General features: G+C 32.8%; 7 protein-coding genes across 8 annotated transcripts; all 7 read right to left on the bottom strand.

The window, feature by feature from the left end:
- Nucleotides 1–867: 867 nt before the first annotated feature.
- On the bottom strand, nucleotides 868–53160 carry LOC123703715 (probable ATP-dependent RNA helicase DHX35). Its single transcript, XM_045651807.1, has 16 exons — nucleotides 53000–53160; nucleotides 52394–52659; nucleotides 30777–30941; nucleotides 25547–25627; nucleotides 23784–23843; nucleotides 23277–23436; nucleotides 22070–22167; nucleotides 19769–20015; nucleotides 19038–19179; nucleotides 12388–12507; nucleotides 11556–11719; nucleotides 6947–7074; nucleotides 6438–6584; nucleotides 5295–5385; nucleotides 4504–4654; nucleotides 868–999 (listed from the first exon to the last, which is right to left on the bottom strand). Exons 1-16 carry the CDS (start codon nucleotides 53031–53033, stop codon nucleotides 885–887), a joined length of 2169 nt encoding a protein of 722 aa, XP_045507763.1. The 5' UTR covers nucleotides 53034–53160; the 3' UTR covers nucleotides 868–884.
- LOC123703716 (ceramide phosphoethanolamine synthase) lies at nucleotides 46547–48803 on the bottom strand. The gene has a single exon (XM_045651808.1). The coding sequence runs from the start codon at nucleotides 48180–48182 to the stop codon at nucleotides 47067–47069; it is 1116 nt and encodes a 371-aa protein (XP_045507764.1). The 5' UTR covers nucleotides 48183–48803; the 3' UTR covers nucleotides 46547–47066.
- Nucleotides 53161–55086: 1926 nt separating the features above from the next.
- LOC123703874 lies at nucleotides 55087–58202 on the bottom strand. Its single transcript, XM_045652057.1, has 3 exons — nucleotides 58079–58202; nucleotides 57354–57410; nucleotides 55087–57288 (listed from the first exon to the last, which is right to left on the bottom strand). Exons 1-3 carry the CDS (start codon nucleotides 58136–58138, stop codon nucleotides 55153–55155), a joined length of 2253 nt encoding a protein of 750 aa, XP_045508013.1. The 5' UTR covers nucleotides 58139–58202; the 3' UTR covers nucleotides 55087–55152.
- A 547-nt stretch (nucleotides 58203–58749) lies between these two features.
- Nucleotides 58750–61948, bottom strand: LOC123703845. Its single transcript, XM_045652006.1, has 3 exons — nucleotides 61821–61948; nucleotides 60363–61235; nucleotides 58750–60244 (listed from the first exon to the last, which is right to left on the bottom strand). The coding sequence occupies exons 1-3, from the start codon at nucleotides 61878–61880 to the stop codon at nucleotides 58796–58798; spliced, it is 2382 nt and encodes a 793-aa protein (XP_045507962.1). The 5' UTR covers nucleotides 61881–61948; the 3' UTR covers nucleotides 58750–58795.
- A 4289-nt stretch (nucleotides 61949–66237) lies between these two features.
- On the bottom strand, nucleotides 66238–69582 carry LOC123703752 (lactoylglutathione lyase). Its single transcript, XM_045651867.1, has 5 exons — nucleotides 69443–69582; nucleotides 69236–69308; nucleotides 68349–68572; nucleotides 67151–67261; nucleotides 66238–66824 (listed from the first exon to the last, which is right to left on the bottom strand). The coding sequence occupies exons 1-5, from the start codon at nucleotides 69550–69552 to the stop codon at nucleotides 66698–66700; spliced, it is 645 nt and encodes a 214-aa protein (XP_045507823.1). The 5' UTR covers nucleotides 69553–69582; the 3' UTR covers nucleotides 66238–66697.
- A 985-nt stretch (nucleotides 69583–70567) lies between these two features.
- Nucleotides 70568–71917, bottom strand: LOC123703801. Of its 2 annotated transcripts, XM_045651960.1 has the most exons (3): nucleotides 71648–71917; nucleotides 70796–70975; nucleotides 70568–70729 (listed from the first exon to the last, which is right to left on the bottom strand). In XM_045651960.1, exons 1-3 carry the CDS (start codon nucleotides 71838–71840, stop codon nucleotides 70641–70643), a joined length of 462 nt encoding a protein of 153 aa, XP_045507916.1. In that variant the 5' UTR covers nucleotides 71841–71917; the 3' UTR covers nucleotides 70568–70640. The 2 variants fall into 2 exon arrangements, with proteins under 2 accessions (XP_045507916.1, XP_045507915.1); XM_045651959.1 differs by having other exon boundaries at nucleotides 70568–70975.
- Nucleotides 71918–76798: 4881 nt separating this feature from the next.
- On the bottom strand, nucleotides 76799–93511 carry LOC123703758 (GATA zinc finger domain-containing protein 14-like). The gene is made up of 5 exons (XM_045651875.1): nucleotides 93257–93511; nucleotides 87264–87401; nucleotides 82385–82559; nucleotides 79619–79678; nucleotides 76799–77822 (listed from the first exon to the last, which is right to left on the bottom strand). Exons 1-5 carry the CDS (start codon nucleotides 93268–93270, stop codon nucleotides 76944–76946), a joined length of 1266 nt encoding a protein of 421 aa, XP_045507831.1. The 5' UTR covers nucleotides 93271–93511; the 3' UTR covers nucleotides 76799–76943.
- Between the last annotated feature and the right edge of the window lie 28385 nt (nucleotides 93512–121896).

The following is a 121896-nucleotide window of genomic DNA, read 5'->3' as shown; positions in this document are numbered from 1 at the left end:
AATTGTGTCTATCCTTATTTTAAAAACACAAATTCAATAATTGGTAAGAATGCGTAAAATTATAACGTAATTCAAAACTATAAACGTAAGGCTCAGTGGATATTCCTGGAACTGATTAAGAGGTCTAAGGTTCGATTCCAACGAGCTAATGATGATATTATTAGAATACATTTTAAAAAATTATGTTTAACGACAGTTATCTTTTGTCCAAAGTTCTGTAAATTCATATAGATGGCGTGATGGATCGTATGATTATGTAAAAATAATAAATTTTGATAAGAAGGTAAAAGGTACTTAGGTACCTAATTATAACAGTGACAAAAAATAGTTCAAGAAAATGTATAATTTTGTTAGGAAAATGTATGAATTTTCTAGTGCTTTCATGATAATGGGAAAATAATACAATGAATAAATCGGGTTTAAAATCCTGTCAGGAGAAAATATGTAATATGTGTTATGATGGTGACGTCGAATGTATATTTTTTGCATAATTTTAGTACAAAAACTAGTTGATTCATATTTATAATATCTGTTATCTATATTTTCATGGTAAAGGTACTTTGACCTGTATTCATAAAGTGAATTCTCATCTTATAATATAAAAATGAATCGCAAATTGTGTTGGTAAGCGCATAACTCGAGAACGGCTGAACCGATTTCAATAATTCTTTTTTTATTATATTCCTTGAAGTTCGAGGATGGTTCTTATGTAGAGAAAATGTTAATATGTACCACGGGCGAAGCCGGGGCGGACCGCTAGTTAACTAATACAATAATGTCTGACTATAAACCTAATTTATTACATACTACAGCCAATTTTGTAGTTATCAATATTTACATTAAAAGGAAATAAATAAAAACCCATTATATATTGAAATAATTTATTAAACTTCAGTATAATAATGCGGAGCAATTTCTAACAGCCATTCTTTTTGTATCACCATCAAATCTCTCATGTTAATTTTATCTCCAACACTTTGTACACTCGCGAACACCACCCTGAAAAAATATAGATTTTAAATACTTTTTAATGAATTAATTCGTTACTAGCTGCGCTCCGCGGTTTCACCCGCATTGCTCCGCTCCTGTTGGTCTTAGCGTGATAAAGCCTCGACAAATGAGCTATCTAACACCGAAATATTTCTTTAAATCGGACCAGTAGTTCCCGAGATTAGCGCGTTCAAACAAACAAACTCTTCAGCTTTATAATATTAGTATTATATTATATTATAAAATAAGGGATATTTCATTTGTAAATGAACTGATGCTGCAGCTCGATTATATATTATATAGATTATTACAATTTCGTTTTACTTTTAACCTTATTAATCTTCTGTATAATAAAAATGAATCGCCAAATGTGTGCTAAGCGCAAAACTTGAGAACGGCTGAACCGATTTCGATAATTTTTTTTTTATAATATTCCTTGAAGTACGAGAATGGTTTTTCTGCGCTAATATGTAAATTATTAAATTCATATTTTCTTTGTATTCAATATCTTAACTTTTATATTTTTTTTTTCGTTTGCGTAACGGATCTTAGTTGCCCATTAATGTGATCAAAAATTCAATAAAGGTTAACTAAAGTGAAACTTTTATTACATCGTCTCAAACTTTTTGGTCTGTGTAGCGCATGTCGCGTGACACACGATACGTACGATACTTATCGTACAAATACGATATTTTTTAGTTAAATGTCTATAGTGTGAAAAAAAGTTTCACTTTTGAGGTGCACTCACACACATCAGTCACCGTCACGGCACGTCACCGGACCAAAAAATATGTATCAATAGTTTTAGTATGACTCTGTTCCCACACGACAGTCGCCGGCACGAAATCTATCAGTGACGTCACCGGTCAGGCACGTCAAATAATCTTTCCATACATGCATTATACTTTTATATTTGGGCGGATGGCCATATTCATCAGAATCACCCATATCTTCAGTAAATTATAATGTTGGTGGAAACAAATGAATCATGAAAGTCACATACAATAGTTATTTAATCGCACAAATCTATGCGCTAGTAATTAGGGAATCACTTAATCAATCGCTTTTAATTAGTTTTGAAATAACAATGCACAAGATTACTCGGAACCAAGAAGCTTATATCTAATACACTGGAGATTGCACTATGACCATTGACTTGTCACAAGAAAATATAACCTTGAATGACGTCAGTGTTGTTTTTTGTCTCTTTCTGTGGGTGACCACACTGGTTTGTATATTCAGGATTTTTCGAAATAGAAAAAACTAAAAATCATGGTCTTTAAATAATAACGACATATATTTTAACAGTATTAATTATATTATAATATTACTGGCCATACTTTATAGGTACATACAATTTTAATTGGTATAGAATGATAGTTTTAAATAACTCTTGGCTACAAAGCCTGGATATGAACCGATATATAGCATTAACATCCCTTGTAAATAGAGGAAAGTTGTGTTTTGCATCAGATGCTGTTTACCAAATTGTAAGCTACTCAGATCTTCTTATTAAACGCGTTGCTTCGACGGGTCAATTTCAAGCCAAAATCATCAAAGAAAAACTGTTTATAATAAACGCCTTGCACAAATTTCAAATTTTTCAAAAGGTATTTTTTTCTGGGTCATAATCCTCAGTAATTTTACCCTTGATGGGCACATATATTTCTTTTTATTTTACTTTTTGGAAAGCTGAAATACCTAAAACAAAAAATATGAGGTAAGTTAAAAAAGTATAAATTTCAGTGTAAAAACGAACAATCTTATGTGAGTGCAATACCGATGTCGAGTGTTGTTTCATTACTAGTAAAAATCTTGAAAATGGTGTTCTAAATCTATACTAATATTATAAAGCTGAAGAGTTTGTTTGTTTGTTTGTTTGAACGCGCTAATCTCGGGAACTACTGGTCCGATTTGAAAAATTCTTTCGGTGTTAGATAGCCCATTTATCGAGGAAGGTTATATATCATCACGCTACGGCCAATAGGAGTGGAACTACAGGGGTGAAACCGCGTGGAGCAGCTAGTTTCATCATAATATTGTTATTACAATATATTCTCTTCACTATCCATAAAAACTCGTCATCATGGTTACCTTACTTGTTAATTTTGTTTATTGAAACCTTGTTGAAAAATGATAAAGTATTAGGAAAATAACAAATTTAACATGACTGCTTTCTAAAATGATGCAAAATTTTACAATTTTTGCCATTGAAATGATTCTAAACAGGTAAATGCAGGAGTATTGAGGAATATTGTAAATAACGTAAATATACACTTGCCTGTGAAATTCTATGCCAGAATTTGGTGTCCAAACACTTCTGCAATTTTTCACAATGCAATACATTATTTATATTCGGAAAATATTTATTAAATACGCAACAATATTAACTTAAATATTCGAAGCGACGCAATTTTTTTGACACTTATGCCATATTGTCAAAGTGAGAGTTGCTACAATTTTATTATAGTAACTACCCATAATCAGGGAGTATCGCTTTTTAATAATTGGTCCAGATACTTATTTTATTTAGCATAAATAATAATTGTCTCATCCAACAATGCTTCTGAATGACGTTGTTGGCAATTTATCAACAAACTCATCTACAAAAACTAACCTTTTGCACAGAATATTACGGCATACATAGTTAGCCTTGGAAAAACTTCGTATTAACAGTGGCAATACCAAGTTAGGTGTGAAAGTGATAAAACACAACAATTTTCTTGTTACACGTCAAATGTTCATACCGAAATCTCCAGTGTATAAGATATAAGCTTCTTGCTCGGAACAATAGCGATTCGTCACAAACGTGGTGCCCTAGACGATCTTTGTTTGTAACCAAGCAACGTCTGCCGCCGACCATCGACGCGACGCTTCGCCAGATCGACAGTTGTCAAATCTCGTTCCGATGTAATTCTCATCAGCCAGTAATACTTCTACCAGCCAGTAATACACCTACATATATTTTATATATATGTATAAGTTAGATATAAGTTACATATTATGTAATATTGACATGATTTTAAAAGAGCAACTATGGAGTTTCTTGCCGATTCTTCTCCATAGATACTGCTTTCCGAATCGGTGGTAAATGTTAAAAATATTTATGTAATGACGATTCGAAAGTGCTATTAAATAGTAGTCTAATTGAATAAATGAATGTTTGAGTTTGAGTTTGAGTTTTATCCCCACTCACCCGGTGCCGTCACGTCTCAGTTCAGTCAGCGTCGTGCTACCGATGAAACGTGGCATTTTATCCGTCAGGGCAGTATCTGTTCTCTAGCGTGACACATGTCTAATCACTGACTAACCTGATGTATGTGTTCAATGATTCAGTCAAACCGGCGACGTGACTGACGGACAAAATGACAGTGACTGGTGTGACGTACACAAACCGTCACCGATCAGTCATCGGTGACTTGACGGTGACTGATGTGTGTGAGTGCACCTTTACCGTGATTTCATAAAACCACACAACATTTTTCTTATTTTATTTATAAACACCAAACTCACCACGTAGGTTGTTGTACTCTATATAAACAGCTATTTTCACTTATATACAGTTTGGCTCCAAAGATACTCTTATATTCTCCCGTTGAAGTTAGACAAGCCGCTTGCGGGAACAAACCGGTTAAAACACATTTCATTATTCGTATGCATTTTCCTGGAAAAAATAACAAAAAATGTATGAAAAAAAAGAAAATCTGTATACATAATACATATTTATAAAAATGAAACCGATTTCGGATTGTCGCGGCATCACGTGTGAACGGCTGAATCGATTTCGATAATTCTTTTTTATTATATTCCTTGAAGTACGAGGAGTGTTCTTATGTAAAGGAAACGTAAAGATGTACCACGGGCGAAGCCGGGACGGACCGCTAGTTTTATATAACAACTAGCTTTCCGCCCGCGGCTTCGCCCGCGTTTTCATAGAAAACCCCGCATAGTTCCCTTTCCCGTGGGATTTCCGGGATAAAACCTATTCTATCTCTCAAGTTGGATCAAACTGCACATGGTGTGTGAATTTTATTATAATCGGTTAAGTGGTTTAGGAGTCCATTGAGGACAAACATTGTGACACGAGATTTATATATATTAAGATTAAAAATAGATCTAGCTAGGAAGTTATGATAATATTGAAGAGCAAATACATTAATAAAAAAACGCAATAAGAATCGACTGAAACTATACGATAAAATGTAGGAAAAAAACGTGTAAAACATTTTATAAGACATACACTATTTGTTTTAATAAAAATATTTAGATTAAGATCATTATTAAATAAACAAATAAATATTTACCTGAACCTAAGTCCGGCCCTTCGAAAACTTTATTCTCAATATTAAATTTGCCTTTTACTAGTTTTTCTAAACTACTCCGTATTTCATATGCCTGTAAAAATAAATTATTGAATATAATAATATTTATTTGGATATCTAATATTTTTACTTAATATAATTTTATACTTAATATTAAATAAAGCTGAAGAGTTTGTTTGTTTGAACGCGCTAATCTCAGGAACTACTGGTCCGACTTGAAAAATTCTTTCGGTGTTAGATAGCCCATTTATCGAGGAAGGCTATAGGCTATATATCATCACGCTAAGACCAACAGGAGTGGGGCCACGCGGGTGAAACCGCGGAGCACAGCTAGTCATTCATCATTGTCATTGATAGATAACACTAGCTTGCCCCGTGCCCGCAGCTTCGCCCGAATTTCAAATGAATTTTAAATGAAAAACCCGCATAGTTCCCGTTCCCGTGGGATTTCCGGGATAAAACCTATGTGTTAATCCAAGTTACCCTCTATATGTGTGCTAAATTTCATTGTAATCGGTTTAGTAGTATTTGCGTGGAAACAAAGAAACACATACGCATCCATCCATCCTCACAAACTTTCGCATTTATAATATACTAGCTTACCGCCCGCGGCTTCGCCCGCTTTGTCTAAAACCTAATAAATTATATACTAAAACCTTCCTCTTGAATCACTCTATCTATTAAAAAAACCGCATTAAAATCCGTTGCGTAGTTTGAAAGATTTAAGCATACAAAGGGACATAGGGACAGAGAAAGCGACTTTGTTTTATACTATGTAGTGAAGTAGGACAAATCTATACATATAATAAATCTGTAGAAGGGTCAATTCTGTACATTGAAAATATTGAAAAAATAAATACCAGGGGGTGTTACTGGATCGATACCAAACCCAAATATGTGATTAAAAAAATTTTGTCTGTCTGTCTGTCTGTCTGTCTGTCTGTATGTTCAGGCATCACGTGAAAACTAACGGTTCGATTTCGATGAAACTTAGTTTAATTATACCTTATTATCCTGGGCATAAAATAGGTTACTTTTTATCCCGGAAAAATGCGTAGAAAAAAATAAATCTTAATTTTTCCGCGCGGACGGAGTCGCGGGCGGAAGCTAGTTGCAAATATATACCTTTTCCATAACTCTGTAATTAATATACATCCTTTGACACCAGTCTTTGCACGCTTTTTTCGACATTTTCTCGTCGCTGTATGAATTCTTCACTTTATTGTAGGAATCGAATATATTTAAATACATTATTATATCGCCTTCTGCTACCTGAAAAATAATTTAAAATAAATAACATTAAAATGATAAATTTTGTTTATTATTTTAAATATTTACATTTTTTTTTAATAAATTAAAATGAATGATTACTACTTTATTCAGAGCCATATAGATAATAATACAATAAAAAATATCTTAGCGATTGTGTTAATTTGTTAGTTTAAATTATTTAAAAAAAATAATCTTATTTAGTCATGAAAATTGCATTCAAATCGGTGCATACGTTTATGAGGTATGCAACAATAAACACGCAGTAGCGTTACAAATAGTCTATAGCTATATAGTCCATAACAATTTTCTTGATATTATTGTACAATGGCTGAACCGAAATCGATGCGATTTCCAAAACTTACCTCGAAATTATTCCTCCTGGACATTTTAGCGGCGGCACACGCTTTGCCGGTGTACTGTTTTATGAAAACACTGTCCATTTGTAGCATAGACACTATTGATAGAATTTCATCGACACACCCGTATTCGCCTGCAAATTGAAATTATAAATAAATTAAAATAAGAATAATACTATAATCATGTCTATATTTAAAGTTAAAGCCAAAATGGCTAAGCAGATTTTGATAAATTTTATCACAGAAACAGATTATGGACATAGGATTTTAAATACAGTTACATTAATAGGGAAAAGAATAAAAGTTTTATAATTTACAACTGCGAATATATTTATACCATCACGTGCAAATATCTCACCAAAAAAACCGACACACGCTTGACCTGTACTTTAAGAACTCTTTTCGCGACAACATAATATTATAGAAAAATAATGTTCGTTATAAATATAAATTTATAAAGAATAGAAAAAATTCGATCACGAGGCGGGACTCGAACCCGCATCCTTCGCGCCATTCCGGGGCGGATGCCTAACCAACTCAGCCACTCGTGATTTGAATGCCATAAAAACCAATAATATAAAGTGAAAAAACTAAAACCCAACTACGACAATAACCGGCGCTGAAAAAGTATAAAACAAGATTTCAGAATACTGAACTGAACAAAGTTGCTAATGTAGTTGCAAGTAAATGGACACAGTTATAGACTCTACCAAGATGCCTTCGTTGTAAATTGACAATAATGTCATACAATACTATTCTGAAGTATGCAATATTCCACTATGTAAAGATAAATTTTCATGTTTGGAAAGGCGTAGTCACACGTTACATAATATACCTTTCTACCGTAGCACTTCAACAACGTGTGACTACGCCTTTCCAAACATGAAAATTTATCTCTACATAGTGGAATATTGCATACTTCAGAATAGTATTGTATGACATTATTGTCAATTTACAACGAAGGCATCTTGGTAGAGTCTACTGTGTCCATTTACTTGCAACTACATTAGCAACTTTGTTCAGTTCAGTATTCTGAAATCTTGTTTTATACTTTTTCAGCGCCGGTTATTGTCGTAGTTGGGTTTTAGTTTTTTCAAATTCAAATTCAAATTATATTTATTTGCAAAAATGTAGTTACAAATTATAGATGTTTTCATTACAATATTATGTGGCTAATACATTCTACCCATTTATTGGGTGTGCAAATATTAAAAAAGAAAGTTGATTAGTTTAATTATTTAAATGTACACACAATTCAATTTTCACAATTATTTTTCCTAAATCCAAACTGTTCTTTACATAAGATCTTGTTTCTATCAATATAATTTCTAATTCTTTCTAAGATTACTTTTTCAAATATTTTAGATATCACTGGTATTAACGCTATCGGTCTGTAATTTTTAATATCTTTTGGATCGTCTTTTTTAAATAATGGTTTTATCACTGATGTTTTTAGCGCGTGTGGAAAAGTTCCCTGTTCCATCGATAAATTTACAAGAAAAGACAACGGTTCGCAAATATGGTTACTGCAGGATTTTAATATTTTTGTACTTATTCCATCTGTTCCTACTGAATTAGTGTTATTAAGTGATTTTATTATTTTACAAATTTCGATACTGTTTGTAGGTGTTAAGAAAATAGTATTGCAACTTTCTGTAGTCAAAGTCTTTTTTATGGCATTTACATCAAAATTAAATTTCGTTTGATTTGTGATGTCAATAAAAAAATTATTAAACTGTTCGTAAATTTCATTCATTGAGTTGTATATTTTATTATTAACTACAATCTCTTCAATTTCTGTAATATTAGTTTCGTCATTAATATTATTAGATATCATTTGCCATAAAGCTTTGTTCTTATTTTTTGCCAATTTAATAAATTTTTCACTTTGAATTTGTTTTGACTTAAGAATGCACCTTTTTAGTATATTTTTATATTTCACATAATGATTCCAACTATGAGTATACATTTTTTTAATATATATATTTTTAAGATAAAGTTGTCGCTTTCTTATACAACATTTCTTCAATCCTTTTGTTATCCAGTTAAGATTAGATTTTCCTGTACTTCTCTTTATCTTAATAATAGGAAAACAGAGATCATAAAACAGTTTGAATAACTCATAAAAAGCATTAAAGCATTCATTTAAATTATTAAATTCATGTGTTTCGGAGAAGCTTAATGATGACATACATTCACAAAATTTACGAATATTCTCATTACAGTAGTCTCTTTTTGTCTCAAACCAGGATACGTTTGTTTTGCGCTTTGTCATACTAACTTTTAATATCTGTGCCGTTTCATGGTCTGACAAACCGAGGTGTAGTACTTCTGTGTTCACATTTCTTTTTATATTTGTTGCTATTTGGTCTATGCATGCATTTTTCCTAGTAGGTGTTTTTATTAAGCATTCAATATTAAAGTTCTGTAGTAAAGTAATGAGTTCATCTGAAAACTTAGTCTTTTTAAGAATATCAATATTCCAATCTCCACATAGTATTATTTTTTTATTTTTAAATCCAATCCTTTGTAATATATCCTGAAGATTTCCTATAAAAATATTTATGTTTTGACTAGGGATTCTATATATACAAATTATCACTGTATTTAAGTGCTTTAATTCTATACCACAACATTCAAATAATAAATTGCAACCATAATCCCTTATGAAGTCTAGATTGGTGCATGGAATGTCATGCTTAACCAAAATACATGTTCCACCTCTTCTTTGTTTACGAGAAAATGATGATATTAATTTATATCCTGGTAATTTAAGTAACTGTTCATTTCCTTTTTTAATAAACGTTTCACATAAACATATTACGTCAATGTTGTGTGATTTATCTAGTTGTGATATTGCCAAATATAGTTCTTCTGACTTATTAATAGCTCCGGCTATAATTATTTTGATGTAAAATTGTCAAAATTTGTGTTTTAGATACGAAAAAATTTTGAATTTGATGGAGTATTTTTATTTTTCAATATTAAATTACTATTTGGTATGTCCTCATTTAACTGGTTCGGTTTTAGAGTATGTAAAACATTTTTTGACCTCTTAAAATAATAGGGAATAGTTCCTTTTTTTACTGGATAGGAATTGTTTTGATTATTTTGGAATGTATTGCATTTTTTTGCAGAAGCAAGCCTTTTTTTAATATTTTTGGGATTTAAAAATGTATTTGCATATTCTAAGCTGTCAATTTCCATATTTAATTTATTTGTTAAATTTTCAATATAATTAAGTCTGGAATTATAAAATGTATAATCTTCATCAATATCAATATATGTACAATTTGTATGTCCTCTTAAAAAAAGTTTCATTTTTGTATTAAGAAATTTCTCATTCAAGTAACGGTTATATTTTACATTTAATATAAATATTTTATTATTTTTTAATTTTCCCAATAATTTTAGTAAATTTGAAATTAGAATATATGGATTTTTGTCATTGGAACCTAAGCCCAATATTAATATATCTTCATTATTTACAGATTGTATCAAACTTTCACAGCTGTTTAAAATTTCACTTGAAGAAGCATGCGGTTTTGTCAAGCCAAATATTTCATAACAGTCGTTCCACTTATTTTTCCGTTTTTCCAGCATACTTATAGACAAATTTCTAACGCGTTCATCACCCATAATTATAATTTTACGTTTTATTACCTTTGTGCTGACATCTGTTATGGTTTGTTGACAATTGGTAATTTTATTTTTGTCGGTACCGTCACATTCCTTATTTAATATTAGTGGCTTAGTTATGTTATAGTTTAAAGTATTTTTATCCAAACCCATATCAGTAGTAAAGCTATGAGAATTGTGTTTTTGTTGTAAGTTAATTAATGTTTTTTGCTTGATTTTAGGAGGAGGAGGAGGAGGAGGTTTTCACTTTATATTATTTGTACTATTTTGGTGTTAAAGTGTATTTGGGGGCATAATATTAACAAAAGTTAAACTGATGAACTAATAAAGAAGCTATGGACGAAAAGATGTGAATTATATGCAATCAGCCCATGAATACAGGTAAAGTCACGAGAAAATGCTAGTGATATATATATATATTCAAAATGTACAAGGAAAGCGCTTTCAAATGATACTAAACACGGGATATTTATCTTAACTTTATTTTTTTTCTTTGTATGTTTTGTCCGATAGAGGACGCCACATTAGATTTTGTGAAACCCCATATAGCCTATAACCAGCGGACAATTAAGACGCTTCTAATGATATGTCATTTGTCTAATTCTGATAAGTAGTTTAGACGTTACGAGGGAACAGATGAACATACATACATACATACATAGCCTGTCAAAATCATAACCCTCCTTTTGCTTTGCCGTAGTCGGGTAAAAAATATAAATTCATAATGTTCGTTGTTTGTCACGTTGTTCGGCACACGTGTGGATGGCCTATTACATTAGAATGATATAAAACAAACGCCGTGTGTCACTCGGGGAGTGGGGCGGTTGCGCTATTGCATGCTATGCCTTCAAGCCACACCTCCGCCCCAAGGAGTGGGGAGCGTGAGGTTTTTTCGTTACGGAATTTCTCGATTCGGTCCCCGCGCTCAAGGCCCGCGATAGAAGCTATGCAATAGCTTCAAAAAAGACAAACATACCGCTCTCGCACAGCATTTTCCCGTACATCGGTTTGAGCGGCAACTCCGCCATTTTGTTTCCTTCTTGCGTCAAATTGCCAGTTTTATCGATTGCTTTCAACGCGTATAATTGTTCTAAAGCGGATAATAGACTTTTTGCCGGCGGTGGTGTGGGGAATGTGAACCTGTAACAATATATTATAATCTAAACTATATATATAAAACTCAAAGGTGACTGTTATAGTGATCTATCAACGCACAGCCCAAACCACTGGACGTATCGGGCTGAAATTTGGCATGCAGGTAGATGTCATAACGTAGGCGTCCCCTAAGAAAGGATTTCCCGAAATTCTTGCGGGAACGGGGAAAAACGGGGATGCACGTACAAAGTCGTGGGCGGAAGCTAGTTATATTATAAAGCTGAAGAGTTTGTTTGTTTGTACGCGCTAATCTCAGGAACTCTGTCCGATTTGACAAATTCTTTCGTTGTTAGATAGCCCATTTATCGAGGAAGGCTATAAACTAAGTATGCACACAAAATTTCATGAGAATCGGTCAAGCCGTTTCGTATGAGTTTCACTACACGAGAATTGTATACATTAGATTTTATTGTCTTTTAGATCCATACTAGCTGCGCCCCGCGGTTTTACCCGCTCGTATTGGTCTTAGCGTGAAGATATAATAGCCTTCCTCGATAAATGGACTATCTAACAGTGAAACAATTTTTCAAATCGGACCAGTAGTTCCCGAGATTAGCGCGTCCAAACAAACTCACTGTTCAGCTTTATAATATAAGTATAGATCTGTAATCTGTATTGATTATTCCAATTAATTAATCATAATTATTAATTACCTTAATAAATTATGTATTCCCAAAGCTTTCAACTGCAAAAGCACAGAACTCAAGTCGCTCCTACAAATCTCTGGCGGAACACTTTGAGGTAATTTCTCGAATTCCTCTTCCGTGTATAATCTGTAATTAAATATATTAAAATACTAGGTTTCCACCCACGGCTTCGCCCGCGCAGTCAAAGAAAAACCCGTATAGTTCCCGTTCCCGTGGGATTTCCGAGATTGCGTCATTTTCCCGGGATAAAAAGTAGCATCCTTTCTCGGGTATCAAAATATCTCCATACCAAATTTAATGAAAATTGGTTCAGTAGTTTAGGTGTGATTGAGTAACACACAGACAGACAGAGTGAGTTACTTTCGCATATGTAGTTGTAATTGAAAAAAAATAAGCAAATGTACAGTTCTAAGTTCTAACAAAACGAAATAACATGTTATTCTATGCCGTCGTTACAAGGTTTTAGGTTACATTGTTGAATTTTGTTGAACTGTTAAATGTTGCCTTTTATATGATGACTCTACTATAAAATTAAATTGTAATATTGACATGATTTTAAAAGGGCAACTATGTAGTTTCTTGATGCTTCTTCTCAATATAATACATATGTATACTGCTTTCCGAATCGGTAGTAAATATGTTAAAAAATGGTATGACGATTCACGATTCAAAAGTGCTTTTATGAGAAGTCTAATTGAATAAATGTTTGACTTTGAGTTTGATGATGATGAATGATGATGAATGATGATGATGAATGGTGATGAATGATGATGAATGATGATGAATGATGATGATGAATGATGATGAATGATGACGATGAATGATGGTGAATGATGATGATGAATGATGATGGTGAAAGATGATGATGACTGATGATGAATGATGATGACTGACGATGAATGATGATGAATGATGATGATGAATGATGATGATGAATGATGATGATGGATGATTATTATGAATGATGATGACTGATGATGACGAATGATGATGGTGAATGATGATGAATGATGATGATGAATGATGATGATGAATGATGATGGAATGATGAATGATGGTGATGACTGATGATTTTAAATGGTGATGATTGATGGTGAATGATGATGAATGATGAGATGATGATGACTGATGATGACTGATGATGATGGATAATGATGGTGAATGGTGATGGTGAATGATGATGAATGATGATGACTGATGATGAATGATGATGATGAATGATGATGGTGACTGATGATGAATGACAATTGACAATGATGAATGATGATCATCCATCAATCAATCAATCATCAATCATCATTCATCACTCATCAATCATCATTCATCATCATTCATCATCATCATCATTCATCATCATTCATCATCATTATCATTCATCATCATTCATCATCATCATCATCAGTCATCACCATTCAGCATCATTCATCATCATTCATCATCATCATTCATCATCATCATTCATCATCATCATTCATCATCATCATCAGTCATCATCATCATTCATCATCATCATCAGTCATCACCATTCATCACCATTCATCATCATCTTTCACCATCATCATTCATCATCATTTCTCACCATCACCATCATTCATCATCATCATTCATCATCATCATACACCATCACTATTCACCATCATCATCCATCACTATTCACCATCATCATCCATCACCATTCATCATCATCATTCACCATCATCATCATTCATCATCATCATCATTCATCATCATCATTCATCATCATTCATCATCAGTCATCATCATTCATCATCATTCACCATCATAATTCACCATCATCATTTATCATCATCATCACTCATCATAATCATTCATCATCACTCATCATAATCATTCATCATCATCATTCATCACCATCATTCATCATTCCATCATCATTCATCATCATCATCATCATTCATCATCATTCATCATTCATCATCATCATTCATCATCAATCATCATCAATCATCATCATACATCATCATCATACACCATCACTATTCACCATCATCATCCATCACTATTCACCATCATCATCCATCATCATTCATCAACATCATTCATCATCATTCATCATCATTCATCATCATCATCATCATCATTCACCATCAATCATCATTCATCATCATCACCATTCATCATCATCATTCATCATCATTCATCATCATCATCATACACCATCACTATTCACCATCATCATCCATCACTATTCACCATCATTCATCATTCCATCATCATTCATCATCATTCATCATTCATCATCATCATTCATCATCATTCACCATCAATCATCATTCATCATCATCACCATTCATCATCATCATTCATCATCATTCATCATCATCATACACCATCACTATTCACCATCATCATCCATCACTATTCACCATCATTCATCATTCCATCATCATTCATCATCATTCATCATTCATCATCATCATTCATCATCATCCATCACTATTCACCATCATCATCCATCATCATTCATCAACATCATTCATCATCATTCATCATCATCATCATCATTCACCATCAATCATCATTCATCATCATCACCATTCATCATCATCATTCATCATCATCATCATACACCATCACTATTCACCATCATCATCCATCACCATTCATCATCATCATTCACCATCATCATCATTCATCATCATCATCATTCATCATCATCATTCATCATCATTCATCATTCATCATCAGTCATCATCATTCATCATCATTCACCATCATCATTTATCATCATCATCACTCATCATAATCATTCATCATCATTCATCACCATCATTCACCATCATTCATCATTCATCATCATCATTCATCATCATTCATCATCAATCATCATCATACATCATCATCATACACCATCACTATTCACCATCATCATCCATCACTATTCACCATCATCATCCATCATCATTCATCAACATCATTCATCATCATTCATCATCATCATCATTCATCATCATCATTCATCATCAGTCATCATCATTCATCATCATTCACCATCATAATTCACCATCATCATTCATCATCATCACTCATCATAATCATTCATCATCACTCATCATAATCATTCATCATCATCATTCATCACCATCATTCATCATTCCATCATCATTCATCATCATCATCATCATTCATCATCATCAGTCATCACCATCATCATCATTCATCATCATCATCATCATTCATCATCATTCATCATCAGTCATCATCATTCATCATCATTCACCATCATAATTCACCATCATCATTCATCATCATCATCCATCATCATTCATCATCATCATCATCCATCATCATTCATCATCATCATCATTCATCATCATTCATCATCACCATCATTCATCATCAGTTATTCATCATCATTCATCATCACTCATCATCATCATTCATCATCATTCATCATCATCACCATTCATCATCACTCATCATAATCATTCATCATCATCATTCATCATCATCACCATTCATCATCATCATTCATCATCATCATCATCATACATCATCATCATACACCATCACTATTCACCATCATCATCCATCACTATTCACCATCATCATCCATCATCATTCATCATCATCATCATCATCATTCATCATCATCATCACTCATCATAATCATTCATCATCACTCATCATAATCATTCATCATCATCATCATCATTCATCATCATTCATCATTCATCATTCATCATCATTCATCATTCATCATTCATCATCATTCATCATCAATCATCATCATACATCATCATCATACACCATCACTATTCACCATCATCATCCATCACTATTCACCATCATCATCCATCATCATTCATCAACATCATTCATCATCATTCATCATCATTCATCATCATTTCTCACCATCATCATTTCTCACCATCATCATCATTCATCATCACCATTCATCATCATCATTATTCATCATCATCATCATTCATCATCATCATTCATCATCATTCATCATCACCATCATTCATCATCAGTTATTCATCATCATTCATCATCACTCATCATCATCATTCATCATCATTTCTCACCATCATCATCATTCATCATCACCATTCATCATCATTCATCATCACCATCATTCATCATCATTTCTCACCATCATCATCATTCATCATCATCATTCATCATCACCATTCATCATCATCATTCACCATCATCATCATTCATCATCAGTCATCATCAGTCATCATCATTCACCATTCATCATCATCATTCATCATCATCATTCATCATCATCATTCATCATCATCATTCATCATCATCATTCATCATCATTCATCATTCATCATCAGTCATCATCATTCATCATCATTCACCATCATAATTCACCATCATCAGTCATCATCATCTCATCATTCATCATCATTCACCATCAGTCATCATCATCATTCACCATCAATCATCATCATCATCATCAATCATCATTCATCACTCATCAATCATCATTCATCATCATTCATCATCATCATCATTCATCAGTCATCATCATCGCATCATTCATCATCATTCATCATCTTCATTCGCCATCAATCATCACCATTTATAATCATCAGTCATCACCTTCATTCATCATTCCATCATCATTCATCACCATCATTCATCATCATCATCATTCATCATCATCATTCATCATCATCATTCATCATCAGTCATCATCATCTCATCATTCATCATCATTCACCATCAACCATCACCATTTATAATCATCAGTCATCATCAGTCATCATCATTCATCATCATCATCATCATCATTCATCATCACTCATCATCATTCATCATCATCATCACTCATCATAATCATTCATCATCACTCATCATAATCATTCATCATCATCATTCATCACCATCATTCATCATTCCATTCATTTATATGACTTATATGACCTATAATTTATTTGACGTTCCATTGGAAAAAATTGATGAAATACGTGACCTAGGATTAATCGTAGATAGTAGACTGGACTTTCATTCACATATGATGGATATTTGCAAGAAAGCTAACAAAACCCTTGGCTTCATTATTAGAGTTTCCTCAGAATTTAAAGACAATAGAGTTGCCATGCTTCTATTTAATGCCTATGTGCGTAGCAAACTGGAGTATGGTGCTATGATCTGGGACCCATATGAAACGAAATACTCCTTAATGATCGAGAGGGTACAACGTAAATTTGCGCGATGTATATACAAACGTCGCTACGGATATTACCCACATCTTTATCCATCGATGTACGTATTGGGTATGGTGGGTTTGAATACTTTGGCACTCAGGAGAAAGATTCTGTTGGTGGTGCATTATTACTTGATAATGCACAACAAAATTGATAACCGCGATGTTCTGGAGCGAATGATTCTCGGCCTACCAAGGGGTGGTGGGGACGGCGCGCTTACCGCGCGGCGGCCGCACCGCCTCTTTGCACAGCCGCTCACGCGAACGCACCGCGCTAGGAACGCGCCCACCGCGCGAGCGCGAAAGTTGCTCGGAGACTTGCTTGCCCAGTACCAACATCTTGACTTCTTCACTGACAGTATGACTGTATTTATTCGGTACGCCATTTATTATCTGGATAGCAATTTTTAATTAAATTGAGTAACTTTCTAATCTGTCTGATTTCTTCTGTTTCTGTAAATTTCCATTGTATTGTGTCCTATTATATCTGTATATATTATTATTATTTGTATTGTCATAACGTTAAATTAATTGCAGTTAGATATAAGTATTTTTCTTTTGTATTTTGACTTGTATATTTTGACTTGAATTGTGTTAATAATGATTAAATTGTACTGTATAGCATAGTGGTGCTTTGGCGTGACTGTAAGCCACTATGTTCTTGAAATAAATAAATAAATAAATAAATAAATAAATAAATAAATAAATTCCATCATCATTCATCATCATTCATCATCATTCGAATTATGATGAATGATGAGATGATGATGACTGATGATGACTGATGACTGATGATGACTGATGACTGATGATGATGAATGATGATGATGAATGATGATGATGATGATGATGATGAATGATGATGATGAATGATGATGATGAATGATGATGGTAAATGATGATGAATGATGATGATGATGATGACTGATGATGAATGATGATGGTGAATGATGGTGAATGATGATGGTGAATGATGATGAATGATGATGAATGATTATGATGAGTGATGATGATGATGATGATGATGATGATGAATGATGATGATTAATGATGATGATGACTGATGATGATGGATGATGATGATGGATAATGATGATGAATGATGATGATGACTGATGATGATGATGATGACTGATGATGATGAATGATGACTGATGATGATGAATGATGATTATGAATGATGATGATGATGATGATGAATGATGATGAATGAGTGATGATGAATGATGATGACTGATGATGATGATGAATGATGATGATTGATGATGAATGATTGAAGATGATGAATGATGAGTGATGATGATGAATGATGATGAGTGATGATGATGATTGATGATGATGAATGATGATGAGTGATGATGATGAGTGATGATGATGAGTGATGATGATGATGATGATGATGATTGATGGTGAATGATGATGATGAATGATGATGGTGAATGATGATGAATGATGATGTACATACCTGTAGCACTCGCCGGGTCGGTCCCGCCCGGCACGGCCGGCCCGCTGCCGCGCGCCCCGCGCACACACGCAACACACACACACGCACTCCACGCGCAGTGTGGGACAGTAGCTCGGCAGCTTGTGGTAGCCGCTGTCCACCACTGGGGGAGGATTTAGTTATTATACAATAATTTTATATAGCCTGTGTGCAGTGGCACATCTTTGTGTGTCATCTGTGTGCAGTGTACATCTTTCTACAGGGTTACTTGTAAAACACCGGCAACCTCGCAGGACAAGATAGCTAACATCATAAACAACAACATATTTTGTTCTACGACTTTTGATAATTTGTTAGATTTTATTTTCATACAAAAATAAATATTCATTTAATTTTCCGTTTGAATATTATAAACTCTACGCCTCAAAAAAATTACGTAAACAAGAAGCGAACGAGAGGGGGAAGGGGGTGTCGCGTCGTCCATCCAATAATGAATAGAACATAGACTTACAAATGTTAAGAGAGTACAATAAAAGTTTAAAAAATTATTTAAAAATAATTTATTGCGTTATGCCAAAAGTCGTAGAACAAATGTTGTTACATATGATGTTAGCTATCTTGTCCTGCGAGGTTGCTGGTGTTTTACAAGTAACCCTGTATAAGCTCCGTCTTAAACCAAAATAGTTTTCTGAAATTACTTCATTTCAATAACAACAAAAATATTTAAAAAAAAATTCCGTCCGTCCACTCACCATAAACAACCCCCGGAATGGTGACACTCGTTTCCGCTATATTAGTAGCTAAAATAACTTTCCTCACATTCCTGTCGGCCATTTGGAATACTTTTATTTGTTTGTGTAAAGGCAAACTGCCGTACATAGGCAATATTAATAGATTCGCAGCTTGCATGCCGCTAGGAAACGTTTTTCGGTATTTATTCTTTTCATTATTCTCTTCGGCGTATATTTGTAACGTTTCTAGGGCTGACAGGATTTCTTCCTGAAACAAATTGCATCTACTTAAAATATTTCTTTCTTTTAAGCTATTGCATAGCTTCTATCGCGGGCCTTGAGCGCGGGGACCGAATCAAGAAATTCCGTAACGAAAAAACCTCACGCTCCCCACTCCGACGGGCGGAGGTGTGGCTTGAAGGCATAGCATGCAATAGCGGCAGTCCCCGAGTGACACACGTCTTTTTTTAATACAAAAATAAACGTTGTTGAGTAGTACTTCATTTTTATACATTGAACATATTGTAAACTAGCTTCCGCCCGCGACTCCGTCCGCGCGGATGTCGGTCTTCGCGTGGATGGTTTATTTCTCCATTTTGAGTAACTCTGACAATGATATCTTATAAATATCTATTGGACCCAAATACGGCTAGGCCTATATTAATACGCAACGTGTGTTCGCGGTTCTACAGAACAACGTCTATGGATAAAACTGAAAAATTAAGATTAATTTTTTTCTACGTATTTTTTCAGGATAAAAAGTATCCTAGTTTACGCCCAGGATAATAAGGTATAATTATACCAAGTTTCATCGAAATCGAACCGTTAGTTTTCACGTGATGCCTGAACATACAGACAGACAGACAGACAGGCAGACAGACAAAAAATTTTTTAAACACATATTTGGGTTTGGTATTGATCCAGTAACACCCCCTGGTATTTATTTTTTCAATATTTTCAATGTACAGAATTGACCCTTCTACAGATTTATTATAATGTATGTATAGAATAGATAATTATTTTACACTTTTTTTGTATGGTCTCTTTTAGCTTTGATGTTATATACAAGCTTCATGTGAGTTAAAAACTCAAAACTTTTATATTTTTTTATTGTTTTGATAATAGATACCAGAAATAAAGGGATGTGACGACCCCATCGCCCACGGTTGGGATATCTATTGTTTACGTGACAATAGATATTCCACCCGTGCAATCAGTCAACCCGCAGGACACCTTGTGGCGGGGTGTCGGGGAGTAGCGACCCCGCGGGAACCGAGTGCTCCCGGGGGAGGCCCCTGTCTTCATCTCCGGCTTGCCTTCACCGGCCGGTCGGAGTGAAGCCTGACGAGGACAGGACCCCCACCTCTGGCTTGCCTTAACCGGCCGGCCAGAGTGGAGTCGCGAGAGCTTTTAGCTCGAAGGGTGGATGCGAAGCGTAAGTGGCGAGTGGGCACGTGATGCTGGACCCTCAGGGAGCGCGTGATCGGAGTTTAAAGTCCAGGGACGCCTCTCCACCCTTAGCTGCTCACAATATGTTGCCCCCTTGTCGCACTATTGCAGCGACTTATTTCGGGGGCCCATACAGTGAGAGGGCGAGTCACCACCTGCCAACATATTTTTACTTTCTTTTAGTAGAAAGGCAGGTGCCATAGTTTCCCATAGTCCCCAGTACCAGTCCATTTAGCATCCCAATCCATAGCCCAATTATTAAATTTCCATACCCTGCAATAGTCCTACATCGGCCGCGGACTGCCTAGGGCTGTATCTCTATAGTGCAATCATGGGCAGGCTGCGGCTTGTGTCCCACAACACATTAAAAGTCTCAAAGGGCCTCTGCGTGTTGGATCCGTGTCCCCACGTAAGCCTTCCAAAGATCCGGGTACCGTCCTTCTGGTGGTACCCGAGTATTTTGGAAATGAAAATAAAACAAAAATGACTTATTTTTCTTAACGTTATAAATGCAACATAGATTACTTATCTGATATGTAATTCACAATTTTAAATAAATTATAAATAGTTGTGATAATATTTATTACATTTTTAAGATAAATGGCAATAGATTGTTAATCTTTATAATTTATCTAAGATTTATGACTACTATGATTGTTGCAAATTTTATATAACTAAGTAGTCATTTGAATAGGCAACATTTGACAGTTCAACAAAACTCAACAACGTAACCTTGTAACGACGGGCATAAATTAATGCATTATTTCGTTTTGTCAGAACTGCACAATGATAGGAAATAATATATTATCAAATTATAACACTTATATGTTCATTATAACTTAATTTAACTAAGTTATCCAAGTTAGAACTTACCTGTGACGTCAGAAACGCTAAAACATCTCCAAACGGTTTGTTTTCATGTATTTTTATTATTGTTTCCACTGCAGCTTTCACATAATCCGCTACCGGTTCTGAAATTAAGAAAAATTATATTTTTTTAACCAAATTCAAGGCAATATTTAATACATACATTGAATATCTAATTCTGATTGAATTAATCATTCAAATGCTTAAAAAAAATATTTTATGTAACATATTTCTTTATCCTACATTCCCTGTCGTTTTTAAAATCAAATTCGTGATCTTTATTTATTTAACTAGATAGACTTTTTTTTTTTTTTTTTGTGTGGTGTCTCTCAATGTTAGCCAGAAGGGCTTCTACATTTTAACGCGGACGCGGCGGAAAGCAGTTTCTACATAGTCATACTACAAACAACTACGCTAAATCGCCTATTAAAAAGATCGTCAAAAAATGTCCGTGTTGTATAGAATATTCATTTAAATAAGCACTTTATTTTGTAGCAATAATGTCCAAATTCTATTGCATACGCTTATAAGAAAACTCTGCTAAATGAAATTAAAGGCAGAGTTTTGTTTCGGACAATTTATGAACCTCATTGTGAATTGAGTTGTTTATAGTACGTCAATGAGTTGTTGTTAAAAAAATTCTACAAAACTGTATATTGATTACTGTATATTCATTAAATTACAAAGTATCTATTGTAAGAATAAACACGCGAGGCCGGGTTAAATATTAGTTTGAATGTAATAAGATGTGAGAAAATTATAACAGAGTAGTTGTTATGTGGCTATACCTTCCTATTATAATGTGCTCTATGTTGTACAACATAATGTCGATATTGAATTGATATGAAATGCATGGGGTTACGGGCCATGCTATGGTTTATATTCCTTGAGTCAGTAGCTCGATGATATAGTCTCGGTACTACTGCGCAAGGTGTGCGCACTGAGTCATTATTTAATATTATTTCACATATCTACCTAATTATAATTAATTATGGAGGGTTATTTAAATACTCCGACAACGAGGCCGGGTTAAATATTAGTTTGAATGTAATAAGAATGTACTGCTATTCTACATAGCTACCTAATTGATGTAGGTAGTTGATAACAAATCGCAGCAAGTCAACAACTATTAGCAAAGTGAGGGTAGTTGAGTCGAACGTCGCATAATCAATAGTTTCTCATTGTTTCACCTATAAATGTTTTTCATACATACCTTCAGTATAAAACACTTCGATCGGATAACTCCTGCCCTGAATTGACATTACAGCAGATGTGTCTGTCTGTCCGTGCGCATCTCGCAAATTGAAGAAACGCTGGAAGAAATCCGCGTCCATTGTCGCTGATGATATTACGATTTTTAGGTTCTTGCGTTTCTGGAAATAGTATTTTTTACTTAGCATATACTGGATTAGCTGTGCCCCGCGGTTTTACCCGCAAAACTCCGCTCCTGTTGGTCTTAGCGTGATGATATATTATAGCCTATAGCCTTTCTCGAAAAATGGGCTATCTAACTACGAAATAATTTTTCAAATCGGACCAGTAGTTCCTGAGATAAGCGCGTACAAACAAACAAACTCTTCAGCTTTATAATATTATCTTATTGCTCTTCAGCTTATTTTACCGTTGTTTGTATTTAGTTATTAGTGAAATAATGCAACTACAGTTGTATTTAGAAATAATAATACATTTTCTTTAATAAAAGATCTCTATAGTAACTTACTTTAGCTATTTTCTTCAAGAGTCCCATCAAAACATCCGTCATTTGAGATCGCTCGTGCACCTGAAAGTAAATAAATGATATACATATTATGAAATAACTAAATTAATTATTTATTTCAGGCATTATAAAGTCCGAGAAAATAAGTAAAATTAGCGGAAATAATTCGTGCAGTTTTGAAAATCGCGACAGTTATTCCTTGACATGTCCAATAATATCGAAGTCCGCTGATGGCCCATTTTCGGCTTAATTTTCTAAGACTAATAAGTATTAAGTACTGTTAAAAAGAAGTTAGTTTATGTTAGTTTATGAACATCATTCAATTAACTATTTATTTGTAGCATAAGCACAGAATACATAATAGTAGCTAAACGCTACAGAACGGACACTCTCCGCCTCCCGCCAAAATTAAACACCTCACCCCGCACGATCACGCTATAGATGGCCCGCATTTTTCCGCAAGGACGATACGCAACGAAGATTGACAACATTAATCAAATTTAAAGTCATTTTATTATTTTGGATTTGTGAGTATAGTTTTTCGTAGAAAATTGTTAGATATTGTGTTTACGGATGTATTTCATCAGAAAAATGCGAATTTCTTTCTTCTACTAGTCACAAATGTGCCAACCCTAAAAAGTTAATACACACATTTGCAATCTCTACAGTGAAACGATAATTTTGTATGGCGTGTCCGGGGTGTGGCATAAGTACACTAAGATTTACAAACTATGTTAGTTTATTAAGTTTATAAACTAGAAAACTCGATTATATCTGCTTCTCCTAAGTAAACAATTATGTACGAGATTTGACCCTATTTTTAATTAAAACCAGTTTTTTTAACTAATATCAATGACTCAAGATTATACCAATATGTTATCTAAAATCAATACAATATAAAAAATATTTTCGATTAGATAAGGAAGCAGGTGTTGTGTGTCAACTACATATATTGTTTAATCGCATCAGATAAGGGCCAGTTTTTAATCAAAACTTATCGTTTTATTGCACTTTAATATTGACTAGTAATTTCAATATTATTAGATATTAGAAAAAAAAATGATTGAAATTAACCAACTGCGCGGGAAACATGGAAACTTTCGATTTTATAGTATACTTAATAATATACTTTTTCATAAAGTTGATCGAAATGAGCAATTTTTTTTTAGGAAAATGCCCCTATTCATTCTTATAATATTTTTTTATCCTCTTGTAAAAAGGCGTACATAGGTGCTAAGTTGGAAAATCATTGAACAAGAAGTTTTTTTAACGATTTCATTTAAATTTATAAAATACTAAAACGATACTCGAAAAGGTGTAATAAAGTTGGATAGAAGAAAAGTAGGATTGAAGTAAAGTTGTAAGTAAGTCTTGTAAATAAATAGGAAAGTATAATTGTAGAGCATTATTAATTTCTTGGTTTATCCAAACATAAATAATAGGTATGTACAGTTTTTTAGAAGCATAGACAAATGCAAATGGCGACTTTATTGTTGACTAGCTGCTCCGCGCGGTTTCACCCCCGTGGCTCCACTCCTGTAGGTCGTAGCATGATGATATATAGCCCATAGCCTTCCTCGATAAATGAACTATCTAACACCGAAAAAATTTTTCAAATCGGACCAGTAGTTCCCGAGGTTAGCCCGTTCAAACAAACTCTTCAGCTTTATAATATTAGTATAGATTAGCAATATCTTCCAAGCAACCAGTGCCAACTGCCAAGCCATTAGAATAGCAGTAAAATGGTAGAATAGTATATATCTCACCTCGTCCAAAACAATACACGTATACTGCATTAACAGCGGCGATGCGAACATTTCTCGTAACAACACACCTTCTGTCATAAACTGAAAATAAATATAAATATACATTTAATCAATGTGTAAAGAAAAAGAAAATACATTAGATAATGCCTTTTCAGTATAAGTCAGTTAAAAGTTGTTTAGTAGTTAGATAGTTACAGAGTAAGTACTAAGTATACAGGGTGTCCCACTATTGGTACACTAAGCGCGAAGGGTCTTGTAGTTTTGCATACACTGATAATGTAAAAAAATTTTTGCAAAATTTTTCCTGAAAATCCATGTTTTCTTCTCTAGCTTCGCGCAGCCGGCATGTACCGCTTTTCTAATGTGAGCATTTTGTCTATGAAAACATAATCTTAAACGATAGCTCACGTGCTAGTGGCAAAGTTGGGCGGGTTGCTAATGTTATGGGTGTTCACTGTTCATATTATAGAGTTTTAAGAAAAAAAAGTGCGTCTAGAATTGTACTCAGCGTATGCAGAACTATAACCTCCTTTCAGCTTAGTATACCAACAGTAGGACACCCTGTAGATCTAAAATACCTAGTATAGAGTTCTTTCTTCAATATTCAATTGTGTATTCTTTCAAAAAATATCTTCAAATTGCTATAAAAACAACCATTCCATACTGTACACAAATATCACCCAATCTAATAATAACATTATTATTTTTTTATTCCTTTGACCTATATTATATCTATTGACAACGTAACAGCCGTTTACCTTGTGAACACTGACGAACAGATAAAAAAAACTAACTTCAAACCACTTTTTACAGCATGCAAGGTTGAACGGTGACCATAGCATTGATAAAAGATTGATAAAGATTCATTTAATATTATTATTTAATTGAAAATTATCAAACCCTATAAAATTATTGATTTTTAAATATTCTTCCGGTATTAGATAGCCCATTCATCGAGGATAGCTATAAGCTATATATCATCACGCTAAGACCAACAGGAGCGGAGCCACGCGGGTGAAAACGTGAAACGCAGCTAGTCTACAATATTAGCATAGTAAATCTCCCAGTATAGTAACCATCAAGTTTCCAAATTAAGATTGTCTAATGTCTATAAATTTTTACCTATATATAAGCTTCGAACCAGTTGCTTGATGCCTAACTGTACCTTTGTCTAGAATCTAGAATCTAAATAATTTAGATTTGTCCCTGTTCTTTGTTATGGATAAAATCGGATAGCTAATTACCATTTTTTTAAATTCTTTCACAAATATAAAGCTACATGATGCTTATTTCGAAAGAATACGCTCTATAACGTTACATTTTACTAAATGAGCAAACAAAATAAAGGAATAATTGTATAAATATATTCATAAATGGCTATTATCATAACAACCGATTAACAACCTTGGCCCTTAAACTTTATCTTGATTTCCTTTCCTATACCTTAATAATTACTACCATCCTACCAAATAACTCGCTACAGTCAAAAAGGAACTTTCTCCCTTAATAAAAAGGTTCATTTTCCTGTATGATTGACCTGATTAATGAGTAACAAAAAATCAAATTTACACAGCATAAACAAAAATGCACTTTCTCTCCTTGTACAAAGGTTGAAATTCCTTCATGACCTGAATATGTAATGACTAAGAAAAAATCTAAGTTCGTAATGGACATTGATAAGGTCCACCAGGGTCGGGCTGAGGTCAACAGGTCGACTGTATACCTGTCTCAATTAACGTTAGAGCCATTATAATTTGATTTTTTAACGGCCAAATTATGTTACTTTGGTCATTTAAAATTATATCCTACTAGTTTCTTAGTTTTAACGACAAATCTTATTATTAAAGGCTTACTTTGGTCATCTTAAAATGTATCCTATACTTCGAGTTACGAGTCTGCTAAAATATTAAACGTGATAATTTGTGAGGTTGGATGTATGTTACTCTTTCACAGAAAATCCGTGCGTGTACTATAAGTGTACACACGTAAGATGTGAAACTTCTTTATGACCTTATTTTTCAAAAAATAATTTACTATATGCAACTTTACAGAAATACGTCGAATCACGCGTGGTAGGGATAAGAAAAAGATGGCGCGTAACGGATAAATGTCACGCGTAACGAAAAAATGTTACACTAAACTTCATTTCACCAGTGGCGTAGCTATCATATGGCCAGGTGGTGCAGTGCACCAGGGCCCCGGAGCTCAGGGGGCCCTCAAACCTCAGCTTTGAAAAAAAAAAAATTAATATATTTTGGATCAGCGATAAGCTCTGCTTAACGGTAGTGAGACCAATTCGCCACCCATCAACTTTTTAATGAAACTTTCATTCGCTCTTGCCTTGCATGAGTTCTCATTTATGATATTTGTGGCGATGTTTTCAACTTTCTGGGGTCTGGGACGTACTACAATAGTTGACACTAGGTGTGTCGCTGACTGTTGTAATTCGTAATTCCCTACTACCAGCCTTATTTCATCAAGTATAACCACTAATGCTATGATTTCTATTCCGCACATCCATCCATCTGGCACCAAATTCTGCTAGAACTCATTTTCGCTAAAAAAAATTCCGATGACAAAATATGTATTCGATACCGGTTGCACCACAACGGTAACCGTATAATCTATGATAGCTCTCAACATGATCGACAACAAAAAATAACAACGTTATTCTAAACTCAAATTCAAATTGACAAATGAGCTACTTCACGGAAAAAAAGAAACAGTAAATATCGCAGTGTAAACTGCTTAAACAACGGGGTACCCACTTCATTTTACAGTGGAACACAGAATTTTCCTGTCCAAACTGAGATTTTAACAGTTACACTGGATTGTTTACAGTTCGATACACTAAATTCATCAATGTTTCCAGTAAAATAGTGTTCAACTGTCAAAATTAGATGACATCACCGATTTTCATACTGTTCGCAGCAGCAACGGTTACAGTGTTAAGGGTACCATTCACAGGCGCACCCATCCGCTGGATTTGTAGCTGGCGACAAGTCCGCGTACAAATCTGCGTGTGTATGTGTAGTTGTGCGCGGCTCGCGGCTCGGCGCGGCGCTCGCCGTCTGGAGACGAATAGTGATAGACGTGTAGTGTGTGGGCGATGACGGATTTGTCCACGGATTGGTACGGCTCGGGGCTCGGCTCGCGGCGCGTGTAGTGAATGCCGGGCTTTACAGTATTGACTACCCTCTCAAACACCGAACGGCCTGTGATCAGTTTCAGAAGAAATATTGCGATATAATTGGACCCAATTTCTCGCTCTAATTTCTTAATGTGTATCATCTGATTCTCCCTCAACTGATGGAGACGTGGTCTATTCGCCAGCTTTGCAAAGAAATTAAAACAAAATTTGGCGTGCTCGAATGTGACCTTACGGAAGTGTATACAGCGATGCTACTGTTTCATACAATTCCTGTTACTTCCGCGGTAGCAGAAAGATCTTTCAGTAAACTGAAGATTATAAAAAATTAAAGCGCGCAAGAGATTGTGAATTGGGCGGGGAATTCTGTTAAAAATCGTTTTTTCCATTAATTAATCTCATCTGTATAATAAATATTCGATATTGTCATGTGCGTCGTTATTTATTTATTCCCTTTTTCTTCTATTAAACCTTCTATTAAACACATGGAGAGTCTAATAGAGACGACGTATGGATTTAGCCTACTAGAGATAAGTTCACTAACTGTTTTCTATTCTTATTCTTATCAATAATTTTGAAGGCAAATAATATAAGTTCAAACTACGCGGAAAGAGGGGAGGAGGAGGGCCCGATTCTTTCCCTATGCACCAGGGCCCTTGTCCCCCTAGCTACGCCACTGCATTTCACTTCAAAAAACTGTACTTAACAGATATAGATTACCTGTATTAGTAGATATTTACTTCAAATAGAACAAGTGTGTACGATTCACCTGAAATAATTTACGGAAAAATAGACAATTTAAATTATTACGGAAGCATTCAATAGTTCCCGTTTTTGCAATACCTATTTTGAACATTTACAAAATGTGCTACTCGGCTCCTATTGACTCGTAGCGTTTTTGCCTGCCTTTCTCGATAAATAGACTATCCAACACAAAAACATTCGAACCTGCAGTTTCCGAGATTAGCGCGTTCAACCAAACAATACTCTTTAGCTATTAATATTAATTTAAAGCTATAAACAATGAGGTCACCGAACATTTCATAATATTATATTTATTAATAGTTTCGTATTTAATTACTCGACTGTACTAAAAGAAGTGTAATGATGTCATGGTTGGAATGACCACAGAATAAATATGTATGTCGTCTAGATTTAAAAGCTGTTCTAATAAGAGTCTAGGCTGTGCTCGTTATTTGAATATGATATTTGAGTTTGAGTTAAAAACTTAGTGCATTTGCATATTTACCAGATTTGTGTTAATACTTTGTTAATAAGAGTGACTTAAGTTTGAGTTTAAGTTTCATAATTATTTTATTCTAGCTTTAGCAATAGCTTTACGTTTTATTTTGAGTATTTTAAAATTTTTGAATTTAAGTTTCCGGCATACTTTTAATTGTTATTTTGCGCCATATAAAAGAGCGTTTTCACACGTGCGCGACACATGCGTTTTTAGGTCAACTGCACACATGCGGGTCGTGTGTTTGTAATTAATCCATTATCGTGGTACCACCCTAATGGATATATTTAATTCGTTACGTATTAACTATTTATTAACTTTAAATTATACTTCGATTAGTGATATCCCTAATCTAAATTATATAATCGAGTTATATTAGTGATTGAAATAAATATGAGATATTTAAATTTCTCTGTAAAAGGCGGAATAAAATCTGCCATCAGAAAACATCAGACGATCAAATAATAAGAAATAATATATTATGTATTATCACTAGCTGTTTGCCGCGGCTTCACTCGCGTGGCCTTATAAATTTTACAAATAATCATAGTAACTATCTGGCATGCTAAATGGTATATGGATCGGTCCATTAGTTTGGGTTGTGCGTGGATAGATCCTTTGCATTTTATATATGTATTAAAAAGATGTATTATTCCTACCATTTTTTATCACAAGTAAACCCGTAGCGAGTATTTAGTATACAATATAACAGCTATACCTACCTTTAAGTATTTGCCAATGTAACACACTATATCCGTTTAACTCCTATATATATATTAAAGGTATTTTACAGCTAACAAACATACAACAATGAATCCACTTAAAACGTATTAAAAACTTACCACAATCCCTGTATCCACGGTCCTCTGCGCGGTCATAGCCGCCGCGTACCCCACCTCGTCGCCCAAACGCACGCCGCGCTCCTCCGCGACGCGCGTCGCGAGCGTTACCGCTGCGGTGACGCGCGGCTGTGTGACGCACACCTTATGCCCGACTTCGTGGAGATACTGCGAATGAAATGTAAACTATTGCAAATTGTTTATAAACTAATCTAAAATACAGGCCCAACCGTTATGATGAGTTATGACGGAATAAACAGATATTATACAGGCAGCTAAACTATTATCACAGTCTACTAAAACCTATAATATTTATAGTGTGCTATAATTATACAGTATTTCAAGAGAAGAGTGAACCGGTATATTAGGGCGCGTACCAAATTAGACCGCATCTTAGCTTTCCATCAGGCGAAATTGTGGTCAAGCACTTCCCTATCTAGAATATAAAAAAGCTATTAATTATTATTATTTGACTATATGTTCGCTTTATTGCTATGGGATACCTATTTAATATCTCATAATAAATATATATATATTACTTTAACGTTACAAACAATCAATTTATTAACCTTTCGTGTTACAGTATAAGCGGTCTCGAATCTTTGAGATTTGAATTGGGTTTTGAATATTTTTTTAAATTATGTTTTGCAATAATTCAAAAGTTATTTCAAAATAAAAATTAGTCTTTGAATCCAGTACCGAAGACACACCGACAACTCCCGAAGCGTCACCCGGACGCGTGTGACGTCATAATGTTAGTTTTCACTCATTGCAGTTGATAGAAAAACGTATGTAACATTTATAGTGACCAGTCGTGGCGCGTTTATAGTCACGTGATTTTAATTTAATTTTCATCAATTTTTAATTGCTTATAATTAATTGAAAAAAAAAATTTTTGGAGTTTTGTGCATTAAATATCGATATAATTAATAATAAAGTTTTAAAATACATAAAAAATCAATATTTTTTTATTATTCAAATACCCAATTTTTGTGATGATTCATTCTGAAATCTCATCCATTGAGCTATCTGCACTTGATATTAATATTGTATGACTCACTCACTATCTCAAAACACATTTCCCTTTGATAATTATAAATTATTTGCGTTTTATTTTCAGTTACTCATTACTGAACTGATTTAGAAATTAATTTTAAATTGAATTTTGTACGGAAAATGAAATAAACTCAAAACGTAAAATCTTCACTTGTGTGTCTACACTCTACAGGAGTCGGTCACATACAAATATGTGATCGACTCCTGTAGACACGATTTTATTTTAAAACGCTCTCTAAACGGCAGATTTACGGGACAGCTAGTCTATTATAATACACTAGCTTACCGCCCGCGGCTTCGTCCGCTTTTTCTAAAACCTAATAAATTATATATAGAATATAAAACCTTCCTCTTGAATCACTCTATCTATTAAAAAAATCGCATCAAAATCCGTTACGTAGTTTTTAAAAAATTTAAGCATACAAAGAGACATAGGGACAGAGAAAGCGACTTTGTTTTATATTATGTAGTGATTTCTATAACAATTAACATTCCATATCCCTTGCTTAACAATGTACAAACAATGTTTTCATAGAAGCTAACATGTACACAATCACATACAACTTGAAATAATTATTGAAACAGTCCATTGTTTTTTACAGAGACGGATTTAGGGTCTCATATTAAAATAAACACAAGTAACATTTTTTTTTTTCTACATTGTAAGATTTTAAAATACTGACAAAAACGCGTAGAAGTTTACTGAGATAGCTACGATATCAATTTTAAATATCAATTTTTAAAGAATAGAAAATAAAACGATTTCGCCATTCCGAGACGACGCGACGCGCGTCGCTTGAGCAATCTAATTTCTTCTTCTCTTTCGGTTTTATATATCTTATGGACACCTCTATACTATAGATATATTTCCTCACGTTTGATTTATCAGCAGCAATTGGAAGTTTTAATTTAATCAACATCTAGACTAAACAATGTCTCTAAGTCATTGTGATGTGTTCCAATTATTGTCGTGTTGAATAATATAACAAACAGTTTTTGAATGCGTTAAAAAGTATTTCTTCAAGATTATTTCTCAAGAAACATTGATTTAGGAATTAGGACGTAATAGATAAACAAACGATCTTCTACAAAAACGCTACGTTTACAAAACTCCCACATTTCTTAGAACATCGGATAAAAATATACAAAAGTAAAGATATCCTTGAAATAAATGTTTTTTCTTTCTTTCTTTCTTTATATGATTCTACAAGCGGGAGCGAAAATGTATTAAATAGCGATGTAATAAGAATGAGCATGTACCTAAGTTTTATAAAATTTAATTGTAATATACAAAAATAAAATGCACGCCATGATTCAAGTCCGGCCCTGTCTTCAAATTTAAGATTCCATATCACATTATATTTAATCTCCACTTGAGAACACGATATCAACACACTCACATCTTATCCTTATCAAAGTAACAGAAAATTGTTTTATTATGATTAATAATAATCGATTACTCGTATTATTTACAGGAATAAGAAAAAAACCCAATCTATACTTGTATACTATAGTAATGATTAAGGGCCCTTAGTAGGTGAACAGTGAACACGGAAAAATGGACTGTTTTCTATGAGCTATAATTGAAAATATTGAGGTTTTTTCGCACTGAAATTTCTAATATGTACAGAACTTATGTGTGATGGGATGACTGTTTCCAAAACACGATTGGAAAAATTTTGCTCGATAAAAAAAAATCCTGAAGTTACCTCTAAAATATCATATAAATGCTCATAACAACCGTATTTTACGATAATAATTCATATAAAATCACAATTACATAGGCATTTACCTTCTCGATTTCGTGACTGTTTTAGATTTAGAAAATACTAACTATTTTCATTCACTTTTTGATAAAAATGTGAATGGCGCTTACGATTTTTAGTTTCGAGCACGTTGATTCCATACTAAACGCGGACCCCCTCACCGCTTACCTCAGGCCCGAATAGCTGAATTTTCGCTGACCGCCTAACCCCCCTTAAGGAAAATGACGAAATTTTGGTAGTTGTTAATAACAGCTAATTAAATTAATTAAATATAATTTTAATTAACAAATATTATCCATACTAGATAACACAAGAGGTACATTTGAAATCAATATTGAAATTAAATAAATAATAATGATATTTCCTCGTGAGTCGTGACCATAGAAATCTAAATAACAAGACACTCTATGGTCGTGACTTTATCCGCCACGCGGGAAAAAATATGTTAAAATAAAAATAACTGCGTTAAAAACAACCGACTTCAAAAACGCAAAAGTAAAAAATAAAATAGATTATAGTTACGCAGTTATTTTTATTTAATACTTTCTAGTGTATTTTTTTTTTTCAACACGAATCAAACGAGCCCAAACTCGATAAAGTTGAGTCAATATATTACTGAGTTCCTATGGCCACCTTCCGATTCCATCATCAAATCAGCTTTATGTCATGGTAATGCTTCATCGCTATCCAATTTACATACGTATACGAAAGGAGAATGGCAAACTCCCATAGGACTCTGGGCCTGATCGTTACACTAAGGTTACACTGATGATTTATGGGTGATTAAATAGATAAAAATATACAGACTCTATGAATATAATAATTATAGATCTTTTCTATGGGATAGCAGAGATATTGGGATATTGATTAAGATCAATTTTGAATATAACGTTACTAAGGCCCTTCTGCCATTAGGTACGATACTTCTAGAATACCATACTCGCGTAGAATACTACTTAGATATTTGCTGGCTACCCGATGCTCGCATATTATGCGACTGAAAAATGACTAAATTCATCATTATTGTGCCTCGTTTTTGTGGACCGACGTTATAATAATAATAATTCATTTATTTATTGCAACAACAGTTACGTCGTTATGTCGAGCAATCAGCTATTCCAGTGACGAAGAAGCTCTTGCAGTTTTTCTTTTTTATAGAAATAGAAGATGCCAACGTAAGAGTAAGAAGTACTGGATTCACCATATATTGAAAGAAACATAAATTGTAGAGTTTTTGTAGACGAACGAGAACTACAACATGATGATTAGATATTTTTATCTTTCTAACGAAGAGATACGCGCGAGAGTCGAGACGCGATGCAAAAGCGACCGACACGGTGAGTAGTGCTATACTAGTCGCGGACGTGTAGGATACCAGTAGCGTAGTGTGCGAGCCTACATCTAGTGCGACTAGTCTCCGAGACTTGCAGGATACTTGAATCGCCTATGCGTATCGTAATGGGAGAAAGGCCTAAAACTTCACTCAAATGTCAAACAACAAACATAAACAAATCACTCATAAGTTCATAACTGACACAATTATGATTAATAAAATTTGACATTTTATTAATGGCCAGCTACCTAAATAAAAATGTTATTATTATTATTGATTAAGTAAAACATGTTTATATTTTATAGAATGATCTAAATAAATTAAGATATGTGTTAAAAATAAGTTAGTTTTGCTTCTGATTTATAAAGCATTTGAATTCAATAAAATTAAAAATAAAATATAGACATTCATTCGTATTAATCGATATATTCGACTTTTTTACTCCTGACAACACTGACCGGTAAGACCGGTAGTCATGGAAATCTAAATAACAATGCCGGTAGTGAACACATTATCTTTTTTTTCAAAGATTTGTTTTCCCATAGAATCAGAAGTAAATATTTTACCAAGAATTACTAAAAATAACATAATGAATTTTAAATATATTATGATTTCTGTAACAGTTAGGCCCAGTTTCGCCATTCTCCTTTCAGCTCAATCGGTTTCCGGGAAGTGAATCAAAGTTACTTGCAACATTTACAAATACAGACAAAAAGTCATAAAATAAAAACTACAAGGCCTATCCGAATAAAATTTTTATGGGACCAATTCGACACCATCCCGCATCGAACAAAAAAGGAATCACGTAAATCGGTTCAGAAACCTCCGAGTAATCGGTGTACATACATAAAAAAATATCGGCCGAATTCATAACCACCTCCTTTTTTTGAAGTCGGTTAAAAACAGGTGTATTTTGATGACTATAATATTTTAATCTAATCAATTATTGTGCTATTTGTATTTAAAACAATTATATTTATCTGATTAAAATAACAGTACCTATAACAATGATTGATCAATGTAATTAGAGTTTCCTCATACATTTTTCATACACATGTTATTGTGCGGTATTTTTAAAAATTATTCTTTTTTGTACAAGGATTACTCTTATAAAATAATTGAAAATAAAAGATCCCTTGCCAAAGTTAATCGTACAAATGCCGGCCTTATGGCTCACAGACATCTCTGCCAGACAACGTCATAGGTAGTTAAAAATATTGGCTTTTAATAATCACTTACAAAAGTTTACATATTATGTAAAAAGGTTTTATCTTTAGAGTTCATTTTACTAAATAGTTACTACGTGTAGTTTGATCGTAGATATATATGACAAATTTACAGACATTACAGATTACAGTGTTTGAAAAAAAATATCATGCTGAGTCAGACAGATCGATAAATATGTCAATACTAGATTTCCGCCCGCGGCTTCGCCCGCGTTTGCAAAGAAAACCCGCATAGTTCCCGTTTCCGTGGGATTTCCGGGATAAAAACTATCCTATGTGTTAATCCAAGTTACCCTCTATATGTGTGCTAAATTTCATTGTAATCGGTTCAGTAGTTTTTACGTGAAAGAGTAACAAACATCCATACATCCATGCATCCATACATCCATACAAACTTTCGCCTTTATAATATATATTAGATATTAGATAATAAATAAAATACGGCAAATATCGACGATCATTTGTTGGGCCAACATTGCCCATTGGTGAAGAGTTCCTGATACATCGCTTATAAGTCAACTAGCATTCTATAATACATATTTAAACGGCGCACGCGCAGAAAGCACCTCTCGTAACTGGAGCGATGCGGTTGTGGTAATAAGGCTATATCTATTCATTTACGACTACGCTGCGACTACGCTGCGACTATGTTGCGACTACGATGCGATATTATTTAGATAAAAAAAAATATAATTTAGACAGCAATATTTATAATTCATCATTGTGTATGTAGAGAATGACAACATATTTTAATCGTACGAAGTGACAATTATTGTAAGCTATTGCATAGCTTCTATCGCGGGCCTTGAGCGCGGGGACCGAATCGAGAAATTCCGTAACGAAAAAACCTCACGCTCCCCACTCCGACGGGCTCGGAGGTGTGGCTTGCAAGGCATGCTTTGCAGTTTGCAATAGCTTTACCGCGGCAGTCCCCGAGTGCCACACGTCTTTTTTTCTTTCTATAAACTATTTATTATCATTTATCACACACTATACTTATGTAATAGGCTGTGCCCCGCGGTTTTACTCGCATTGCTCCGCTCCTATTATTAGGTCTGGTGATAAAATTATTATAGCTTTCCTCGACAAATGAACAATCTAATAGTGAAATAATTTTTCAAATCAGACCCATAGTTCCTGAGATTAGTCATTCAAACAAACAAAGCCATCAGCTTTATGATATTGGTGTAGATGTAACCTTCAAATAAATTCAAGCAATTGCCAGACATCAAATTATGCATGCGCTAACTTAATTTAATATTTACACGAATATGTTGTTTTCTCAATTCATACTAAAATTGGATCAATATGCCGAAGCAAAATGAACCATATTCAAACGAATTAAAGTACAAATTCATCCAACTATTTACAGGCTTTGAATATTTAGATGGATCGCCTTTTATTTCTTGAAAACGATGGAGTTATACAAGTTGTATTCCTCCTTTATTAATTAATAATTATTATACTACTTATATTAGGTAATAATGTAGATTACGAATTTAAAACAGATGTGAAATATCCCCATACCGTACCCAAAGGGGACACAACTTTTTGTTAAATATGTACATCATTACATGTATTTTATTTTCTTCCTAAATGCAAAGATTACTAACTGTATCTGTTTGCGCTTATCTCCGAAACGGTTACACCAATTCCGTCAGACCTTTCACCTAGATAACCTTTACCATAACTTTTTAACCTACTTTTATCCAAAAAAACATTATTTTTCTACTAAAATCTAACTAATAAGTTAATCAAAAATAATAATTATAAAATTTAAATATTAGCACGCGACATCGTGACGTCACATGGCACCACCGATCGTACGATGTCCAGAATTTAGATAAATATTCATGTCGCGGGCCACAGCGGAAACTGGTTTTTTGTAAAATGTCAATCTATTTAAAGCTAGGTTCCACTAATGGTGTACAGAGTTAGAGAAGTATTTTTGAATGTTTAGTATTTTTAGTGAATAAACTCTATGGGAATAATTGATAGGTACTACCGATTTCTATAAAAAAAAATGTGTGCGTGTACTAGAGTAGGTACACACGTAAGAAGTGAAACTTAGGGATAAGAAAAAGTTGGCGCGTAACGCAAAAATGTCACGCCTACGGCGCAACGCAAAAATGTCACGCCTAAGGCGTAACGCAAAAATGTCACGCCTACAGCGTAACGCAAAAATGTTACACTAAATTTTTGCCCAACCCCGATAAAGAAGTTTCACTTCAATAAATATATATTTTCTTTGGTAGAAATACATAAAACTCTATAACACTCAGCATAAAATATATTTTATACATTGATATACAAAAAAGACACTAATTAGAAACAGTACATTAATAAGGTTTCTTTTTTAGTTTACGATTGAAAAGAAAGCAAGTTTGAAACTAGACGACTGTCTAGACTAGAATATAAATAAGCAGGTTAATCTGTGTGTCTTAATAATAAAGAACGAATGACTAAAGATAATAATATTATGCTTAATCTTCTTCACAGAATAGTACTGGACAAGAAGAATTTACTCGAAGTTGTGTAAAAATAAAAATGTGTGCATGTACAGTGTACGCACGTACACATAAGAAGTGAAACTTTTTTATAACCTATTTTTCAAAAAATAATTTACTATACATGCAACTTTACAAAAATACGTCGAATCACGCGTGGTAGGGATAAGAAAAAGATGGCGCGTAACGGAAAAATGTCACGCGTAACGAAAAAATGATGCACTAAAATTTTTTCCGACCCCGATAAAGAAGTTTCACTTCAAAAACTGAGAGATGAAATTTAAAAATAGAATTAAAAAAATATAAAACAACAATATAAACACATAAACGTGGCCACGTGTATCGCAAGATTTCACTCGTCGCAGAATCGGCATACTTCTTTATCATGAGACATAAACTACGCTCATTAATAGTATCATAACATTAAATAAACACTAAATATCCATACTAATATTATAAATGCGAAAGCAACTCTGTCTGTCTGTCTGTGACTCAATCACGCCTAAACTACTGAACCAATTTGCATGAAATTTGGTATGGAGATAGTTTGATACCCGAGAAAGGACATAGGCTACCTTTTATTGCGAAGGGCGAAGCCGGGGCCGACCACTAGTTCACAATAAAGCAAATTTTGATATTATAAAGTTGAAGAATTTGTTTTATAGAATGATCTAATCTCAGGAGCTATTCTCTCATTATAATAATTTAGTTATTGCGACCTTAAAAGTTGTGAAACTCGTGTGTTATAAATAAATATTTAACCACGAATATTCATAATTATATTGTTAGGAGGTAAGTCGTTACTCGTTACAATATAAACGTACCTTGTTTACCGCATAGAGTTTAGTAAACTATAATTTTAAACACAAATCATTATCATACAAAAGCCGTACCAACCACAACTTCACATTTGCATAAAATTTCACTTATTTTATATTCTTCTCAATTAATATTGTTAATAGTGGCACTGGAAATTGTACAGTATTATCCAATTTGTACAGATTTCTTTAGATATTAGAATTAATTATTATAATATGTAGGGTCAAAACTTTTGGGCCGCGCCTGGTCGGTCATTGACACACTTTTATGACATGTTGCATCACTAATTCTTTTCTTTCGTTTTAATCATTTGAAAAAAATATCGTACGAGTGCACATTGATTTTTACGTGTTTTTACTTAGGGCTGATTTTTCAATCCTTGGTTAAAACTTATTCGTCGAATAAAGTATTAAAGTATCTTTTCATAAATGTATTCTAATTGCCCGTATTTGACAGTTTACAGGTAACATTTTAATATTATTGAACGGCTAAGTTTTAACTGTGGTTTTAACAAAGGATTGAAAAATCAGCCCTTAATGTAATTTAAAGATTTAAAAAATAACATTATTCCGGTGTAAGTTTTCACTCCTGCCGCTTATGGTGCGATCAATAAATTGTTCAATTTATTTCAGTTCAAACAATAGTGGGCACATGCTACTCAACATATAAATAAAACGTGCTACAGCCGTTAAAAATAACACAAAAAATAATGCGTGATAGTCCCTCTAGTGCGTAACTTCTCTGATTATAATTTCTTTGCATATCGTCGAAGTGGAATTGTTGAAAATTACAACTTCTTTTGATATTATTAAACAAATATTCTTACAAAAATAATTTGAAACCTTTCAAAACTATCCTAAAGTACCTAGGTACTATTCTCTTTAATCGGGAACATAAAAATTTGAAAAATATGCGCATTACCGGGCGATTGTTACCAACTGAATTATTTAATAATTATTAGATACTTTTATAAACATGTCTGGTGATAAAAAATCGTGTACAAAAATTATCTAATTCACAAAACGCCAAAACATCTCTCGACAACCGTTACACTTGTTATTTTAAAATTTAAATTTAAACATAAAATTGAGATATTCGAGACGAATAATAAAAAAATGTCGTGTGGTTTTATGAAACCACGGTAAAAGTGAAACTTTTTTTCACACTATAGAAATTTAACTAAAAATTATTATCGTATTTGTACGATAATTATCGTACGTATCGTGCGTCAAGCGACATGCGCTACACAGACCAAAATGTTTGAGACGATGTAATAAAAGTTTCACTTTAAAAATGTTAATTATAAATTATGGTTACTTGAATTCAAGTATTAAAGTCTATTCTAAAACAATGCACAATACCACAATAGTACGGTATTGAGAATGCTGCGGCACAACAGAGAAATCGGATTTTTTAAACAACACCCGTATGTCTTGTAATTAATAAAATCATGAATACTTTAATAAGTTTTTGTACTTTTTCAAACAGTTCAAATTTGATCAAATTAAAATTCTTTAATAACATGAACACATAATACATTAATTGTACTTGCACGTACATTATTGTTTACAAACTTAAAGTGGTCTTTGGACCACTTGAAGTTAACGACTTGTTACTCATGTACCTATTACTCATGTATTTTATATAAAGAACAATCTAAAAGATTAGATAATACATATTTCAATTATTTTATATTAACGGGTTTTTCCCCATTTACCAAAAGGGGAAACTCCAGAGGAGTTCCCGGAATCAGTTGTTGAGATTAAATAAGTACCTACATGTACAGCAAGAGTACAAATATTTATAAAACATAATTGTTTGGATTTCTTTCCGAGAAAGATACTTATAGCAGCACATTTTAGTTAACCTTGGTAGGAATACAATCAAAAATAATGAATTTAGGAAAGTTTTGTTTTGACTATCTAATGCTCTAAGTCCCTAGACTATCTTTTGGCCATCGCGATCGCTGTGTTTATGACTTTGTTTGAGTCTAATACTATTTTTAATCAAATTTATCAATAAACGAAATAACATAGGTGACAAGTTATTGTGTTGAGTTATCATAAAATATGTATAGATTATTGCACATGAACAAAGTCACGCGCTTTAATAAGTTCAAGAGAGGGCGGAAAGCGTAGGCGTAGTAATCCCAACTGTACATTCTATTATTGTTACTTTTATACCTTTGTAAACCAATTTATTTAAATTTAATTTTGTGCTTGTTTATCAATCACGTGCCAATGATTTGACACGTTATAGAATAATTGAAATGTAGACGTGTCAGATATAAAATTATGTGTAAATTAATTATATAATAAATATATAATTATATTCATAATTATAGTTAGGTCAAACACCTGTATTGTGACTTATGACTGAACTATATATCTGCAATTAAAATACTGTTTATAGTTAAATTATAAATATCAAAATCAAATTAAATATATTATTAATTCAGAGTTCAGACTATTGTATTTTAAACTGGGATACTAGTAGGTACAAATTAATGGGGATAAATGAAAAGCCAGAATTATGTAAATAGGTATATTCATCTTTAAACACATCTTCATTTGAACATGAATCAACAATATTGCATATGAATAAAATATGAACTTAAAACGAAAACTAAACAATTATCATAAATACAATTGTTTTCAAACCTGTGACACCCCAAAACGCCAAATTTTTTATACAATTAATTATTAAATAAAAAAAGACCTGTGTCACTCGGGGACTGCCGCGGTAAAGCTATTGCATAGCATGCCTTCAAGCCACACCTCCGTGCCTGTCGGAGTGGGGAGCGTGAGGTTTTTTCGTTACGGAATTTCTGGATTCGGTCCCCGCGCTCAAGGCCCGCGATAGAAGCTATGCAATAGCTTAAAATTATACATGGCTGGTATGAGTCAATAAGGTTTTAATATCTGTACAAAAATTGTCCTTTGAATGAATTTAAACACTTTTAATTACATATTTACTATAAACAAACATACATACTACCTACATTGTTACGTTTTGATTGTGGTACATTTTGTACGAATTTTTATATTTCTTGAGACATCGTAAATATTGTAACATCATTGTTACATATAAAATGACTGAAGATGCCTTAATAATAAACATGTACCTAATTATGAATTTACTCGTCTGTAGTGTCGATTATCAACTGGGTGTCACACTTTGAGCTTCACTGTCACACATACAATTAAGTAAAATCTACCCGTTAACATATAAATCACAGATCGTACTAACGTTATGTATTTTTATATGAAATACAGTAATACCTTTGGGATGGATAGGGATTATAGCAGTTAACAGTATGGTGAAATTACATAACAGTACAAAAAAGTATTAAGAAAGGGTCCAGAAGCAACAAATTAACATCAAGAAGAGCCTAGTATTTTCTGACCTCGTGTAAGTTAATTTGACACAAGGAGTGGTTCGCAAAAGTAACAAATTATAATCCACTAAATCTACTATCTGCCTTCTGTGCTGTGTGTTTGTGATTTGCTTCATTCGGGATCGAACCCGCATGATGAAAGACGTTAACTACTAATCCCTTGAGGAAGCTGGAAGGCACGCTTACATTCAGAGGAACTAAAAAACCTTTCGTTCGATATTCACTTGGACCCGAATTTTACCTGCTATTTTATAATAGGCTATAAAAATCTATTTGGGATCCCGTCACAAAAAGTTTGAGAAATTGCACATACCTTTGCCTATTTTAAACTAGATCAGTTATTATTTCCATCGGATGGGCCAAGATTGATGCGATTTTTTGTACTTTTTTAAATCACTTATCGATACGTCAGTTTATTGATAACATTTTTTTGTTAATTACATAGTTTTAAATCACTTTTCAATATTTTTCCTTAATTACGCTAACGAAAAGGAATTATTCAAGGTATTATTATATTTGAATACAAATCGTTAAATGCATAAAATAAAATTTTCTTTAAACATAACACTTAAGTACAAATTACATTTATTTCGATGATATACATTTCTTATATATAAAAATAAGTCGGGTTATCCTTATTGACGCTATAACTCCAGAATACACGAACCGATTTCCACGGTTTTGCATTCTTTGGAAAGGTCTCGAGCTCCGTGAGGTTTATATAGCAAAGAAAAGGTGTCTCTGGTGGCAAAACGGAGTTCGCCCGGTTTGATAGTTTCTTATTTAAAATTACAAAGCAATATTGTTAAATGTATGTAAAGGACTTGATATAAATTTGCGAAAAATACTTTTATGATTTGAAAAATAATAAATTTAATATAATATTATTGTGGACGGACAGATGCTATGGCGAATGTTATGAAATTCGGATAAATAACAATTATAAAAGATATCTCATTTATAGATGAAGACCAACACCTAACATAATATTTCGCTGCCAACTTGTTCAAAGAGGCGTTTCATTAAATCCTACATTATTATACGTTGTCGATTGTTTAACTTTCATAAAAGATACATCAATGTTATTATTAAACGTCGCAGTTTAATAAAAATCCTAGGATATTTATAAAACGGCAGATTTAACCATTTGACTGCAACATATTATGTTATATTATTATTATATTTGATGGTGTTAGAATAACTTTCTCTAACAAATATGATTTGTTTACAATTTGTATTTTCGCTATTTTATTTGAAATTAAGATACAATCGTCCAAATAACTGCAATTTATTAATATATTTACAAACAAAATACATTGACAACTAAATTAAATATATTTTCATCTCTTGATATAACTAACTTATTTATATTAATTTTATTATAATTAACAATGGTATGTGTAACAAAAATGACGACATTTAAACAAATTCTTAATAATTAATTGGAAGAAATATTATTAGCATAGATATTTCATATTTATTTTATTTTCATCTGTCTTCACAAACAACCCCTAAAAACAACAAAATGTTATATTTCTATACCTAAATGTAGAAAGTATATCAGATTGGGTGTTCGTTACTCAAAAACAGCTGAACAGTTTTTGATGAAAATTCACCTTCACATAACTAAAGCATTTATATTATTCTCAAGATGTGTGTACTGTGTCCGTTGTTTGTTGCTATAACGCAAAAACTACTGAACCGATTTCGATGAAATTCGGGAAAATTAATATAAATTATTTAAGTAACTACATTGTTTTTTTGTCGCAATTAAAGGTTGCTTGTGAACTATAACGATAACAATCCTTTCTAACTACATTATTTACCCCCTCTATTGAAACAAATATTTTATACACTTGGCAATTTATTTTCATTATTAAAACATTATAAACCTTAGGTACATAATAGGTAAAATAAATAAATTCGAAATTCTATCCGTCTGTTAAAACAAAACCACAGCTCCGGTTTGGATAAAATTTCTAACGAAGATAGCTCTGAAAACTCAAAGTCATAATTATAGCAAAAAAAATTGCGAAAAAACATACTTTAAAATTATTTTTTTTACTAGACAGTGCTTCTAAAACCTCAGCCATTATCTATACTAATATTATAAAGAGGAAAGGTTTGTAATTATGTATGCATGGTTTTCACGTATAAATTACTGGACCGATTTTAATGAAATTTGGCACAGATAATCTTTAGACCCTGAGAAAGAACATAGGCTACCTTTTATTGCGAAATATGTACCACGGGCGAAGCCGGGGCGGACCGCTAGTAACGGCGTAAACGCTGACATCATATTGTTTTAGGTTTTTACAGTCATACTGATAAGTGATAACTGATATGCACTATTATCAAAGCTTATTGTATTCATTAAAAATAAAAAGCTACTTTTTACACTTTTAAACTTAACTCGACAAATTACCTACACTTAATTGAAACAAAAATTTTTTGAAAAAAAAAATTTTTTTGTTAATAATATGTTTTTAGAATTATTGAAAGCCAGAATATAAATTTTGTAAAGCCCGTACTTTTAGTCTTGGTAATGTGATTAACATCGTTATAAACTTTATCTGAAATAATAAAATATTTATTCCAGAAGCGTGAACACGATTTCAAATTTTATTACTTTTATGCTAGCATTATATCAAAATGTTTAAATCGAGTATATTATTTATTTTCTAAAATACTTATGTACATAACTAACCAATTTAATTGTGTTTTTATGCTCTATGAATTTGTATCGAAACTGAACTTTGATTTTTAATTCGATCATTCATTCTAAAAAAAATTTCAGTGTTTGTTAGTTGTTACTAAGGTCTTTCGAAATGGCTTGACCCTTTTTGTACATGTTTTTCTGCATATTCGGTAGATCTGAGAATAGGTAGTACTTTATTTTACTACCTCTATTATAAAAAGGTCCTAACAGTATCCTGTTACTCGACTCGACAAAAGTTATCACTTTTGTCGAGTCAGCTCGTTCATATAATTGTTCTATTTCAAATTAAGTTTAATTTATATCAGTTGATTAGTTTCGGATATTACCGTCTTATCACAAATAATAAGTATTATGATTAATCGGATAAAATTCACAATATATTGCTGATAATAATTAATTAATCAATTTTAACATAACAACTGGTTTCTAAAAACATGTAAAGACGTGTGACATGTCTATTTACACGTGCATTGTGCATAATAATATTTGAATAGGTGTACAGGCGATGCCTAAGTTTCTTTTTTTTAATAGTTCATTGCCTTATTCATAATTCAAATTACCGAGTGTATAAAACATTTGCCTCAAAAATAGTACCATCTACAAAAATCAGTCATCTTACGGTGCATTTACATCAAACGAGCGAATGCTCATTCTAACCCCACTATGTCAAATTCTTTTAGTGTAAACAGGTAGACGTAGAGCATTATTTCGTTGTTCATAGTGCATTCGAAAAGATTCTATGCAATGTTCTTATACTGAAAAACACTGAACGAGGTTTCTTTTACACTAAAAGATCGCGAAATAATGTTCTTGCTCTAGCTCTAGTCTAGCTCTATGTTCGTTTGATGTAAATGCACCGTTACTATAGTTTTATCAAAATACATCCCATTGTATTGGCACAACGGATTCCTACAGACAATATCACAATATGTTTTATTTTATACAATTTTTCAACAACGATCATTGACATCGACTTGACAAATTAACTTTAACTTATGAACGAAAAGTTCTACTGTCACTTTCTTTCGTTCTCAATAATATGAGACAACAACAACTTTCATTTGGACAGTTTTTGAATTAACAAACATTTGAATTTGGAACGTATTTAAAGATTATCGTTTTTGCGCGAGACAGATAATTTAAAATACTATAGAAATAGCGTTAAAGAGGCCACGACCTCACTAAGAACGTTTAAACAATTACCATTGCCAACATTGTTTTTATAGTTATTTTGACAAGTAGGTGTCAATACATCGTTGCTGTCTGTTATTACAATAACAACAATGCAAGGAAGTTCATTACTCATAAATTATTAAATATGGCCACGTCAAGATCGATAGAAAATATGAGAACCGCATATAGAAAGGCGAATAAGGCAGTTCTTTCAATATCTACCTGAGACTCCGTATAACAGACTTCCTACCATGGACGTATGTTTTACATTGAAACCGAACACTTCCTCTCACAGTCTCACACATCCATACCGTTAACGACAAACGCACGAATGTTTTCCAACAAATACTCGGACCCAGCGGCTGTCACCACCAAAACTATGTACCCGCTGTAGTGGACAGCCTTCAAGAAACACCAAGTCTTATCACAGAACACGGCCAAGGACAGCAGGTGTAAATAACTGTGTGGATTCACAACCCTCCACACACCAGTCGCGATAAAAAACTTACTAGACTTAAACGCCATCTCCCGCCTAAACATATCATAGTCTGCGCTATTTTCAAGCATAGTTTGGTATAAATCTATATATCTATTCCACGCTAAAGAAGATAGAAACATTTGGCCAGAGAAAAGCCCGAGCACCTGGACGATCCTCTGGAAGGACACTTTAGTTTTGTAAGAAATACCTTCAGTCGTGTGATCCTTCTCGATGTCTTCGCTCGAGTTTATTTCCTTCAACTGGTGGTAGGGTAGAGTGCTAACTGGAGTGCCTTTATATCCCCTTCTGGGCGGATTATTCTTTAAATAAAGCAATATACCGACCATCATAAATATTACACCAATTAAATCGCATATACCATCAACCCAGTAACCCAGAGTACCAACTTCTGATCGTTCCCCTTTTATATGCTTTCTCTCCCTTGCTACGTGACCGTCTAAGTCGTCCAAGAACATTCTTATTTGGAATAAAACTATGCCAACGCGCCTGGCAGCCAAATTTTGACAGGTCAGTAACTTTGCGCCTATTAAAGCGATAACGACATGAGAGAACGATATCATGTTTGGCGTTAAGAATAACATTTTCTCGGATATACCGAGCGTCATGTCGAGTATGGAACACAGTGGCCCGTATATGTAATGGTTTATGTGATCGACCATTAGCGCTTTCACGGTCGGGTGACATAAAGGGTTTATTGTGCACGGTATCCAAATTTCGTCCTCATAATTCCGCAGAGGCACAATCGTCTTGTGCGTCGACGATTCTTGCGTGATATTCTCATTATGTTCGAATATATCTAAATTGTATTTCTGTATTCGTAAGTACAGTAAAGTGTCCATATAAAGACAGTATACTACGACGATGAACAATAGTAGAGTTAGGATTTTGCTCGCTTGAGAGGAAGGCCACATCATCTTGATCGTATATAGTTACGGTTACGTTTACGCATGTGCAGATTTATTTCTAGTCAAGGACGCGATTAACACGAGTTATGACTAAAACAAAAACTTGCGGTGCTTCACAGTGGGCGCACAAAAACAAAGATTTACACAATATACAGATTTCGTTCCCATTTAGTAACCCACGCGGGTTATGAAACCCCACACAATCTATTTATAAATCACCATCGAACTTTCGTGGAAACTCGCCGTAAACTAAAAGTTAGACAAGCATTCCAACGGTGAATTATAATATCACATAAACTCGTGGTGCACACAACTTTTTGTCACTATCGCGCGGCGCATTCCAGTCCGAAGCACGAAACTCGTAAAACGAAACCGCATTTTATTATACTTGACTTCGAAAATGTAAAATCGATGTCGAGTCACACAGCGGATAAAATATGAAAACACTCGTATCAATCGGCCCGCACTGTTATTCAACCGCGAACGAGAGGCTTCAACAGTTTATTTAACTGTGCTTGCACGTGAACGTCCAATGTTTACATATATAATATGGATTCGTTAAAAACAACGGACGAACTGCGGTACCACGCGTGCGCACACCACCGCGACTGGCGTCTGAATGACAACCTCTCGAGTCTAAACAACAATAGCCGCTGCTCGGGTTTGCTCCCCTTCAAACATCTGTCAAACGTTGACCTTATAACGCTTTCGGCTAAGCCTGAGATTACGCGCCAATACGGTATTAAATTCATTAAACATTCGCCGTTGCGGAAATTTATCTGTTTCTTAACGACTTGTTTGTGCAGTTGTTAAATTAAATGCTGAATGACAATGCATTTGTTTATTTGGGAGTTACAGTTGCAATAAATTAATTGCTTTCAAGATAAGATTAGATTATCAGTTAATGTAATTGTTATCTTTTAATTAAGTTCAAATAAATTTAATGACGAGATAAACAAAAAAGTTTTAGAACCTCTGAACTTTTTGTTATTTTTTGTTATATTTAAAATTGCTTTTATTTAATTAAATTTTTGAAGTGAAACTTCTTTATCGGGGTTGGAAAAGTGTAACATTTTTTCGTTACGTGCCATCTTTTTCTTATCCCTACCACGCGCGATTCGACGTATTTCTGTAAAGTTGCATATAGTAAATTATTTTTTGAAAAATAAGGTCATAATGAAGTTTCACCTCTTACGCGTGTACTAGTAAACGCACACATTTTTTTATATCTACATATTTATGTTTCGATAACTATGTAGTTTGAAAATCATTTATATACTTATTACCAAATTATAATAATGTTCGTGTTATCGCATCTAGGTAAAATACCTAGTTCAAGATTTCAGTTGTGAAAACAACTCTACCAATTATAGTTTTAATAGTTTATTATTTTTAAAAGATACGTAAGAAAGATATTAATAATTTTCCCCATTTCTAACATATTAAGCTATCTAATATCTAATATATATTATAAAGGCGAAAGTTTGTATGGATGTATGGATGTATCGATGTATGGATGTTTGTTACTCTTTCACGTAAAAACTGCTGAACCGATTACAATGAAAATTAGCACACATATAGAGGGTAACTTGGATTAACACATAGGATAGTTTTTATCCCGGAAATCCCACGGGAACGGGAACTATGCGGGTTTTCCTTTGCAAACGCGGGCGAAGCCGCGGGCGGAAATCTAGTATTATTATAATTTTTGATGTTCCATTGTATATAACGCAACGACTATATTGGCTGAAAACAACAAAACAGTGAAACGTATTAAAATAAAAATTTAAAGCCTTGAAAAATTAGCACTTCACTACCAGCCAAGTAAGTGTAAAATTATTTTGGTATTAGATTCCCATTCATCGAGGAAGGCTATAAACTATAATATCATCACGCTAAAACTAACAGGAGCAGAGCCACGCGGGTGAAACCGCGGGGCGCATCTAGTAATAAAAAAAAAATATGAGCGTTATACAACGAAAAATATTATATGCTAAAGGCACAGAATACATAATACATAGTAATTAGTAGCTAAACGCTACAGAACGGACACTCTCCGCCTCCCGCCAAAATTAAACACTTACCTCACCCCGCACGATCAGACATGTTATGGTACCCATTTCCCCGCAAGGACGATACCAACGACGTCTTTAGACGAAACGCAACGAAGATTGACAACATTAATCAAATTGTATTATTTTGGATTTGTGATTATCGTTTTTCGTAGAAAATGGTTAGATATTGTGCTGTTTACGGATGTATTTCATCAGAAAAACGCGAATTTTTTTTTACGCTAGTCACAAATGTGCCAACCATAAAGAGTTTACACACACATTTGCAGTCTCTACAGTGTGACTGTCAAAACTATAATTTTGTATGGAGTGTCCGGGGTGTGCTAAAGGTCCTACTATTTTTAACTACAGAACCCTAAAAAACAAAACCACTTATAAAATACGTGACTTTACTAATATAAGCGGAGATGTTCCAAATAGGAAGTTGAATGTTTATAAATTTAATTAAGCATGAATTGGAACTTGGAATTATGTACCGAGTTTCTATTATGAAGGTTAATATTATTTTAAATAACATAGTGATGTTATCTAGCTACAAATATTCTAATAGAAGTTATATTTAATGCTATAAAAATAATAAATTTAATTGTTGTTTCAAAATAATCTTGATTGAATGTTATGAGTAACGCTGTGACTAGCTTTTTCTTATCTTAATAATATGTATGTAAAGAACAATGATTTCATTGCTTTCAGTTTAGTTTTGTTTTTGGATAAACTAAAAATTACAAAATAATTTTAATTCCTTAAAAGGAATGAGGAAAAGGCATATTAATGCCCAATTACAGGTTGTATTGCAATACCTGCATAAGGTTACTAATATGTAAAAATGTATTGGTAAGCAATAAATTATTTGAATTTTGAATATATTTCGGCCAAAATTTAGGTAACTTTTAAAAACGGTTAAGATTTGTTTAAGGCCGTGTACGCGGTCCGTGCGCTGTTTGGCTCAAATATGTGATTTTTCAAACCAGATTGTCCATCAACCACTTATCTTACAAACATATGAATTACTAATAATTTTAGGGAATTTTATTGTCTATATAGTTAGTTAAGAGTTTTTTTCAATTAATACAGTATTTGTGAATACCATCAAGATAACTGAGCCGATGATTACTTGATTTCACTTTTAGTGTCAATTTCGAAGCTAAAAATATCTGAAATTGCTGACAGATCTAACACACATTTTTTTTAACTAACTGCAAAAATCCTTATTAAAATAGTTAGTTAAAAGATTTTTTTAATTTGGACTCCTAACTTACGAAATTAAAATCCGAACAATGTGAATTTTTTTAGAAATTATAGTCGACAAAATGATTATTTTCACCAAGATATTTGACTTAGTTGAATATAATTTATACATATTGCAATAAAAGAACGTATTACTTATAAGATAAAATTTAAAAAATCAACTAAGGTACCTCTATTATTTTTCTACAATTTTTTTTAAAGTACTATAAAACACTGCGCGCGACCCGATTAAAATCAGTCGGCAGCGAGCCTTCCCAGAGAGAGGACATGTTGCTCGGCGCTCTCCTGTGGACCTATGCTGTTCATAGTAAAAGGATAGCGCAAGCCGCGATCTATCGTAATAGATCGCGGAGATTTTGACTTGCGTTAAATTGAATAAGCCCTCTTAACAACAAACAAAAGACTGAACTCAGCGGTGGACTTATACATGAGCTATAAGCTTCTTATTTAATGTATTCTGTTCAATTCTTATTTATTTATTTAAACAATTAGATAACAGAGATCCATTAATGTTAGTACGTGACTTATAAGCTAATGTTAGTAATTAAAAATTAGTTAGTATTTAAAATATACTAATTATTACCAGTTTATGAGGCACCTTATTGATAACTTAGTTTAACATAATATTTTAATATTTTAAATGGAGAAATACAATGGTTAGTGCAAATATCTTATTAAACGCATGTTTTTTATACATGTTAATGGTAGAGACCACTTCAAAATATGCAACCAGAGAGGACAAAAAGGTATATTTTATCAATTAGTTTACCCATCTCAAAAAAACTCCTGTGTATATTTATATGGTATTTCAACTTCTGTAAGACAGAATTTCTCCTAAAATTATCAAGAACAGAATAAATAGGCACTTCAGCCACAAATTATACAGATTAACAACCTTACCTGTGGAACTTGTGTAGACTTGCCGCATCCCGTTTCTCCAATCAACACCAACGTTTGATACCTCTCCATCAAATACAATATATGATTTCTGTACTGGAACACTGGTAACTTTTGTCGTTGAGCCTCCAACGGTAAGTGATGGTAACGATTGTACACCACATTAGTTTTGGAATCGTTGTCTATGCTTAAAGCTGAGTCAATGTTTGGATTAACCAGTGTTTCTATCTCTCCGTTTTTGTTCCTCACTGGGTATAGATTGTCATCGCCTGGTGGATAAAAATGGATAAAATTGACTTAACAGTTTACACAATCCTTTAAATCATCAGATATACACTTCTATTTCAATAAGGTGACCAGCTTTTTAACATTGAAGAGTTTATTTCTCATCGAAACTACAATGATAAGCCAATGTGTACGAAAATGCAATACTTATTCTTGCAAAACGGGACTACATCCAGTATGACGATTTGCCGCCTTATATTTCAACCATAAATGACTATTTTAACTATGATATAGCTAACAACGAAGGCTCATTACTATATTGTTATTATGACTTGTGTTTACCACAATAGCAGAGTCCAAGTTTCTTAAATTATTATTACTTACTCGGCTTTTGAAATATCGGCTTACGTGAAATCATATTGCACTATACACAATTACACTTTAACATTTACATTAAACAAATTTTATAGCATACTTAATTTATTTTATTTGATTGTTTGTTATGTTTTTGATCTAGTTCGAATTTGAGGTTATGAACTACCAATTCATTTATTTGTAATTTGACAGACGTCAAAGGATAACGATAATATTTTGATTGGCCATTTTTGCGTTCCGCTTTACGACATCACACAGTGCACAAAAAAAGGCGGCAAATTAGCATGATTCGCCGCCTTTTTTTTTACTGCGAATTCAACATTTTTTTTTAAGAGAATGGTTTTTTAAAGTGCCTCCGGACTATGAAGAGTAATTTTGGAAGAGTAGCTTTCATAGATTATGCTTATGTAGATCAAAAGATGAAAAAAAAATTAATAGACCAAAATATTAACTTAGAAGGTAATAAAGTTTTATTTGCAATTTTTATATTCTACAGTATTTTATCCCTTTTTCTTGTTTTATAGCAAATAATGATTCCACCGAGCGAGGACAAGGTTATTTAAAATACTATGTGGATTGAATCTTTAGTTTAATAGTAATCTGTGTTATTATTAATACAGTCTACCCTCGTTACGTCTCTAAATTCATGCTTATTCTATCTTCTTTAACAAAATCAAATATTTATTTATTCAATTGGACTACTTCTAGAAGCACTTTTGAATATGTATACCTGTGATGTATACTATTCACTTATCCAAACTGTTATTGCCCGAGGTTATTGCTGTTATCCTAGTTGCGATTTGACCTTGATTTGCCTAGTAAGTAGTAATTCATAATATTATTTTTTGGCAAAGTATCGGGTGGTAGTGGGTACCTTAGAACGTTACATAACTAATGATCTAATCTAATCATCGGGACCATGGTGGGACCATAAACAAAGGAGACGAAGAAAGAAGAAGGCGAAGGGTTTATCTGTGGTTTATCTTTTAATGGCTCATTTTTCAATCCTTGGTTAATACTTATTCGTCGAATAACGTATTAATCACAGGTATTAAACTACCATTTCCAAAATTGCCCGTCTTTGATAGTTTACGGGTGACATTTTAATATTATCGTGTAATACTTTATTGGTTGGATAAGTTTTATCCATGGATTGAAAAATCGCCCTAAGACTAATGTTATTTAACTACATAATACTATTCACTTATTCAGTAAAATCGGCACCAGGAACTACTTTTGATATGTGAAAAACGAATATCCATCATAATGAAGGTAAAAATTTTTGTTTATTATTCTAATTATCATATTATCTCTGACAATTTTCGAATAAAGTTTAGACTCTAAGTTTAGTTTTTTATTTTTTATTCATTCAATACTAGCTTTCCACCCGCGGCTTCGCGCAGTCAAAGAAAAACCCGCATAGTTACCGTTCCCGTGGGATTTCCGGGACAAATCCTATCCTATGTCCCGGGGTAAAAAGTAGCCTATGTCCTTTCTCGGGTATCAAAATATCTCTATACCAAATTTCATGCAAATTGGTTCAGTAGTTAAGGCGTGATTGAGTAACAGACAGACAGACAGAGTTACTTTCGCATTTATAATATTAGTATGGATTTGTCACACTGAGCAAAAAATAAATAACCAAGGGGTACTTTATTTCTAAACTTGCCTGCAACAGCGCGTGCGGCTCAATAGGAAACGCCGAGAGAGGTCCCGAACGGAATGAAATGGCAAGATTCGGGGGTGCGCAGGTGCATGTTGCAGTTAAATGTACTTATAAGATGTTTGTGAAAATCATTTGAAATTATTTTTCTGAGAAAATATTAATTTTTAAACTGCTCAAATTAATCAGTATCATTGTGAGGTACATTCAAGGAAAATTAACATTGTAAACAAAATTACGGTGTGTAAGATTCTCGTGTCACAATGTTAGTTAGGTACTATACTCCTCCGAAATACCTATCCAATTCTCGTGAATTTTGTATGCCTGGGCCAACATCTATTTTTCACTTATTTTTCATACCGCTAAGTGATAAGACTAAGGTACAACGTTTGCTGAGAAAGCTAGTGCATAGCTGAAATGAAACACATTTAAATAATGAACCAAAATTTTTATTCACCGTATTCTTCATTCTACATTTTTTGCATTTTTTTTAATGTAATTAACCGAATAAAACTTGTCTATTCACATTGCTGCCGGGATAAACATTTCGATTCGCATATGGAGAATTATATCGATTATTTCTAATTGCTTGTTGCAAGTACTGTTGATTAGTGTATAAAGGAGTCATTCCAAGTGTTCTACTATTGACTGATCGATTCAAAACATCAGCTATGGGTGCATTTATAACATTAGCTTCAGGTTTAGTTGTATTGCTTCCATTATTCATTGCTGCCTCTATATTATCAACTGCTAATTTAGTTGCATTCAACATTCCCTCTGCACCTAATTTAGACGACAATTTCAATATATTTTGAACTTCATCTGTGATAACCGTATCAACTGAATCTTTGCCATCACCTAAAACTTTTGCTTTTACTAAAGCGCCGTTAGTTGCTACTAATTTAGTAATTTCGTGCTTTTCAAGATCTTTTAAGTCCTGTGACGATTCTGTCATGTTAGCCACAGCAAGTAATTCTTGGTATAATTGAGCTGGATTGTTTCTCAGGAATGGTCTCGTCTGTAACAAATTCTGGAGATTGTACATATATGTTTGGTACGGTAGGATGTATTTGACGTAATAAACAGGGTTATATTGTAATGCCTTTGGGCGTTGCAATGTAAACGTTAGTTCAATCATGCCATTTTTATTAGGTGCTATGTTTAATTTAGGGCCATTCGTCATACTGGTCAAGCGATACAAATCTTGTAATGCAACTGTGTTATTGAGGTTTTGTAACAAATTATTAACTCCTGGAGCCGTGTTGTATGAAATTCCTTGATTTATTTGCGGATTTAGTAGCATGTTTCTTTGGTTTGGTAAATAACCGAATTGATTGGTTACAGGGGGCTTCAAATGGAGCGGATTCTGATAGTTATTGTTATAGTTTTGTAATGTATATTTAGCTTGTGGATAGCTTAAATAAGCATAGAGTGGGTTCTGAGTATACATCGATCCTAATTGAGGATTATTCTGTTGTAAATGTAGGTAGGCATTTAGGGGATTGTTTCCGATTTGAAACGCATTTTGTGGCGGTTGCAGAACATTGTAACTAGGAACTTGATTTGGTACATTATTAATCACGTTTCTATTTATCACGTTGGATACTCCGTGCTGGTAGCCTTGCAGTGGAATACTATTGTCTCCAGTATGGCTGTTCATTATAGTTGAACCAGTACTAGGCATGTGATGTTTTAATATCAGATTTTCAGCTGATACGGAGGGTGTACCAGTGATATTTTGGGTCATTTGTATACTACCGATTTGTCCAGGCGGTGGCATAGAACCTGCTCCATACATTATATGAAGCGAAGCATTTGTTACCGGTGCTGGGTGAGCAGCATTAATATCGGCTGGAATGGAACCTTGGTTAACAGTATACCCTGAAGGTTTATCCAAGATTGTATAAATTTCTAGTACTGAATTTTTTGCACTCTGCGTTTGACCGTTTGGATTTAGATTTGTATTAGCAAGTACTTGTTCATTACTTGGATTATTATTACCGTTAACATTGATAGATGTAGAATTAGGTCTATAGTTTTGTAGTATTGTCATAATGTCTATATTTTGCGGATAAGTTCCCAATAAAGATAAAATGTATTTATTTAACTCTTCATTCGTTTGTGGATTCTGAACGTTTCCTCCGATTACATTATGTTGCGGTGGCCATGGTGGAATTGAAATTTGTGGTGGAGTAATGTCATTGTTAGATAATTTGCATTTGCCAGATTCTGCACAATACGCGTTCATTTGCATATACGCTGCATTTATTGCATTCAGAATAGCACTTAAAAGTGTTTGGCAATCTCCGTTTCTAAATTCGGGAACTTGATATTCTAAAGATACTTTACCCGTTAATATATTTCGTGGATTACTTTCATCCATTTGAGATACTCGTAATACTTCTTTCTTTGGTCGACTTTGAATATTACTATTTAAAATATCTGAATCTTCCACAATTGTATCATTCATTTGTCGTATAAATGTTCCAAGGGAATCTTTAAGTATATCGACATCCACTTTTTTATTATCAGCCGGAAGTAAGTGATCCCTGACAAAAACTAAAGTTCTTACAATTATATCTTTGGAAGGACATTTATGGTTTTCCTTTGGGTCTGCGTCCTTTCCTTCCTGCGCCTAGAAAGATTTTTAAGATAAATATATGTTACTGATTTTAAATGCATAAAACTTATGGTACATACCTGAATATCAGATCGATTAATTTCTGTTTCAATTGGATTCGGTGTACTTGTTTTTGTCTGTAAAAGTATTGTTAAAAAGACGTGTAAGATATTAAAGTGTGAGGTTTAAGAGATATTCTCTTGGACAATATTATTAATATTTATTTTTGCAGTGTCAAGGCGTAAGTACTGAGCATACAGATAGACATTTTTTTTTAATTGGTTCACCTAGATAATCTTTTACGTAATTTACTTAAAAGACTTGAATTCCTACTAAATTGACCAAGCTAATAATTTTATATTTAACAGTTATATTATTTAGAAAATAACTTCAGTTCGCAGTTTCTCTCGTTAAGTTCATATCAATGTTCAATTCTAGACCTTTGTTCTAGACTATAATCTATCTCTGTGTTACATTTCATACATTCTTGTTCAAGGGTCATTAATTCATCGATATCCATCCACTCTTCTTAATATATAGTAAAACTAGCTTTCCGCCCTCAGCTTCGCCCGCGTTTTCAAAGAAACACCCGCATAGTTCCCGTTCCCGTGGTATTTCCGGGATAAAACCTATGTGTTAATCCAAGTTACCCTCTATATGTGTGCTAAATTTTGTTGTAATCAGTTCAGTAGTATTTGCGTGAAAGGGTAAAAAACACACACATACACATCCTCACAAACTTTCGCATTTAAAATATTAGTAGGATAGTAGGAAGAAGGATATTAGTAGGATATGATATAATTACCTCTTCATTTAAATACGCTGGTGCGATGCCAATCAGAAACACAAACCACGCCAAGTTCATGGTGTTATCGAGAACTTCAGCCAAAAGCGAAGAGCAAATGAGCACATTGTTAAAATATTAGCGTGAAATCATCTCTCGATAATTGTTACAATGTGATTATTGTAATTGGAAATTGTGATTACATGATTATTTTTGAGCAAGTGCGTCATAAGATTTTGTCCACGTTTTAAGAATTGCACGTACTTAACCTATTTTGTGGTAATTGCAGGGTTCTGGATAGTATTATAGGGTTTAAACGTGCTCCCAATTGTGGAATATAACTTTAATTGCATACTTCAACGAACGAGTCTTATTACTTAGGTACAAATGAAACTTATTTCGAATCTAACTAGCGCACTTCAACTTTCAGAATTCTGTTTCTGCTACTAAGATTGGAAAAGAATATATCTATATATGTGTAAAAAATTATCCATCTTTGAGACTGACAAGCCAGGAGATTATTACAGATATACCATCATTGGTATATCTCTAATATTCATAGTAGGTACCTATATTAAATGCGATTTCTGAAATAGAAAATATATAAAGATTTGTATTTAATTTCAATATCATACTTACCTGATGCTCAGCTTTCTTGTATTATTTTCTGTTGTAAAGATGAATAAAATACATTTTGAAATAGAAAAAATTTAATGCAAAATATCTTAAGCGCAAGTATTACTGCAGGGACACTTTATACTTCTGTAATGCCGTTTTAATGCCCAGATCAATTTGGCTTTGCACTTTTGTTGAACAAATTTTCAAACTTTGAGCTGTTATTTTCAACATTCCTTGTTCAATCAATTCCTTTATTATCGTTCTTATTCGTATTTGCGACACGTTTCTCCTTCGAAGCGCGATTAGGGTCTCATACACATTCTTTATAAGTTTATCTGTTGCTGTTTTTATGGAAAGTCGGAAAGCGTCGCTTGTTATAATTTCCTCATCTATATTATCATTATTATTTGGCTCTATTTTGTCGAAAATTGTGTCAAGGAAACTATTATATTTGCCGCTCAAAAGGTCACGGACGATTTGAGTAATCAATTGCCTAGTCACTGGTTTGTACGTCATACTCAATATTTGGGCTATAATCAACTTCAATTTGTTTAGCTTCGTTTTATCTAAATGCTTATTTTGGAAATCTCCGTTAATTTGACTTAAAGTTTCTTCAATAATAAGACTAAGGTGCGATCTTCTATATTCATCTGAAGTATCCTCATCATCGTCCTCTTGTGAAAGGTTTAGATTATTTAAAATGTCATCGCTATCATCAATATTTGGTTTCTCATTATCAAAGTCTTCGTTGTGGTTTTGGAATATCACGTAAATTAAGAATGGTTTAGCTTTATTGTATTTGATATATTCATCAATAGGTTTATTAGATAAAATAGGTGGTAATTTATCTATGTGAGATATGTCATCTATTACGTAATTGATCAATTTTTTAAGTGTTATTACGTCTGTTTCATATAAACCATGTCTTGAATTATTTCTGTTTGTTGGTCGATGTTTCGTCGAAGGAGTTCTATGTATATTGTTATTCATTGATAGATGAAGCTTGGGTTTGCCTTCATTACTTTGAGTGTTCATAAAAATTCTATGTGCGTGTGTACCTAATGATATTGGTACTTCGGCACTAGCCAAATCTCCTATTTGTGGTTCAAGTGAATTTTCATAATTATGATGGTTCATTTCATCTGTCACTTCTTCTAAAATTTTGTGTTCAGCTACTTTTGTGTATTTTCCATAAGGTTTAATCGTAATAGGTATAATGTGACCCTGACGTTTTTCTACTCCTATACTCTTAACGTCGTTATCTTCTTGTTCAGTCAATGGTTTTCCTTTAATGTTAAAAGCAGAATCATTGAGTAGATCTATCCAGCGATCCAGTTCGTCCATATTATTCATTTTCACTGTTTCTAGCTTTTTTGGATCATCTCTCTGAATTGTTTGCAAAATTTCATTATATATGTATTTTGGCATCTCAATCGATCCTTCTATATCCGTTTCACTGTTTTCAATATCGACTTGCGTCTTGTGATTTAGAACTCTATTAATTATATCTTCAACATCAACGTCATTCTCAACTATTTGATGGCGATTTACATCAATATACTCTTTTTGCTGAAAAATAAAAACAATTGTTGGGTTCATCAAATTTGTGCATAGTACCTAACATATATGTTTTCAGTTTATTATTTTTAATATGAAAATAGATAAAATAAATTATTTATCAACTTACTTGTTCTTGATGACCTTTTGATTTGTTATTTCTTGCTACGATAGCCTTAATGTCGTGAAGAATATCATCATGTGCACTATTATTCGCATATTTATTTAAAGCTTTTAAAAGTTGGATAATATTTTCATTATTGCCTGTTTCAAAATTCCCTTTAACCATAGCATTTTGAAGAATTTTATAATAAATACCTGGCGTCACACCATACTTCGTGAATAACTCAAGGACATCCTTATAAATGGTATTTATGTTGTAAATGGATTCTGTTTCTTTTGGAACATTATTGATAATTACTTCTTTAGGACTATTCCGCTTATCATCGTCGTCATAATATAATATTAGTTTTCCTTTACGGAGTTTTTTACTGGCTCCATCCAAATGAGGCATATTGTATTCTTGCAGTATTTTGAGCAAGGCTTCTCCACTAAGGTCGGTTTCATGTTTTGCTGCATACTCATCATCATTTGGAACATTTTGTGACTCGCCACTGCCACTAATATGAATGCCTTTGTATGGTGCAACATATGCTATTTCATCGCTATTACCACTCGTTTCTGTACCATGTGTAACTTGTATATAAGGTGTTTTATGAGATTGAATGTGTGCTTCTGCGCTTAATCCATTTTCCTGTGTATTCTGTGAGTGTGATGCTTTATAAGGTATAAAATATGCTTTTTCGCTTGAACCATAATTGCCGTGTTCTTCAGTACTATATTGTAAACTTTTAACCCCGTCTTCAGTCGGTATTCTAATGAGGTCTAATAATTTGGATGTTTGTGTACGCGGTGCGGGGTGAGGGCGGGTAAAAATACGGGATATCACCCGTCTCGTTCTTTTTGTTTCTGCACTTGTTGACGCATTTTCAGCACTGGTGTTCTATAAAGAAATGTTTCGTGTTATAAGAATACGTTAATTTAACATAATTAATTCTAAGTGTAATGTATAATTGGACATGTGATTTGCCCTGGCCTATAAAATATGAATATACTTCAGTAACTATAGCGTATATTTTTGCAAGATAGAAACAAAAGGCTAAAACTATTTATACGATACTAAAATAAAACTTTTGTTACATCACAACTAAAAACTATATCCAATAGCTATAATTGTTTTAATGATTTAACTATTATTTTTATTTCATTACAATCGGTTCAGCCAGAGATATTATTTAAAAAATGCTGTATGAAATTTGCAGTGAAAATGATGTAGGTACAAATTACAATGCATCTGGCTCAAATCCTACTGACTTATACGTAATTTATTACATTTTAAAATCTGTTATAAAATTATGTACTTAAAAAAAATAATTCCTAACAATAGGTAATACTTTAAAGTTAAACGTTATTAAAATTAGATGGCGCTGTAACAAAACCTCGTTAACGTTAATTTTTTACTAAAATGGTAGGTAGTTAGATAGTATAAATTATTATTTGTGATTATTCGTAGTTTTTAAAAACTTACCTGAATTTCAGCAAAGCAAGCAGCCGCGTACACAACTAAGAAAAATATAAACACCTTCATCGTGACTGGCACAGATTATTTACATATTACAATTTATACAGCAATAAATTGACTGTGAAGAATTATAACAAGCTATCGATATGGTCTATAATCCTGAATTGTAATAGCGTGTAATTATATTATAATATGCTTTTATTTTGTTGTGCGCATTATTGTTATATTGTGTGATTACACATTATAGGGGTTTTGAATTGTGTGCATAATTTTTATATGATAAGTAATATGTTCTTGAGGTTAGTTAGGAGGTGAATTTGCATTGTACATTAGACAATGCAATAATTAGCTCAATATGGTTTTGTTTATTTATTTTTGCCTGTACGAATAATTCTGTAAATGAACATCACTACCAAATATTCCTGTAATTCTAAATTATGATAAACAAAGACTGATTTTAAAAAAATGTGTGCGTGCACTAGTGTACACAGTAGGTAGGTACACACGTAAGAAGTGAAACATCTTTATGACCTTATTTTTTAAAAAATAATTTACTATATTAATATGCAACTTCACGCGTGGTAGTTAGGGATAAGAAAAAGATTGCGCGTCGGAAAAACAAAAATGTTACACTATAGTGTAACATTTTTTTGTTACGCGTGACTAAATTGAATAAATGACTAAATTGTTTTTTAAACCCCGATAAAGAAGTTTCACTTCAAAAAAATGCTGTAATAAATGTATAAATTATACAAAAAAAAAATAAACTTTTAAGATACAACTCCTGCTTGCTCGGCGAATTAATAAAAAAGGCCAAGTGCGAGTCGGACTCGCACACCGAGGCGAGGGTTTCGAACTAACTTACCTATTATTTGTTGTGAATTATTTGGCATGGCTAAGAGTAACATGCTTACCATTGAGAGAGCACAAAGATCAGTTTTAAAAGTCATGACCTTTAGGCCAATTGATTATCCAACCAAAGATTTATATAAAAAAATGCCAAGTCCTGACAGTGCGACAATTGTTTTTGCTGCAACTTATTTTAAGAAAACACCAGGAACTTGAATTTGAATTAAACAGCACTGATAAACGTAGATCCTACATGGTATGTGAGGTTAAACGTTCTCAACACTATTTTCCTATGAAGTTTTATGCAATATTAGGAGATTATATTTACAATAAAGCAAATAAAATCTTAAACATATTATATTCTATGAATAACTATAAATGTAAAAAAAACAGTCACAGAATGGTTACAGAAGTTGTCTTATGAATCCACCGAAAACTTACTAAAGATAAAACTATAATTAATCTTGTTTCACATATAAATATTATAAAATACATATAATTTGTTTAGTATCTAATCAATTACATATTAATTTATTAAAATTATAACTCAATATTTGTTTATTTTATGTACCTATTTTTTGTATTTTTATTTATTCTCTTTTTTATTTGTAATTTATTTGATATATTTACTTTATTTAATATTTTGACACACATATACACACACCCACACACACCTACACACACACACACACACACACACACACACATTACTCATAAATTTTTTTTTTTTATATTTATTTAATAATCATATTTGTATAATATGCTTGCACATACTATTTATATACCTATCTAACTAGCTCACTTTTCAAGTTTTTTGTTTTATAAAAGTTCAAATGACTTAGGGAGAAGCTGGTGCCTGTATATACAGGCTAGTTCTTCGAACTAAGCCTAAAACGGGTGCCACTTATACTTTTTAATTGTGAACAAAACTATATTGAATATGTCCATGTTTATGTCTATGAAAGAATAAGAAATAAACGATATATATATATATAATTAATGGTCTAAGATCCGAACATATTAAGTCGACCTGCACCGGCGTGATAATAGAATGGGACCAATTTAAAAAATGGGTTGACTGGGAAAATCCTGGACAGGAGTCAGGACATTTTTAATGAATTAAAAAAAACATTTTTTATAATTAATTGCAGACTGCAGTACACTGTACATATCAAGATAATAAAAAAATTATAATAGACTTAAAGTATGAAACCTACAGAATGTGCAGTCATAGTTGTTTTTTAATATTTACCGGGACAAACGACTAGGTTGGCAGGTATAAACAGGTATGTCGGTACCAGTTACTTTCACTTGATAGGATGATAAAAAAAAATATGTCAGCGCTGTTTTATTACAAAATTGTTTTATTATCTCCAAACTGCAATTAATAAAAAATGAAAATAAAAGATTTTTTAATAATTAATTAAAAAATATCCTGTCCAGGATTTTCCCAGTCAACCCATTTTAAATACACTAAATTTATTATAAAATTGGCCTCATTCTATTATCACGCCGCGGCCGTTGCATTTTGACTTATATTCGGATCTTAGATCAGTATCTTTTGATTACTTAATTCTTTCCATAGAGGAAGGATGTATAACTGAGAATTCTTTCTCGGCTTCAAGGGACAAACGACTTAAATAATTGATATAAATTTGAGCTTGGTACCTCCACGTGTTCATGAGAAAAATGCGTCTTGACAAACAGGCGGACAACAAAGTGATTGTTCCGTTTTTTTCGTTAGTGGTCCGGAACCCAAATGGTGTCCATGAAGTTATTTACTTGTTTTATATATTCTTAGTGTCTCTTAGTGTTCTTAACTATACATTTTTTTAATGTTAACCTTTTGAACGCCAATGACATCTATAGATGTCATGCGCAATCGTGCCCTGTGCGCCAACGACACCTATACATGCCAAGAAACAGATCATAGATAAATACAAAATAAACATATTAAACCTTTACTTTTACGTGTTTTATTTATACAGTTTATGAACTGAATCCCCAGTTATTACATAATTGTACACAGTAAACAAAATTGCCAAGTAGTTATTCAAATATTTGATGACAAAAAATAACTTAATTAATGGCTAAAAAAGCATGTTCTCTCGCGCCAATGACATGTATACGTGCCTACTAGTGATGTAGTGTAATATTCAAGTAACTTCATTAAAATTTCAGCGAAATTACTCTAATTCGCTTAATTTCTGTAATAACTACAAAAAATATATATAAGCTTAGTCACTGAGAAAAAAGGTAAATACTACATTCTTTGGTATAATACCATATTGTCTATATTGTGGATATTGTTGATTTGAATATTTTCCTTTTCGCCAATCATGCGCATCCCTAGCACAGTATCGATATGCAATCCCTTCTGCGCCATTGACATGAATAGATGTCGGACTGGTGACGTCGTAAGCGCGTGCCGTTGAAAAATATTTTATCGAGTAGGTATCTACCAATATTATAATCAAATAAGTACAAGGCTATTAATGAGCATAATAACTATATAGATAGGTAGGTAAATACAAGGCTGTTAATGAACATAATGATTATATACAATTGTTGATTTTTTATTATTTTTTATTTTATCGTCACAAACACAATGTATGCGTTCTAGAATAATATTTATTGTCCATGTAATGATAAAAATTCGCTTAGGTCCAAAATGTATAAATATCTCTAAAAATCTGTAGGTAGGTACTTACCTATTTAGCAGTTTTCAAAATTTATTACCTAATAAGTCTAATCAGTGCCTTTATTAGAATATTCTTATGATACAAATTGTCGCTATGTCATATCAAAATATGGTAATTGACCTAAATAGGTACCTACATATAATTAGTATTTGTAATAACTCAAGTATTAAACTAAATGATTGGAAAATAAATATGTAGTTTTAATGCAATTCCCTTTATTTAAAGGTAATAGTTGTTTTGATATTTACAAATAAACACTCCACAATAATACCTATAGTTCATATAAACTTAATAAATAAACTCGATAAGTTATAATAATATACAGCTACACATCCCTAATCAGAAGCGAGAGATTATAAAAAAAAGGATGGTTGCCCGCGCCATTGGCATGTATACATGCCAATGGGGCGTAACTGATAGAGAATAGTGCTGTAACTTGCTGCAATTGTATATGTATTTTTGTATCTCAAAAGGTTGATTTTTTTTGTTGATAGTTGCTATAAATGTGGTCTTAAGTTTTTACAGTAGGAGATGAGGTTAAATAAATATTATTTTTGTGTTATAAGCTGTTTATTCAAATATTCAGACGTGAATTATTATGTTTATCGATAACATTTTGGACTCCCTACTATTTTCAAGGTTATCTCATTGAATTTGTGGCTTGGCGTGGAGGGCACGGCGATGCGTTTTTGCTCTGGCGGTTAAAAGGTTAATAGTTCAGTAACGATTCGTAACTTTTTTTAAATATCTAAAATATAGACAATTCGATCTTTTTCATAGCTTAGATTAGAAATTAACCTAATGGATTGTCCATTTCATAAAATAATTTTTATGAAAATGATAAAAGGAGTTATTTAAATAAAACAAAAATGTATAACAATAAAATGTATATTTGACAATACATTTACAAAACATGATTACAAGTGAAAACTAATAACTATTAACAAAACAAAATTAGAAAAAAAAAAACATTAAAAAAACCTCTTAAATTGTCCTTATTCATAAAATACAATTCACAAATTACACAAATTAGGACAACATAATAAAACAATTCTTATAAAAAAATTTATTTTTCACTTACAATTAATATATTCTTTCGTTATATTATCCACCATTCATAATGATATTTGTTATAACAGTAATTATTGCTAATAACTCAAATAAATATTTCTCCACAAATTTCTACTAAGATTATTGCTTCTTCTATAATTATAAAAGTTTTACCATAAACAGTATAGTTATAAATAAATTCGACATTACAAATGAATATTTTTAAGCCACATCAATAGCAATTTCACCGTTGCCTAGTTACACATGGACATACAAACAAAATTACTGAGCCACACACTTATTGTTGAATATTTCAATCCAGTAACCGTCGGGATCTTGAATAAAAGCCAGACCCTTCATTTTACCATCTTGCGGCTTTTTAATAAACTTCACGCCTTGTTCTTCGAATCTGTAAAATAAAAGATAATATTAGAATAAATATTACATTTTTAAAATAATTTTCGATGGTTTTCGATCAAACCATTTTTGGTTGAAATTTTAATTAATGTTTGCAAAAACAAAAAAGACAAAGACTGACTTAAAAAAATGGCTTATCGGTTGAGAAGAAAATTAGGTATTATGATACCCGCATAGTTCATGTTCCTGTGGGATTTTCTGAATAAAACTAAATTTCATGAAAATTGGTTCAGCAGTTTTTGCATGAATAAATAGCAAATAAACGTACAAACTTGCATTTATAATATTAGCAGGATTTATTAAATTTAAATAAGTTACCTCGCACAAGCCGCATCTACATCAGGCACAAGGATACCAATATGGCCGAAGCCCCGCGGATCAGAGTTTCCGTTGTGATAGGTTGAATCGTCACTCTCGCTGCCCCAGTTACTGAAAATTATAAAAAAAATAATTAATTAAAATATAGATTAATATTTTAGGTTATATCCATCCATCCATATTCCATATTATAAATGCGAAAGTAACTCTGTCTGTTTGTCTGTTACTCAATCACGCCTAAACTACTGAACCAATTTTCATGAAATTTGGTATTGAGATATTTTGATACCCGAGAAAGAACATAGACTACTTTTTACCCCGCGACATAAGATAGGTTTTATCCCGGAAATCGGAAGGGATCGGGAATTATGCGGGTTTTTCGTTGACTGCGCGGGCGAAGCCGCGGGTGGAAAGCTAGTGCTATATTTTTTTCAATTTTTATCATCCATCAATTTGAAAAGTCAAACAGCTAGTTTATAAAATATTAATAAGTTATTTTTAAAACTTGAAATAGTGTAAATTAACTTATACATTTGATAACATTGTTATAATCACTCCAGTCATTGACTTAACGACCTTCTTATCTCAAACAATACCATGACAATGCCAATTATATTCAATAGTATATAATTTTAGTTATTTGCTATAAGTATTGTTAAGTACTTTTAAATCAATAATTATTATATTATGTGATAGAAAAACAAAAAAGAAATCATTCAATAATAAACTAACACCGAAAGAATTTTTCAAATCGAACCAGTAGTTCCTGAGATTAGTGCATTCAAACATACATAATACTAGCGGTTCGCCCCGGCTTTGCCCGTGGTACCTACATGTTTACGTTTTTTTTCATAAAAACTATCCTATCTCTCAAGTTGGATCGAACTGCACATGGTGTGCGAATTTTAGTGGAGTCCATTGAGGACAAACATTGTGACACGAGATTTATATATAGTAATAAAGAAGATATAGCATTTTATGTACTTGCTTTAAAGAACCTAGCAAATTAAACATACTTCAACCCATAAATAAGTGTTTTATTGATTATAACCATCCTTACCTTTACTAATTATAAATATAGAATATATTTATCTGTTTCTTCCTTGTTCTTGTGATAAATAGGTATCAATTTACAGCAATGAAATATCTCCCATGGGAATTTCCTTTCACTACAAGAACTACAAAATCATGTACTTACTACGTCAATTCCAAAGTAGCCTTCCTTGACATAGCCCACGCAGTTCTTTCCTTATCATCGGCTGGTATTTCGCTGGGATTCTCATAACCCATGAAGAAGAGGGAAAATTTCATCTCGGGGAAGTGCAGTTGCTTGAGTAATGTCATACCGAGCACTCCAGTGTAGAACGGAATTGACTGACGTGGATCTTTGATGCGGTACATTGTTTGTTGGAATAGGAAGTCCTGGAATGTGGAGTAGTGGTAATGTTAATTATTATAATAATTTGTGAAATGAATTTATGAGTGAGAATGGCATTTATATGGCTTTGACTGAATATAATGATAATTTGTAAGTATTGATTTATTTATTATAAATTGATTTTGTTTATTAGGATTTGAGTGAAAATAGTATTTATATGATTTTGACTTAATTATGAATGAATGATTGAAAAATTCTTTGTTGTACACCTTAAAGGACGATTTAAAACACATAATAACTTATTTAACAATGTACAGAGGGCGGTCTTATCGCTGACAGCGATCTCTGCCAGGCAACCCAAACATCTAAGACAAATGCTGAGTATTGTGGACAGTGGTGCATAATAACGATAATAATGATAATGTGTATTATGGTATTGGTTTTAGTAACAGCTTCTAAATTTCTTATTCCTACTCACGTTTTAAACAAGCAATTTTATAGTACTTACCTATGTTTGAAATAACTCATTCAAAAGCAGCTGGATCAATTTGTATAATCTATTTGAAATATATGTTACATTTAAACCAGTTTTAAATTCTAATGTGGCGTAATGAGCGTTTCATGGAGTATTAGAATAATAGTTTTCTATCGAGTGACTAATTCAATAAGTTATTTATAAAGTGTGTAAAGTGTATGCAAGTACAAACCTTGGTAGAGGGACTTGGTGTTTTGCATAGTGCTTCAATCTCTTGCGGGGATATGCCTTGGCTCGCCATCGTTCTAGAAAAATAAAGACTTATTAATATTAGCAACTTTACGGAAGTTTCATTCTAAGTTGTGGCTACTTATAATCTTACAAATTTAATAAAAAATGTGCTATAATTGCAATGTAAATAGAGTAATTTGAAATTTACCTGTTTATTTCTATAAATCTACTGTTCCGATTTCTATCAATCAAGTGAAAACGATTGAATTTCTTTGCGGTTGAATAACCGGCCCGACGGAATGATAACAATAATGACATTTTAATTTTTTTTTTGTTGGACACTGAACATTCAAACACTGACTTGATGACATATGCCATTATGACAGATGCATTTATTTATAGTAGTACTTCAAGAAAGCAACAGATGTCGCTGTATTAAAAAAGATGTTGATATTTATTTTGGTAAATTAATGTAGATATTATATTAGCGATATTATTTAATAATTTTTGTTTAATCAATAAATTAGGGACCAAACAATTCATATAATATATATTCACTAGCTTTCTGCATGTTCAATTTTTCTTTGTTGGACACTGAACCCTAACTTGATTACAATATATTATTATGCATTTATTCATAGTAGTACTTCAAGAAAGCAACAGATGTCGCTGTATTCAAAAAGAGGTTGATATTTATTTTGCTAAAAATATGAAGATAGCGATTGTTTTCGATAAATAAGAGACCAAACAATTAATATCTATATACACTAGTTTTCTGCCTGTTGCTTCGACCGCTTAATAACTGAAATATTTCTCGCTCCCGCAAGACATCCAGGATACAAAACATAGACCGTATTAACTTTTTCGGAACTCTAATATATATAGATCTGTAATAAATTTCATCCAAATCAGTTCAATGGTTTATCTTATTGGTTTGCAGTCGACTATTACACAATATCTTGCCTGGCAGAGATTGCTGTGCAGCAATAAGGCCGTCTATTAATGTTATTATTGCGCAAAATTTGTGTACCTTAATAGATTGTACTAGATTTCTTATATTGTTTTGTACAATAAAGTTATTATAGATAAATATTAGTAGTGAAGCTGAAGACCGAGCTCTATGGCGTGCCTTAGAAGAGGCCTATGTCCAACAGTGGTCGGAAAAAGGGTGAAGAGAGAGAGAGTAGTGAAGGTGGTTGGTTGTAGCTTATTTTTGCTTTATTGGCAGACAGAGAGATACTAACGCATTTGATTGTATTTGTTTCAATTATGCTAATGCATGCAAATAGTATGTAAAAGGAAAATTAAATTCAAAAATAATTATAACACAGCATTTTATTTTAAAATATGGTATATTTTAAAATCTAAAATAAATAGTTACATAATACAACTCTTAATTATTATTTTTACCTAAGATAACACCTATCATATATGTCTCTCATTTCTTCCATCCAAATGATATCTTTTTCAATACTGGTTACATTACAGTCATATCCTGAAATCATTCTTGTATCTTTTAAATCATCTACAAAAATATCACCGAGCACACTTATGTAATCACCTTTTTTTAAATTTAAATTTGAATTTCTCTTTTCAATCCTTTCTAGCATGAAGGACATTGTTTTTACATCTTTATCAGGGAAGCGCGATACTTTTGCAAAGCTTTGAACAATATCTTTCATACATTCTGCGTTTACATGTTTATTGGCCTTTGTGAAGTTATAGTACACTTGCACTGTTCCTGAAAATAAAATATACGTTAGTAACTTAAGTTGGTTGCAAGAAAAAAAGGAAGTTAAAAGTTTATTATGTATATTCTAGCTGTGCACCATGGTTTCACCTGCATTGCACAATTCCTGTTGGTCTTAACGTGATCATATATAGCTTTCCTCGATAAATGGGCTATCTAACACCTAAAGAATTTTTCAAATCGGACCAGTAGTTCCCGAGATTAGCGCGTTCAAACAAACAAACAAACTATTCAGCTTTATATTATTTTTAAAATCGGACCGGTAGGTAGTTCCTGAGATTAGAACGTTCAAACAAACAAACAAACTCTGCAACATTATAATATTAGTATAGATTTTTTATGAGAGAGCAATTCGTGAGAAAATTAACACCTTTTTACCAATTAACTATACTGTATGTATTATTTTTCTATCTTAGATCAACTCGAAAGCAACTAAAAGACAATTCGAATCCATTGGCCTAGTAACTTAGAAGTTAGGTTTAGTACCTATTTAAATTATGAGTAAAAAATACCTTACAAGATGTGTTACAAAAAAGTCTGAAAAATAGGAGTTGGAACACGTAACTATGAAGTAATCAATAAGAAGTAGTGCGTTCTTGAATATAAAAATATGTTTCTAGATTTTCAGAACTAATAATAAAAAAAAAATAATGGAAGATAAACCTGTTGGATCATTCAATTCAAAGTTAGTGAAGCGTTCCGAAGTATTATACACGGCTGTTACAACACCGTGTAATAAAACATTTTTAAACTTAATCCCAAACATTTCATAAACATATTTGTTGTTCTCCGATTGCTTGGCGCGAAAAATGTCTTGAATGTATATTTTAAAAGGAGCTTTTCTCCATCGCTCCATGTTCAAGCAACTTTTCAAGTTTATACATTAATTTCTTGATTTCTAAAGTACTAGTTTTACTTTTAAAACTTTTGATGCAGTTTGTGCAGTTTCGAAAGTTACAATTTTGCGTTTGAGTTTTGCCGCAAATTGACAAATTGACGTTGACAGCTGACTTTTTCTCATAAACGTTTCAATGTACGCTTTATGTTACATTGATGTTAAAGGAATGATAAAATAAACGATGTAATTATTAAACTGGTTTTTATTTATTTATTCCTTCTTATTCCCTTTCATTTTATAATATTAGTAAGTTAGTAGCAATATATGGATGTATGTTTGTAACACTCTCAAACCGAAAACCAATGAACAGATTTTGATGATACTTGGCAGTGATGTAGCTTAACTAGGTACCAGAATATTACAAAAAGTATAGAAATATGCACTTAAAATTCCTTTTCCTGTTAGATAATGAAGTCAGTATCATTTATATAATTATTGTATCGAAAATAAAAACATTGCGTTAAATCTGAAGCGCGTCACACACGGTGAAGATACTTTAATATTTTATGTTAAGATATAAGAGCCAGCGCGCACGAGCAACTTTATCTCCGCAACTATTTTGTCTCTCCCATCAATTTGTATGGGTAGTTGCGTCGCTACGTGCGCGCACTTTCATACTAGCCCATGGGTGGGAGAGACAAAATAGTTGCGGAGACAAAGTTGCTCGTGCGCGGTACCTCTTAAAGTATCTTCACCCGAAACACTGACACAAAATTTCGGGTTATTTGTAACAGGATGGCGGTTCTACAGGGGTACAGTACGCAATGACAAAAAGAAAAATGATGGTCAGAACGCTGATACCGGATACCTTAAGATACTGTAATATTTTATATTAGATAATCTTAACATAGGTAAAATATTATAGTATCTTCACCGTGTGTGACGCGCTTAAGCGTTAAATAATAGTTTGTTAGATTATGTAATAAATTTACTAGGTACTTAGTAGTTTAGTACATTAAAAAAATAGTCTTTTAAAAGTACATTTATCGTGGCTACCCGCCAAACTCAATCTGAAAAATGAATTAAAAACCCAGACGTATTCCCAAGTTAACGTTCAACACTTCAACTTCGAAATTTCCCGCGCTAAATAATCAAACAACTCGCAAGTTGTTGAAACTTCTGACTTCATTGAAATTCGATAGTTCAAATTCCGAACTCGTATAATAGCTGAAAACAAAAGACGTGTGAAGAGGCCACTCTGAATACGCGGGAATTATGGTAATTGTGTTTATGTTCTGTGCTTGGTTCTGTGCCACGTGGAATTTGGAAGGAAAACAGCAATGTGAACTTCGCTTTACATTTCATGTTTTTTTTTTTCAGGGCAAGAACATTACGTCATATTGATAATATTATGATCACAGTTAATAAAATAATGCTAAACTTTGAACCTGTGCTCTGAACGATCGAGTAAGTATATAAAGTTATAATTAATATTATTATCTGTGATTATTTGATAAGATTAAAATAGGATGTAAGCTTGAGTGTGTTTTATTCTTGGTTTTATTTATATGATGCAGGTACAGCATTCAATTTTTATTTTTTATGAATAATTATTTTCATTATAGATAGAAAATTATTGGCGATTTGAATTCTTGAATTCACTAACCGCCCGGCGCGGGCGCTACCAAAACATTACTAACCGAATAAAAGTTGCCTACTTCAGTAAATAGGTCTTTAATATACAAACACGCAGCAGATACTTAAAAATATGTTCACATGCACTTTATGGTAAAAATATTCAAGACTTATGCTATTATTTCTAAAACAAATACACTTTTCCGCCATAACGGGCGGGTTGGCCATTTGCAGTGCTTACAAAATGGCCGCCCCCATAACCGTATCTCCTTGCTACACAGTCATTAAAGGAATTAGCTGAGGGTTTTTGTTTTATTTCCATTAGCTATGGTATTCAGATTTGCCCGGGATCATAAAAAACGTTGTTGTCTTTTTTAATGAAGTGTCTGAGGAAGAAATATTTTTTGTTTATTCTGTCGCTTTGTGCGCGCTGGAGTAACGGTGTTATATTACAATTGTTTACGTATTTTAAACAATACACAAACGAGCTAAAGAAATATTATCTCGAATGAACCTCTTAGTCGAAATTTGTTCATGTACCTACTTACTTACCTACTTAAAAGTTATAGCAATAAGGAATACCTACACGCGTATTACATAGATAATTACCAAAAATAAATATGTAGGCAACACATAAAACCTGAATTTATAATTAACATTAAAGGCAGAAATAATTAATCTTTCCATTTTGAAACATTGTACAAAATCGGTTCGGCAGTTCTTGAAACAACCTCGGAATAAAAACGACGTCTTGTTTATTAATCTATTTTTAGTTTTTTACTGCCTATTCATTAACTAAGCATAACAATAAATACCTATCTAAATAATTAATATTATACTTTCTATTTATTTCATGTTACGCTTGTAGTGTTGTTCTACATAAAAATTTATAACCAAAAATTGAGTGCAAAAAATGTATAAATTTCATAATATTTTCGTCACAAAATGTTCCCGAGTCGCACTTGGCAACCGGCCAGCGGACTCAGCTAGCACGTGACTTCCACATCACTAGTGTTGTGTTGATTAATCGACATTTTCAGTTTATCGATACTTCTTCAGTTATTTTTATCGAGATAGCCATAAACATATTTTCACCTTTCACTTTCGCCCTTCATTATAATATAGAATTATAGGGTTTTTGCTAAAGATGCAATGAAGATTTAGACTTATGTAGATTTAATAAAAAAATCATTACACTACTTTTAACAGTTATTGCACGCCTCATAAGCGAAGCGTTGAGGTGGGTACTACTGTCACTTCGCGCAAAACATCTGATTTTTCAAACTTAAAATGTCTTTATGTATTATACATTGCACTTGTAAGATAATACATACACACACATATTAAGAAAAAACACTATTTTTAACATTCATGATATTTTTTATGTCATTTTTGTTATTTAAACTAGTTAAAAAACAGTTTAAAAAAGTTCTGTCTTGGACGTCCGTGTGTCTGTATGTGCGGAGGATTATCTTGTTAACACGATAGCGACCGAAATACTTTACTAATCGAGTCTTTTTTTTTTTCTTACGCTTGAGTATGCTCAGGACTATTCCTGAGCATACTGAAATGAAAAATGAAAGGGTTCTATTTACCCTTTCATTTTTCAGGGTCTGATTCGATGTGGTTTAATTGTTATTAAATAAACAAAAATAATAATTAATAAATAATTATTAAAAAAAATTATTTTATAAAATTGAACATGTAGAAAATAAAAAAACTTTCATGTGCAATTTTGAAAAAAAAAAATTTTTTAGTGATTTTTTGTTTAAAAAAAAATTCAAAAATTATTAGATGTTGGCTAACTTTAGAATCATATAATTAGGATATATTTATTAATCCTTCATGTTTGTTTACATATGTCTTGCAGTATTCACGGGTATATTCATTTCACCTCAACCGTATATTCAAACCCCTCCCGATTTCCAGTTCTGCCAACAGATATATTTCCCCTTAATTATGAATTTCCCCTTAATTATGACAATACCGATAACATACATACCGACACGGATCTATGAAAAAGGACACTGGGGGCGCTGGCATGCAAAGGTGGATATATTTACTATTCAGATCCTATAGTTTATGTAAATGAAAGACACCGCACTCTCGTGTGTAAAAGCGGAAGCCGCGTCGTAAATTTTTTTAAACTGTAGTATCCTATCTACTTCTGAGATAACTATATGTGATCATATTTTTTTTATAGTCTGTGTCCGTCCGCTTTTTACATGAAAAAAAGCCAAGATCTAAAAATCGGGGGTACTATAGTTTGAGCTAATATTAATTAAAAATAGAGTTTATTAAAAAAATATTATAAAAATTGGTCAGTAACGATGGATATATACTTTATTTAAGTGTATATTTTGACATAAATTGATATTTGATTGAAAAAAAATTTTTGGGAAAAAAATAAATTTTACAACCTCAAAATACCGTTCTATTACGGTATAGAGACTCGAAGAGCTGGCGCACACGTGCTACGCACATGCGTTGAACGGTACTTGGCGCCAGGCTCTATCGAGCCTGTTAATTTTCAATTTAAATTACCATCTAATTTAACAGTAGTGACACCTTGAAAGATCTTGAGACAGTACAAGAGCATTGGCACATGAGAACAAGTATATCTACATACTTATATTATATACACCTTTATAAATAATCAATTTTATTGTAAAGGATGAGATTATCAAGCGTGCACTTTTGGATTTTACAAACTTTTTGAGATCTAGGAGACAGAAATGAAACAAAACTAAAGTTATTTTTATATTTACATTAATTACTGGTACTTTCAATCCTTTAGCACATCGTGCAAGATATCCAACCTAAAAAAATGATTTGAATAAAATTTATCGATTATAACATACTGACATCACTGGCAGTATCGTTGTCAATAATCGACAGACCATAGACCACAGCTTATCTTCACTATCGTCTATAGTCTATACTCTATACACTTGCAGTTTTATACTCTATGCTTTTTATGAGCTCTCCGTAGCATCAAATTTTGTAGTAAACTAACTGGGTTTATAATACGATACAAATTCAAAAAGGATTAAACAATTTGTACTGAAAAAATCATATTGTTAAAAATTCATGAATATTATTAAGTAGTTAAGATCTTTTTCATTGTTATGAAATATTTTATATATTAAAAGTTAAAAGAAAGAGGTAATAAAAACAGAGTTTTATTTTAATACATTTATTAATCAAAATAAATAATCCATAAATACAACTATTAACACCTTAAAATTACTTAACTTACAATTAAAACAGTTAAAAAATGCGCATAAAGTTATTTTACATAATATGTTTATTTGCAAAGAAAATTGTAGAGAACTAAATAATGTATAAATGAAAAAAAAAACCGCCTATTTGTTGCTTTTCCACACCATAACCGCAGAACGAATTTAGAAGAATTTTCATGAAAAGAGAAAAGTTTGGAGAAGGACTTACGACAAAAAGACTACGTTTCGTATTTTTATATTTTATTCATTTCTTTTTAAAAGTCAAATATTTATTGATTCGCGTATAAAAACTATCAGATAACACAGGTTTAGAATTAATTCTATCAGACGCACTATTAACAGACGATACTATATAAGACGTAGGAGTTGTGGATATTAAATTATTGTTAATATAATTTTGTTTATTACCAATAAGAACTACATCATCGAATTTGTATGAAGAGGGACTATTTATTTCTATATTATTTGCGTAATTTGGTGTAGTAAATAAATGCTTTATTTCGTCATAAGCTGGTCTTACTGTTGTTGGAGTAAATTTGTATGATACTGTGTTTGGATGAAAAGGTTTTATCGTTGTATGGAAAGGTTTGACAGTCGTGGATGGTTGGAATAAATATTCATCTGGATTTTTATAATTCTCAGCAGAATAATCGAAGTATTCTTTAGAATCGTATGCGTTTTCTTTTACTGGTATTTCGTCTCTATAGTTATATTGATTAAAGTCTAAATTAGGTTTAACAGGATTAGGATTATAATTGAGATTGTAATTATCATTTATTTTGTAATTTTGATTTAGATTATAATTGTCTTTTATATTAAGATTAGCGTTGTAAGTGTCTTTAATATTAAGATTTGTATTATAATCATTTTTAACATTTACACTATTAAAGGTATCTTTGTAATTATTCATGTAATTAGTATTAGGTTTTATTTCGTCGTCATATCTGACGTTGGCTTTATATCCATTTTCGTCAGCTGTATAGGACACAATTTGCACTCTGCCGTCCGGGAGTCGAACCCGGTACTCCCCGTTGGTAGCTGAGCCTGAACTCTCTTGTTTGTGTGAGAAGTCGTCTCCAGTCTTTTGGTCTTTTACGATGTATGAGAATGCGTAGTTCTGTCCCTGTAAGGTAGAATTAAATTAGAGAAATAAGAATATCTAATGACATAAGAATTAATAAAAACAGAATTAACGAGTGTTTGAACTTATGTAAACTAAAAGAAAACGCATGTCCTGTGATGTATGTAATAATTCTTACGGTGCATTTACATCAAACGAAATGCTCATTCTAACCCCACTATGTCAAATTAATTTAGTGCAAACAGGCGTAGATCATTACTTCGTTGTTCTTAGTGCGTTCGAAAATATTCTTAGCAATGTTCTAATACTGAACAACACTGAATACGAGTTTTCGTTTTCATTAAAAGATCACGAAATAATGCTCTTGCTATATCTCTAGCTCGTTCGTTTGATGTTAATGCACCGTTATATTGTTGTGAATTCTTAAAATTAATATTTTAACCTTTTTTCTTTCAGGTCAAGGAATGATGCAATAGTTAATAACTCGACTTATCAAAGATGTGCTGTGTGAAGTTGGAGCAGCTTCAATATTGGAAATAAGTTATTATTAACATTATGTTTTGTTTACTTTTACTACCCTGTACAATGACACATTAGCATTGAGAGATTCATAGTTCTTTTTCAGAACAGTCTATTAATTGTTTACATACTAACTGTGTCGCGCGGTTTCACCCGCGTGGCTCCGCTCCTGTTGGTCTTAGCGTGATATTATATAACCTACTTATATTATTCGTGGATAATGTAGCTTTCGAATGGTGAAAGAATTTTTAAAATCGGTCCAGTAGTTTATGAGTTACAATCAAACAAACAAACAAAGTTTTCCTCTTTATAACTCTCTCCATAATACACGGGTATCGCCGTAAGGATGATACCCGGTCCTTTGGAAGGCTTACGTGGGGACACAGGTCCAACACGCAGAGGCCCTTTAGAGAATTTAATGTGTTGTGGGACACCAGCCGCAGCCTGCCCATGGCTGCACTATAGAGATACAGCCCTGGGCAGTCCGCGGCCAATGTAGGACTATTGCAGAAAAATGGAAATGAATAAAACTGGGTTATGGAAGGGGGTGTTAGATGGACTGGTATATTGGGTCTATGGGGACTATGGACGTCTGCCTTTTCAATATTAAAAATTGAAAATTAAGGCAGACGGTGACTCGCCCGTTCGGTCGATGGGCTCCCAAAAAGGTTACCGATAATGGCAACAAGGGGGCAACATCAGCTGAACGGCTGGGGGTGTAGAGAGGTGCGGCACCGGTTTCAACTATTATTATATATTATATTATATAATATTATATTATATAGTGTAGATTACTGCAAAAGGCAGATCACCTACTTGTACGTAAAGAAAATCGATCAGTGAAACAGATGTGAAGTGCATCTGCTGCATACATACATACATAATATACATTACAGAACTTATCCGTATATTTTAACAAAGGATAAAAACAAAAATACTAATACTAAGACCCTCAAGAATCAATACTAATATTATAAAGCTGAAGAGTTTGTTTGAATGCGCTAATCTCAGAAACTACTCGTCCGATTTGAAAAATTCTTTCGGTGTTAGATAGCCCATTTATCGAGGTAGGCTATAGGCTATATTATAACATCACGCTAAGACCAACAGGTGTGGAGTACCTCGGGTAAAATCGCAGGGCAAAGCTAGTAATGTATCTATCTGCTGGTCAAAAGACTATTAAAATCGGTAGAATATTTTTTAATTACTTTACCAACATTCAAAATACAATTCTACATTACGAGAAATATACTTTTACTAAAGATTTTGAATAGTCATAAAATAAAGGTTTCTTTTTTATTCAATTGAGTATTTTTTACCTCATTATAGTCGAGATCACGATCTGGAACATTGTATTGTGATGCTGTAGGTTGCTGCGTCTGAAAAAATGTAATTGTATTACTTTGATAGTTATGTTTGGTTAGTTATTCTTTGATTGTAAGAAAATTTTAAAGAAAGTCATGTTTGATGCACTTGTTATAAATTAAGATCGACTGAACGGATTTTAATGATTTTTGTACATTTCTATAGTAGTTTCTATTTGGTTTAAAGGGCGTTAAAATTGATATACAAATTCAAACTTAAATTCATTAAGGGCCGATTTTTCAATCCTTGTCTTTATCAAAATTTATCCGTCCAATACAGTATTACACAAACATTTTAAAATGTCACATGTAATCTGTCAAATACGAACAATTAGAATTCATTTTTGAAATGGTAGTTTAATATGTTATTCAATGAATAAGTTTTAACCAACGATTGAAAAATCTCTACTATATGTATAATAAAATAACCATCCTCAACATAGCAAAAAGTAATAAAACCTGCAAAGAAATAAACAGAAAGAAAATAGTCCTCAAGAACATTTTACATACGCACATTATACAAGAAACAAAACATGTTGAGAACCTCGCCTGTCAAATACACCCAGACTATATTTCTAGAACATGTCTTGAACATTCTATGAAAAACGTTATGAAAAACACTACAATGAGCACTACCTATCTACAACTTTTTACTTATAATAATCACTAGCTGTGCACCGCAGTTTTACTCATATTGTTATGCTCCTATTTGTCTTCGCATGATGATAATATAAAGCCTTCCTCATTAAATGGGCTATCTAATACTGAAATAATTTTTCAAATCGGACCAGTAAATAGTTCCTGAGATTAGCGCGTTCAAACAAACAAATAAAATCTTCAGCTTTATAATATTAGTATTAGATGCGATACTCGTAGTTTGTGATTGTGACTATGTATGTTTGTAACTAAGTATTTCAAGCAAATACTACTGAACCGATTACTATGAAATTTGGAACACACATGGATAGGTAATAACTTGGATTAATAAATTAAATAAATTAACACATAGGATAGGTTTTATCCCGGAAATCCCATACACAAGAACGGGAACTATGCAAGTTTTTCTTTGAAAACGCGTGCGAAGCCGCGGGTGGAAAGCTAGTAGATATACATTGCGCAAAAACACTATACAATAAGTATTATCCACTTAGGAGTAAACAAAACACCTGCCGTCACTCACAGGAGGGCTGCAATCAATCAAATCAATAAGGGCGGGAAATAATAAGATCCCTTCCGCTTTACCTCGCAAAAACGCGGCAATTTATTTGCTTTTCTTTATATGTAGATGAACTAGCTTGCCGCCCGCGGCTTCGCCCGCTTTGTCTAAAACCTAATAAATTATATACCTCCTACCTTCCTCTTTAATCACTCTATCTATTAAAAAAACCGCATCAAAATCCGTTGCGTAGTTTTAAAGATTTAAGCATACAAAAGACATAGGGTCATAGGGACAGAGAAAGCGACTTTGTTTTATACTATGTAGTATATAGTGATATACTTTGATTTGGTAGATAAAGGAGAGATTATAGTTAGGTTTAGAAGGATTTTCAATCTACTATACATAATATATTATGCTTATAGTTAAATTTTTGAGCTTAACCATTGCCTCGGTTGCCTGGAAGAGATCACTGTTAAGTGAAAAGGTCGCCTATTAAGAGGGCTTATTCAATTTAACGCAAGTCAAAATCTCCGCGATCTATTACGAATTTACGATAGATCGCGGCTTGCGCTATCCTTTTACTATGAACAGCATAGGTCCACAGGAGAGCGCCGAGCAACATGTCCTCTCTCTGGAAAGGCTCGCTGCCGACTGATTTTAATCGGGTCGCGCGCAGTGTTTTATAGTACTTTAAAAAAAATTGTAGAAAAATAATAGAGGTACCTTAGTTGATTTTTTAAATTTTATCTTATAAGTAAGACGTTCTTTTATTGCAATATGTAAAAATTATATTAAACTAAGTCAAATATTTTGGTGAAAATAATCATTTTGTCGACTATAATTTCTAAAAAAATTCACATTGTTCGGATTTTAATTTCGTAAGTTAGGAGTCCAAAATAAAAAAATCTTTTAACTAACTATTTTAATAAGGATTTTTGCAGTTAGTTAAAAAAAATTGTGTGTTAGATCTGTCAGCGATTTCAGATATTTTTAGCTTCGAAATTGACACTAAAAGCGAAATCAAGTAATCATCGGCTCAGTTATCTTGATGGTATTCAGTATTCACAAATACTGTATTAATTGAAAAAAACTCTTAACTAACTATATAGACAATGAAATTTCCTAAAATTATTAGTAATTCATATGTTTGTAAGATAAGTGGTTGATGGACAATCTGGTTTGAAAAATCACATATTTGAGCCAATCAGCGCACGGACCGCGTACACGGCCTTAAGCTATGTTTTTGTGTAAAATTTTTAGCAAAATTTCCTTCAGTTATATTGAACAGTTAAATAAGTAATAATAGAACGTGTGTGCCGAGCACACGTGACAGAAGTGAAACTTCTTTATTCAAGTTTCTAAGATACCAAGTATTCTGTATTGCCATGACAGTAATGACAGTATTGACGCGACCTTAAAATTTTTCTTCTTTCGAGAAGTAGTAAAATTTGTAGTACTAGACCAGTAAATAAACAATTTTTTTCAGGTTAGGTTACAGCGGAAATCGACTTTGTTGTTATACTATGTAGTAAGTAGTGAAGTAGGGTATTAGTAGTACTTACCACTAATCGGAGTCCATTATAATTCTGTCGATACACCGGTCTTACATACGTAGACGCAGCTACTGTGTTGTTAAGTTCGCTTCTTGCTACGGATTCTGCGAGAGGTCGAGATGTGACCACCAGTGGAGGTCGTGGTGGAGGGGGGGCGTCGTTAGGGAATAGAACTGGACCTTGTCTGTAAATGATGTTATATTATTAACTAACTGTCCAGTGGTCTTCACAAATAAATATAAATAAATTAATATATGTATAGCCTTAATAAAGGAGCTATCTAACACTGAAATAATTTTTCAAATCGGACCAGTAGTTCCTGAGTTAACCGCGTTCAAATAACATACACTTTAGCTTTATATTTTAGGCTTTCCGCCCGTAGCTTCGCCTGCTATGTCTAAAACCTAATAACTTATATACTTAAACATTCCTCTTGAATCACTCTATCTCCTCTATCTATTAAAAAAAAAGCTTCAAAATTCGTTGAGAATTTATGAATAGAGACGAACAGACAGCGACAGCGACTTTGTTTTATACTATGTAGTAATAGATACAGATAGTATATAAAAACAGTATAGATATAATTTTAAATACCTATATCTGAATTACCTAATTACGTAAGTATGAAATATGTGAAAGTTTGTACTTTTTTGTGTTGTAAATACTTACATGTTTTTACAGTAATTTTAATATAATAGAAAGTTCAATACCAACTATAGAAAAAACTTGTAAATAAAGTATACTAAAACTAAAGCCTAAAGGTATACCTGAACATGAAAACTTTATACCACCTTCTAAAGTTTCTTCATAGTCTTTTTACTATTTTGTACAAAGTTTTCTGTTTTGTTCTGAATCGACACAAAGATAACACGGTCTAGCGGTTTTGGAGTTACAAAATAATTTGGGATAGGTATAGTTAATCACTTCTATTGGAATTTCACTTATTTATTAAAATAAATTTATGTTAATAAACTTTAAGCCAAAGTAGTTTTTGTTCAGCTGCTGTAAATTCAAATTATTGTTTATACAAATTTCTTGGAAGAAGCATCAAAAAATTTTTTGAAAATGAAGACAATTTTATGAAAAACATGTATAGGTTGATTTTAACCACGATGTAGAGAATTTTATATACAAAATACTGCCCTGCTGTAACACAGTCGGTGTACTAATTATTTCAACTACCACAATCATAAAAATATTATGTTGTTGCTTTAGATTCAGGTTAACAATCATGGTCTAATTTATTAAAATGTTAGTTCCATAAAGTAGACAAAATCACGGGGAAATCTAGTATTGTACAGGTAAATAATGTTTTGATGGCCAAATGAAAGCCTTCAAGATAAATCCGATTATAACTAATTGTTAAATTCCATCCTAATAGTGATGATTCTATGTAATGGACGTCAAAACGGATATAAAGTACTGGACGTGCTATTCAATCATGACAATTATTGTAATAGAGGATACACTGGGAATTATAAGGAAAAAAATTATAAATAGCTGCATTTTTCTTACATTGATGCAGCAAGTTATTTTTTTTTAAGCTCTACCTCTAGTTATTTTACTAGTACTGGCTTTGCGCCCGCAGCTTCGTCTGCCAAGAAAAACCCGAATAGTTCCCATTCCCGTGGGATTACCGGGATAAAACCTATCCTATATGTTAAACCAACTTACCCTCTATATGTGTTCTAAATTTCATTGTAATAGGTTCAGTAGTATTTGCGTGAAAGAGTAACAAACATAACACACGAATCCACCCTCACAAACTTTCCCATTTATAATATTAGTAGGAAGTAGGATAGTATTATATTTAGAGGTAGACCTTTGCTATTATGTTACCTACCTATAGGCTATTGTATATCACAGATTAGTAAATAATTACAATGGTAATATTATTTGTGAGTAGGTAGATATTCTGGATTCAGAATAGAAATCAACTTCGCAATAGTATAATTATTTCAATGATAACAATATAAAAAGACGTGTGGCACTCGGAGACTGCCGCGGTAAAGCATAGCATAGCATGCCTTCAAGCCACACCTCCGAGCCCGTCGGAGTGGGGAGCGTGAGGTTTTTTCGTTACGGAATTTCTCGATTCGGTCCCCGCGCTCAAGGCCCGCGATAGAAGCTATGCAATAGCTTAATATCAATGACAAGACAATCAATAGGGGCGGCTAGTTTGCAATATAAACAAGTACAAATTTTGACGTGTTTCTTTCTTACGCAATAAGATTATTGAAGCAATTTTTTTATAAATAGAGATAGAGTGATTCACGAGGAAGATTTAAGTATACAATTTATTAGATTTTAGACAAAGCGGGCGAAGTCGCAGGCGGAAAGCTGGTACTGAAATATAAAGCTGAAGAGTTTGTTTGTTTAACGCGCTTTAACTCAGAAACTACTGATCCGATTTGAAATATTATTTCAATGTTAGATAGCTATTTTATTAAGGCTATACATATATTATCACTTAATAGTTGTTGTTTCAAACTTACGTAAAATAGAATATGAGAAATAATATGCATATTTTTTTGCGATTTCAATAAATTTCCATTTACATTTTCATCCAACAAATAAGTAATTACCTAAGAATGCCAGTTCGTTTTAGCATATATTTTTCTTAAACTTTTCAATACATCCAACCAAAGATATTAATTATAATACTGTACTAGTAGGTAATTCCAACAGAACCATCCAGTACTCTACATCGTTGTACTTTAGCTGGCTAATGAGAAATCGATAGCCAGTTCGATGTCCAGCTAAAACATTTAACTATTCAGCTAAACGACCGTTTACTATCAGTTTTAGAACTCTTGTTTACTGTTTTAGGTGTGGGTAAGCAACGGTAGGCGCGGTTATGTTTGGATGGGTTTGTAATTTAATCGTTTAGTTTCATAGTAATATATTTATTAATTGAATAATATTATCTCTACTATTTTATTGGTTTATCTTTTTGTATATTTCTTCCATGCGTGAGTTTGTCACTGTACTTCTTCTAAATGGCTGGACCGATGTTAAATGAATTTTTGTGTTCAGAACTTCAGGTGTATTTGATAATGGTTTAGATTTGAAATTCGAACGGGAGTAAAACCAAAAATGCAATGAAAAAATTATGTATTTATATGTATTTTGTTGAAGTGAGTTAAATACAATAGACTAGCTGTTCCGCGCGGTTTCATCATGATTATATTATGTATATCGCCTATATGTAGCCTTCCTCGATAATAGGGCTATCTAACACCGAAAGGATTTTTCAAATCGGACCAGCAGTTCCCGTGATTAGTGCGTTGAAACAAACAAACAAACTCTTCAGCTTTATAATATTAGTACAGATTATGTTTTGGACAAAGCGGGCAAAAAACAGTAGCACGCTTTTTAGCTACAAGGTGTACAAGATATATTACACTTACACGTAAACAACAAAAGGATACCTTTACATCGATTAGAGATGAATGGTATCAATTTATTTCCCGCAAGCGATCGTGGATATTAGCAGATTCATAGCCGCGCTATAATTCTTTGTCAAAACAAAATGTTTATTCATTGTTGGGGTTTTCTTATGCAGCTGTTTGTAGAGATAATATATGTATAATAATAATTTATAAAATAAAATCTTTACTTAATCTATACTAATAATATAAAGCTGAAGAGTTTTTTTGCTTGTTTGAACGCGCTAATCTCAGAAACTACTGCAACTGGTCCGATTTGAAAAATTCTTTCGGTGCTAGATAGCCCGTTTATCGAGGAAGGCTATATCATCACGCTAAGACCAACAGAGTAGAGTCACGCAGGTGAAACTGCGGAGCGCAGCTAGTAATTTATACAATATAATATTTTATGATAGTTACCTACTATTTGTTTAGTAAGTCGATTTCAATAATTATGTTTTGTTGGTATTGTTACAGTGCATTTACATCAGCGAATGCTCATTCTAACTCCACTATGTCAAATTATTTTAGTGTAAACAGGCGTAGAACATTCTTTCGTTGTTCTTAGTGCGTTCGAAAAGATTCTATGCAATGTTCTTAAACTGAACAATACTGAATACGTGTTTTCGTTTACACTAATACCTACTTTATGAAAGAATGCTATTGCTCTAGCTCTAGCTCTATGTTCGTTTGATGTAAATGCACCGTTAGAGATACTGTCATTAAACAATCTTAATAAATATAAATCTCGTGTCACAATGTTTGTCCTCAATGGACTCCTAAACCACTTAACCGATTATAATAAAATTCACACACCATGTGCAGTTCGATCCAACTTGAGAGATAGGATAGTTGAAATCTCAAATCGTTTTAGAGAAAGCGGGTGAAGCCGCGGGCGGTAAGCTAGTCCTCTAATATAATTAAAAATAATGTCAAATTGAGAAAATCCGTTATTTTTATGAAGATCAATAAAATTGCAGTTAACCTGTTTTTGAAATACGAATTTTCCGGAATCATGAATCTTTTGTTGGTGTCTGCTATAATAAAATATGGTTTAAAATACTATAAAAATATATTTCTCAGAAGTATAATATAAAAGTCATAAAAATATTATTTATCTGCTAAAATATATGATTTAAAAAAATATTAAGAACATAATATATCTGTAAAAACTTAATTAATATGATGACGTGATAAAGATTTTGGTTATACATAATATAATAGCATTAAAAAAAGAACGTGTGTGTGCCGTGCGCACGTGTCAGAAGCGAAATTTCTTTGGCAAGATTCAAAGATCGAAATCTTTCTCCATCTTATCCAAAATCGTCGTCTTACTCCAAGACGTGACGGTATTGCCATGCCGCGATCCTGAAATTTTACTCCCAAGTCTCAACGCGCCTAAAGAAGTTTCGCTTCAATTATTCTCTTTAACTCCATTAAAAATATCACAAAATACTTACTTCGTAGGTTCAGGTGTGACTTCTTCCAAATACTGTCTTATCTGATAAGGGTGGTGGTTGTAATTCCTCGGCTGCAGGAGGCTGGATGGCGTCGAGAGATCCTGGGCTGCTACCATACCGAGTGTTAGAAGATATATACTGGAACAAATATAATAATGCATTTGTATTTAATCGCCTACGCCGCCGACCGCCTCTTTGGCACAGTGAAGACGAAGAAAAAAAATGTCTCGGTCTGGCAGGACACAAAAGGCTGATCACCTACTTGTCCCTAAAGAAAAATCGATCAATGAAACAGATGTATGCATAATACATTTACCCCTTACCCCACCAGGGGACACGGGACTTCACTTTTTTATTTGTATTTAATAGGTACTAGGTTTCCGCCCGCGGCTTCGCCCGCGCAGTCAAAGAAAAACCCGCACAGTTCCCGTTCCCGTGGGATTTCCGGGATTGCGTCATTTTCCCGGGATAAAAAGTTGCCTATGTCCTTTCTCGGGTATCAAAATATATGTATACCAAATTTCATGAAAATTGGTTCAGTAGTTTAGGCGTGATTGAGTAACAGACAGACATAACAGAAATATTAGTATGGATTGGCAGTATAAACTATATATAATAATAATGCTTGTATTGTATTTCATGTTGGTAGTATAATAAAGTTTTTAATGTTTTCCTTATTTTGTACAATCCGTTTACCATGTTAGATATTCAACAGAATATTGTTTGGTACGACCAGGTACATATCCTAATTGTTAAAACTATTTCCTGTATCAGGACATTAATAAATAAAATGATATTTCTGTAAACTTTGGCTCTACATATTTCTGTAAAATGATTTCGCTTTCAAACTATGTTAGGAGTAAGGACTAGTAAGTTGTTTGGTAAAGATAGCTTTGAAAAGGCGCGATCTATACTAAGTTTGGTTCTCTTTTATTTATTTGTTCTATCTATACTTAATATTATAAAGCTGAAGAGTTTGTTTGTTTGAACGCGCTAATCTCAGGAACTACTATTCCGATTTGAAAAATTCTTAATGATTTAAAAAATTGTAAAAAAAGTCCTTTTGACAGTAGACGAAGTTGCGTGGTTCAAATAGTTATTAAATAAATTCTTAGCAAGAATTCAAAATAGTATATTTATTTATTATGAAACTATTCTTATAACAAGCGCTCTAGAGACGTTATTACATAAACAAATTATACTTACTTATATATAGTGAAATTATGGAACCAGATAAGTGCTAAATATACTGTCTAGTCATTCATTAATATCTATAGGAATTATTTACTACGGAATTTATAAGCATTACATTATGTAGTTATGAGGTAAGTATTTTTGAATAAATAGCTATGAGGTAAGATAATTCCTTTATGAGCCACTCTATATATCTAGTCAAGACGAAGCGAAAAATAATTAATCATAGGTAGATGATTTAAAATTACTAACATTAGCAGGCTTTTTACTAACAGAAATGTATCATCTTACAAATAAATAGAACTAAATCAATGTTAATAGGGAAAAAACGTATTTTTCTTGTATTAGGTACACCATCTGGGATCTAACGTCGCGTCGCTACGTTCATTACAGTCAAATATGCGTCAAATAAACAAGATGTTTATAAATTAATAGGTAATAAGAAATTCCCACGTACGTATGAACAAATCATAATTATTAACAATCAAACTAATCGTTAATATGCACAGAAATTACCAAATTAAAAATTAAATTCCTTTTTCAAAAATCGAATTCAAAAAGGTTACACCAAAGAGTAAGTAATAACACAGATATGGCATAATAACAAAGAGTAAGAAGTGTAACGAAATGTTATAATATGTGCTTATGTATCTAAACGAAATTCCCCAGTGAAATTTTCAACCCAATTTCCCAACAATAACTCACGCTTGGCTGTATCATATATTATATTATATATTGTTCATATCTAATTTACTTAGAAACGTATTCCGATGTGTATGTTTTTTGATATTTTCATTGGTTGAATAAACTTTTGATTGATGTTTTTACAAACTTGATTCTAGCTTTGTGTAGGTATATATATATATGCCCGCGACTTTGTTTGCTTTTTTCTAGAAAATTCAAGCAAATTTTTTGTTCAGTAAAAATTAAGAATGATACCTACTTATAAAATCACGTAACGACGCACACACAGATGCAGACAAATAGGTACCTACACATTTCAATAATTGTTAACTTTTTCAACCGACTATTTATTTATTTATTTATTTATTTATAAAAAAAGAAGATTCTCAATTTAACTCAGAACTGGGTGACCCGATTTTAAAGATTCTTTTTGTATTTGAAAGTTAGTGCTCTCTGGCATTCTGATTTCTGATAGCCATTTTATTAAATTCATTATAATAATATAAACTAAATCATGTGATAATCCATATAAAAACCGTCAATAGTGAGTTGGCCTCGACAACTAGCACTGTATCAGATAATATAGAATTACACTCAGAGAGTGTCTATCTATTTAGCTTTAAAAGATATAGACAAATAGAGGAACCTAGTAAACGAGGTAGGGTTGGCACCCTCTGTATATTTTTGATTTAATATAAACAGAACAATAGGTATAAAATATTAGCACTTTACGTATCGATTCAGTGTTTTAACATCTTTTTTTCATCAAGTATCGATTAGGTTTGCATAAAAAATCGTTGCACATACACAAACAATAAATAAATAAGTAAATATTTGAGAAATTATGTTTGTTCGACTTCCTGTAATATTATGAACGTATGCTTTGAAACCTACAACGAGCAATTTCCAAATCTTTTCGTATCAAGTTTTTTATTTATTTAAGTTTAACAATAAAACCCTTACATAATTCATAATAAAAAACAAGACGGTATCTGCCAAAGCTATATCAAATAATCTATCATCCCTAGCAGAAAACGCGCCATTTTCTCAGGCGCGGGAAAACAATGGCGTTGCCATGACAACGACAATATGGCGCCGATCCATGGCCGAGTTCACACGACACAATGATGCAATCAAGATAACAAACGTTGTGTTTTTTATATTTTTTCGGCGTTTTAAAGACATTGATTGCTGGATATTTGCGGAAACAATTCGATTTTGGAGTTTTATCAGGATGGTTGAATAAGAAAGAAAAATTGCTATTTTAGTTAGCTGATATTTGAACGGGGAAATCATGAAAAAACATCGATCTAGCTTTTGAGCACACGTTTGAGTTACGCGCGTAGAGTCCAAAAAAAAATCAAATTATTTAAATAAAATAAAAAAAGTATCTAATGTAATGACGTATGTAAAACAAGATTCATTAATTGGTGTATTAAAATACCTACAAATTGTTTAAATACGCCTGAGGACTGAATCATTAAATTCTTATTAACTTGTAAAAATACATTTAGCTTAAATATAAACTGTATTTGCGAAATGATAATATAAACAAAACAGGATAAACTGATTCGAAATTTATCCAATAATTTAAAATAAATTCTCTTTAGCGATAATATTAATTAACAAAAGATATCACATAACGGCAAAATAATAAAATAAACGTACAGATAATAAATTTGAAGATAAGCGAGTTTCACTTTTAATTTTGAATGGCTTTCTCTGATTTTACGATACGACATGAAAATATATTATGTTAAACTTATGTTTTATATCTTTATTGGTAAATTCGTATATTTAATATCATTCTGATTGGTTTTATGAGGAAGTTATAAGCCATGAAATGCATCTATCCCATACCCCACAAGGGTTACACAGGTATATCTAAATCTAGCGATCCGCCCTGGCTTCGCTCGTGGTACAAATATAGCCTATAGCCTTGATCAATAAATGGGCTTTCTAACACAGAAATTATTTTTAAAATCGTACCAGTAGTTCCTGTGATTAAACGTTCAAACAAACAAACTCTTCAGCTTTATAATATTAGTATAGATTACCAACGAAGAAAGAAAACAAACGTTTAACATAAAGCATAAAACAATAAAAATAAAACATAAAGTCCTATGTCAAAATTAGGCTTCATTTTCCAATTCAATTTCTTTCCTTTTGCACCTAGAGCTTTCTAAGCTTAACCAAGGCTCAAGCTAATTATTATATTTTCAGCTATCGAGCCGCCCCGGCTTCGCACGGGTGCCTTTTAAATATGTATTTATATATAAATCTTATTTTTAAATCTATTTATTATGATACTAGGTTTCCGCCCGCGGCTTCGCCCGCGCATTCAAAGTAAAACCCGCATAGTTCCCGTTCCAGTGGGATTTCCGGGATTGCGTCATTTTCCCGGGATAAAAAGTATCCTTTCTCGGGTATCAAAATATCTCCATACCAAATTTCATGAAAATTGGTTCAGTAGTTTAGGCGTGATTGAGTAACAGACAGACAGACAGAGATACTTTCGCATTTATAATATTAGTATGGATTTACATATCAAAGAAACCGCATCAAAGTTGTGAGTTTTTAGAGCCAAACATACATAGAGACAGACAGCCGCAGCCGGAAGCGACTTTGTTTTATATAATGTAGGTATTATTATTTAATAATTAAACAACAATATGACATCATTAATAATAATTTAGTTCTATCTTCACTATATAGTATAAAACAAAGTCGCTTTTTCTGTCCCTATGTATGCTTAAATATTTAAAACTACTCGACGGATTTTGATGCGGGTTTTTTTAATAGATAGAGTGATTCAAGAAGACGGTTTAAGTATATAATTCATTAGGTTTTATAGACAAAGCGGGCGAAGCCGCGGGCGGGAAGCGGTATATTATAGACTAGCTTCCGCCCACAACTTTGTACGTGCATTCCCGTTTTTCCCCGTTCCCGTAAGAATTTCGGGAAATATTTTTTAAGGGGACAATGCCAAATTTCAGCTAGATACGTCCAGTGGTTTGGGCTGTGCGTTGATAGATCACTTTAATCAGTCACCTTTGAGTTTTATATATATAGATTATAGAGATCATTCGAGGTAGAGCGCTTAAATTTAATATACTTGAAACTAACTAAATTTATTTTTCCAGTTTTAACTAAATTTATTAACTTAATGAACACCAAGTAATTGAGACGTTTAATATAATATAGAATATTATGTAATAAAATAATAATATATTAGTTTAACCGTTAACGAGTTTGTTTTCCCGAGCGTAATCCTTCAATCTACTTATCTGATTAAATATTATTTCTTAGTAGTCTAGACTTATTGCATTAGAATATTTATTGGAAATAATTGAAAAAGGTACATATTTTTAGTGCTTATTTGAAATTATTGGTATTATGAGAAAAGGATTAGTTATAAATTATAATATTTCATTAGATAAACTAGCTTACCGCCCGCGGCTTCGCCCGCTTTGTCTAAAACCTATTAAATTATATTCTAAAACCTTCCTCTTGAATCACTCTATCTATTAAAAAAAACCGCATCAAAATCCATTGCATAGTTTTAAAGATTTAAGCATACAAAGGGACATAGGGACAGAGAAAGCGACTTTGTTTTATACTACCTAATATGTAGTGAAGAGTATCTATTGTTTATAATTTTTTATTTAAACTTTTTTTTAATTATGCTTATGAAATGTTAATAATCAAAATTTCTAGCTGTAGGTATGTGTGTTTGCTTATCGCCGGAACAGCAGTTTAATTATTTTGGTAAAGATTTTGTTTTCTATAGATACTACATATTAATATAATTTGGGCTTAAGTAGTATGTAGTACATTATAATATTAAAATCTGGGTTAGTAGTATGTAGTACTGCATTATATCTTAATCTTAATATATATAAATCTCGTGTCACAATGTTTGTCCTCAATGGACTCCTAAACCACTCAACCGATTATAATAAAATTCGCACACCATGTGCAGTTCGATCCAACTTGAGAGATAGGATAGTTTAAACATGTAGGTACCACGGGCGAAGCCGGGGCGGACCACTAGTTTAATTATAAATTAATAACATAACATTAATATTAAAATTCAAAAAGCAAACAAAACTTACCTTAAATATTCCATTGTGTAATTTTGCAATCCAAATGATAATTAAAAAGTTACCACTCAACAAAAATTGTCAATAAAAATAGGTAATCTAAAACTCCGATCGATAAAAAAATATTTCGAATTAATTAATTACCTAACTCATTATTTGTTACAAATCATCGATACTTTTTTTCACCAATAAAAAAAAAATCAAAATGGCGCCAAATGTCAAAATGCACGGGAAGCAGTGAACATAATGACAGCGCGAATTTAAACAAGCTCTTTTAATACAAGTTGTATAGAAAGTACTCCCTTGTTATAAGTTTTGCAAGTTTGTCGTTTAAATATCTACGTATTCCAGCTGATTTTGCTTTGAGATTGTTATAAAAGTTGCTGTTAGTTTTTTTTAATAGATGTTTCAACTTTTAGGTTACGACTTGTTATTTTTTTACGGGTCAACGACCGTGTTTTTAGGTTATCTGTGATAATTAATAACTCAGCCCCCGGAATCACAGCCACAATAGAAAATTCATGGTGTCGTGGTCAGATCGGGCCGCTCGGGGCTCAATGGGTTAAGGATGAATTCATAGAAATATATTATGGTTTGTAAAATGCTAATTGTAAGTTTACATTGAATTTGTATTTTAAAATACAAGTTTTTACAATTTACTTTTTACTTTTTAGCTCTACATAATATTATATTCATGTTATTTATTTATTTACGGGTGCAGGTACTAATTTATGCGTAAAATGTGTTTCGAACTGTAGGTAATCTGAATTTTACTTTTACTTATAGGAAATCCGAATGCAACACCTTTGCTTATTCATTTTAGGGATCCGTAGGTTAAAACGAGTCCGTATTACTGAGACTGCTATCTGCTTGTCTGTTTTTTATAACTATGATGTTAAGACTGTTAGAAGTTTTTTTTAAAATGTAAATTATGTCTCTCGATATCAAGGTTTAAACTCGATTCGATATTATACAAATAATTATTAAGTATGTATTTATGAAGGATCAATGCTAATATGATTTTAACTAGTTTTAAAGCGTCGCTAACGATTGTACCGAACTGTAACGACTAAGATTTGTTACAGTAAATAATATAGATTAATGTATTGGCAATACATAGTTAACATAGTATATTATATTGTTGACTTTTTTATTATGAGTTAAAAAGATATGACATACTACTAACTAGCTGTGCCGCGCGGGTTCACCCGCGGGAAAAAGTGAGTATTCAGATAGAAAAGAGATATAGAGAGTAGGTAGCTTATGTGGCAATCTGGTACATAAGCAACAACACTGTAGAGTGTAGAGTATTATCAAAATCTGTTCAGTGGATTTCCCGTGAAACAAACACATCAACACAAAGTTTCACGTATTGATAATAATTTGGATAATATAGTATAATAATACCTACTAACAAAAAAAACTATTTTTTTATACCACAAGTGATAACTGCGTTAAAAACAACCGACTTCAAACTTGCACTTGCAAAATTTACAAATACCTACAGACAAAAATGCTCATAAAATAAAAACTACTGGGCCTATCCGAATAAAATTTTTATAGGACCAATTCGACACCATCCCGCATCGAACAAAAAAAGAATCACGTAAATCGGTTCAGAAACCTCGGAGTAATCGGTGTACATACATAAAAAAAAAAAAATACCGGCCGAATTGATAACCTCCTCCTTTTTTTTGAAGTCGGTTAAAAAGGTTTGAAGTTCGTCCGTCAATCGCAAACTGTTGAATATATTTTGATGAGATTCAACAGAAAGATTACTAAATTAAATTATGTCATACTATACTATTTTTTTTCAGGTATAATAAGGAAGTGTGGCAATAAACGGAATGAAATATAACTCAAACGGACGTATTATCCATAAATCACGACGACGACCTCTCACTCTCACGATCTTTTATTGTTAAAAAATTCAATTATCTAATACTTATTGAGAATACAATAAAATTAGATAATACGAGGAAATTTTATTTTTAGGTCATTTTTACAAGGCAAGATTCCGTACCTAAAGGCTTAATGGTTGTAGTGCAATCACAAGGTTCGAATCTAGATTCTGATAAGAATATTTTACGTTTACAAAAATAAGTAATAATTGTATTAATAAATAATTATACTAAAGAACTGAAAAACCTTAAGTTTAACAAGAATTCAATTTAAAATAATATTTCCTACTTCAAATTGCCATATTAAGGATATTACACACTGAAATGTGTAATGTGTATGTGTATACTATTTACATATATAATTGACCAGTTAAATCTATATCTAATATAAAATACTAGCTTTCCGCTCGCGGCTTCGCCCGCGTTTTCAAAGAAAAACCCGCATAGTTCCCGTTCCCGTGGGATTTCCGGGATAAAACCTATCCTATGTGTTATTCCAACCCTCTATAATTAAGTGTGCTAAATTTCATTGAAATCGGTACAATAATATTTGCGTGAAAGAGTAACAAACATAATATATGCAAATACATCCATCCTCACAAACTTTCGCATTTATAATATTATTATACATAGTAGGATAGGATAGGATTTATATAATTCACTAATTAAACCTATATCTAATATTATAAGCTATCTGCTATACAAAACTAAATTGGTTTTGGCCGTCTGTATTGGCCATCTCCCAACCTGCTAACTAACCTGGATGTATTCAAAATAAAATTAACTTTTTGGCATTTACTTGAGTTTTCTGATAGTATATTGAGTTAAAATGTTTAGGTTTTGTTAACTGTTGTTCAATACTGTCTATCTTTATTATATTATCTATGATAATATTATTAGTTACTAGCTGTGTCGCGCGATTTCACCCGCGGAAGATCCCGTGGGCAAAGAAGGTTTGAGCTCATGTGTTATTCTGATGAAACCAACTTAGGGTGCTTTTTCATTTTGCTCCGGCTTCGCTAAAATTTACTTGACATTAACATTAAATCTATACTAATATTATAAAGCTGATTTGTTTGATTGAACGCGCTATTCTCAGGAACCGGTTCGATTTAAAAAAAGTCGGTAAACGATCGGTGTTAGATAGCCCATTTATCGAGGAAGGCTATATAGGCTTATCATCAGTTAAGACCAACAGGAGCGGAGCACTGCGGGTAAAACCGTGGAGCACAGCTAGTAATTAATAATTGTTATATCCTACTACTCAGTGTGACTTAAGTTTAAACTCAATAAATTCAATTCTGAATCGAATTATCAATCGCAAATTGACACATGACAGCAAAAAGTGCGAAAAAATAACTGTATTGTCCGATTGTTAAAAACACAGATAACATATATTACTAGAAGGAACAAGCATTTAGTTTTTTTCCCTAATAATACTTATTTTGTCTGCAAATAAAAGGAGGTGTAAAAGTTCATCGATGACATCGTTATGGATACGAGATGATGAGGACGCACCAAGTATCCTTTTAAAAAAATATTCAATGCACAGTTTTGACTTTCCTACGATTTTGTCATATTATAAATGTTAAATATACATAGGTATAACATTTATAAATCGCAACGCGCGGAAAATTACTATTTGTAATGAATTTAAAATTATTTATTAATTATGAACAAAATAAAAACCACAACACTTACATGGCCTTATCACTTTTCAGAGATCTTCTCCACACAACCAAGCACAAATAATATTATAGTGTTTCCCGCAGGTTTTAATGAGAGAAAATATTTACTACGCAAAGTAAAAATATATACTGATAAAATTTTGAAAGAAAACTTAGATTTATGTTACAAAATATTCAGTTCTTACAAGTTACGATACATTGAAATTGAGGAATCTTTAAAGAATCGATTTCATCTCCAATGAGGGGATCAATACGTGACCACATTTAGATACTGGGACTACATACATCTAGCTGCATGCAAACGTACGAGTTTAATTGCTATGTAATGATAAAACTCCTACAATATTTAGTCTATAGTCTATTTTTATACTGTGAAAATGTCTATCTTTCACGTTGCAATGGCCACTGGAGCGTTTCTATGATAACTATTATGATTTTTGTGTACAAAGATAGTTAGGAGGCTAGAGAGTGTGTTCGTGTTGTTTTTTATATTACTTCCGTATACTGGATTCTACAACACTTAGAATAATTAATAATGGATAATAATAAAAACGATGTATACCGTTCTTATCTTGCGAACATACTTTGCGCTATTGATCTAAAATAATTTAATTACCTTTAAAAACTGTACAAATACATACCAAATGATAGATGTATCTAGTCCCCTAATAAAACACGTATGCGATACATGCGCTATACATAAAATCGCATAAAAATAGGCGGCAAGGAGTTCTCGTAGAGATACTAAGCACTTTAGAGGTTATACGTGAGCGTGCATAACTCGCATGAATTATAGATGCTGGATGTGTCTAGTCCCAGGAGAACATCATGAAAATATTATTTTAACAATAATTATTATTGGTTTGTTTTCCTAAATTTAAAACTATGTTGATGTGTGTGTCATAAACTTCTTCAAAATCAATGCAGCTGGTTTTAGATTTAAGAGCATGTAACATTCAAATGGTTTTCAGTTTCACTTTTGAAGTATATTATGTACCTACATTCAGGGTAATTTTGTCTGTGAGCGAATTTACAAAATTGTCTTATTTTTTCTGCATTAGGATGACCAATAAAAAATACATTTACCTCTTTATTAATCGTATCATATAGATTTAGGTACAAAATATTGAACCTTCTAGTATCTATTATATCAACGTTAAATTGGGCAAACAATAATTTAAATATCCGTGTTGACGTGAATTTATTGCTTTTAAATATGATAACAATTATTTAGTTTGTTCACATTCTCTATATTCTATAATATGAGTTTGAGTTTAAAACATGTAGAAACAACGTTATACGTAGAGCTACAGTTGTAGTGAAATTTCACTACAATCGGTTGAGTTTTTATTATATTTCGTATTCAATGTGTACTTTATTGTGTACTGTGTATTTAGTTCGAATCACAACCACTTGTAAAAACCCTACCGTTATACATATAAAACTGAATTAATTAAATATTATCGATACATACCTATTTATTATTTATATGTTGTAAAACTATAATTACCTCATCATTTACAAGAATCGAACATGAAAAATAGCGCAACATCAAATAGAACATAGAACAGAATTCCATAGACATTCTCAAAAGTTTTGTATGTTCAACAAATCTCCGGAAACGTTACACAAGTCACGTATTTTATAAATACTTTAAACTGGGTTTAACGCGATTTTGAAATAATACGAAAATAAAACGAACTAGCCATCTCTTAAACTCTGTAATAACTTGAAGTCTAGTAAATCCGTTTGGAGCGGTATTATTCTGAAATAGGTTTTATTTAAGACTAGCTGCTCCGCGCGGTTTCACCCCCGTGGCTCCACTCCTGTTAGTCGTATCGTGAAGATATATAGCCTATAGCCTTCCTCGATAAATGAGCTATCTAACACCGAAAGAATTTTTCAAATCGGAGCAGTAGTTCCCGAGATTAGCGCGTTCAAACAAACAACAAACAAACTCTTCAGCTTTATAATATTAGTATTTAGTATAGACTAATATTATAAAGCTGAAGAGTTTGTTTGTTGTAAATCTATATTTAAGATTTGTTTTAATTTTATCTGTATTTCATATTTAACATTGTGTGACTAGAACATACGTCCAATATTCCCATGTTTGTAATCAAGCTCCATCCAAACTGCTTGACCGAATTTTATGATTATTTTTTGAGTTTATCCGATAGGTCTGTGAGTAAATTGTAATGAGAAGACGTAAAACTGTCCGGTTAAATTTGAATATACAAAAAATACGTATCAAATCATACAAATATTTTAAAGCTATTACACTAAAAAAATGAAATAGTTGCTTATTTTCACCATGATACAATTTTTAATTTGACTGACCGGTTGGCTTGGTTGGTAGTAGCCCTGCCTTCCAAGCCAGAGGTCGTGGGTTCGATTCCCACCCGGGGCAAATATTTGTGTGATGAACATGGATGTTTGCTCTGTGTCTGGGTGTTAATTATCTATATATAAGTATTTATTTAAAATTATATATGCATGTTTATCAGCCATCTGGTTTCCATCACAAGCGAAAGCTTAGTATGGGATCAGATCGTGCCGTGTGTGAAATTGTCCAGGAAATATTTAACATGGTGGAAAGAATATACCAACAAAATATGTATAAGCTGCATGGAATTGAATGCATGCACATAATATAATTATATTTGGCATTTAACTATTTAACAATTAATTATTTGGATATCAGAATAAGCCTCCATCCGGACCGTTTCGTAGGAACTGTAAAGTTAATACATGCGCTAACTTGTACATTGTTGGTAATATCTTTTAGTTATTTATTACATACTACAAATAAATAAAAACCTTTGAAAAAAGTTCAGTCTATTAGTTTTACGTGTATGCGTGTATGTAACCGACTAGCGACTCCTTTAGGCACGATTTTTACTCACTTTTAAAAAAATAATTAAAACTTTGTGCACTTATCAAGGATCGATGAAACTACAATAATTTCGCAAATTAATCTCATAATAGCGTGTATTTTAGTTTTTTAATTTTATTTTTTGTTATGTATTTTTATTGAATCCTTCACTTATAAGATAAATTGTATCTGCGTATACTAATTTTCCTTATAATAATAATATAAATTATTATTTTATAAATACACTAGCTGTTCTCCGCGGATTTACCCGCTTCCTATTGCTTCGTTCCTGTTGTTCTGACCGTGATAATATACCTCGAAGAGCAGTAGTAGTTCTTCAGATTAGCGCGTTCAAACAAACAAACTCTTCAGCTTCATAATATTAAGTATGGATTTTTTAAAGTAAATATAAACTGCTTGTTTAATTTACTTATCGTAATAAGACGTTTATTACAACTATGACTATGATATACATCTAATTGGTAGTATGTAATTCATCTCTATTCAACTTAGACATAGCCAGGGCAACAAACTTGTATAAAACCAATAAAAACAACCCCCTTTTAGTACCAACTAGTCTTCCGTACTAGAAAATTAATCTCCGTTAATTAAACCTCTTAATTTTTATATCATTCAAGCTGAGGTAACATTTTCGGCTTACAAATGGCGGGCATTATGCCGAATTGTGGTTAAATGGCCACAGTTTACTTATAAGGTTTTTTGTGAGATTGATGACTACCCTTATTATGTGGGGGTAAGGGTTAGGTTAGATAGCTTGCGATGTGACAATGATATATTTTTGTTTAAAAATTAGCTTTCGGACCGCAGTATCGCCCGCATTTTCAAAGACAAAGCCACATAGTTTCCGTTCCTGTTAAATTTCTGGGATAAAACCTATTCTATCTGTGTGTATCTAACCTCCGTGTCCCAAATTTCATTGTAATCGGTTCAGTAGTATTTGCGTAAATGAGTAACAAACATCCATACATACATACAAACTTTCGCACACTGTTGCAAATATTATATCTTGTGTAGTAACGCCACATGACATAAAAAGAAAAGAAAAGCAACATAAATATGGAAATTTGAACACCATTATGTTGCGGCTGCTCTTTCTTTTAAGGATCCAATAAAATTAGTAGAGCCATTTTTGAAATTAGTCCCGACCAAGGTCCCGACTAACATACATATAAGAAACTTTTTAACATCATAAAAATTTAATACTTACACATTTAAATTAAATCATTCTACTGTTAAGATTTATTTACATGACGTGTAGAGACATACAGCTTTATAGAATACTAGGTTTCCGCTCACGGCTTCACCCGTGCAGTTAATGAAAACCCCGCATAGTTCCCGTTCCCGTGGGATTTCCGGGATTGCGTCATTTTCCCGGGATAAAAAGTATCCTATGTCCTTTCTCGGGTATCAAAATATCTCCATACCAAATTTCATGAAAATTGGTTCAGTGGTTTAGACGTGATTGAGTAACAGACAGACAGACAGAGTTACTTTCGCATTTATAATATTAGTATGGATTAGCTGCGCTCCGCGGTTTCACCCGCATTGCTCCGCTCTTGTTGGTCTTAGCGTGATGATTGTATAACCTATAGCCTTCCTCGATGAATGGGCTATCTAACACCGAAATAATTTTTCAAATCGGACCAGTAGTTCCTTTAGCGCGTTCAAACAAACAAACAAACAAACACTTCAGTTTTATAATATAAGTATAGATAGACATTACAAATAGATAAGAATTTACATTTTGATTATCTAATCAGTATGTTATCAGTCAGTATATTATTCATGCAATAATATTTCTATATAACTAACACTACTACCGGCTACCGTTAGAATCAAGACTATTATTCTAGTAGTAAATAACTGTACTAAAATAATAAAAAATAAATCCAATTCATAGCTGCATATCTAACCGAAGGTTTCTTGTAAGGAGTATGGTGTCAGCCGGGCATTATGAAAATATAATGACAGCTAATATCGTTTGACAGATAGTAGTCATCATTTTCTGTTTAGCCGTTTTTGGTTTGTGGTGACGTAATTTGTTTGATGAAAAATGTTTTAGGGATGTTATTTTATGGTGAGTTTGTATATTTGGGATGTTTTTATCGTTAGAAAAAAAATGTTGAAGGAATACCTATAGTATACTAGCTTTACGCCCTCAGCTTCGCCCTCATAGTCAAAGGAAAACTCTCTTTCCCGTTACCGTGGGATTTTCGGGTTACGGTTACTATCTATGTGTGTGCCAAATTTCATCAAAACCGGTTTAGCAGTTTTTGCGTGAAGGAGTAACAAACTAAAATAAAAATTTTCTCTAGTAGGATATTGTATTAAAAATGTTAAATTGAACTGTTTTAATTACATTTTGTAAATTCTGATAAAAAAATCTCTGTATGCAATATGTATGTTTTATGTTCATGCCCAAACAACTGAACCGAATTCGATCATTGATGATGTATAAAGATACGTAAGACATTACCTATTTTTATATAAGATGGAATGTAATTTATACAAAAATGCTGCCATGAGAAAGTTTCTCTCAGTAAAATCTACTTCAACACATTAAAAACGTATCTGTCAAGGGGCATCCCTAGTCCATACAAAATTCAATATCGACCTTTGTTCAGTCGAGCGATGCCGGGTGATAGCCTTATATTAGCTCCCGTATAAGATTCCTAGCTGACGGTTCGGTGTAAGCGCCCGGCTATTTACATTGTCTTTGGTGTTGTACAATGGTCGATGGAATTATGTCGATAATTTTTATTGGTGAGGATACTCACACATATATCGACTCATCTCGATACATTGACTCCATCGACGTCCGTCTACATAGTTTTAAAAAGAAAAGCTTTAAAATAAAGAGAAATTGTGATATTCCGATAAGTAATTTTATATATAAATTAAAGAAAGGTCAGTGAGAAAACATTTGTATGGTTAAAATTATAGTGCTATTTACAGAGACTCAGTTTATTAATATGTATGTTAGATAACTGATAATAAGAATATCGATACAAAATTGTATTGTTTATGAATCTGTATCAAATTTAAAGTTGTTTGGGAAATATTTTTTACTTCTCCTTTCAAAACACACTGCGACAAAACTATGAATGTAAAAACTTATGTTGGTATAGTTTATTTTCAAGATGTATTATAAAATGATTGATAGAACTTCATAAAATTTGTAACCGAGTGATACAAAGCCTTAGGAAGTTTTTTTTTTTATTTATTTATTTAGGATAACTTACAAACAGACACCATAACATATTTTACAGATATAAAAGATACAAATAGATAACCGAGTTTTAATTACAAGTTGCCAAGGCTTGTTAACGAAAACAAAACTTTTGTTGAAACAAATTATTGTATCGTTCTTCGTTTTAATTTCCTCCCTCTTTCTTCCAAGTTCCATCTTTAAATTCTATCGACACATGGCACATCACTAAACCGTTTGCTCCGCAAACCGCATTTTGTTGAAGTCACTCGGTGGCGTTTCCGAAATTAGATTTGTTCTGAGCGCTGTAATTCTGATTAAAACCCCTTCTTGCTATCTCCCGCGATATTTCATTATTAATACGCTACCCATTGGGTGAGTTTCACGTATTGTAACTTAGTGGTTGGGATGTTGCGGGTTCGATGCCTGTTGTAGGTAAGTAAAAAAAAAAAAAAAAAATTATCAACTAGCTTAATTAGGTACTTACGTTGCATGTGCCTTGCATTAGATAATATGCTATCCTACTAATATTATAAATGCGAATGTTTGTGGGGATAGATGTATGGATGGATACTTGTAACTCTTTAACCCAAATACTACTAAACCGATTACAATGAAATTTGGTATGTTGGTAGCTGAAGACCCAGAATAAGACATAGGCTACATTTTATCCCACAATTCCCATAGGAACGGGAACTATGCGGGTTTTTTTTAAACGCGGGCGGAAATCTAGTCATATTCTATTATCTATAAAACCCAAATCAGAACAAAAATAATTATTAATTAATTCGAAGCAACTCAGTTTTTGAGAGTAGCACGTTCAACCAAACAAACTTCTGCTTTAAAATATGTGAGAGAATTATAACAGAGTAGTTGTTATGTGGCTATACCTTCCTATTATAAAGTACTCTATGGTGTACAACATAATGGCGATATTGAATTGATATGAAATGCATGGAGTTACGGGCCATGCGATGGTTTATATTCCTTGAGTCAGTAGCTCGATGATATAGTCTCGGTACTACCATCGACCGCGCAAGGTGTGCGCACTGAGTCATTATTTAATATTATTTCACATATGTACCTAACTATAATTAATTATGGAGAGTTATTTAAATTCTCTGACAGCAGCGGTGGGATCGGCACTTATTACCCCCGATTCCAATAAGAGTAAGACTACGTTAAACGATGCAAATCTGCAAGTGAGTGAAACGAGTGATAGTGTTAGTGAAGTTCAAGAAGAAATAGATAGTGTTAATGAGGTTCGAGAAGAACCAGAGTTTCCACCAATAAATCGTGAGAATGTTAACACAACAACAACAACATCATGTGTTGTGTGTGGGTTGTAAAGCACCATGTCGTGCGCATCTCTGTTAAAAGAAATGGCAGATACACTTTCCTAAAACGAAACATTTTGTTTCCGGGTCTAACGCATAAGTAAGGTAGACCCACTACGAGGCCAGCCTTCATCTACCTGTGTGGACATTATTTTTAACGTGAAAAGAAGCTAAGAAGCGAGAGGAAATACCTTTTCGAGATATGGTATGGTAAAAAAGTGATCGAGTTTCAACATACATCGAGTGCTCCACTACAAAGTTGGCGCTAATCGACCGGCTGAGAACGGGCTGGAACTATGCGAATATAGTAAATTCGTGGTAGAAGGTATTGCAGATGACCAGGTATGATCTGATTTATTATGATACACGCCGATTGATTTTGTGGGTCTTGATAGACATTTTGGCATAAATCATTTAAAGCGTCGCATGTTGCAAATTGTTTGCTATAACTGTGTGTTCACATGTCATTACAAACGTGACTGTAAATCTCGCCCATGAAACAAAATCAGTTAGTTTAATCGATAAGAATAACAAAGGTCCGCTCAATATTTAAGAAACAACAACGCATTTATTGTCATAAATTTGGTCACATAGAAGAGGTTTGTTTTTCCAAAGCAACGGGCGGCACGCTCTTAAAGAAACAATACCCTTATTAATGTGTGTTTACAGCACGATACCCCGCTTACCTACAGTCACAGACGTTGCCGGCGTAAAGTTCAAGTGCCTTATTGACAGCAGGTCCGATTGTTTTTTTTTTTTCCTTTGTAAAAGGATAGCCGATAGCATGACCGGGCCTCTAGAATTTGTATACACTCGCGTAACAAGAACTGGCACTGTATCAACCTATTCATTCGCCCGTACAACATTACCCATAACTGTTAATGATATGAGCTTTGGTTATTGTAGACTCTCGAGTACTTCCTGGGATGGAGTAACAGGTCGAGATGTTTTTACTAGAGTTTGATTATGGATAACAATGAGATCAAATTATTCGTGAATTTAAAATAAACAATATTTGTTATTGCGGACAATAATTTTGAATCTATAGACACGGATTTAAATGATTTTAATGATGTTCATCGTGTGAGATCCATTATTGAAAGTAAAGCACAAATTTTGTGAAATGGGAATAAGACTTGTGAATACAACCCTAGCACAATCTACAGTTCTTTCAACATTGATAAGGTTTTGTAATGCCCTTGTTGTTAGCCAAGGACTAGATAAATTGCGTGACTTCATAGCTACTTTTTTTAAATTCAACGATGTTCTCGAGTTTCAAAATCATAAGAGGTTACATTCTTTTGTTTAAAAATAATATTGAAAGTCTCGCTTGCGCAGAGTTTTCATTTAATTGGAATAAATGCAAGTTGCTGTTGCAACATTGAATAGGTATTCACCACAAGGTTTCATAACATCGAATGGTAGACTTGTCAGATAAAAAAAAGGCTCTTGCTGAAGCATTATTGTTAAAAGAACGTTTAAGTTCGCGAAATATTTTAGAATGATAAAAAAAAAGATTTCTGCTTCTTTATTAACGATTTTCGGACAAAGCTCGTTGTTGAAGTACAAACAGATTCCTGTTCAATAGATTAATAGTGGTTCAGTTTTCCTACAAGAAAGTAATGATCAACTTAAAAATCGAATATTATCAAAGAATCACTGACACAGAAAGTTGTTATCATAGTTATTAAATAGAGTTATAAGATTTAAGAAGACCTCAAGCATAATCTATTAAGCGTTTACATTTTAGAATATTAACAGACTGTAATAGTCTCAAAGCATCATGTCATAAGAAAAATATTTTCTCCTCGTGTTCATAGATGATCGGCTTACATACAAGCTTTTGATTTCGAAGTCGGTACCTACGCAAGGGTCCAAGAATACCGCGTGTAGATTTTATTAGTAGAAACTAGTTGTCTTAACATAATGTTCAATTTGGGCAAAAATAGTAAAGATTCGCGACGACTACAAGCCGAACAACTTAGATCCGAACATAAGTAAAGTAATTGAAGCCGATAAAATGATATTATTGATTTAAATTTAAGGTGTCACATATGATAAAAAAAATGCTTGCTGTATAAACATTTTCTTTTGTTTGGTGCAAACGAAGTGTTATCATTCATTTATTGATACAATCATTTCATGATTACTTATTTGAAACATTTTAGTTAGGAAAAACCTGCAAAAACTTAGTGTACTTAGTTTGTTAGAACGTACATTGAACATTTTTAGATTGCAAAGTTAATTAAAGGCCCTCTAGAGCTATACAGTTGACTTGACATCCGATAGAAAATGTATCAGAACCACTTCATACATAGCCATAAATACGAATGGCACTTACTTATAATTGTTGACGCATTTACTGGTTAATATTGTCACCTAGCTCCTGTTAAAAATGTGTCTTCAAAAAAAAAAAAAAGAGCATGTTAAGCGCTTTGTTTTTGTTGTGCGCTGAAAGGAATAGTAGCCGATCAAGCTACGTCATTCGCAGGTAGCGAACTCATAGACTTGAGTTGGCAGTGTTCTTTTGAGTTTCATAAAATTACAAGCGGGATGAATTATTGCGCTAACGGGTTATTTTAAAAGGTTTATGTCTGTTCTTAAGTTCATTGTTTCATTATCGCTGAAAATCATGAACGTAGATAATGGTATTTTACAGTTATTGGCAAAATTCAACTTACTTTGAATTGTATTGTATGAAAGAAACGCACAGCACAGGCGACAGCCCATTGCAATTGTCTATAGGCTGCAAGTCCTCCGCGTAGTCATGAACGTAGATATTGGTATTCTACAATTGGCGAAATTCAACTTACTTTGAATTGTATTTTATCAAAAAGTTTAACACAGGCGACAGCCCAATGCAATTGTCTATAGGCTGCAAGACCACTACGCTATAATGATTTAGTACGAGTGTCAACAGTTTAAAAGTTAACCTGTTTGAAATTAGAAATAACGCAAAAGTCAGGATGGACGAGCATTTGAACGTCTATAAGACTCGTATTGAAAAAAAAAAAAAAAGCATTCTGTTTAATGTTGATATTGTGTTAGTAAGAAAGAAAAGCCGATTGTAACATCAATATTATTTTACTTGTTTTGGCGGTCATTTATGATTATTGAATTGTCTCAAGGTAGACTATGAAAATGTGATATCGTCGGTAGTGGTAAATGATATGAAAGTCGGTGTGACTTTAGAACCTTAGACTTTAGGTTCAGTCCTCGTAAATTATCTGTTAATCTGCCCCGTAAAGTGTTCTTATTATACCTAGTATACATCAAGGTATAAGTGCAAGGTGGTTTTGTGTATTCCTGTAAATACACTAGATATGTCACTGGACGACGATTTGATGGCGTGTCATACGATGTAAATTACTAAGTTAGGAGAAAAGTTCTCCAGTCCATACAAAATAATCTCAACTTTGCGATAACGAGAGGTATCGAATCGAGCCTCAAACTGGAGGTCATGCTCAGTACATATTTGTGTCAAGAACTTACAAATTCATCTAAGCAGTTGGAAAGTGAGCCAATGAATAAAAATGTATTCCACAAATGTTACTCCTTACTTCCAGTAATTTGCAAGTTGCCTGGCAGAGATTGCTGTGTAGCAATAAGGCCGCATATTGTGCAAAATATTTTTACCTTATAAGTTTGTACTAGATTTTCTTACATTGTTTTGTACAATAAAGTATTGTAAAAAAAATAAATACTCCGTATATTTTTATTTTTGTTTTATTTTATTATTTTTACCTATTCATTTCCTCGGTTGTTACATAATTCCGTATAGTTAATCTAAGTATTACACAAAAGTTTCATAACACACATGCACACCACACTTTAATAGCTCAATAATAGCTCTGTGTTTGACATAGCAAGGCGTGTATGTCATATTGTACATTGGAAGCTCCGCGCTTCGTGTAGTTGTGGGTAGCGCTTGCGCTCCTTGTGATCACAGTACATGGCAGGCTCCGCGCTGCATGTAGTTCCAGATGTTGTGGGTAGCATTGCGCTCCTTGTGATCACAGTACATTGGAAGCTTCGCGCTTCGTGTAGTTCCAGTTGTTGTGGGTAGCTTTAAGCTCCTTGTAGTCACAGTACATGACAGGCTCCGCGCTGTATGTAGTTCCAGATTTTGTGCGAAGCATTGCGCTTCATGTGACTACAGTACATGTCAGGCTCCGCGCTGCATGTAGTTCCAGTATTTGTTCAGAGCTCTACATTTACAATATATAATACACACACACACACCAGTACATGGCAAGCTCCGCGCTGCATGTAGTTCCAGATGTTATGGGTAGCATTGCGCTCCTTGTGATCACAGTACATGGCAGGCTCCGCGCTGCATGTAGTTCCAGATGTTGTGGGTAGCATTGCGCTCCTTGTGATCACAGTACATTGGAAGCTTCGCGCTTCGTGTAGTTCCAGTTGTTGTGGGTAGCTTTAAGCTCCTTGTAGTCACAGTACATGACAGGCTCCGCGCTGTATGTAGTTCCAGATTTTGTGCGAAGCATTGCGCTTCATGTGACTACAGTACATGTCAGGCTCCGCGCTGCATGTAGTTCCAGTATTTGTTCAGAGCTCTACACTTACAATGTAATACACACACACACACAATACATTCAAAGCTTCGTCTTTAGGCGACAGTGGCCGTTGTTGATATCACCGATGATGACGATGATGAGTAATAATTTGTGAGTCGGTGTGAAAAGTTACAAACCGTGAAGGGAAAAGAGTTTGAATACAGCAAATGAAATAGCAACGCAGTAAGTAATCTGCGCAAAATTACTAGTCGAATGTTCGCGCGAGAACGCGCTCGTTGTCAGAATGGCCGTGTGAGAGAATTATAACAGAGTAGTTGTTATGTGGCTATACCTTCCTATTATAAAGTACTCTATGGTGTACAACATAATGGCGATATTGAATTGATATGAAATGCATGGAGTTACGGGCCATGCGATGGTTTATATTCCTTGAGTCAGTAGCTCGATGATATAGTCTCGGTACTACCATCGACCGCGCAAGGTGTGCGCACTGAGTCATTATTTAATATTATTTCACATATGTACCTAACTATAATTAATTATGGAGAGTTATTTAAATTCTCTGACAAATATTATATTACCATATATACTTAGATTCATTTAATCATACAAAAACAAAATATTCATAGATATTTATTCGAAAATATTTCTCAGAACATAGCAATAAGATAATCCGATTGCCTCTCCAATACTATCGAATCCTCGACCCGGTCATGATATATCCAAAGATATTTAAAAACTAGATAGTGCTGAGAATTTGTAAAATCGTGTACTAGAGTTGGCGCTAAGTGCTAACTTGTGTAACCTATGGAAAGACTTTTTTACAATATTGTGTAAATAAAAAGCCCAAAGGTACCTTATAAACTCGTGTACTTGTGTTTGTATGTTGTAGGTATGATGGAAAAATTACTGATTTGACGAGAAATAATTTGCGACTGAATTATATGCGAAATACATATATATGATGGGCGGAAACGCAGAGATTGAGTCGCCTGCTCTTTTGTTGGGGTTTACATTAAAAAAAATTACCTGGCCAACTATTTAATTAATCATTTTAAAAGTCAGAAACATATTTTTCTAAGACTACGAACATTTTTCACTACAAGCGGATAAATGAACTTCGTATAGCGATCAGCGATGTAGCTTGTCCTATCTATAATATTTATATAAATCTATACGCTTGCGGAAACCAATCCAGACTATGTTTTTTATTGGCTTATAGTGTTCGAACGGTTTGGGAATTTCACCTGTTGGTCTGTATATAGAATTTAACTGCGCCTAACAAAATACTTTTTTTGTAGTTTATATGTATATAGCTTATAGTATAGCTTACCGCCCGTGGCTTCGTCCGCTTTGTCTAAATCCTAATAAATTACATACTTAAACCTTCCTCTTGAATTACTCTATCCATCAAAATCTGTTGCGTAGTTTTAAAGATTTAAGCATACAAAGCGACATACGGACAGAGAAAGCGACTTAATTTTATAGGTACTATTTAGTGATGTGTATTTTGTGCATTATATTTTTAATTGCGTTAATTTATTTGATAATTTAATAAAAATATCAGAGCACGATATCCTTTTTTTTTCTTACCTCTTCCAGATCTTATTGTCTTTAATTCTTTATCATGTTTCCTTTATAAATAAAACAAAATAATTTAGACAACATACATTTTTCCCCTTAAATTATATTGAAAGAGACTAACAAGAATTTCATTATTCTCCGTTGTTAGAAATTGACGTGATTGATATAATTACGTAGTTCGTACCTGCTTTTTCACCTTCATGACAACCTATCACTAAACCAAAGTTCATCAAAATCGGTACAACTATTTTGACATAAAACAAAACTTTCCAGTTTATTTTAACACTCATAAACAATTAACAAATGGCGATAAAATAAAGGTTATTTCTGAGCAATATAACAAGTAGAAATAAATGTTTTCATGTATTTCCACACATTATAATGTTATGATGATAACTGCTTCGTATTATGGTTAATTATTTCCCGCTCAGACATAGCAAAGGAAATATATTGAAAAAAATATCTCATATATGACGTTCTTGACGGATGCGGAGTACGGACAGAAGCGTGGATGGAGCCGCTCTATTTTCTTTTTAAAGGTATACGTGACTGCTCGTTGTGAAACTTGGGTAAAAGAAGCGTTTGCGCTGATGCAGACTTTAATTTCCTTACTAAACTAGAAATTGTGATGAAATCAAAATGTCAGAGAGTAAACTTTGAAAACAATCTTTGATACTATTGATGATGATTATTATTACATGCGGGGGTGTGTATACCTTACCCGGTGAAATCTGGCTCAATTCCTGTCAATACGCACACGAATTACATAGTAAAAACTTGCTAATGTAATGTGCTATTTGTAATTAAAACACAGTAAGGGATGTTTTTTTTTTTTGTTTTTTTTTTATTAAATAAAATTTGCAACCAAAACCGACTTCACACATTTCCCTGTTTGAACTCATTACTGTAGCAATGAGAGCAGCGTTTTGTGGATGGTATATAATTTGTATCCTTTGATGTTACCGATGAAATTGGGCCGAGTTTAACCCCACCTTCGCCTTTATTACAGCCGGCTGTCACACCGTAGTCAATTCTTTGATAATATAAATTTTTACACAGATAATATAATTTGAACAGGTACCTTCTAGGGAAGCGCGTACCATCTTAGACCACATCTCAACTTAATCGCTTCCCTATCGACAATAAAAAAAAAAAAAACACTACCAGTACTTTGTATTTATACTAGCTATCCAAGTTAGAATGAGAAATTCAGTCTCAAAATTAGTCGTAATTAAAAAATATTTTCATGTTAAATCAATTTATTCGATGTTTTTCACACTTTATAGCAAACTGTTTACTTTATAATGCAATGACGTATACTGTAAAGTTTTTAATTCAAATCCTTGTTTCAGATTGTTGGTGGCAAACCTCAACTTTTAAAAGACAAGACTGAAAATCAACGCTATTGCTCTCTCACAAATCTAACGAAGAAAAGGCACTATTTGACACAACAAACCCTTGTTATTTTGATATTTTTAAAGACATTAATTATTCTTTATTTTACGTCTAGTAGACTGTATATTATGTACACTATATTAACCTGTTATGTGCCAAAATAAATTAATCAACTGTTTACTACTTTCATTTCGAATCGAATATTCTTCAAATACTAAACCCGTTACGCTTCGGTGTGACAGTCATCCCGGGTAAGATTAATTAGCCAAAGTCACAGCAAATCTTCGGCTATCCATAAGCCGCTTTGTATCGATACAATCTTATTATTAGCTATGTCGTTGAACGTCAAATGTATTCAACATTTATCATTTGTTTGGGATAATCGTCTTATACAATAGATGGTATTATCATATTTATTTGATAGAATATAGAGTCTATTATTGTGTGGTTTAATTTCTCATAATTATGTTGAAACTAGATTTCTGCCCTTCTAATAAATTATATACTAACCATAACACGAACATCTCTCTATCTATAAAAATAAACTGCATCAAAATGCGATACGTAGGGATACAGGGACGAGAGAAAGCGACTTTGTTTTATACTATGTAGTGATGTTATTGAACGTCAAATGTATTCAACATTTATCATATTTTGTTTTTATTGGGATAATTGTCTTATGGGATAGTCGGTATCACTACATAGTATAAAACGAAGTCGCTTTCTCTGTCCCTATTTCCCTATGTCCCTTTGTATGCTTAAATCTTTAAAACCACGCAACGGATTTTGATGCGGTTTTTTTTATTAGATAGAGTGATTCAAGAGGAAGGTTTTAGTATATAATTTATTAGGTTTTAGACCAAGCGGGCGAAGCCGCGGGCGGTAAGCTAGTTTATAGAATGTAGAGTTCATAATTGTGTTATGGTCTTATAATAATTATGTTAAAATGCTACTTATCAAAGTTCTACGTCTCCTAAACCAGTGTCCTAACATATGGATATGCTGTGTTTAGCTTACCTACCTGTCAGTTTAATTCCTATAGCAAACAATTGCAAAAGTAACCGGATAGATATTATGGATAAAAGCACACAGAATCGATCGGTATACATATACCTTATTACATTAATTTCAAACACAGACACACATAGCAAACCCACGTAATTAGAAAATAAGGTACACAGATATTAAAGAAAAAACAATAACTTTCACTGACGTCTTTACGGCTTGCTGTTAATTTCCCTGATAGCCTATTTGTCACTATTTAACATAAACTTTCATATATTGTCATTTTAACTAACAGAGCTAACCAGAACATAGGTACCAGAAGCTGTTAAACTCGCCTTTAATAAAAAATACTTATAAAAAAAACTCTTTTCTCATATAAAATATCCAGCATACATTTCATCAAGTACCAGGAGGCTATAACCTTATAGTAGATTGTGTGTGAATTCTTGAACAAAGGCTTAGTACATCCGATACAGCTCGCTCCAGTGCGGCGACTAACGAACAAATATTTGTGTGTCAACGTGATTGTATGTAGCGTCAACAAATAAAGACTTCGAGCCAATCAATGGAGTGCGTTCGCGCCAATTTGTAAGAGCGGAATGTCAGTTGTCTTTTTCAACCGACTTCACAAAAAGGGAGACGGTATTTTTTTGCGTTCGTTACTTTGGAAATTTCAACTGGATGTCCCGATTTTGATGTTGATTATGACAATAATTTAAATACGGTATAGTTATTTTTATAATAATTGTTACCTTAAGAAGTGTCAGTACTTTTTACTAATTATTAAATCGTTTTCATTTGAATCTATAACAAAAATAAGTCTAGTCTAAACTCTAAAGTGAAATGTTTTGTGTATTAAGGGGGGTTAGGCGGTCAGCGAAAATCCAGCTATTCGGGCCTGAGGTAAGCGGTGAGGGGGTCCGCGTTTAGTATGGAATCAACGTGCTCGAAACTAAAAATCGTAACCGCCATTCACATTTTTATCAAAAAGTGAATGAAAATATTTAGTATTTTCAAAATCTAAAACAGTCACGAAATCGACAAGGTAAATACCTATGTATTTGTGATTTTATACGAATTATTATCGTAAAATACGGTTGTAATGAGCATTTATATGATATTTTAGAGATAACTTCAGGATTTTTTTTTATCGAGCAAAATTTTTCCAATCGTGTTTTGGAAACAGTCATCCCATCACACATACGTTCTGTAATACATATTAGAAATTCCAGTACGAAAAAACTTCAATATTTTCAATTATAGCTCATAGAAAACAGTCCATTTTGCCGTGTTCACCTACTAAGGGCCCTTAAGTTGTCGTAAAGTTTTTGCTTTGAAGTTACAAATGCCTTGATTGTGATAATTTAATTAGTGCCGTTTGGATTGACTGGGCTTAAAATTATTTTCTTTTATATCAAACTTCGCACTTAAATAATTTAATCTTGTTTTGTGTACCTTAAAACTCGATAAATAATGATATTATTTAGATGGTTTGTTTGTAAAAAAGCGAATTATTTTCATACACAAAAATTAAAGAACGAATTTTCGTAAATTCATCCTTAAATCTTATTTATATATTTATTGTATTTATCTACCATCTACACCTTTCACATAACCAATAACTCGATTTGCAACTAAGTACTAAAATTATTTATAATAAAAAAAAAAAAACTTCAAAAAAATATTAAAACTGTTTCTGCCGACAGTACATATTTTGTCAAAGCAGCAAGGTGGCTGGGTCGAGGCAGTTAGTTAGCTAGGCCTTTTGTCATCTCCAGATAAATGGAATTTACGAACTTTGCCGAAATACCTTTATAAGTAACAGGGTAATACATAATATGATATTTTTTACATATTGTATATAGATATTGGTTTTTAGGTCGATTGGCTTGTGGGTATTAAAATATTATATAGGGTATTAAAAGATGACTCGTTGTAGTTTGAATATACAGTTAAAATTTGATGTATTATAAACACACACACAATAATTATGCAGTAAGTAATTTTATTAAATTGCGAATACAAGTGCCTGCTGGCAAAGTGCAAAAAATCTACACTATACCCGGCGCGGCCTAAGATGATCCCTATGACAGTTCCTCTTAGTGATTGCTCGTATGATGGATCGTGTCGATACTTTACTATTTTATAGGCAAAGGCGTGGTTTGCATTCAGCCACGTCGGTAAACATGTTTTTACAAATATTATAAAATGATTTTTTAACGTCTATTATGTAAACGAAGTAAGTAAGTAAAACGAAAGTTTTCCAAAACGTAAAAATGCACCTTATCATTTTCTCGTAATTTTTAACCCGTTTAACACAGTGTATATTATTTTATCATGAAAATGGAATCCCCCATTTAATTTTTCTAAAAAACTTATATTATCATAGGTAAGTAAATTAACGCGAACGGTAATTAATTAATTAATTATGCTGCGATCTTCTGTTCCATTCAATAGTGAATGAACTATAGCTTAAGCATGGAAAAAATGTGAACTCGTTTCCATTATCGAAATTTGTTTATCGATACTTTCCGCACTAGTCGATAAATGCCAACGATGTAAGTTTTGAAGGACGTAAACGTAAAGTCAGATTGATATAATTTCTCGTTAATGTTAAGAATTGTTATAATTCCAACGGAATATCAATGTAATGGCATAAAGCTACGTAAAAATTAATAAATGCCATTTTTAGACGCCTCCAATACGTTTCTAATTTAATGGTGACGCCATTACAAGTTTGTCTCTTGAGAATAACTGTCAGTGTCATAGGGATCATCTTAGTCCGCGCCGGGTATACCTAATATTATAAAGCTGAAGAGTTTGTTTGTTTCAATAGGAGCGGAACAGTGCGGGTAAAGCCACGGGGCACAGCTAGTATAATAAAATACAGTAAAAGGTCAGTGTATTTTCTTTAGCTGATCTGATCTAAAACGTTCGAACTTCGAACCTTTAAGTAGAAACTTCACCACTGAGCAACACTACAACTATCAGGGTTGCGCCAAATTATACACACAAGCAAGTAGCAGCCCTATTCAAACTACGAAATTGCCATACAATAAAAGCAGCAAACTAAGTTATGAATAAGTTATTCTTGTTAAAAGTTGGGGAACCTTGAACAAATATGCAATATAATAAGCAAGATTTGCAGGCGCAAGTTTTTATCGCGAGTTGTATCTCATAAGTGCGGTTGCAGGTATGGAAGTTGGAACAACTTGCGACAAGTTTCGGGAGGATCGTCGAGTTTAGTGTAATATGTCTTAAGAGTGGGATAGGGCTGTCAAAAGCTTTTAAACAATGAACCATTTCTATTGCCCCTAATAATAATAGAGATATACTTGTCAAGTAGCTGTGTGATCCTAACAGAATCGTGGCTTCTAACATTAGTTTTCGACTATAGGAATAATACAAAAAATATATTAAGAAACAAAAGAATATACTTATTTGTGATAAAAAGCCAAAAAATGTATTTATTTTCCCAGTTACTATTATATAGAAACTTATGAAGATTTTGACGACTTTACATTTGCATTGGTAATATTACTTCCGTGTTAAAAAAAAATCCTTTTTAACAGCTAAACAGCTGAATCAATTCCTTTACCTTTTTGTAATAAAATTTACTACTACTACTACTACTACGTACCACCGTACGTTATGATCACTTTTTATATTATTATATAAATTTAAAAGTTCAAGCTGACAGCCCTAATACTCGTGCAAGCTAGTCTAGCTCGAACGGGGAAATTTGACTTTAACTAGAATTGAAAGGGATAAATAATAATGTCTTCCCGGAAACATTTTGGACACTTTGTCACCTTTGATGGGTCATGGGATTAGCAGAATTTAATAAATTTTAATCTATACTTATAAAGCTGAAGAGTTTGTTTGTTAGAACGCGTTAATCTCAGGAACTACCGGTCCGATTTGAAAAATTATTACGGTGTTAGATAGCCCATTTATCGAGTAAGGCTATAGACTATATATCATCACGCTAAGATCAACAGGAGCGGAGACACACGGGTGAAACTGAGCGGCACAGCTAGTTTTAAATAATCTAGCGAGGTTTCGACTAGGCGGAGCCTTATTATATTAAAGTTATGGACTATTATGTACGAAAAAATATTTATCCTAGACTATTATATGGCTAAAGGTATATAAATGGCTTACAAATATGAAATAATTAATGATCCGTAATATTTTATGAGTTTCATAAAATTGAATATTTTCAATATGTGACCTGATTTTAAGCGTTTAACGAAAGCCTTTTATATCGTTTAGACAAAGACTTACTTCATCTATAAAAATATTTACAGCTATTTAGATATTTTTTCAATTCCAAGAAGAATACTGAATCTCCATATTTACTGAAAGCACGTAAGTAATTTCGATCTTGTTGACATGAAAATAATAAGCATATAATTATTTTTTAACAAAAAACTAAACCGATTTAGTTCTCTAAACTTAAATAAATTGCGATGCGACCACATTGGTGACACCAGCTTTCAAACCAAAAAAGAATTATCAAAATCGGTTCACCCAGTCGTGAGGTAACAAACCAAAGTCGGTTGAAAGAAAAAATAACTAACATAAGAAATGTTAGTTATTCCTCTCCAACTTTCAAGAATATATACGTAAATAATATACTAACTTACTTCCGTTTAAGTTAATCCTAAGTTATATGAAGTTATCTAAGTTGGAGATAGTAGCTTCGGTCAAGTTCGACAATGGAAACAAAATGGCGCCTAAGAGATAGCAAATTGCTTTATAGATATTAAATTAATCCATAGTTGGAACTATTAATGAATTTAATACGTAACTGGTTAAGTGTGAGTTGGCTATGTCTATACTTAAAGCTGAAGGGTTTGTTTGTTTGAACGCGCTAATCTCAGGAACTACTGGTTCGGTTTGTAAAAATCTTTCGGTGTTAGATAGGTAATCCATTTATCTAGGCAGGCTATAGGCAGCTAGTAAAATATAAAATTCTTATGTCACCTTGTTACCATACTCCTCCGAAACGGCTGGAACGATATTCATATTTTGTGTGTCAATTGGATAGATTTGAGAATCTGCTAACAGAGTCATACCTCTAAAGTGATAAGAGTAAGGCAGAACAACGTTTGCCGGGACAGCTAGTTGTGTAATAAAGTAGGTAATATCACAGTTAAATATGTACTGAAAATACAATGCAGAAGCATCCTGTTATGTAAAATTAAAAAAAAAACGACGTGAGGCACTCGGGGACTGCCGCGGTAAAGCTATTGCATGCTATGCCTTCAAGCCACATCTCCGCCCGTCGGAGTGGGGAGCGTGAGGTATTTTCGTTACGGAATATCTCGATTTTCCCCGTGCTCAAGGCCCGCGATAGAAGCTATGCAATAGCTTAAAAATTAAACATTATGGTTACTGCAAAACTCCGATGTTTTTAAAGATTTTAACCTTTAAAATCCACGAAAAAGGTAGCAAAAATACCTCTATACATCTCAATTCAAAATAAATGAATACTTATATACTTCAGACGTTCCGACGTTAAAGAATCTAATAAATATCCCCTGAATTATTCATGCATTGGCTACGGAACCCAACTCAAACTCAGCGCTAAGTGCGGTTCCGTGTCGAGTTGTTACAATTATATATTTTGTTGTGCACTAAATTAGAGATGAGTTATCAATTTCTGGTCGTTTTTTGAAGTGAAACTTCTTTATCGGGGTTGGAAAAAAATTTAGTGTAACATTTTTTCGTTACGCGTGACATTTTTCCGTTACGCGCCATCTTTTTCTTATCCCTACCACGCGTGATTCGACATATTTCTGTAAAGTTGCATAATATAGTAAATTATTTTTTGAAAAATAAGGTCATACGGAAGTTTCACTTCTTACGTGTGTACACTAGTGCATGCATACATCTGGGGGCACGGTAGTGCCCCCGCCAAGACGAGCCAAGCGAACAAGCGAAGCGCACGGGCACTACCTACCTTTTCTCGAAGCGCTTCGACGTTTTTTTGAACCCTCATAACTTGGGTTTGGATTATGCTAGATCAACAAAATTTTCGGGATATATTGTCAATAGCGGATTTATTGAACTTAATAAGTTTTAATGACATTAGCTTTTATACTTCAGATTTTATTTATATCTAAAAAACGCTAATTTCGTCACTGACTCACTGATGATCATCAAAATTCTTATGGTATTTCCTAATGTCCTAGAAAGCTAAAATTTTGTATGTAAGCTAGTATTAGCACACAAACAACAAAAAAATTATAAAAGTTGTAACTTTCCTCCCCCATCCCCTTAAACTAGGGGATGGGAGATTGTATGAGACCTGTAATTTTAAATTAAATTTTGATGACGCTAGAGGTCTAATCTAATAATCTAAAACTTGGTTCCCCTAGATATATATATGTTTGTTAAAAAAAAAATTAAAAGTTTAATCGACATATAAAATTTTGTTACAAACAACTTACAAAAAGAAATGAAATCCCACCAAAAACATTTTCATGTAAAATGTTGCCAAGACGAGCCCATATGACTCGCACTGTCAAAAAGTTATCAGATCTCATGTAGAGCCAAGCTTCTAACACTACACTCCCTAACTCTACAAGGCCTAACTTCACAAACTCTACACCTTAGTCAAAATATGTGGCTTGGCCGTTCGTTACTACAAGAACCATTGTATAACACAAAAGTTATGATCAGTGAATTAATTTTTCACCTTACGCCGATGTGAATGTAGCGAAATGGCCAAGCCACATATTTTGACCAAGGTGTAGAGTTTGTGAAGTGAGGCCTTGTAGAGTTAGGGCGTGTAGTGTTAGAAGCTTGGCTCTACATGAGATCTGATAACTTTTTGACAGTGCGAGTCATATGGGCTCGTCTTGGCAACATTTTACATGAAAATGTTTTTGGTGGGATTTTTATTTCTAGTTTTTGGTTGCTTTTCTTTTGATTTAGCTGGTGTGAGTTCTTTAATGGTAGAGCCGTTTTATCTCTACCCTATTTTATTATTTTGTTTTTTAAATGTACATCTGCTTTTTCTATTGCGTTATCTTTGTAGGTAGTTGGTTAGTCCCCTATGCTATAATTGAATCGTTTATTATCTCTATATGTTTATAAAAATATTATAATATCGCGATGTTTGTGACTAAACTCCTCTGAAACGGCTGGACCGATTTTTATGAAATTTTATCGGAGAATTGACCAAAATCTATTTTCCACACCCCTAAATGATAAAGGTGCAGTTGCACAACTACCGGATGTGTTCTAAATAACTTATCTGTCAGTTAAAAATAATTAAATAAGCTATCAGCGACTTTATCAGCAAGTTAACTGGCCTAAATATAAAATATTCAACACCAATTTATTAACAAAGCCGCTATAAGGAGTGGTATTGTCGCAAATAACCATAATTAATTATTGAAATACTAGCTGTTGCCCGCGACTTCGTCCGCGATTAGGTCGTTTTTCGTCATTCGTTGTTTAAAAAAAATACGTGACACTTTATTTTAAAATTTTCTTAATTATTGTCTCTTATAAAATTTAACTACATTAAAATTGAACACTCTGATAATAAAATCTTAAAATCTGAAGAAAACATGAATGTGGTTTAAATTCTACATTACTTAGTATCAAATAATAATCTAAATTAAATGTAGATTAACAGTTTGAGCACACCATTATAGAATATGTACCTAAGTATTAAATTACGTTAGTTTACATAGTAACTTTACTAAAAACTATCTTTCTGATGATGACTATCTTTCGCGCTCGATACCACAAACTAAGCATGTTTGTGGTAGGTACGTGGCCCGCGTCACTTGACCCCCATCTGGATCCATGATGATGATTCCATCCTGAAGATGATTCTGAAGATGATTCTGAAGATGATCCAGGATGATTCCATCCTGAAGATGATTTCTTTTGACTGGAAGAAATCACCGTCGCCTAACAAATATAATGTGTTTTCTTATAAAACCGTTACATAATTTATTTTATCTACTTAAATAATGAAAATGATATATTTATAAAATATAAAACATATTATTTAAAATGATTAAAAATAAATAAATGAAGCAACTACGATTCAAAGAAAACATCTTTTTCAGTGTGAAAATGCTCTAAGCAATCCGGGATGATGAACTGTATATCATGTACCTACTCTGATCCCAGTACGGTCGGTACGTCGATAGCCATAACGATAAATATTATAATCAGATAACCGCAAAGTCAAAATAAAAACATTACTTGTAAAGTTGTGAGTGCAAAATTTACGTTTCATTTGGCAATAACATTTTTTTCGGTACTAAAACGTAGTAGTTTGATATGTGGTTGGCTGCCCCTCCTCTCCTTCCTGAAAAATATCCTCCAAAATTTCCCGAGATACTTCCAATGATTGAACCATTGGACGTTGGACATTAACTTCAGTCAAAAATTGACGAAGCGGATGATTACTAATTTCCACTTAATCCTCGCTGCTACTGTCTTTATCATCAAATCATCAATTTTCAAGTGGTGTAGTAAAAATATCAGCAGAAATCGTCTTCCAAAGGCGATATAATTTTATTAGCATTGAATAAAAAAATCAAAAGTTAACTGTAAATCTATAAAAAAAGCTACTTACAAATAAAATTTTATCAAAAACTTCTGTTCCCAATGCACCTCAAAATAATAAAAGAATCATTCATTTCATTTCATTTCAATAAATACCTGTAAGTAACAACTTACCTTTTGTGGGAACGCATGATGGTGAAAATTCACAAAACACGAAGATTGCATTTGATATTTTTGGTTTTATGGCATTCAATTGCTTTATAAATATCACTACATAGTATAAAAAAAGTCGCTTTCTGTGTCCCTATGTCCCTATGTCCCTTTGTATGCTTAAATCTTTAAAACTTCGCAACAGATTTTGATGCGGTTTTTTTAATAGATAGACTGATTCAAGAGGAAGGTTTTAGTACATAAATTATTAGGTTTTAGACAAAGCGGACGAAGCCGCGGGCGGTAAGCTAGTAAATTTATAAAACACGAAGATTTTAAAAATTGTAACTAATGAACACAACAATATATTATTAAGTATACTCTTTGGAACACAATCATTAGATTAACTGTA

Source organism: Colias croceus, chromosome 27, assembly GCF_905220415.1.
Source record: "Colias croceus chromosome 27, ilColCroc2.1".
Lineage (NCBI taxonomy): Eukaryota > Metazoa > Arthropoda > Insecta > Lepidoptera > Pieridae > Colias > Colias croceus.
The sequence above is the reverse complement of the archived record's forward strand: the minus strand, read 5'-3'. Positions and strand labels throughout refer to the sequence as shown.

Bases quoted from the DNA above. Each gene is read 5' to 3' on its own strand.
- LOC123703801 (XM_045651959.1), bottom strand. From the start codon at position 71,840: ATGGAGCGATGGAGAAAAGCTCCTTTTAAAATATACATTCAAGACATT. The intron at 70,976-71,647 runs GTTTATCTTCCA...TTTTATTTTCAG, and splicing joins TGAATTGAATGATCCAACAG to GAACAGTGCAAGTGTACTAT.
- LOC123703716 (XM_045651808.1), bottom strand. From the start codon at position 48,182: ATGATGTGGCCTTCCTCTCAAGCGAGCAAAATCCTAACTCTACTATTG.
- LOC123703758 (XM_045651875.1), bottom strand. The intron at 82,560-87,263 runs GTAAGTATTTTG...CATCATTTACAG, and splicing joins GTCACACCTGAACCTACGAA to ACAAGGTCCAGTTCTATTCC. The intron at 77,823-79,618 runs GTAAAAAATACT...TCTACCTTACAG, and splicing joins GTGATCTCGACTATAATGAG to GGACAGAACTACGCATTCTC.
- LOC123703874 (XM_045652057.1), bottom strand. From the start codon at position 58,138: ATGAACTTGGCGTGGTTTGTGTTTCTGATTGGCATCGCACCAGCGTAT. The intron at 57,411-58,078 runs GTAATTATATCA...ATACTTTTACAG, and splicing joins CAGCGTATTTAAATGAAGAG to ACAAAAACAAGTACACCGAA. The intron at 57,289-57,353 runs GTATGTACCATA...AAATCTTTCTAG, and splicing joins TTAATCGATCTGATATTCAG to GCGCAGGAAGGAAAGGACGC.
- LOC123703752 (XM_045651867.1), bottom strand. From the start codon at position 69,552: ATGTCATTATTGTTATCATTCCGTCGGGCCGGTTATTCAACCGCAAAG. The intron at 68,573-69,235 runs GTTTGTACTTGC...TCCACATTCCAG, and splicing joins CACCAAGTCCCTCTACCAAG to GACTTCCTATTCCAACAAAC. The intron at 66,825-67,150 runs GTAACTTATTTA...TTTATTTTACAG, and splicing joins GTAGATGCGGCTTGTGCGAG to ATTCGAAGAACAAGGCGTGA.
- LOC123703715 (XM_045651807.1), bottom strand. From the start codon at position 53,033: ATGATTTCACGTAAGCCGATATTTCAAAAGCCGA. The intron at 23,844-25,546 runs GTGAGATATATA...ATTTACTTTCAG, and splicing joins CGTGTATTGTTTTGGACGAG to GTGCACGAGCGATCTCAAAT. The intron at 4,655-5,294 runs GTAAATATTTAT...TATTTTTTCCAG, and splicing joins AGGGCCGGACTTAGGTTCAG to GAAAATGCATACGAATAATG.
- LOC123703845 (XM_045652006.1), bottom strand. From the start codon at position 61,880: ATGAAGGTGTTTATATTTTTCTTAGTTGTGTACGCGGCTGCTTGCTTT. The intron at 61,236-61,820 runs GTAAGTTTTTAA...ATTTCTTTATAG, and splicing joins CTTGCTTTGCTGAAATTCAG to AACACCAGTGCTGAAAATGC. The intron at 60,245-60,362 runs GTAAGTTGATAA...TTTATTTTTCAG, and splicing joins CAAAAGGTCATCAAGAACAA to CAAAAAGAGTATATTGATGT.